At 41.0% G+C, this 144,179-nt stretch overlaps 2 protein-coding genes across 3 annotated transcripts; one reads left to right on the top strand and one right to left on the bottom strand.

The window, feature by feature from the left end:
- Positions 1-23,995: 23,995 nt before the first annotated feature.
- SHB (SH2 domain containing adaptor protein B) lies at positions 23,996-85,571 on the bottom strand. Its single transcript, XM_080637594.1, has 6 exons — positions 84,766-85,571; positions 68,951-69,068; positions 46,046-46,261; positions 39,158-39,329; positions 35,831-35,950; positions 23,996-25,106 (listed from the first exon to the last, which is right to left on the bottom strand). The coding sequence occupies exons 1-6, from the start codon at positions 85,345-85,347 to the stop codon at positions 24,923-24,925; spliced, it is 1,392 nt and encodes a 463-aa protein (XP_080493720.1). The 5' UTR covers positions 85,348-85,571; the 3' UTR covers positions 23,996-24,922.
- Positions 85,572-101,306: 15,735 nt separating this feature from the next.
- Positions 101,307-143,871, top strand: LNPEP (leucyl and cystinyl aminopeptidase). 2 transcript variants are annotated; one of them, XM_080638719.1, is made up of 19 exons: positions 101,439-101,470; positions 110,906-111,006; positions 114,233-115,073; positions 115,933-116,071; positions 119,673-119,804; positions 122,864-122,984; positions 123,570-123,724; positions 124,054-124,167; positions 126,299-126,430; positions 127,962-128,093; positions 131,549-131,709; positions 133,565-133,653; positions 134,790-134,970; positions 135,698-135,854; positions 136,470-136,654; positions 137,327-137,488; positions 138,370-138,510; positions 139,492-139,573; positions 140,550-143,871. In XM_080638719.1, exons 3-19 carry the CDS (start codon positions 114,256-114,258, stop codon positions 140,679-140,681), a joined length of 3,033 nt encoding a protein of 1,010 aa, XP_080494845.1. In that variant the 5' UTR covers positions 101,439-101,470; positions 110,906-111,006; positions 114,233-114,255; the 3' UTR covers positions 140,682-143,871. The 2 variants fall into 2 exon arrangements, with proteins under 2 accessions (XP_080494844.1, XP_080494845.1); XM_080638718.1 differs by lacking the exon at positions 110,906-111,006 and having other exon boundaries at positions 101,307-101,470.
- The last annotated feature ends 308 nt before the right edge of the window (positions 143,872-144,179 follow it).

The raw sequence follows: 144,179 nt of genomic DNA, 5'->3' as shown, positions 1-144,179 counted from the left end.
CTGATTTACTAATGAGAAATTGGAAGTCTTTGAACAACAGTCCTCACATGACATATCTATAAATCTCCCAGGTGTCAGAAGCAGGACTGCATTTTAGCTGTTGGAACATTAGAGGAGTAAAGAAGTCAAAATAACAGGAAAAGCTTTATGAAGAAAGTTTTAATTTATGTTTGGTTCATTCATGATGATTATAGATGAAAGATAATGAAAATACATTGCCTTGTGTTTAAATTAGGTTAAATTTATACTTATCACTTCAGGCCTAGCAAAAAGTCTAAAATAAATCTTGAATGCATTAACACTTACTCTGTAAAACATACAGACAGCACAATTAAAACCCCAGCCTGATTAGAATTCCAGCCTCTCCTGGCATTTCTGAGAGCAGAAGAAACTCCTGTGTGTAACCATAGGAAAGTGTAAGTGCACTTGGAATTAAAAGTCACATCTAATCACTAGAAAATAATGGTTTCAGAAGAATGTATTTAGGATATGATTAGAACAAGCAAGTTACTAATGCTGTGAACCACCTCCATTTCACCTCTAAAATATTTCTGTGAGTTTCTGTGCAGTGGATGGTGGGCTGCGTGTGCCTGTTTTTGAATTAGGCTTAAAGACATTCTCACAGCAGCAAACTGTAGAAATGACACCACAGCATCACAGTGATTTTTGACAGTGATACTGTGTAGGATCACAGGTCCTACACCTGGGTCAGAGTAATCACAGGCACAGCTACAGGTTGGGCAGAGAAGAGATTCAGAGCAGTCCTGCTGAGAAGGACTTGGGGGTGTTGGTTTATGAGAAACTGAACATGAGCTGGCAGTGTGCGCTCGCAGCCCAGAAAGCCGGCTGTATCCTGGGCTGCATCAAAAGGAGCGTGACCAGCAGGTCGAAGGAGGTGATCCTGCCCCTCTGCTCTGCTCTCATGAGACCTCCCTTGGAGTATTGTGTACAGTTCTGGTGTCCTCAACATAAAAAGGACATGGAACTGTTGGAACAAGTCCAGAGGAGGGCCACGAGGATGATCAGGGGACTGGAGCACCTCCCGTATGAAGACAGGCTGAGAAAGTTGGGGCTGTTCAGCCTGGAGAAGAGAAGGCTGCTTGGAGATCTCATAGCAGCCTTCCAGTATCTGAAGGGGGGCTATAGGGATGCTGGGGAGGGACTCTTCATTAGGGACTGTAGTGATAGGACAAGGGGTAACGGATTAAAACTTAAAGGGGGGAAGTTTAGATTGGATATAAGGAAGAAATTCTTTACTGAGAGGGTGGTGAGGCACTGGAATGGGTTGCCCAGGGAAGTTGTGAATGCTCCATCCCTGGCGGTATTCAGGGCCAGGTTGGACAGAGGTTTAGTGACATGGTTTAGTGTGGGGTGTCCCTGTCCATGGCAGGGGGGTTGGAACTAGGTGATCTTAAGGTCCTTTCCAACCCTAACTATTCTATGATTCTATGATTTACACTGATCAGTAATGTAGGGGCATAGTTCAAAATTTTTGTTGTCAATTGGATTATCATTCATGGAGGAGAAGAAATCATACAGGCAGAGTATCACTAAGATGAAAACTTGTTTCATGCATTAAGCATAAGTGCTCACCTTCTAGAAGTAAAATTAAGATCAAAGACTATAATAAACAATGTATATATATATAAATTCAGACTTTCACTTTCCTCTTAAAACAAGGGAAAGGAGGAAAATAAATAGTAGATATACTTTTAAAACAGTACAAAATGACCTCATGTGTTTTATTCTGTTTTGACTTGTGCCTTGCTAGAAAGGTCCACAGATATCAGAACCCTGCTTAGCAAACAGCTGTTCCATTTATAAAGTAATCATAGCTAAAGCTAAAGTAATACACCACAGGACAGGCAGTAATCAAAAATCTGTGTTTATTCCAGGAAAATGCAGTAAAATTTAATATGGATAAACAGATCTTGCTAGTTTGTTACCAGGTTGGTAAATATTCGCCCTGTGATGAATGATTATCTAGACACAGCTTATCTTCAAATTTGACAGCAAACAACTCTGAATACAAGAATAAAATTACAAGCATATGAAAGTAGAAATCTCAATAGAAAATGAAATGCATGAGTAAAATTATTAGGCCAAAGGGTTGTGGCATGGTAGTTCTTCCTGGCATAATCAAAATTAATGAAGAGGAAAATGCAGAGAAATGGAGGCAAATTCAGATGCTATCAGAAAGAGCTGAGCTGTATGCATGGACATTGCTATTTCCTATAAATAGTGATGAGACCAAATCTGAAGTGTTTGCTTACCGAATTTACCCTCAGTGGACCTCAGTGGGAGGGCAGAGGAGGATAGCCTCCATCATGAGCACAAGCACCAAAATGTATCTGATTACTTAGTTCCCATGTTTTGAATGTGGGCACATCAGTTAAAGTGATTTTCAGCCCTTCCTGTGCTTTGCAATTGACAGTAGGATTATGAACATCCCAACTCGCCTGCAAGCCGTCCTTGTTTGACTGGAACGTGTTATGTGGATACCTCCTATTCTTCTGGCCTTGATTCTGGAACCCTTCGAGTCTACTGGCTTTGGCTGGGATGAAGTTAAATTTCTTCATCACAGCTCATATTTTGTTTTTTTGTTGTGTTTTGTATTTGTGAGCAAAGGTGTTGATAATTGGTTTAGTTACTGCTGAGCAGTGCTTCCACACTGCCAAGGCCTATTCTGTTTCTCACATTTTCCACCACTGAGCAGGCTGGGGGTGCACAAGCAAGAAGCTGGGAGTGGACACAGCTGGGACAAATGACCCCAGCTGACCAAAAGGATATTGCATATCATATGGCTTCATGCTCAGGACTGAAAGCTGGGGGAATAAGGAAGAGGGAACATTTGGAATCACAGTGTTTGTCTTCCCAAGTAACTGTTGTGTGTGATGGAGCCCTGCTTTCCTGGAGATGGCTGAACACCTGCCTGACCACAGGAAGTGGTAAATGAATTCCTGGTTTTGTTTTGATTGTGAGCGAGGCTTTTGCTTTACCTTTACCTGTTAAACTGTCTTTATCTCAACCCATGAGTTTTCTCACTTTAACCCTTCTGATTTTCTCCCACATCCCTCTGGGTGGGAGTGAATAAGGGGCTGTGTAGGGTTTAGCTGCCTGATGGGGTTAACCCATAGCAATCTGCCAACAGTCTGCTCTGGCCATCGTATCTGAAGGGGGGGTGTCTTTCAAATGAAACAGAAATTAAAAGCTGTTGGACATGGACATATGCTTTTTTCCTCATGTTGCTGATTTTAGCTTTTAAGGCAGCCCTATGATTTCGAAGCAGATACTGTGGCTGTTGTCTGCTGCCAGTTGTGGAACCACAGTCACAATCTGGCAAACCATTGGTTTCTGGTTCTTCAAACAACTTCAAGGTGTTTTCCTGGGTAAAAAACCAGATTCAAACTCCAAAGCAGCATCCTCTCTTGCTTCTCCTGGTGGAGAGTGGCACATGTTTGACATTTGCTTCACCCAGTCTTATTAGTTCAATTCCTTTGCCTGTGCAGGGAACCCTGAAGTGTAGCATGTGTGTCACAATGGTCTCCTGAAACTTTAGGCTTGGTATGAGAGTTAAAGAAAATTCCACAAGTAGCCTCATACACCTAATGGGATTGTCTACTCATGACTGACTGAGTGGGCTTTATAGCCTGTCGTTACATTTGTTCAAAAGTAAAAGATTTAGCTGGAAATGCTTAATGCCTGCATGACTCAGGCATCAGAGTTCTGTTCCAGAAAAGTTAGGGCCCAGATCTTCAGAGGCATATGTGTGCCAAGCTGTCATAGGTTTGAGCAGGAGTTAGGCACCACTGGCTAGGATTTCAAAAGATGAATGGACAGCATTAAAATTAGACTTTTAGGTCTAATTTTTAACCCACAAGACTTTGTGAAATTACATTTTCAAACTGAAAAAATAATGTTCTACTTCTCTTTTCCACAGCTATCTATTAGTTTTCAATATTTTAAAAAAACTGTATACCCATTTCAGCAAAAATATATTTAAATGTTTACCATCACTAAGTCTTGCGTTAATGAGCTCTAGCAAATAGAAGCAATAATGTTAATTAACATATTTAATGTTTTTAAACAGATTGAAAAGTCAAGGCATGATTAAACTGTTAATAACAAAAGTTTTCAAAATAAACAGTGCTAAACTTTGGGAACAGGTCTTTAGCTCATCTTCGTTACAAGTGCAGTCAGCCCATTACTGACCTTTCCTCTGTCCCTGCACAGAAGTGCATTGGACTGTGCAGTGGCCCTGTACATTCCTTTGGCAACGTTCAGAAGTACGGTGTAGTACATGCTGTCATTGTGAGATTATAGATGAGGTTTTTATCCGTAGACCTTATCCATCTCACATGATGGACCTGCTCTGGCTGTGAACAGTGGTTTCCCCAGCCCCCCTGCCCTTTTAAAAATGCTTATGCAAGCATGTTTGTCAGTTTTGATCACAGTTACATAAAACCTCACTTTGCTTGTTAAAAATATTGAGTATTTGGTGCAAAATATTTGCATCTTCTTAATCAGCCCAGATACTTTACAACTCCAGTGAACACAGGATATCTTTGTGGCATTCAGCTACTCAACTGGCTGAGGAAGCTGTGCAAAGCATTCTGCACTCCATCACCTACACACTTGTTACTAAGGATCAGCTTTGACTGCACTGATAGAATTTCCCTTGGCACTAGGTGCATCCCATTCCCTATTTATTTCCTTTTCTGGCTTCTACCATGTTCCTGGAAGGCATGCTAAGGCACATGAAAAATAAGGAGGTGGTTGGTGACAGCCAGCATGGCTTCACTAAGGGGAAATCCTGCCTGACCAATTTGGTGGCCTTCTATGATGGGGCTACAGAACTGATGGACAGGGGTAGAGCAGCTGATGTCATCTACCTGGACTTCTGCAAAGCCTTCATCGCTGTCCCACATGACATCCTTGTCTCTAAATTGGAGAGACATCAATTTGATGGGTGGACCACTCGGTGGATAAAGAACTGGCTGGATGGCTGCACGCAAAGAGTTGTGGTCAATGGCTCGATGTCCGGCTGGAAACCAGTAGCGAGTGGTGTCCCTCAGAGATCGGTGTTGGGATCAGTCTTGTTCAACATCTTTGTTGGTGACATGGACAGTGGGATTGAGTGCGCCCTCAGCAAGTTTGCCAATGACACCAAACTCTGTTTTTCGGCTGATACGCTGGAGGAAGGGATACCATCCAGAGGGACCCTGACACACTTGTGAGGTGGGCTGATGCCAACCTTATGAAGATTAACCATGCCAAGTGCAAGGTCCTACATCTGGGTCGGAGCAATCCCAGGCACAGCTACAGGTTGGGCAGAGAAGAGATTCAGAGCAGCCCTGCGGAGAAGGACTTGGGAGTGTTGGTCGATGAAAAAATGAACATGAGCCGGCTTCAGTGTGCGCTCGCAGCCCAGAAAGCCAACTGTATCCTGGGCTGCATCAAGAGGAGCGTGACCAGCAGGTCAAAGGAGGTGATCCTGCCCCTCTACTCTGCTCTCATGTGACCTCACTTGGAGTATTGTGTGCAGTTCTGGTGTCCTCAACTTAAAAAGGACATGGAACTGTTGGAACAAGTCCAGAAGAGGGCCATGAGGATGATCAGGGGACTGGAGCACCTCCCATATGAAGACAGGCTGAGAAAGTTGGGGCTGTTCAGCCTGGAGAAGAGAAGGCTGCGTGGAGATCTCATAGCAGCCTTCCAGTATCTGAAGGTGACCTACAAGGATGCTGGGGATGGACTCTTCATCAGGGACTGTAGTGACAGGACAAGGGGTAATGGGTTCAAACTTAAAGGGGGGAAGTTTAGATTGGATATAAGGAGGAAATTCTTTATTGTGAGAATGGTGAGGCACTGGAATGGGTTGCCCAGGGAAGCTGTGAATGCTCCATCCCTGGTGGTGTTCAAGGCCAGGTTGGGTGAGGCCTTGGGTGACATGGTTTAGTGTGAGGTGTCCCTGCCCATGGCAGGGGGGTTGGAACTAGATGATCCTAAGGGCCTTTCCAACCGTAACTGTTCTATGATTCTATTTTTTAAGTACCTGATGGTGGTTACAGTAGGACACTGCATGTTAGCCATTCCCAACACACAAAAAGCTCTTGTGGATGCCTTGGTGGAGCTGTGTGGCTCCTCACATGCAATAGTTCAGTAAATGAAATGTTACTAAGTGGGAGGCTGAATTTGAAATATTTTCAAGCATATAGATACTCCCATAGATAGTAGTATGTAAAGCCATCATACTTTCCTCTATTGTGGTCAGAATTTACCTAAACCATTTAGCCCTTTATGGCTACATTTTCTTCATCAATAGAATAGAAATACATTAGCCTGTGAATTATACCTTACACAACTCTTTTGAAGTCTCACCATTATTTGTCTGTGTGCTGTAGTAATAGAAATAAAGATGTTCAGTGCATGGCAGTTCACAACCGCTTGTGGTTCATGATAAGTGCAACCAATCAGCACATCAAAGGCTGGGCTAAACCACAGATTTGTTTAACACAGTGTGCTTGGTAAGCTGAAGGTTTGCCTTGAGCAAAAAATAGTTGTGATTTGACAGTGTTATACAGTAAAACAGTTCTTAGAATATATGTTGCCATTACTGGGCTGTATATTAGATGTAGTACACAGAATGCAACAGCAGACTCCAAAGAGGGCTTAACGGTTGGAGCAGTGTTCTACCTGAGCCTAACATCAGCCACAAGATAGCATTCTGGAATGCTTCTTCACTTCATTAGTGGTTACATTTATTCTACTGTCAGTATTCAGTGAAAAAAAAATGGGATATTTTGGCTCAGATTTTAAACACTTGATTAACTTCAGAAGTATATTAAAATATTCCTCTGCCAATAGCTATATCGCAGTATTTTCACAGAAATGTCTCAGCATAAAAGAACAACTGCAGTAAGTGCATATACAAATTAGGCATGCAGCAACACTTCTAGCTCACTTAAAATGTGAGTCCAGCACAATGTGTTCTCTGTCTCCTGAGATTCTTGGTGCAAAATGAAATGCAAACTGGTAGTTATCTTTATGAACTAATCCCCATTGTTCTTGTGTTCCCACTGCCGTTACGCTGTTTAACACTAGATGTATGCACAGCAGTCAGGTAGACATGGCTGAAGGTCTAGTCCTTTTTTAAAAAGATACCCGCATCTATATCTTTTTAAAAAAATATATCAGCATCTATACTGACATTGTAGGCCTGGTTGAGCCATCTGCCATTTGTAATAACTCAGAAGTTCTCAGTTATAATGGTCTCCCATGGCTGTTGTGTGCTTTGAAAGAATAACATTGTGACACTTTTTGCCCTCACATTAGGGACAGAGCACCTTGCTAGACCGTGTTCTTTCTGTACAGGGGAGGAGATGCAAATCACTTTCTTCCGGCAGCAATTGCACCGTGCTTCGTAAGTGGGAAGCAATAAAGGCATGGAAACCATGGGTTTAAAGCCTGGCATATGCCCAGCATGCATCAGGAACGTGTCTGAGCAGACACAGTGCCACAGTCAGCACTGGCATCTGCTCACAGTGCTGGGGCAGATGCTGTCACTCACAGGGAGTTTGTGACTTTGCAGGAAAAGCTTTCAGAGTGCTCTGAGAACTGGACTGACAGTGCCTTTGCATGGGACAGATGTTCCCGACTTCTGTGTCAGTGCATGGACCGCATGGCAGATGGATGCCCTGTTTCTCAAAGATGTGCTGGCCAGGACCTGCTTTGTCTTCAGCAGGCCGTGGAATCTCACCATTTCCTGATGCTAGGCTCTAGGGTAGGTGGTCCTTACCAGAGTTTGTGGAATCACATTAGTGTCTACATTTTCCTGCTTTCACAAGACTAAACTGTAAAAAAGCCTGTTAGTGTTTTCTCTTGTGTGCACTATACCTGCAAGTTGCCTCTGTTACTACATTGTTTTGCGATGATGGAAAGTCATCACAGTGAACAAGCCAGACTGTGAACTCAGTAAGTTTGAAAGCATACACCTCCTGTTTGAAATAGGAACTTATCTTTTTGTGAATATTGTGACCAAAACAAATTCTTTGCCTTTCTATGAGCTTGTCACTGATCCCTGTATCTGAAGTCTGACCGAGAAATTAAATTTACAGTAATTTTTCTGATTTAGGTCACCTAACTATGAGAAAGATGCTGTCATAGCTCTAGTGAATTAATAACTCATATGTAAGTCACGTCACAGAAACTTTTTGGACAAGAAAATCTTTACTTTCCAAAGGGAAAAGAAAAATATGTCTACAACTGAATCACATGCACCAAATGAATGAAAAGCTTATTCCTTGAAAAGGTGATCTGGGGTTTGTTTCAGCTAAAGGTTCACTTTAATGAAGTATCAGAACTTGGAGTCTCCTGTGATGGCATAGCAACCATTAACACCTACTGGAGAAGCTGGTTCTGTCTTTGAAGGTGCTCTACCTTCACAGGTATGTTTATCTGCCTGCATCAATCATTTATCTCCTGTATCAGTCAAAACCGTTGCAGTCTACTTATCATTTGCAGTGATAACATTTCCAGACTCTGGTTTCTTGTTTCTTCCTTGGTGGCTGCAACCCACACAGCAGAGCTCCCCTCTTGATCTGAATCATTGTGTTCAAAGTGCTTAGCAATATTTTCTAACCTCAGATATATGTGGGGAGCTTGTGTGGATCCTGTTAGCTGTTCCTGACTTTCTCCTGCTAATTGTTTTAGCACTGAAATTGGAAACCCATGCAGATGCTACCTTGTTAGCCCTTTAAGCATTTTTACCAAATATGACAATGTTCTTCATATGCACTGCCTGGAGAAATTTTGCCCTTAGCATCTCCTGATTGGAATTGAGGGTGACTGTCATTGTGACTAGGTTAACCATCTGTATGGTCCCAATTTCTGCCTCAGAGCATGATGTTTCATCTAAGGATAAAGCAGACAGCATTTGCTGTGGAGCAGTCTGCCACCAAGTAACTGCATTTACTGCTGTCATTGTAGAAGGAGCAAGTGGTTTGAGCACTTCAGGTACTCCTTCAGCTGCAGGACACATACCCTTAGAAACAGGCTTACCAAGATCTAATGTTTGGAGGCTAATTTTGCCCACTCTGACCTACACCCTCTGGTCTGTCCAGGATGTTTGAGAGAGCAGATTTTAACATGGCAATTTGTAACTCCTCTTTTCTTTACTTTTCCCACCCCTCTCGCTGCTGGAGAGCTGCCTGTCCCAGCACAGCCCCACAGAGTCACCTCACTATGTTGTAGGGTGTGTACAAGTATCCCTGTTCCTAATACTAAACTTTGAGTCGTGTTCATGATGAGGACAAGGTTTGGTCCTTTTTCCCACCTAGATGCCATCAATTCTGGGGGTGTTCACAGGGTTTACTTGGGTAGATGTCCTGACTTCAGCTCGCATAGAGTTAATTTCTTCCTAGTAGCTGACACAGTTCTGTGTTACGGATTTAATCTGAGAATAATGCTGATAATACACTGATGTTTTGGTTGTTGCTCAGTAGCACTTACCCTAATCAGAGCTGTTCAGTCTCTTATGCTCTGCCATTGAGGAGGGGCACAAGGATCAGAGACAGGACACCTGACCCAAACTAGCCAGACGGGTATTTCCATACCACAGCATGTCATGCCCAGTATAGAAACTAGGGGGGGAGTTACCCCCTAGCATCCTGGGGTGTATTAGAAGGGGGGTGGTCAGTAGGTCGAGAGAGGTCCTCCTTCCCCTCTACTCTGCCCTGGTGAGACCGCATCTGGAATATTGTGTCCAGTTCTGGGCCCCTCAGTTCAAGAAGGACAGGGACCTGCTGGAGAGAGTCCAGCGCAGGGCAACTAAGATGATTAAGGGAGTGGAGCATCTCCCTTATGAGGAAAGGCTGAGGGAGCTGGGTCTCTTTAGTTTGGAATAGAGGAGACTGAGGGGTGACCTCATTAACGTTTATAAATATATAAAGGGTAAGTGTCACGAGGATGGAGCCAGGCTCTTCTCGGTGACAACTAATGGTAACACAAGGGGTAGTGGGCTCAAACTGGAACACAAGAGGTTCCACTTAAACTTGAGAAGAAACTTCTTCTCAGTGAGGGTGACGGAACACTGGAACAGGCTGCCCAGGGGGGTTGTGGAGTCTTCTTCTCTGGAGACATTCAAAACCCGCCTGGACACATTCCTGTGTAACCTCATCTAGGTGTTCCTGCTCCGGCAGGGGGATTGGACTAGATGATCTTTTGAGGTCCCTTCCAGTCTCTAGCATACTGTGATACTGTGATACCCAGAAGGCCCATATTGGTGCTTGGATCAGGCTGGGTATCGGTCGGCGAGTGATGAGCAATTGTATTGTGCAGCACTTGTGTTTATTGGGCTGGTTTTTTCCTTTCCTCTTTTAGCTTTATATTCTCTTGTTATTTCCCTTATCATTGTTATTATTATTAGCATATTATTTCCTTTATTATTGTTATTATTATTATCATTATATTGTCCTTTAGTTGTTGGACTGTTCTTATCTCAACCTGCGGGTTTACATTCCTTGATTCTCCTCCCCATCCTGCCTGGAAGGGAAGAAGGGGGAGAGTGAGCAAGCAGCTGTGTGTGCTGAGCTACTGGCTGTGTTTAAACCCAAACAGTAGGCTATCCTAAGTGATCTATACAAATGTGGGCATTGGTTGTGGTACAGGCCTGCAATTTCAATTCTAAGCACTTATTCCGATTTTCTAGCTGTGTACATTGTCTTTTATACAACTTTTTATCTTTTATAATTGTTTTTTCCTCCCTTTCATGTTTTGTTCTTACGTGCCTCCTTCTACATTCTCCACTACTGCTTGCAAGCAACTTCCTACAGTCAACACAAGCCTGCTTTTGCCTTCCCTTTCCTTTCTTCAACTTTTAAGAACATTTCCATTTTTCAGGTTCATCTCAAGTATCAGTGGTGTCAGTGCAATGTTTTTCTATCCATGAAAATTCCACACAGAATTTTTTCCATACCACTTTTACAAATTCATCACCTAGCTTTTTCCAGCCTTTGTTACTATTCATAATGATGTATACCCTCTTTAATGGCAGTTGTACTATCTGCAGCTGATCTTTTCACTGCCTCTCCTGCAGAGCACAGGTCACCTCTAGTAGGCTCTTTTTTGTGAATAGAACCTTAGTTCAGAAGTCTCAGAATTACTGAAATGTTACCAACACAATAGATGACATTCATCCTCAGGACTAACATGTCCATGATGCCAGTTACTGCAATAATGAAGTACTCTTTGACTAGGTTACTTTAGATATTCCCTAAGCTTCACGGGCACATTGCCCTATCCCATCTCCTTCCAGTGGCAGGACTTTGTTGGTCAGTCGCAGTGGAAATATGCTGAAAGCACAGATGAGGGTGGGCACCCTTGTGAACCCTTCTGTGCTGTGGACACCCTCTCTTCCAGCAAGAGCCCTTGGTGCGATGTCTGACCCAGCATGCTCTGCAGTATGGAGCAAATGGGGGCTCTGTCCTCAATTTGTATGAAATGTCAGTAAAGCTTAATATCTTTGTTTCTTTCTTTTTCAATATAAACTAAATATAAATTCCTGCTTCCCACATCCCAAGAGATATTCTTGCACATCCCTGGAGTTCATTCTGGTGGGAAGTGTTTCCATTGGTGAACCTTATGAGAACTAATGTTCCCACTTTGGTTTACTTATATATGACTTCGAGCAAACTCGGAAAGCTCTCCAATTAAATGAAAGATCTCAGATATCTTAGAATCTAAGCTTGATTGTCATAAGAATCATAGAATCATAGAATAGTTAGGGTTGGAAAGGACCTTAAGATCATCTAGTTCCAACCCTCCTGCCATGGGCAGCGACACCCCACGCTAAACCATGTCACCCAAGGCCTCATCCAACCTGGCCTTCATGCTATTGCTTGTGAATCAATTGATCCTGTCTTGACTGGTGAAATAACAACTCAGTCTGTGATTCAGCTGCAAAACCAGGACAGGACAAGTAGAAGGGGTTTCTTATTGAGCAGTTTATTTCCAGATGTCTGACACTCTACTTGCTGGGTACCTAGTGTGTCTACTTTATCTAGTCTATCCCTGGATAAACTAATATAATATAATATGAATATTATATATATTAATAATATATAAATAATTATATTATTAATAGTAATAATAGTAGTAATAATAAAGCTCATATCTGCTATAACTGTATGTAAATCCTAGTATTATTGTCTTAAATCTGAGTTCGTATTAATAGAAGGCTGACCTTCTGCCACTCTGTTCTCCCCAACAGGTGTAGAAATAAACCATTTCTGCCTGACCTGAATCACCCAAATAAACTAAATATTAATTCATGACCACACAGAATCTCAGATTTTAATGCCAGAGTGCAGCATGGTGCAGTAAAGGCTAACTTTTTGAAGAGAATCACAGGTGTCTTGCTAGAGACATTCTGATTTTGAAGTGACAAAGAGCTGATGGTAACTTCAGTCTGTCAAGCCTTGATACGCCTGCCATGGAATTCCATGGAAGGTAGTCCTTATTCCCTAAATGTACCATTAGGGACTGTTTCAAAGTCCATTAACATCAATGAGAAATTATTTGCATGAGACTATTTGCAAGTGACTATATGACTCTGGCTTGCTTTGGTCCTATTAAATAGAAATTCATACAGTAAACTCCTGTATTGTCCTGGTCAAAGCTTCTCCATCCAAACAGGATTTTGAGAGGGATCACCAATTTCACAGAACACAGAGGTTCACACTTTGAGGGAAAACAAATTTGAGAGATTAAAGGGAACTGACAATAAAAATGTAGCGCTGGTCTTACTTCCCACACATTCCTCCACCTTTCTCCTTTCACCTTGAGCATCATAAAGCCCACCATCGTATTGTTGTTTTACGGTCTAAATCGGTATCTTCCCTCCACTTGTAAAAAGCAATAGACTGCTTGGTAATGTAGTACTGTTATTCCATGACCAGCCATAGAAAAGAGATACTTTGGAGATACTCTTGGAGCAGCTTTCAGACTACAGACAAGGAATGGGGGTTGGGGTAGGTTCATCACGTATTACCTCTGCCACTCTTTCTTCCTCAGGGGAGGACTCCTCATTCTTCCTCTGCTCCAGCATGGGCAGCAAAAGGCTGCTCCAGAATGGGTCCCCCATGGGTCACAAGTCCTGCAGCAAACTTGCTCCAGCATGGGCTTCTCTCTCCACAGGGCCACAGCTCCTTCCAGGAGCCTTCTCCAGCACAGGCTGCTCATGGGGTCACAGCGTTCTTCATGCACACCCTTCATGCTTCAGTACAGGATCTTCGCGGGCTGCCTGTGGATGATCAGAGGGCTGGAGCACCTCCCACAGGCTAAGAAAGTTGGGGCTGTTCAGCCTGGAGAAGAGAAGACTGCGTGGAGATCTCATAGCAGCCTTCCAGTATCTGAAGGGGGGCTATAGGGATGCTGGGGAGGGACTCTTCGTTAGGGACTGTAGTGATAGGACAAGGGGTAACGGATTAAAACTTAAACAGAAGTTTAGATTGGATATAAGGAAGAAATTCTTTACTGAGAGGGTGATGAGGCACTGGAATGGGCTGCCCAGGGAGGTTGTGAATGGTCCATCCCTGGCAGCGTTCAAGGCTAGATTGGACAGAGCCCTGAGTGACATGGTTTAGTGTGGGGTGTCCTTGCCCATGGCAGGGGGGTTGGAACTAGATGACCTTAAGGTCCTTTCCAACCCTAACTATTATATGATTTTATGATTCTGTGATCTGCTCCGCCATTGACTGCCATGGGTTGCAGGTAGATATCTGCTCCCCTGTGGACCTCCACAGGCTGCAGGTGTTTAACTGCTCCACCATGTACCTCCATGGACAGCCAGCAGATATCTGCTATATTGTGAACCTTCATGGGCTGCAGGGGACATCCTGCCTCACCGCAGTCTGCACTGTGGGCTTCAGGGTATTATCTACTCTGGTACCCAGACACTTCTCTCCTTCGTAGTTGCTGTTGTGCAGCAGCTGTTATCTTTTCTTACTTGTTTATCACAGAGGTGCTACCACCATCGCTGATTGGCTCAGGTTTGGCCAGCAGTAGGTCTGTCTTGGTCATGGCTGGCATTTGCTCCATTTGGCACTGAGGAAGCTTGCAGCAGCTTCTTATAGAAGCTGCCCCTGTAGCTCCTGTCATTACCAAAACCTTGCCATGCAAACCCAAGTTATGTGTAAGCAAACAGAAAGTGATATAAACAACAAGCTATTCTAGAGAAATTAGCAGCTAGATAGTAACATGATTTCCCTACTAAAATAGCCATTTGAGATCAATAAAAAGACTCATTTTTACTGTAATACGTGGCCAAGTGATGGTAAGAGATGTTATGGGGTAAGGGTGATTTAATATGCAGTGACAATATTTAAGCTGGAGCCAACACAGTCCATACTGACTGCTATGCTGTATTGGCTGGAGCCATGCAGTGACTTGGAAAACTGACAATGACATGACTAGTAGAGAAGGTAGGAAAAAGAGACATTTCAGGATGCCTGTATTAGTTAAAAATATAAAAAATAGCTTTATCTTCTTCCCTTCAAGTAGTACATGTATCCACCCACCAAAAAGCTAATACTAAGGAAGCTTACCGAACACAGTGCCAAAGCTGACTGGCTAGCTTGAATTAATATGCTGTGGACCCTGATTCCACTAAATGGAACTCGTTAGCCTACTAGCTGCATGCATCATTAGGACTTACTGCTACAGGTGATTTACTTAAGCACATACCAGGGGGTGGCCACTTACCACCTGACAAACATGTGTCTTGATATCCAGATGTGAAATATGCACAGAAAGCAGAAAGCTTTGCAAGGAAGGCCAAATCTTTGCTAACCTCAGAGCTGGTAAAATTCCCTGGTCCACGTGGCAAGCTGATTGTGTAGACCTCTCCCTCCAACACCCGAGGGGTGGCACGATCTGCATTCTGGATTTGAAATGGTTTTGGACTTTGGGAAGGCTTATCATTGTTGAAGAGCAGATAGTCTTGCCACAGTGGCCAAGCTTTGTCCCTGTTTTTCTTATACTCCTATGTCTTCTACCATGCAGTATGACAATGACATGCACTTTAAAAATTAAACTGTCCTAGTCCACTGGTGTAGAGCCATAGAATCATTGAATAGTTACAATTGGAAAAGACCTTAAGACCATCTAGACCATCCTCCACCATGGGCAGGGTCACCTGGGGTTAAACCATGCCACCCAAGCCTTTGTCCAACCTGGACTTGAACAGCATCAGGGATGGAGCATTCACAACTTCCCTGGGCAACCCATTCCAGTGCCTCACCATTCTCACAATAAAGAACTTTCTCCTTATATCCAATCTAAACTTCCCCCCTTTAAGTTTGAACCCATTACCCCTTGTCCTGTCACTACAGTCCCTGATGAAGAGTCCCTCCCCAGCATCCTTGTAGGTCACCTTCAGATACTGGAAGGCTGCTATGAGGTCTCCATGCAGCCTTCTCTTCTCCAGGCTGAACAGCCCCAACTCTCTCAGCCTGTCTCCATACGGGAGGTGCTCCAGTCCCCTGATCATCCTCGTGGCCCTCCTCTGGACTTGTTCCAACAGTTCCATGTCCTTTTTATGTTGAGGACACCAGAACTGCACACAATACTCCAAGTGAGATCTCATGAGAGCAGAGTAGAGGGGCAGGATCACCTCCTTCGACCTGCTGGTCACGCTCCTCTTGGTGCAGCCCAGGATACGGTTGGCTTTCTGGGCTGTGAGCGCACACTGAGAGCTCATGTTCATTTTTTCATTGACCAACACTCCCAAGTCCTTCTCTGCAGGGCTGCTCTGAATCTCTTCTCTTCTCAACCTGTAGCTGTGGCTGGGATTGCTCCAACCCAGATGTAGGACCTTGCACTTGGCATGGTTAAACTTCATGAGGTTGGCATCAGCCCACCTCACAAGTGTGTCAGGGTCCCTCTGGATGGCATCCCTTCCCTCCGGCGTATCAACTGAACCACACAGCTTGGTGTCATTGGCAAACTTGCTGAGGGTGCACTTGATGGATTAGAGCTTCAGTACAAACTGGGGTCAAGGAGAGATAACAAGTATTGTCAATGTGTTTTTCTCATTTTTTTTGACAGCAGAGTGTAACAGCTTGCTTTCATGTGAAGGGGTGTTTAATGCATCTAGAATTGACTGCCCCATGGGTGGAAGCACAGTCTTACCATTTGTCGTGGACTAATCCAAGCTGCGCTGAAACAGCGTGACTCCATTGAACATCTACCACACATCAATGACAGCATCATGTGGGGCAGCAAAGCAGTGCTAGGGGGGAACAGGATTTTGGGGTGGGAGTCTGGAATTTGATGTCTAAGGAACTGAGTAGCTGGGTGTCCAGCAGATGGTGAGGAAACCAAGACATCTGCATTCTTTCAGTGTTGAGAGAACAGCCAGAGGCAGCAATTAGAGCAGAGCAGGGATAATGAGCAGGAGGACATGTGGGCCACCTGGAGAATGGCAGGATCTAGTGCTCCTCTCTCCCAGCCTCTCCTTTTGTGAGATGGGGATCTCCTCTGCATCATACTTGTGCTAATGGCCAAGGGTTACGTCTGCTTCCCTGGTGCTGCAGGTGTTTTAGCATCTACCTCTACTGCTTAGATGCACCTGAAGCCTCAAATTTCCGTGCTGAACTCTGCCCCATGGGGGAGCTGTGTTCCCAGGATGAAGAGATTCTGAGCAGGGTCATCTCCCAGTATGAGAACAGAAGGACATGAGAACAGGGGAACGAAGGACAGGAGCAGCCCCACTTCTGGAGGCGTTTCCTCATGCCCTGCCCCTGTGTGGCCAGGCTTGGAACTTAAGTCATAGAATCAGAATCACAGAATCATCTGGGTTGGAAAAGACCTTCAAAATCATCAAGTCCAACCATTGCCCCAGCGCTGCAAAGGCCACCACTAAGCCATGTCACTGAGGGCCTCATCTACACAGTTTGCAAACACTTTCAGGGATGGTAATTCCACCACTGCCCTGGGCAGCCTGTTCCAGTGCCTTACCACCCTTTCAGGGAAGAAACTGTCCCTAATATCAGTATAAACCTCCCCTGGTGCAGCTTGAGGCCATTTCCTCTTGTCCTATCACTTGTTCCTTGGGAGAAGAGACCAGCCACCTCCGGGCTCCATCCTCCTTTCAGACAGCTGTAGAGAGCGATAAGGTCTCCTCTGAGCCTTCTGTTCTCCAGACTAAACCCCTCCCAGTTCCCTCAGCTGTTCCTCATCAGACTTGTGCTCCAGGACCTTTACCAGCTCCCTTGCCCTTCTCTGGACCCACTCCAGCACCTCAATGTCCCTCTTGTAGTGAGGTGCCCAGAACTGAACACAGGATTTGAGGTGCGGCCTCACCATAGCCCAGTACAGAGGGATGATCACTGCCATGGCCCTGCTGGCCACACTACTGCTGATACAGGCCAGGATGCTGTTGGCCTTCTTGGCTGCCTGAACACAAGCTGGCTGGTGTTCAGCTCTGTCTTCCCTGTTCCTTCCCCTGCAGCCCTATGCCAGCTTGGAGACTGTGAGCATTTCTGGGCAGAGCATGCAGCCAATACCCCCACTTCAGCCCCTCCACAGTCCTGGGGACTGCACTGTCTGACTGGCCCATCAAGACTGAAGGGGCTGAAAGAAGATAAAATAAATTTAAAGACAAAATTTTTGTTCTTGCATCAAAACATGTACATATATATGTATATTTTAATTTTCAAAAACTGAATCCAAATTATTTGACGTTTAGATCTAACCTATTCCAATTGGTGGAGGAGTAATAGGATGTTAAGATAAAGGAAGGGAAGGAAATATGAAACTGGAGATCCAAATTGAAATGACCACAAGCAGGCAAAACTATTTCTGTTTTTTCTTGTTTCTGTTGTTGAAATAACCAGAATGCTACAACTTAGTAACAAGAAAGAGCTCAATGATGAACATTCAGTTAACATGGAGCTTCAATTAAAAAAAAATAAAAAATCACAATAGCTCCTGCCATGGTTGCTCTGGGTTTGGTTAATGCGTTCATTTAAAAGCAGAAAACCCCGTTTTGCACATGAAGCAGCCTCTTACTTCAGCCGCTGGGTGGCACAAGGCTATAAAGTGCAGAAATTGAAGCCGTGAAGGATGGATGCACAGCCCATTAGTAGCCCCACTCTGGAAAAACACAAAAGCTAGCAGCTTTAGTGATCTCAGAATTGTGTGTGTTTTCAGGAGGGCTTTGGGCTTTGCAGGATGGTGAGGAATGACTAGAGCTGTGCCTAAGAAATCTACGACCAGCCTGCAGCTTATCTTATGGTGTGGGGAAGGGCTCTGTCCTGCAGCCGAGGTGGTGATTGACACTGTGTTGGTTGTTCTGTGTGTCCTAGCCCTTTGATAACACTGTCAGTATTACATATTCTGCAAGCAACAACAATCAAATAAAAAGAACTCAGAAGAAACAAGTCAAGAATCTTGACAATCAACCTTAATTTGCTTGATTTCAGTTCAGTCTCACATTTTTAAAATAACCAAGGTATGATTCCACTATCATTTGCTCAAAGTTGAATCAGGAGAAATTAAAGTAAAAAAGAAAGAAAGGGAGTTTATGACCTTTGGAAGAATGGTTCCAAAACAGAGGACTGCAAAGATGTTTTGGTGTTATGCAGGGAGAAAACCAGAAGGGCCTTAATTTGACTACTGCAGAACTTAATTTGTCTACTGCAGTAAAAGCCAGTAAAATACGTTTCTGTAAGTACATCCAGTGAGCTGGAAGGCAGAGATGGGGAACAGAATGATACCCTCATAATCGAATAGAAAGGGGTTAGGGACCTGCTACAAACTTAGACACAAACAGGTCTATGTGGCTGTATAGAGTCCACCCAAAGGTACTGAGGGAGCTGGCAGATGTGCTCACAGAGCCACTTTCAATCATTTATCAGCTGTCTTGATTAACCGAGGAGGTCCCAGTTGACTGGAAGTTACTATATCTGATGCTCATCTGCAAGAAGAGCTGGTAGAAGGAGCAGGGAACTACAGGGCTGTCAGTCTGACTTCGGTGCTAGGGAAGGTCATGGAGCAGATCTCGAGTGCCATCATGTGGCACACACAGAACAATCAGGCAATCAGGCACAATCAACATTGGTTTAGGAAGGGCAGATCCCGTTTGATTAACCCTATCTCTTTCTGTGACAAGCCGACCTGTTAGGTAGACAAGGGAGTCTGTGCATGTTGTTTACCTGCTCTTTAGTAAAGCCTTTGTCACTGTTTCCCACAGCATTCTCTTGAGAAATTCGTTGCTCATGTCTTGGATGGGTGCACTCTTCATTGGGTATAAAACTGGCTGGATGGCCAGGCCAAGAGAGTTGTAGTGAATGGTGTTAAACCCAGTTGGTGTCCCATCATAAGTGGCATTCCCCAGGGCTCAGTATTGGTGCCAGTTTTGTTTAATATCTTTATCAGTGAGCTGGATGAGGGGATAAAGTGCGTACTCAGTTTCCAGATGAGATGAAATTAGGCAGGAGAGTTGATCTGCTTGAGGGTAGAAAGTCTCTGGATCTGGAAAGCCTGGTGGAATAGGAAGATATTGCTTGAACTCAGGAAAGAAAAAAGAATTTATCACCTGTGGAAGAAAGGACAGTTACCCCCTGAAAAGTATATGGATGTTTTTAGGTTATGTAGAGAGAAAGTTAGAAAGGTGAAGGCACAGACAGAACTAAATCTGGCCACTGCCATGAAAGATAATAAAAAGTACTTTTACAAATACATTAGCAATAAAAGGAGGGCCAAGGAGAACCTCCATTCTCTACTTGATACTAGGGGAAGCCTAGTGACTGGGGATGAGGAAACTTAATGCTGGGTATCCTCAGGGTACTCAGTTTCCTGAGTTGGATGGCAGAGATGGGGAGCTGACTGAATCATATGTCTGATATGACTGACATAATCCAGGAAGAAATGGTTAGAGATCTCCTGCTCCACTTAGATGTACACAAATCTGTGGGCTGGATGGGTTACAGCCAAGAGTGCTGAAGGAGCTGGCAGAGGAGCTTGTTAAGCCACTTTCCATCATCTGTCAACAGTCCTGGTCTAGTGGGCAGGTCCCAGAGGATTGGAGGTTGGCCAATGTGATGCCTCTCTAAAAAAAAGGGGCAAGAAGGAAGACCCTGGAAACTACAGGCCTGTCAGCCTGACCTCAGTGCTGTGGAAGGTCATGGAGCAGATGATCCTAAGTGAGATCATAAAGCACATGCAGGAAAAGGGAGGGATCAGGGCCAGTCAGCATGGGCTCAGGAAGGGCAGGTAGTTGACCAACCTGTTCTTCTATGATAAGGTGACCTGCCTGGTGGATAAGGGAAAAACTGTGGACATTGTGTATTTGACCCTTAGTAAAGTGTTTGCCACTCTTCCAGAGTGTTCTCCTGGAGAAACTGGCTGTTCATAGCCTGGATAGGTGGATTCTTCGCTGGGTTGGAAACTGGCTGGATGGCCGAGCCCAAAGAGTGCTGATAAATCTAGTTGGTGACCAGTCACTAGAGGTGTCCCGCAGGGCTTGGTATTAAGGCCAGTGTTGTTCAGTATCTTCATTGATGATCTGGATGAGGGGATCCAGTACACCCTCAGTAAATTTGCAGATGACACCAAATTGGGCAGGAGTGTTGATCTGCTGGAGGACAGGAAAGCTCTGCAGAGGGATCTGGACAGGCTGGATCACAGAGTGGTGTGACGTTCAACAAGGCAAAGTGCTGGGTCCTGCACTTGGGCCACAACAACCCCATGCAGAACTCCAGGCTTGGAGAAGAGTGGCTGGAAAGCTGCTCAGCAGAAGACCTGGAGGTGCTGATTGATGGAGGTGATCATGAGCCAGCTTGTGCCCAGGCAGACAAGAAGGCAGACAGCATCCTGGCCTGTATCAGCAACAGTGCGGCCAGCAGGGCCAGGACAGTGACCATTCCCCTGTGAGGGTGAGGCCGCAACTTGAATCCTGTGTTCAGTTTTGGGCACCTCACTACAAGAGAGATATTGAGGTGCTGGAGCAGGCCCAGAGAAGGGCAAGAGGGCTGGTGAAGGTCCTGGAGCACAAGTCTGATGAGGAACAACTGAGGGAGCTGGGGGTGTTTAGTCTGGGGCAGAGAAGGCTAGGGTGGGACCTTATTGCTCTCTACAGCTGTCTGAAAGGAGGATGGAGCCAGGAGGTGGCTGGTCTCTTTTCCCAAGGAACAAGTGATATGACAAGAGGAAATGGCCTCAAGCTGCACCAGGGGAGGTTTATACTGATATTAGGGACAATTTCTTCCCTGAAAGGGTGGTCAGGCGTTGGAACAGGCTGCCCAGGACAGTGGTGGAATCATCATCCCCAGAAGTGTTCACAAACTGTGTAGATGAGGCCCTCAATGACATGGCTTAGTGGTGGCCTTGGCAGCGCTGGGGCAGTGGTTGGACTTGATGATTTTGAAGGTCTTTTCCAACCCAGCTGATTCTATGGTTCTATGATTCTAGCACAGGCATTTGGAGCACTTATATAAGTGGCTGTTCTGTTCATGGAATTTCAGATGCTGCTTGGACTCTTTTATAGATGGAAATAGATCTTATTCTCCAGAGTTGTGCAATTAATTTCTCTGACCCCTGGTAGGTGCAGCTGCAAAATCTCAATAATCAGCCTTGGATTAATCAGGGCTCCTTTGCCACACACTCCAGGAGACTTCAGCATCTTCTGAGGTGATATATAGGATATCTTGCATTTATCACCAGCTTGGATAGGGGCCAGGCCTATTTCCTGTGCCATTTCCAGCTTCACCTGTTGTAAGGGTTGCTGTTGCTTGGTTCCTCACATAAACCAGTCTTACACAAGCGATTATAGTGTTTTGGCTAGTTAATGTATCCAGGAATGTGCATTTGTCAGAATCCTACCATCCCAAGGGAATGCTTAAACGTCTTTCTTGTTTTGTGGTAGCTTTGTGTCTGGGAACTGTCAGCAATAACTGCAATCCAGAGACCCTGAAAGACTTGAATACAGCAGTGTTCAGATGGATCTTGTCACTGAACTAACTACAAGGTCTAGATGTCATCTAATGATGACTTTCACTACACAATCAAGACACACAAACGCAAGTTGTTCCGAAAGGCTGCTTCTACTCTTAGCTGTTCAAGACAATCAGATTAATAGTAACAATTAAAGGAAGAAAATGGAGAAGTTTGGGGGTTTTTTAATAAACTTTTAATGTGCTATATAGGCATGATCGCTACGAGATCTTCCACCTATATGCAATACTACATACTGCAACACGCCGCGTTTTCACTGTACATTAAAAAGTCTGGGAAGAATATTCCTTCACTGAAAAAATATCATACAATCACTTAAATAAACAAAGACAGCATTACAGTGCAAACAAAAATCCCCATTTTATTCTGCAATTAATGAGCACTTCTTTCTAAAAGTCTTTTTAAAAAATAATAATAATAATAAAAAAAACCAAACACACTTCCCACAGACAACCAACATTTTCTGGGATTATTTCCTCTGGCTGAGGAACCCTGATCTGATCCTTGAAGCTGTAATAAACTTTACACACATTTGTGTGATGCTTATTCACCTGATTTGTATGAAGCAAGAGATCCCAACCCAAAATCTGCAGACTGCAATAAAATGGCACCTGCTGGCTTCAGCTAACATTCAGTCATGCCCATGACGAGATCTGGTACAACAGTTATCCCCATGAGGTAAAAACAACATGCTTAAGGAAGCCTGGCAAGGCCTTGGCTGTTGTTGGTTTCTACTGGTAATTGCTCTTAGAGAGAGTAGGAGCATACTTTTCCATTACAGGAATAAATCAACCACGGAACAGCAATATTGCCAAATTCTCAAAAATGCACTTCAACATGCAAAAGAAGAAATGTGACATACCTTTGTCTCAAGGGGCATGATGGAGTTGCCAGAGCCCACACAGGCAAAGACTCAGCAGCAGATTCAATCTAATTCCTAACCTCTGCAAGCTTTGCCACCCTCATGTACTCCTACTTTGGTGGAAGAAGAATGTGCTGATTTAAAAGTGCCAGTATGCTCTTACCAATTGGGTGATGTTAGGAGGAGAATGAAGAGTTCTGAAAAGACTTTAGCGAAATAAAAGGCAAGTGTAGGTGAGTATGTGAAAAAGGGGATGCTTGGTTTTATTGGAGGGGAATGTTGTCTCTTTGTACTCTATTGTGCCACTCTTCTCTCAGAAAACCACCAAGAGCCTATTACAATGCAGATTCAAATTCTGGGTGAGATAGCTGCAGCTTGACCCACTACTGTTGCTGCACAGAATGACAATAGGCTCCTCACATACATGATCCAGTTCGGTTCAAACTGTGTTGGATGTCACATAAAGAACAAGGCAAGCTTAAAAGGAAGCAGAACATTCATCACCAGTGACATTATACAGGACATCCTTGAGGTTCTTATCAGATTAGACTATATAATGAAGCACTATTTTTTACAGGCAGTAAGTGGTTATTCCATTACAATTCTGCTATGTGCACCTCTTTCTAAGCATACATAAAATGGAAGAGTAGTAGGTAAGAAAGCTGAATTAAATAACACACAATTTCACACTCCTATTGCAGCCTGTAAAATACATATAATGCGTATCACCAGTCTGCTACTACAACAGCTGATGGGTTAATGCACATCATTCTAGACACAGGTGGGAAATGGCACAAAATAAGGACTACCAGGATTGTCCAGTTCTAATTTCTGCACAATTATATATATATATATATATGTATTTCATTTATCCCCTTGAATGAGCACACAGAGCATGTAGAAAATATCTCACATGTAGATGGGCACTGAGTTGGCAGGACTAAGGTTCAGAGCAGCTTGTGCAGTGGTTCTGGCTGACAGTGACTGAAATACAGCAGGAGGCTTCTGCTTATGGTGAAATTGAACACTGGCCAGAAGGTAGGTGTCAAGGGACCTTGTTTCAAAAATGTCTTGATACACCAGAAAAACAAATTTCTGCTACATACCAAAGTTCTCATTTGTACAGCTGCAAATATCATCCTATGGAAAGGCAGTACTACACACACTTGTTAGTCTGCTATCTCAGTAGGACTGTTTGATACAGATGAATGAGCAAGTGAAGATTTTGCCTACAAAGCTTTATAAAAGCCTTTGACCACCCACATGCATAAATACTAACCCATATATTAAAATGCCTCATTCTTAACTACATAAAACATTACTGTTTAACTGCACCAAACAGAATTAGCTGCCTGCATCTGAGTGAAACTTGCAAATGAATACAGTAACCCTTAAGAGATTATTTTACCAAAAAGGATAAAAATATATAACAAATTACTTTTTCATTACATTCCATCTTCATAAATAATTGACCATGATTTGCTTTTACAAAATTATTTTAAGATTGTGTGCCTAATAGGAGTTCAACATTTGACTACCCCAAGAAACTGCATTAAAAATCCCCCAAAACCCACCAGGCTAAGTGGGCAGCGCCACAGGGACTTGCCTGCTAAGCAGCTTTTTCTCAGGTCCACCAAGGGACTCTGGGGTCCCTCAGAGTCAGGTTACTCTTTCACATGAAGAAGTTTCTCAGGGTAGCAAGAGAATAAAAGTTGCTGGTGTTTTACTGCTGAGAAGAACTTGTTGATCCTTCTCAAAACATGGAGGAAGAACTGTTGGGAAGTACTTTCAGTCACAGAGAAGCTCTGTGAAGGTTGTCTGTTCTCTTTGTCTTAAAATAAGATTTCTTTCTGTTACATAGAAGCCTGGTTCTGGAGGCACCCTGCAGCATAAGAGTACCATACACAACTCTAGAGAGTGCCCACAATCCCAAGACTAAAGGCTGCCACTCCATCACAGACTCAAGCACTGAACTCTGGCAATGAATTCTGTGCGACCCAGCTTACCTCTCACCTCCCATCCACAGGAAGGGGTGAGACTAGATTATTAGAGGGTCCGCACAGCGACAGGGTAGAGCAGCGACAAGTGTTCTGCTCCTTTGATAGGCAGCTTTTTTGTAGTGTAGTAGTGGATGACTTCAGGAACACTGTCGAAGGGAGGGCTGTTCTGACCCAGGATGTACTTCTCTTTGGTCTTCATCAGCTTCATGTGCATAAAACCTTGACTGCTCCTGCAAGGAAAGCAAAGTGTTAGTTCATGCTTGTGCATAGGGAAGAGGGGAGCAGAACCACAACAGGCTCTCCTTCATGGAAGGGAAAGTAGGATAACAACGTACAGACAGTTGCTGAGTGACAAGCCAAGACAGTGGCCAGACCCTGACGGACAATGACAGCCTGCAAACCCCCAAGGACACTGCAACACACATGCAGCCTAACCCAGTATGTTGTTTTCATCCCATATGCTGTCTAGATTCAGGTGCAAGGCTGGAGATGATCCAGAGGTGTGCTACAGCACATCTCCTTTCCCGTCCTACCCAAGTGCTCCCCTGTTTACTGTTCACTACAGCTAATCATTACTTCTGGACTAAAACGTATCATTAGTTTTGGCCTGCCAGAGGGCTGAGGCTCTCTTCATTAGACACACAGGCAGGCCATGAGCCTCATTTAGATGAAACAAGGCCTTCCCTACTCTGTCCTATTATCCGCGGGACAGACAACACCCATTCCAGCCTCACAGCATCTGCTCAGAGCATGGCTTTGTGCAGAATCTGGTGGTTTCAGCTGGGAAAGCTTCCACAGATGAGACCATTCCCAACATCAATGGCATAAAGACTTTCACCTGCCCTCTACTGTGCAAAGGCTGCTATCCTGAAGCTTTTCTGCAGGCAGAAACCAGTCAGTGACTTCCACGCCTGCCCTAGGTTCAGCTGTAACAGTCATTTTTCTCTTTCCTAGTAGCTGGTGCAGTGCTGTGTTTCAGCTTAGTCTGAGAACAACGCTGATAACACACCCATGTTTTAGTTGTTGCTCAGTAGCACTTACCCTGATCAAGGACTGTTCAGTCTCATGCTCTGCCAGTGAGGAGGAGCACGGGAAGTTGGGAGGAAGCACAGACAGGACACCTGACCCAAACTAGCCAAAGGGGTATTCCATACCACAGCACGTCATGCCCAGTATATAAACTGGGGGGAGTTACCCGGGAGGCCCAGATCTCTGCTTGGGTCGGGCTGGGTATTGTTTGGTGGGTGGTGAGCAACGGTATTGTGCATCACTTGTGTTTATTGGATTTTTTTTTTCTTCCCTTTTTGGTTTTATATTCTCTCCCCCTGTTATTTCTCTTATCATTATTATTATTGGTGGTAGCAGTAGTGGTTTGTGTCATACCTTAGTTACTGGACTGCTGTTTTCTCAGCCCATGGAGTTACATTCTTTTGATTCTCCTCCCCACCCCACCAGGAGCAAGAGGTAAGAAGACGGTGAGTGAGTGAGCGGCTGCGTGGTTTTGAGTTACCAGCTGGGCTTAAAGCACAACAGCATTCAGAAACATTCAGTTCCTAGATGACCTGCCTGCACAGTGCATTGCCTCTTTGAGGGAAGGCTTATGATTATACAGGGAAGACTCTCATAGTAATAACTGCCCTGTCTGCTTCTGCAAAAGCAACTCATCCAACATAATGTCACTCTGAGGGATAGCACCCACACTGCCATATAGTACAGTAGTGGTAGAGCTGACCTCATCTCTTCGCAGCAGTGACTCTTCAGTGTCTGCTGTCTTAAGCATGTCTTACAGGCTATTTTAATAGTATAGAGTTTAGCCAGAACAAAACAAAAGCAAAGGGCACCTTTTACACTTCAAGATGTTAAATAAGGCCTAGGTAGAGGGTTTTTACAGCTTGCTTCATGTCCCACTCCCTAACTTCTGGCTCCAAACCACTGATTCTTCCAAGTGTGTCCAGGGACAAATATAAGTATTAAAAACTGGAGTCGATCTCTGTCAGCAACAAAAAAACAGTATAAGATGACACAGAAAGCTACAGCAGGAAAACAAATCATGCCATGTTAAAAGAAGCTTTTCTAAAATCTGCCATTTTCTACTTAGCAGGGGTAGCATTCCCTCCAGAAGTGCTTGTAGCACTATAAAGCTCATATCTTTCAGACGTATTCCACAATTCTCTGACAAAGTGACCCTTTCTGTTGAGCAGAAACTACTACAGACACTGTAATTATACCTCTACACACTTAAAATCATGCTTTAAATATAAATTCCTTACCAGAAAAAAAGATCTCTTTGGAATCATAATGGCTTGCTTTCTTTTTTTTTTTTTTTTTTTTTTTAAAACCAGGGTGGCATCTTTAAATACTTTATTATGAGGACAGATGTATTGTTCTGTTCCTTCAGTTCACTATGCATCTGCTTTGCTACAAGGTGCCTTAAAAAGATAAATTAATGGAATCCCAGGTGCATGCTTATTTCAGGAGTACAGCAAGAACTGGAGAACAATCTACCAAATGCACCTCAATACAGAAAGGGCAAGGACACATACCCATTCTGCAACAGAAAGAAAACATACGCAAACAAACTGCTACAAGCTATGTATTCACAATAGACAGCTGTTGCTTCCCTAAGAAACAACTGTATCTAGGTCTGGGTAGTACATAGTCATAAAATATATGATGTCTATGGCTGCCAGAATTCCACAAACAAACAAAAAGCATCTCTTCGATATCATGACAGGTCAGTTTTTTAGGAGGCCACGTGGTTTGTGAAGATGAGTAAGAAAGAATGTGACATAGAAGTTATGGATAGCAGCCTGATGGAATTCCAAGGCAAATAGAAAGCTTCCATCAGAAAGGAAGAATTGGGACAGAATAAATGCAGGTAGCAGTACAAGCTCGGGCATGGCTGGCCAGAAAAGGAATTGTGGTGGACAGGACGCAAAAACATGCTTCAACATGAAGGCCTACTGAAGCCTGGGCTGTGTAGCAAAAGTGTAGCCAGCTGCTGGAAGAAAGTGAGTACTTCCTATACATAGCACTCGTAAGGCTGCAGCTGTATCTGCAACTGGTGCAAGGGCTGCTCATAAAAAAAGAGAAGCCAACAACAGAGCAAGTCCAGAGCAGGGCCACTAAACACATGGGTTCCAGGGGTGGAAGCACATGATGTACAAGGACAGGCTGAGTGAACTGTGTCTGTTCAGTCTGGAGAAGAAAAGGTGAGATGGAGTGTGTCAGGCTGCAGTCATCCATTGGCTAAATGGGAGAGTTACAGAGAAAACAGAAACTTGAGTCAACAAGCTGAGTTCCCAGTGGACATAGGGAAAAACTTCCCTCTTATGAGAGTGCTGCAGCCCTGGGACCAGGCTCTGACAGATCAGGAGGACTCCATCCTTACAAGTTTTCCAAATTTGCCTGGCCTATATAAAGCACTCAACAACCTGATGCGCATGTCCTGGTTGGAGCATAGGGTTGGACTAGACACCTCCAGAGGTCAATTCCCAACCAGATCTATGATTCTATGACTAATCTTTACCATTCGTATATCTGCAGCCACTAAGTAGAGCTTCTAGTTCAACAAAAATTTTAGTCTGAAACATTTGTAAAAATGTACTATTGAAGAAAAAATATATTAAAAAAAGAAAAAAAGGGAATCAGAGAAACCTGTGAAATTAAAAATGTCAGGACTCCCAAGTAAAACTTTCCTGAAATTGAAAATGTGGGGTTTGTGCCATTATTTCACAAGAGAGCACACAAAATCCACCTCAATTTCAAGCTAGACACAAAACGCTAATAAGGGGAGACCTTATTTACATATAGATCTCCTGTTAAAACCAACTGCTAGCCACGGTCTTTGTGGAACATCCCAGATAATTCGACAGTCAACTGGCTATGTGCAGATGAAAATCTGCAAGGTTGTCTTCATTCAGTTACCAGTAATCTTCAGTCATCCTCATTCTCTTCTGGTATGCCTGGACTCATAAAGAATTGGTCCCCAGCAGTAACTGGCTAGGGCAGAAGGCATCTACATTTGTTTAACAGCCCTGTTGCTGCTAGACGAGTGACTACGATTACAGGGACACGGTTCTGAAGGGAGCCTAGAAGTCGTACCCCTCTGTCTTCTTCTCCTCCAAACTTTTTAGATTTAAGCTCTGATTTCAGTACGTAGGAAGACTGATGAAATTTCAGGTTGCAATGAAGAAAAAACTTCATGATTGAACTGGTTGTAAATCAGTTTCTGCTTAGCTTTCTAAGCACTGTTGGAGTCTACTTGAACAAGTACAAGCAGAACATATGCCTGATAGTAACTAGTCCTGGTTTTGGAATACTGATTTCTCACCCGTTTCAACAGCAATAACTATTAGAACCTGCCAGGCCCAAGGTTTTAAAAAAGTAGAACCTAAACAGCAATCCCAAGTTCACATATGTAAACACTGATAAAAGCCAGTGCTTTGAAGAAGTAAGACATACACATTTTGCAAGAGAAGATGCTGGGACCTGACCTAAGTCATGTGATATTGTTATTATGTGAATTCTGAATGCCATTGTGGTTTCTCAAGTGTTGCAATAATTCTGCACTACAGACAGTATTTGCTCCTTCCTTTCCTTACTGCAACTATTCCCATGGATTTCAAATACAAAACAGGAGAATTCCTAGTTGCTAATCCCTGCACCAAACTGCTTTATAATTCTCAAGCACAGATGTTTACACAGACACAATACTTGATACATGACTAACAGTCACACCTTGCTTAAAATGTTTTGCAACACAACCATAAAACCAAGCGACTTTGAATTACAGCTTTCCCACACATTTTCCTTCAGTTTTCAAAAGCCAGTAAGGATGGGAAGGGAATTGTGCAGGCAGCTCATAAGACTGTGCTTTATTTTGAACTTATACCTGAAGTGAGATACAAGAACATTCAAGAAATATTAAGTAGATATTAAACCTAGTAATTTTTTTCCATAAAATGTTAATGATTTTGAAAGACCATTGATGTTCACAATCAGAAAAATTGGCCAAGCTTTCTGAACACTGATTTTGCTGAAGAAAATGCTATTTTGTTAGAACAGATTTTCTGCATTCATTTTGATGAAATGTCACCTGGACAAGGAAAAATCAACAACTTTACAGTAACATCATAAAAATAAGATTCTAGCAATGTAGGCAGCATGTTTTGTTGTTCTGTTTTTTCGTTCTGAAATGTCCTTCCATTTTTATGTTATATGCTGTCACTTTGAGCAAAACCTATAATGCTTTATGCTAACCTACAGCAACAAAGCAATAAATTAAAATTTCCTCTGAAAAACTATTCCCCCTCACCCCCCAGATAAGTGACTACTTTGAAAAATCTTTTCCTTTTTTTTTTCAAGCACAGAATACACAGCACTGTCATTCTATATCTGACAGCCACTGCCTCCATGTCTCCACCAAACCATGTCTCTTCCCCTACTAGCAAGGGCTGCAGTGTTGCAACAGCATTCAGTATGTGGGAAGACCACTCTACTGAGCCCAGTCTCTATAATCAATTGCCATCCACTGTTATGCAGTTAGTAAAGATGTTTAGCTTCTTGAAGTTCTGTGGAATTGACAAAATCCTTGCTGTTCCTATCATTACTGTTTAGGCCAACATCAGACTAGTAATAATAAATAATAAAGAAAACACAGTGTCATAGATCGAGCAATGCAACCACAGATGACAGAAGTAACTCATTGGATTTCAGTATCAACCAATCAGATATTGGAACCCTTGCTTTAGTAAACTAAAATGGAAAAAGGTCATGCTCCTACCTATTCAAACACAAGTGCCTTTGGCTCCTGTATCATTCAGGTAGACTTGGAACTGCATTTTAGAAGAGCCAGTTTCACCTGTCTATTTTTTTCCCATTATAGCCAGAATTCTGTCAGTCTCCTGACAACCTATTTCCAGCATGATTAAAACAAAAGAAAAAACAAACAAACAAACAACCAAAACCCAACTAAATTAAATCCCTTTTTATTCTTTAATGTTGTTCATTTATGCAGTTACACAACAAAGACCATATTATTATTTTTCCCAGAACAATGTTCTGTGACAACAATTTTTGCACATTTTGCAGTGACAGCACTAGTAGTACAGTGCCAGAAACTTCATACTGTAATTCACTGCCTTTTTCTAGTCAACCCTCATAAGCATACAAATCAGTCATATTCACAGCAGAGTATGCTCTCAACACAGATTAAAGGTTTTGTCACGAGATGACAATTAATAGTCAAATGCTCCTCACAGCACAAGGGGGAACTGTGAATTCATTCCTGTGTATGTGTGTGGCTCTATGTAAATTCAACTTTTCCATAATATTTTCCATGTTATCTCTCCCTCACAGATACTTCACTATGTGTAATCCTTTATTTCATGTAGTCACTCATGTGAGCATACAGATATTCTGCCTGTCCCTTACTGTCTCTATCACAGGCTGATATATCCCTATCCCACAGCCTAATGGGAGGATGCAGGCTACAGATGGCTATGTGCTTTTCAGAGTACATTAATTAGCAATTGAAAAGTGACTGTGGTTATTTGAAAGTATTTCATTAAGGCTTCTGCAGCCAGTCATAATTTTTAATCAATGTGTTTAAACAGTGAAGCAATTTCTCCTCAAACTTATTAAACAAAGAAAGTAACAGCAAGACATCAAACTCAATTAGGTAACCAAGGACAAATTTGATAATCACTTTAGGACTCTAGTCCAATACACTGCGAGAGCAAGCCTGGATAGCTTAATCTTCAGCAGTGCTTTCCCATGTTCAAAGCAGGATCATAGCAGAGACCATATCCATTGTTTCAGGGCTCTTGTTGCCTGAATTTCCATTTCAACATAGCTGAACTGGGAAATAGGCACAATTAAAATTTTTACAATTAAAAATTAAGGGGCACCCAGAAGCAGCTCTAGTGTTCTAGTGCAGAAAATATTCATTAAAGCTGGACTCTAGGAGAGGCAAATCCAGTATACGTCCTAGTTCTCCTCTTGTGAACCCCTTCAGTTTGGCTGTTGAACCTTACACCAACAGGTTTTACTTAGTTTACTGTGCCCAGCTGTGGGGTAGTACTCCCTTCCCTCCTATAAATCAGACAGCCTTCCAGCCTCTCACGTGGAGGGTCCAAGCTCAAGACAACTCCACCTGCTCCTTCAAGTCTGGCAACATTCTTTTTTGGGAGCTGGTTTTCACACAACCAACAGACATTGAGGCCTTAAGGTCTCATTCAGTTTTCCTTGAGACCACACAGCTGAGAGAGGACTTGGTGCTCTACCCTGGCAATTCTCCTACCTTATGAGAAGGGGGTATGTTCTTAGAAACAACACAGAAAAGAAAGCAGAAAGCCATGAGACTTGACAGAGGTGGAGAAGCTGAGAGATACTATGCTTAAGATCTAGGAAACCTTTCTATTTCAGATATTTCTATGAGGCCTTTGTTCTCTTCCTCTCTTTTGCTTCTGGCAAGAAATGTAACCAAGGATGTGCTTTTTTTGTGAATCACAAGTAACCTACTATCTGAATAGACACATCAGCTCAAGGACATACAACAGTAGCAGTGGCCTCAAAACTCAGCCCCCTCCCTTTGGTTACAAGCCAAGAGAAGGCGCTATGTGCTTTAACGGCAATCAAACCACATGACCAGGTTTCTCCCAAGCAAAGGATTTCAGGACAATCTTGTTCGGTAAGGCTTTCAAAGTGCTGTGCAACAGCCCATGGTGAATACATTGTGTCTAGTTTCCACTGCACTAGCACATCTAGCACTGACAAAAAGCACAAAGCATGCAGGTGCTAGGGGCAGATAGACTTCAAGTAGAAGGGGCATTGGAAATAACTAAGGATAGCAGGCATTCAGTTCTGTCACAGAATAAAAGCCCTTGCTGCTCTTACGTCTCTGCAGACTACTTAAGACCTGCTGTGTAGCACACCTGCTGTGTAGCACACTAGTAGTAGTGGTCTCCGGCTAAATGATAAGGAGAACCTGAAGACAGGCATGCTTGGGCCTGCTACCGTCTGGAGTGGATCAGTCTGCACAGCACTTGATCTAGAGACCTTTAGGGTCCCATACGCAGCCTTGAGGCATTGCTGATATAGTTCTGCCATTTCAGCTCACAAAGTCACAATTCAGTCACAGTCCGTCTATGTTAAGTTATGGCATATGGCTTTTGAATCAAAACATTAAAGAGGTAGGATTAAGGGGGTTTTGCAATAGGACCTGGATGCACATGGTGGGTAATGAAGAAGGATGAGAAATTCCAGTGTGTGCCTCAGGAGGATTTGATTTCAGGTAAGAATAGCCAATAAATTAAACTATATGACGTTAACAGCTACATAATACTGTATATATTGTCACTTTGGTTGTATGCCTATGGTGGCTATATGTCCATCACTGGACACTGGGCACCTTATGGCATCTGTCTCCAGATTTAAGGATTGGAACCCATGTCCCTTTGATTAATGAAGAATTAACCGGAAAAGTGCAGCAGTGATGGAATCAGAACTGGCTTCAGTATTCAGGAATCCAGCACTACAAACCATCATTCCTGCCCCAAAAGACTGTTATAATCCAATCATGTTGTTATAGCCCAATGTCATGGACTCAGTGAACTCAACAAACCTTTATAAGGGCAGTCCAGGGACTATGGGAACGACATTTCTGTGTGTGCACATGTACACATAGACAGGGTGCTGACTGACGGAGCTGAACATGAGCCAGCTTGTGCCCAGGCAGACAAGAAGGCAGACAGCATCCTGGCCTGTATCAGCAACAGTGCAGCCAGCAGGGCCAGGACAGCGATCATCCCTTGGTACTGGGCAGTGGTGAGGCCGCAACTTGAATCCTCTGTTCAGTTCTGGGCCCCTCACTACAAGAGAGACATTGAGGTGCTGGAGCAGGTCCAGAGAAGGGCAGTGGAGCTGGTGAAGGGCCTGGAACACAAGTCTGATGGGGAATGGCTGAGGGAACTGGGGGTGTTTAGTCTGGAGAAGAGAAGGCTCAGGGGGACCTTACCGCTCTCTACAACTGTCTGAAAGGAAGATGGAGCCAGGAGGTGGCTGGTCTCTGCTCCCAAGGAACAAACAATAGGAAAACAGGAAACAGCCTTAAGCTGAGCCAGGGGATGTTTATACTGGATATTAGGGACAATTTCTTCCCCAAAAGGATGGTCAGGCACTGGAATAGGCTGCCCAGGGCAGTGGTGGAATCACCTTTCCTGGAAGTATTCACAAACCATGTAGACAAGACCCTTAGTGACCTTTAGTCACCACCTTTAGTGGTGGCCTTGGCAGTGCTGGGGCAACAGCTGGACTTGATGATCTTGAAGGTCTTTTCTAACCTGGTTGATTCTATGATTAAAAAGAGTTTTATATTCAGTTGGCATTATCAAAGTGTGATAAGGCACCTGCACACAACTCCAACAGTGCTCATGCCAGCAACCCAATGCCTGCAGCTCTTTTATGATTTTTTAAAAAGAGAAGTCCAGTTGCATATCCTACTCTATCCTCGTGATCATCATGGACATTAACTGCCTGCCAGTGACATCAGGCAGCAACTAAGTCTACAATTGAATATTTCAGCAGCACTTTTCTGTAAACAGAAATAATTTTACTTCCAGCAGTGGAGTCACCACTGTGAAGTGGGCTATACACATCCTCAATACAATCTGAAGAGGGGATGGATGGTTGCTATGGTTAACTCTGCCAACTACCCCATGCACACCTTATTTAAGCACTTTGATACAACCCATATATCTGTGCTGGTGAAATGGGTCTTATATATGTCACTCAAAAATGAAGCATGGGAAAGAGTGAGAAGCCACCTGAACACTGGCTTAGCCAATTCAGTGAAGTCAACAAAACTGAAAGAACACAGAAGCTTGAAATCTCTTTGATCATCACACAGCACATGCACTTCTACTCAATCCAAAGTGGAGATACAAACCCAATCTGGAATTCACTTGTTTAGATCGGCAGACTAAACCAAGGTAGAGTAGATATGGCCCCTTATTTCTAAGGAACTTATGAATGTAAAAAAGATTAGGTTTGCTGCTGTCTATAGAGTTGTACCTTTCACCATCATTCCCAGGCAGTAAAATGTGTCTCCAGAACAGATCTATTAAGAAACTATGTAAAAGCCAAACTGGCAGGAGTAATGCTAGCAAAAAAATCAAACAGGCTTGTGTCCCAGACCTACCTGGAAGGGTAGGTTCCACATCAGACCCTATCCTGTAACAAGGAAAGAAAAGGAAACAATTCTCTTTGCAGACATAAAGCCTATACAAAGGTCAAGGGGCTTTTTGCTCTCCGGCATGGAGTGCCTGGAAACTTCCTCTGCTGGAAATGCAAGTGAACTTATGTCCCTGCCCTTGGCAGAACGGTTGGACTAGATGATCTTTGAAGGCTCCTTCCAACCCAAACCATTCTATGACATGCTGAAGCCAACATCTGTAATGTATCCTAATCAGCCTAAGGTAGGTGTAGCAAGTTCAAAGCAGCACTGAGACTAGAACAATGCCATTTCCTAATTCTGTATATCTTTCATTATTGATCCTGGGCTTTTTACTTTCAAGAATTGTAGCAATACTGTACAGCTGTAGCACAGTAAACCATACAAAGCTTTCCTTCCATGTATGAAGCAAAAGTAATAAAATCCCCAAACAATACAGTTGCTTATTCACCCTGAAGCAGAAACAGCAGGTTCATTTCGTTAAATAGGCACCAAATGAAGACTAAAAATCTCTTAACATCCCCAAATTGCAAGGTCCTAAAATCAGTGATTGTCACTATATATCATGCGCATTGACAGTCTCAAACTCACAGAGGGCCCTTCTCAGCTGAACCACTGTAGCAAAAGACTGGATCATTTTCTATTCTTGTACCAGAAAAGTTATAGCTTATAATTTACATTTATTATATTACTTTTTTTGTTTTACTGATAAGTACTTACTTCAGTGAAAGAGAATAGTCATGCTTGCTTGTTTGACTATTTCTTACAAGGTAGCTACACTCTTTACATAAGCGTAACAGGTTTTCTGCATCCGTCCGACTGATTGCTCCATGATACCATCTAGGAAAAAGCAGAGAGATTAATACACACATTCCGACTCATACTCCTTTCACTACTTCTTTTCTTTAAGGTATGAATAATGGTTACTATCACATGGATATCTTTTAAATCCATATTATGAATAAAAAGCACATTGGCTGCATTATCTGTGATATATCAATATTTCAAATAATATACAAAAGAACAAAAAGAAATTAAACAAAAGCAAACTAAAAGAAAATAGCGTCTGAAGAATATGAAAGTTAACAGTGGAAAACATTTGCGAAAATAAATCTTTGAGAAAGAAGAAGAATGATAAAGTGTGAAAATCTATAATGAAGACACTTGTTCTAAACATAGCTGTGACAAATCAGAGCACTTAAAGTAAATCTTTGGTGGATCTGTGGAGTGGGTGTGATCAATTCAGGGAAGAAAGGAACTTGGTAGAGAAGAGGTAGGTCCTTCACTAAACTGACCACTGCAAACAAAGAACCTCCTCAGCACATGCTGCTCTGCATCAGCAACTAAAATCTCATGGTCACAGTAGTGAACACTGACTCTTCTCTTAAGTTTCCAGAGCAATGTAATGTGCCTGGTCCTGCACTGGGTCAGTCACATCTCTGAGGAACATCTCTCCCTTCCTGCAGTTGCCAGATGCACTTTGACGCACAATGTGACACTACCATGTCTGCCTAAGCAGGATAATGCTTACATCAGGAATGGTTGCTATGTGTTATTACCAGGAACTGTCACTGGCCTTGGGAAAAAAGTTTTTTTCCATTTGTTGTAATTTTATTTATCTGCTGAACTTACTCTAAGGGAGACATTCCAGCTAAAAGGTGAATATAGACCAGACAGATCCCTTTGACGGAAGTCTTGCTCTTAATGACCTTGTGCTGACGCCAGCTCCGTGCCAAATCTGATGAATGTGCTACACAAATTAGAAATTCATTGTGTGCCTGGCTCCAACCACAGTTTTCATTAGAGAAAGCTAAAAAAGAGGTTTATAAATACGTATATTCATGGCAGACTAGAAAGAGAATTCCCTGACAGTTCCATCACTTCACAAATAAAGTAGAGACACATATGCAAATGTTTTCAGGTGGTGTTCTTCCCATCTCCCATGGGATATTTACTGCTGAAGGATATTTCTGAGTAAGTAATTTAAATACTATGTGTCTTCTGAGTGTAAGGGAAGAATATTAACTCTAAGTGTGAATCAGAAAATGGTTTTAGGACAGTCTAAAAATTATTCTCATTATCTATTTCCTATTTCTATATTTTTTTCTGACCCAGTCAAAACCAGGGAGATACGCTGGACTCTGACATTCAGAAGGAATTATTTCATCTATTGTTCAGATCTGGTGCTCCCTAGTTGTCAGAGAGATTCACGGAAAAAGAATGCAGGGCTGGTTTCAGGAAGCAAAACCTGCTTTTAAAACAAGTTGGAAGAAAAGCAGTGAAGTATGAAGAGAACTGCTGATTCACAAGTGACCCATGGAAGTTGTTTTGGCTACAGCCGAGAGTAAAAAGCAGTAGCCAGAAGTGTAATCGCTTGTGAATCCTATGCCCATGTAAACAGGACACTGAGACTGCTCCAGCTAGGTAGCAAGATAAGCATGGTGTGATAATCAGCTTAAAGTTCCTGACAAATCTGTTGTTTCAACTGTAGTGGGTCAGTTTGCCCTGGTTGTGTTTATTTTTTTAAATGCTAACATACAGGTATTTGTACAGATGGTCAAAGACAAAACACTGAAATGACAGCTTCTGAAAGATACCAATGCAAAAGCATGAGGCATAAAAACCTGAAGACATGCGCGCCTTCTAATATATCCTGGAAAACAGGCACACAGTTCTAACCTAATAGCAAAATTCAAACATAATCACACACTTCAACCTTGATCAGGATCTCTGCCCTGGATCGAAAGCATCCTGACTGTAGTTTATAGAATGTTCTTCCTGATGTCCCTTACTTTCTCAATGGCCAGGTTTCAGCTGCAGCTGAAGTGGCTGCAGCTCCACTGCAGCTCCGCTGAAGACAGGACAGCTGCATCAATTATACAGTAAGTATAATAAGTTATTACAGCTCATATAATGCACAACACTACTCTGTTTTTGAATTGGTCAGAGCAAAACAGGAAGTCACCAGATCTTGTACATATGGCTGGGAGGGATTCACTTTCAAGAATACAATAGAAACAGCAGAACATACTTTCCTCTTTTCAATGTTATTGAGGAAGTGGACCAAATTCATTCAACTCGTCTGAATCCAAGAGTTACTAAGTTCATAGTTACATTTTTCTTAATCACAACTAAACAACTAAAAGTATTTTCTCGATATATTATTACACCTTGGTATTTCTCCCTGTTTGGGAAACTTGATAATCTACTTGTCCACTTGCATGTTCAGGAACAAAGTATTCTCACAAAAAGCACATTCACATCAAGACATGACTTCTTCACTTTTCTGTGTGAATCCATTAGCTTCACAGTGCTCAGAAATTATCAGTGTAACCTGTGCAAATTGGTCCACAAAAAAGATATTTTTTTTTTATTATTATTATTTGTGTAACAGAGGATTCTGGCCCCTTCTGTGAGGCTGCACCTTTGGTATAACACAGTACAGCGGGTCATTCGATCACACAAGCCAATCTGTACAAGTGGAAGGGTAATCATAAGGCAGGATAGAGGACACCTTTGTGGATATCAGACATTCACTGCAGGGAACTCCCCCAGAACTTGAGTTTGGAGCTGACAGAACTGCCTCTAAATACCACCCTCAAGCTTGACACAACCAGGGTTGAAATGCCTCTTTTCTGAAGTCTTTGCAAGTGGTCTCATCAGTCTCTCTGTGGAACAGTATTACAGACAGAAGCAAGGTACATCTGAGGCACTAGAAACATGCTATGCAGCCACAAAGATATGGCATCTGTGCAGCTTTAAAGCACAATTTGTATATAGGTGATATGCATCTGTTTTCCCTAATGCAATGTAATCAACACAGTTGAAAGTGGAATTGCACATTCTTGGCAGACAAATTTCACTGTCCCTGAGATGAATTTCCTGCTTAAAAGTATTTTGTCTCCCACAAAAGTTAATCACAGGATTAACAGGAATAGTTTTTTGCACTAACACAGGAAACTGAGGAGGGGGAACTAGACAGGAGGATCTGGGACACTTGCTGCTTCTGTAATTGGAGAGGCAAAGAGCTAGAGAGCAATTACTTACATCTGCTTTTCCAGTTGAATAGTTGGATCTATTCTCTCTCCCAGGATCCCACAAAACTCTGGACTGCCATGTTTGATGGGTTTAAAGCCTCCTCCAGGCGCTCTTAACTGCCTGTGCTGGTCATTTGAGGGAGAAGGAGATGCTTGTCGTTTCTCACTTCCATTAAATTGGGCTGCAAGACACACAATAATTACCTCTCCAAGCAAGGTTAACAAGGATCAGAATAGCTGTAGCACTTAGAGAGGTTTCACACTTCCCAGGGAGAATAAACGTGCACCCACAAGCATTAGGATGTAGCGGTTTATCCACAAACTTAAGCAAACATGTTTCTAACTATGCAAAATTTAGTCCTAAAACTCTTCTGCCTTTCCAACAGCAAAATCCACACTCTTCCAAATCTTTTTACAATAACTAGGTCTTATCTTAGCATTTGATACTTTCTCTCTCCAAGTCAAGCAAGTAATAGAAACAAAGATAGGCTCCTGCCCTAACTAGAGTAACAAACAAGAGAGAACATCCGGAATCCAGCTTGCCTCAATGGAATCATCCTAATCATCCTAATCCATCTAACATCCACATCAGAAATACTGGCAAGCAGCAATGAATTAAAAGTGTATCCACTTATACAGAATGGGCACAAAACTTTTGTTTTGAAACATTAGGGTACAAAGTGACAAAAAGGAAAATAGTATTTTTTAGTCTCTTTCACAAGCTATATTATTCCAGGAAAACCAAAATAACTTATTTTCCGAATCTGTAATTTTTAGAGCACTACAACATCTATAGCAAAGCACATACAAATGATGAGGTGCTGGCACAGGTTGCTGAAAAAAGCCATAGCTGCCTCATCCCTGGCAGTATTCAAGGCCAGGTTGGATGGGGCTTGGAGCAACCTGGTCTAGTGGAAGGTGTTCCTGCCTGCGAACTGGGTGATCTTAAGATCCTTTCTGACCCAAATCATTCTGTGATTCTATGTCAACATCCTCATTCTACACTTACTACACTTACAGATTCTACATATCTATGTAATTTCAAAATATTAAAGACAGAATATTGACAGAAACTATGAAAGGAGCTACCCACACCATCTTCTTTACTTTCACTGCCTTCTATGGTTTGCTGCTTCATCAAAAACTAACACTCTAAGCTGCAGATGAATCAGGAGGCAATCAACAAAATGTGTACAAACACACACAATGCAATCAGCTCCCCTATAAGTTTCAAGACCTGTGAGCTTCACGATCAGAGAAAATGGTACAAGGACAACAACGTGTTGTAGATCTCATGCATTTACAGCTCAGCTTGTAACACGCAGCCACTTAGGCATGTGGCTGTAGCACTTACTGTTTTAACGCAACACTATATCACAGGAAGATAACTGTAATGTTCAAAAACATAATGCATACAAAACAGAGGTATGTTGGATGCCTTCCTTATGGGGCTTAGGACACTTTCAAATTTTCTATTCAGAGAAAGCAAGCACAAATTATTGCAAAAATTGGAAGAATGTATTTCATCATATTCTGAAGTATGCATGGCAGAAATATACTCGTTATTTCTTAAAATGGTAACTCAGATTTAACCTCATTACCTGGGTAATGAAAGCTGATCAGCATAACAAGGAGAAATATTGCATGTGTGTACTTGCCAGTGACATATATGAACAGCACTATTATTTCAACTGTAAGAAAACCACCTTGATATAGTTTGGGAACTCTGTGAAAACTGGTGAACTTAATCAGCTTCTGATCAACCCACACCTTTCACATCAAAAAATTCAGTTCATAGGACAAACATGAAACTCAGTTTCATAAACAGCAATATCTTTACAACGTGATGGTTAGAAGTAGGATCTGTTCTCCAAAAATAGCACAAAGTTAAATTTCAGATGCTTTTGAATGTTTTCTGTCTGAAAAGCTCAGGCATATCTCTGAACTCTTGCCCTTTCATGTTTTGTGTTTTTTTTTGTTTTTTTTTTGGGGGGGGAGTGTGTGGTGAGAAAGAATTAAATTGGCAGGAAGAAGGAGTCTGAAAGGGATATCCAGGAAGATTAAACTGACAAGTGTGATACCCAGTCAGGCACCAACCCATGCAATGCTGTTATCAGGGCTGAGTATAGTCCCCTTTTAACCAAAGCTACAGTATATACAGTGAAGGTTCAGAAGCTTGGCTACATGCAGTGGGAAATACAGTTTTTCACTGCTGTAGTACCTGTTTACATAGTCATTGCAGTTACGGAACTGAGTGCATACCTGACCCTTCCTCACAGTTCACGTGGCCTCTCTTCCCCCACCCTGTAGCTGGTGCCATGCTCCTCTGATGGTGGACTCATGCCAGAAATTCTCTGCTTCAAGTGACAAGGTCCTAGGCTTTCTGTACAACAGCAATTGTCAAGGAGCTCATGATCAGTGCTGAAAACTAGTACCATATGGCCCTCTTTGTAACAGAGGCTCACTTGTTTTGTAAAGCAATACCCAAGGCAGGATTTACAGATTTTACATGCATTTGCTTTACCCAAAGGTTTGCTGTCGCATATGACAACCCGGAAAAGCCTCATTGGCTCATTTGGGAGCCAGAGTCAACCTGACGTTTCTGAACTGGGCTCTCCCTTCCCAGGCAGCCTGATGTACCACAAAACTACTTCATTCCTGGTACTTTGCCAGCCTCAGCTCTTCCAGGCAAACTAGTTTGCCCAGCTCAGCAAGAGGTCTAACAACACCTGCCCAATTCCCATAAAAGCCATCAAAACCACATTTCAGCTTCAGCTGTACAGCCTCCAAGGAAATAAAACCAAATTTGTTTGTTAAAGAACTCAAGCTTCAGTCAGTCAAAATGCTGCACTCCAGCTTTGCTACACAGAGATAAATCTTTCAGCACTGCAGTCAACAGCAGAAGTCCCCAGGGAAGGCTGTGCATAGCTTGCTCCACAATGTCAGCATAATGCCAGCCCCAGCCACAGTGCTCAGGAGTCACAGAGAAGACACGCTGCCCTCTATGATCTTTTATTGAGTCCAAAGGCTTTACTTACACTCTCATCTTCAAACAAAATATTCTTTGTTCTCAAGAAGCTCTAACCCCACATTGTCCAAGAACACACACAAGAATGGCTTAACATGCCTCCAGCCAAGCAAACACTGGACAGATTGGCAAAAAATGAATGGAAGCATTTCAGCTGACACAGTCAGCAAGAATTAACTGTTCTGCTTCTTTGCAGTTGTTCAACTGCAATCTGTAGTCACTGTAGCCCAGACATTCCCATGGCATCTGGCCTAGCTCAAAGGTCTAGAAGAATGGGTATGAACAAGGAAGCACAACATCCTTCTTCTTTGTGGGCAGAAATGCACAAACAGCTAATAGGAAAGGGTCTTGAGTGATAGGGAGTAGGTGTCTGAAGGTGGGAGAAATCTCAGGGAGATGTAGAGAAGGTAACAGAGTGGCACCAAGTGTCAGCTAGAAAGATGAATGAAGCTAAACACAGATGCAATTCTGTGGGACATAAGAGAGGGTAAAAGATGACCACAAACAAAAGAAAGATGGACAAGAAGCAGATGTGGCAGAGGAAAAATGGTGAAAACTCTCCAGAATCTGGAATGGAGAATAGAGAAATTCCGTGGAAAAAAATGTGGAGAGCAGCCTAAGACCCACTGCAAATACACTGACTGTGGCTCTGCACAGCCACTATACGTGCTCTGAGTAACTTTTTGATCCTTCCAGGTAGCAGACACCCTACCTCTACAATAGAGTTACTGTTGACTATGTTGATGTTAAGGCTTATCTTTCAGGAGAGGGAGGCTGCACATATGCCTTCACCTATGCAAAGGCAGCATTGCTGCCATCATAGGGACACATGAAAAGGCTTGGAAATGTGTACTGAACTGAGGCAGACACCAGTGCTATAGCATAAACCCAAAGCAGAAGGCTTTACACGCATACACCAGATCGATAATCACCATCTGCAAAAAAAGCCATTGTGGCATTGGAAATCTAGTGATATGTGTCCCTGCTTACCCTCTCTTGACACACAACAGATTATCCCAAGTCATAGCCAGGATCTGACAGCCAGGCAGTCTTCCAGCACAAGTCCAGCAAAGGGGTTGAGTGAGCTCAGGCAAGCCTGAGCCAGAGCCTGCTTCCACCAGGCAGAGCTCAGCAGCAGAACTGTGTAACATACTAGAAGCCAAACAAGCAGGTTAGACTTCTTTATTAGAGTTCATGCTCTTTAGGGAAAGGCTACTTTACCTACACAGCATCCAATAGAACTGGATGCTGGTTTAATTCCAGCCTTGAAAGAACTATCAGCATATGCTTAATGGGAAAGTGTGTGAGCCTGAAACTCTGCAAGATTATTAACAGTTCACATGCCAGCGGAAACCATGCTGCTAGAAAGTAGAAATCATTTTTCTCTAACCTTCTCTTCTGTTCCATAGGAGCCCAACAAGGGGAAAGGGAATGCTGAACAAGAAGTTTATTTTTAAACAGCTGCTTTAGTTTCATCCTTTTGTCTCTCCCACCCACATTTCACAGGACAAATACTGCAGATATCAGCTTGGCTTGGCAACAAACCCAAATCAACCACAACCTAAGTAACAAAGGAAGCAGAGAGGCAGAATCAGTCTCACAAGAGATTGCCACACCACTACTCCACTGTGCTAAAAGAGAACCACATTTCTGTCATCCACATCCACCTACCCATTAGGGGAACAGGTCAGAAACACTCAAAAAGGGTACAGTCATAAGAAACTCTGTTTACAGAACAGTGGCCCTTTATAGCTGTGGAGAGAAGTCAGTTTTCATTTGTGCAGTGTGGCAATATCGTGGCACATGGAACTACAAAATCATGGAATAACTTAAGTGGAAAGGGACTACAGCAGGTGTCCAATGCAACCTGCTCCAGGCAGGGTCTGCTATGTGATCGTATCAGGTTGTTCCAAACTTTATCCAGTCCTCCCTCCACACAGGATGAAAAAATCTGAAGATGGAGATTGTAAGGACTTCCTGGGCAATTTGTTCCAATGCTTGACTGTCCCTGCAGAGGAAAAAAATTTTCCAGTATTGAGTCAGAACCTTCCTGATTCAACTTATGTCTCATTTTCACATCACACCTGCTCATTTGTGAAGAATCTGGCTCCACTTTCTCGAAGTTCTCCTCATAGGCATTGGAAAGTTGATACTACATCCCCTCAAAACTTTGTCTTTTACAGGCTAAGCAAGTCCAGTTCTCGAGACACCTTTAGTCCCCGTTCCCCCAGGACTCCTTAATCCCTATCAGCAAAGCTGGAACCCAGCAAGTCAGCCAGTCTTCAGTCCATATCATTGCAGGGAGTTAGTCTGCTCCAGATGCAGGTATTGAGCTTGTCCTGGTTGGATTTTGTAGGCTTGCTGTCAGCCCATTTCTCCAGCCCATCCAGGTACCTCTGAATGACAGCTCTGCACACACACCCCTTCCCCATTTGATATTATTCCAGACTTGATGAGGTGCATTCCCTCTCCTTCTCCAGGTTACTGATAAAGATGCTAAACAGGAAGAGTTCCAGAGCAGATCTCCTGAAGAATCATACTTCTAACCAAACTCTGGGAAGAATATGAATCACTAAGCACTATCCTTTGAGGTCAGTGACCCTGACAGGTTTTCATGCATCTAGTAGTCCACCCTTCTAGGCTACAGCATTTCAAATCAGCTAGCACAGCTGATGCTACAGCACAGCATGCTGCAGGCTGAAGTTCGACATAGATGACACTTACTGCTGTCTTTCTGGTAACAGATCTAGCAGTTTCAATGCAGAAAGCAAACAGGTTTGTCAAGTAGGATTTACCCAGGGTAAATGCGTGCTTACTACTAATCATTGCTCTCAGGATTCTTCCCATGCTCCCTCCCAGAATCACATCTCTTTTTCTTCCCTCCTCATCCCCACAACCATCACCACATACAACTCTCCTTTCCAAGCTTTCTGCCAAGCTAACTCCTAAAAAGGATGGGGAACAACCTTGATCCTAGACACAGCTTTTCACAAGAACATACTACTGAGGAGAAAATCGTAGAGCATGTATGACTCTAGCACCCTACAAGGGCACCCTGAAACATAGTCAGAACAACTGATACAGCTGGGCTTTGCAGGGCACACAGAGACTGTTTGAAAGAAAAAGCCCTACAATCACATATTCACTGAACAAAGCCCCCCATAACCATTCCTGCAAAGCAACAAAAGGAAAAACAAAAAAAGAAAGAAGAGCAGTTTAACCAACACCAAGCGCAGACATTCACAGAGACAGAAAACATTTTTTGTCATACCTCCCTGACTGACAAGTTCTGATATGGGAGAACTTCAGCAGTTCAAAGGGATTAATCCAAAACCAAGTTCTACATTAAATCATAGAGTCATTTAAGCTGGAAAAGACCTTTAAGACCATCCAGTCCAACCATTCATCTAGTATATCCAAAGAAATGCTTGCAATTATAACGAAAATACTCTAAATACCAAGAAACTCATCACTGAGTAAAAGTATGTTACCATATGCATGTTACTCCACAATTTTTTTGTCCTGCCCCTTTAAGAATTGCCCCACAATTTAAGGATTTTGCAAAGCAACTCCCTTGTCTTAGAGCCACTGAAGAATGAACAGTATATACATTGCATCCATTAAAATGGGGGTAGGGGCAAGGAGCGCTGACATGATTGACAATAGGTCAGTTGAAGAACCATACAAAAGGTCCACATTTCTGCAACAGGTAAAGAATTGAGACTACCCACATTTGCTTTCCAGAGATTCCTACACATACACACACACATACGCACACTAGAAGAGCAGAAACACTTTAATTCTCCCAAGGCAAGTATGTATACTATGAGTGTGAGAGAGAACTTCCTGGTTGGGATCTAGGAATCCTACCTGCCAGAGCCGGGATGGTGACTTTGTTCCACTCCCATGGCTGATCATATTCATCTGCAGGCCTGTCATCATCCTGTGGCAATTTGCTTTCTCGTAAATGGTGACTCACCACACTTTCAGAATCAGATTCCACACCACTGCCTTCTGGTTCATAGGGTGTGTCATAGAGCTGCATGTTTTTTTGATGGGACTTCGTGCCTTCCTGCTTCTGAAACTCTGTTGGCAAGAAAGAAAATTGCATCAGCATCACTACTAACCATGACTTATCATTACAGTCAGTAATTCTAGAGCATTCAACTTCCATCCAGTCCTTAATAGTCACATAATTATACAGATGGCAAGCTTGCACAAGACTTTAAACTCTACATTTGGTAACTAGCTGGAAGCAAGTTTTCTCTGGGTACCAACTGTAGCACACACAGTCTCATGTCTCCATCAACTTTCCCTAGCTTGCATAGAGCCAGGAAGCACACCATCCCTGGCTGTGTGTGTAAAGCACACTTACAAGGAACTGTAATCTGAATCTGCAGAACAGAAACTTGTGTATGCAGTTAAATCTTTAAGAGAAGATCCTTCATGGGTGCAATTCGAAGATATAAAGACCACAAAAAAATAAATAACCACAGTACAATAGCTAATAAAAAATTCTTTGCAGTTACCTCTACAGAACATCAGCAAAAAATTACTAGGACTACAGTAAGAACAGAATACCAGCAGAAAATAAGCTAGAACAAGAATAAGAACACTAAACAAAAGCACTGGCAACTACAGCTTAGCTCACATTGTATTTAAAAACACATATTTCTGTAAACTAACACTGATCTTATAAAAAATAAACATATAGAAACTTCATAAAAAGAAACAATATACTGCTCTCATGAATACAGCAAACCAGAAACAGGGTTTTGTAAGGGGAAGCACAGCTAGCAAATCAAAGGGCAAGCTGTCAGGCCTTCATGCTGGCCTCAAGGAGACTACAGCCTACCAAGACGTTGGACCATGACTGGTCTGCGCACTCCCTAAAAGTAGTGTGCAAGGAGCAAGCTAGTTCATAGAACTGTAAAGAAGCCAGTGCAGAGCTACCAAGAGAGCAAGGTCCAAGGGTCTATGACAAGAAGAGACGGTTTTGTTACTCTGGTAAGGAGAAGGCCAAGAGGGGCATGTGACAGCAGCTCTCACCTGCCTGTGGAGCAGTCAAAGCCCGTCTCGTGCAGTGTCATAATATGCCATAAGGAGAAACAGATCTAACATATAGCTTGAGAGATCTAAGTGGAACATTTGGGGAACCTTCTTCCACTGTAGCACAACCCTAGGATATGTCATCATGTAGGTCATGGGAGGAATCTCCATTCTTTGGAGTTTGCAGAGCCTTGGCTAGACAAACCAAGGGTCACTCCATCTACTGATACAAAACTGGAAAGAGTGGAAGATAGACCAGATGGCTGTGCCCTCATCTGGAAGGACCCGGAGATACTGGAAAATTGCTAACTGACTGGAAAGCAGCTCAGCAGAGAACTTTGGGGTCCTCTATGACAGCAAGTTGAACATGAGTCAGCAATGCACCCTTAAGGTAAAGAGGGCCTGTACTAACTTGGGCTGCATTAGGATAAATGTTGAAAGCAGGTCAAGGGAGGTGATTCTTCCCTTCTACTCAGCATTGGTGAGGACACATCTGGACTGTTCTCACCTTCCCAGCACAAGATAGGCATAGAACACTGGAGCAAGTCCAGCAAAGGTTTATGAAGCTAATATATGACTGGAGCATTTGTCTTATGAGGAGAGCCTGAGAACTGGGACTGGTCAGCCTGGAGAAGGTAAGTTTCAGTGAGGACCTTGTCAATATAAATACCCAATGGCAGAGAGAGAAGATGAATGGCAAAGCCAAGTGACAGGACAAAAGGCAAATCAAAGTACATGTAATCCCATCTGAACACAAGAAAACACCTTTTAGCTGTGATAATGGTCAAACATTGAAACAGGTTGCCTGAGAGTCTCCATATGTGGAGATATGCAAGACTTGACTGAATGTGGTCATGGGCAACCTGTTTCAGCTGACCCTGACTGAATAGGGTTTTTTATTACATGATATCACGGGGAGAAGGAAGACAGCTTTTAACCCACAAACGTAAGTAAAGATTTAGAGCTGTTCTTTTCATTCCTGTAAAGAAAATTAATTCATCAATTCATCTATCAGCATGAATATCAAAACCAAGTAATTTCTAATTCCTCCAAACCGTTTCAAAAGTACTGTGAAATGTCAACAATATGAAAACAATATGAAAGAGTACCCTTATTATTTGGAAAAAAATAAAAAGCTTATACAGTACAAATATAGTAAACTTTACACAACGTACACCAAAACCAATGGTGTAAATTCAAGCAAGATAGGTCATGATAATTCCTAGTTATGAATGACAACCACATTGCCACCTTTCAATACAAGCAAAACCTAGAAAACGGTATCTTAAAGGGCAACTTATTTGAAAGAAGCGCTTTAAAGCTTTTTAATTAAAACACAGTCTTTGTCTTTCACCTATCTTTTGAAAAGAATTTTGCTCAAGGAAAAATGATTCATTAAGAAAAACCTGTATTAGAAAGGATATGCAGCCAAGACTCTCTTGGATAAACTCTCTGGGAAAAAAAGATTTTTTTTTTTTTCTTTTAAAGTCAGAAACATGGTATGTATCTGATTTTCAGTACTGTGAAGCCAGCCACTGATACATTAGGAAATCTGCATTTCTGAGGAAGAAAAGCCACAGTCCTACTAAATCAGAGACTTTACAGAAAGGACCAAAGCACCAGACCGCACAGGAAAAATTGCCTGTAAATAGAAGGTGGTATGCTACTGATTCATAATTCATGCTCTATTAGAAAAACTAAAAATATTTGATCCTAAACCAGAAAAGTTTCTCTAGGCAAAACTAAAATTTAGGGAAAGCGAAGAAGTGGAAGAAGGAGAATATATCTACATACATATATAAAAATATATGTGTGCATACATATACACACTTACACGTACTTACACACAGCCTTTTTTATAAAGCTTCCTCTAAACTCCACTTTTTTTACTTAATACATTGGAAGAGTATTTGTAAAATTTAATTTTAATAGAAGTAAAAACAGAAATAGTTGCTTTCAGTAACAGACAGCAATGCTCAATCTGCACCACAAGCATTATACACAGTTCAATGCAGACTTGATATCTGAGAATTAGATAGCTGAAAACAACAGAACTTTTGTGATGAAGCACTTCTCATGGTTTTCATGCAATCTGTAATCAATGACAACTGTAAGTGCTGAAATAGTCTGGAATGGCCAGGGAGCCCAAAACTGTGATAATTTCACATTTTTTTTATTTTTCACTTTTATTAATTGTATCTTTTGAATTATTACTGCTGACACAGAAGAGTACATGTTTATGCACTTTATACATATAGAATTATGCTGAACAAATTATTTAGCTACTAGAAGAAATAACTAAGGTTTTGAAGTAACTTTTTTGCTAGGAGGCTGAAAGACCCTCACAAATAATTCTTATTCTCACAGATTAGCAGAATCAGGCTCCAGTGTAAAACCAAGAACCTGACAAGCAAAGTACAGAAACTGAGACATTTGGGAACACAAGATTATAAAGTACAAGACTGAATTTGACATTCTTCTTCCTGTTTGATGAACAATTGTGACAAACACATACAGAACTGAAAAAGCTCCACAGGGGAGCAGTTAACCTCATGATAACCTTCCAGCAACCACACTAAACCTCTTAATAGTCTTAAATAATTCAGCAGCATTACTCATAGAGGCACTGTATTCCTCAGTCGAGGAATGGGTTAGAGACCAGTTGAGCAATCTGGACATCCATAAATCCATGGGTCCAGATGGGATGCACCCGCGGGTGCTGAGGGAACTGGCGGAAGTCATTGCTAGACCACTTTCCATCATCTTTAGCAAGTCTTGGGAAACGGGAGAGGTGCTTGAGGACTGGAGGAAAGCAAATGTCACTCCAGTCTTCAAAAAGGGCAAGAAGGAGGACCCAGGTAACTATAGACCGGTCAGCCTCACCTCCATCCCTGGGAAAGTGATGGAACACCTTATCCTTGGTACCATCTTAAGGCATGTCAAGGATAAGAGGGTTATGAGGGGCAGTCAACATGGCTTTACCAAGGGGAAGTCATGCTTGACCAACCTCATAGCCTTTTATGAGGAAATAACACGGTGGATGGATAATGGCAGAGCGGTGGATGTGGTCTACCTTGACTTCAGCAAAGCATTTGACACAGTCTCCCACAGCATCCTCATAGCTAAACTGAGGAAGTGTGGTCTGGATGATCAGGTGGTGAGGTGGACTGCGAACTGGCTGAAGGAGAGAAGCCAGAGAGTTGTAGTCTATGGGACAGAGTCTAGTTGGAGGCCTGTATCTAGTGGAGTGCCTCAAGGGTCAGTACTGGGACCAGTATTATTTAATATATTCCTCAACGATTTAGATGAGGGAATTGAGTGTACTGTCAGCAAGTTTGCTGATGACACTAAGCTGGGAGGAGTGGCTGACACGCCAGAAGGCTGTGCTGCCATCCAGCAAGACCTGGACAGGCTGGAGAGTTGGGCAGGGAATAACTTGATGAAATATAACAAGGGAAAGTGTAGAGTCCTGCATCTGGGCAGGAACAACCCCAGGTTCCAGTATAGGTTGGGGAACGACCTGTTAGAGAGTAGTGCAGGGGAGAGAGACCTGGAGGTCCTAGTGGACGGCAGGATGACCATGAGCCAGCACTGTGCCCTTGTGGCCAAGAAGGCCAATGGCATCCTGGGGTGTATTAGAAGGGGGGTGGTCAGTAGGTTGAGAGAGGTCCTCCTTCCCCTCTACTCTGCCTTGGTGAGACCGCATCTGGAATATTGTGTCCAGTTCTGGGCCCCTCAGTTCAAGAAGGACAGGGACCTGCCCCAGCAGGGCAACTAAGATGATTAAGGGAGTGGAGCATCTCCCTTATGAGGAAAGGCTGAGGGAGCTGGGTCTCTATAGTTTGGAGAAGAGGAGACTGAGGGGTGACCTTATTAGTGTATATAAATATATAAAGGGGGAGTGTCACGAGGATGGAGCCAGGCTCTTCTCAGTGGCAAACGATGATAGGACAAGGGGTAATGGGTACAAACTGGAACACAAGAGGTTCCACTTAAACTTGAGAAGAAACTTCTTCTCAGTGAGGGTGACGGAACACTGGAACAGGCTGCCCAGGGGGGTTGTGGAGTCTCCTTCTCTGGACACATTCAAAACCCGCCTTGACACATTCCTGTGTAACCTTATCTAAGTATTCCTGCTCCGGCAGGGGGATTGGACTAGATGATCTTTTGAGGTCCCTTCCAATCTCTAACATACTGTGTGATACTGTGAGTTTGGAGTAAATTAGGGAATGTATCAAGAAAACAACAGCTAAAAAGCCAACAAAGGAAACTCTGAAGACAGTAATATTTGCTTATAGAACCCAGTAGGTAAGCTTCTACAGCTTTCTTTCCAAGAGGAAGCAAGACAACAAAACAACCAGATTCTTCTACAACATACAGATGCCAAGAGATATTTCCTTCATCTCAAACTCAAGCATGCAGTAACGAGAAGTCAAACAAGGTAATTGCACTCTTTAAAAAAAATCCTGTTCTCCCAAATCAAGAATGCCCGTAAGTTTAACCAGGCAGTAATAAATTTAATGCTATTTTACAGCACTTTTGCAACATTTCCTTGGATGAAATATGATACAAGCAACATGTAGGAGTCCTGCAACAATTGTGTAGGGAATTTCAGATACAGAAAGATTCTCTCAAGTTAAGTACTTGTAATAGATTTTGTTTTCCTGTCTGGTGAAAGACACCGAGCTATAAACTTTGTTGGGCAAGTTGGGAAGTAAAGGCAAGTTCCCACATCACAGTAGAAACACATCTTGCTTGCCTACATTCAACATGCAGAAAGAGTCTTAGCCTGCAAGAGACAAAGCACTAAGTCATATAAATCCCTTGATTTTTATAACCTCGTCTGTTCTACTGGAAAAGCTTTTAAACATTTTACCTGCAATGAGTTCACAGCATCTGTGGTAACACAGGCATATTAGTTTCTTTATCATTCAAACAGCAACCACTAATTTATGCATGCTCCACTGAGAAATAGATTTATAATGTAATTAGATACAGACACATTAACTAATCAAGTGCAGCACAATAAAGCTGTTTTGTCAGATTCCAAAGTGTACTGGCCAACACATACCAGCTGTGGTATGTAACTGTGATAAAACAGACCCATCTCCACTTCAGCTACAGATTCCAGGGCTGATGCAGGATTTAAAATAACAGTCCTACTATCTTCTCTGCTGCTTTCCCTACCAACAAACCCTATCCTAGTGAGACAAATCTGACTACAAAGGTAACGTGTTGGAAATAGTACTGACATGTAAGACCAACTTTCGAAAACCTAGCATTTATAGAAGCCCTTAAATGAAAGTACAATGATTCTTCCAGGTCATTCGTGCATGCACTTAACTTTGCTCTTTTCTGAAGGAAGCCCAACACATTGTTCAGTCATTTAACACCCGTTAACATGTAAACATGGTGCTGGAATATGATTGTACAAAGCACAGCTGTCAGCTTTAAGAATTTATGCAGGTCTCATACAGATGGTTGTTGCTTCACTAATGTCCTCTTCCCAGAGGTCAGCTCATTTAAACAGCTTCAGTCCTAGTGACCTGGATTTAGTTTCCTGCTAACCACATGAAAAATACAGCCTCCTATCAACTACACAATATGCAAAACTATAGCCAACCTGGAGCAAATACCACTGTGATGCTATTTTCTCTTAGTGCATTTACATCATTCTAATCTATAATTCCAGCTGCAAGGATCTTAGCTTTGAACCAACTTTATCTGGAAATCACAGATCTTTCTGGTATCAAATTTTTAAAGCACACAAATAAACTAAATATTTATCATCAGAAAGATCTGGATGTTTAATTAAAGCAAGCAAACAAACAACAATCTCTTGCTTGAGCTCACTATTTGGATGTTGTTCTCCTGTATAAACAAAATGCCTCAGAAAGAGGGAGTGTTTCAGCTGTTAGGGAATAGGCTAACCTGTCTTCAACTAGGATAGTCAGAGCAAAGTTATGAGCAGCACAACTTCTGAAATGTGGTTTCAAATATTTCATATTCAAGAGCCCCTGAGTCTGCAAAGTGTTTGGAGGACTTGCTGCAGCACGCTGGTTTTTTATAGATAAGCCTCGGATAACTAGAAGAGCACCACACTAAAAATATAAATGAAACAAAAAAAATTAAACTAAACTAAACTAAATCATAAGGCCTGTTACGGGACTACAGTCACTTGTATTCCTAGTACTCTTCTGCATCTTCGAAAATCTGGAAATAGAAACTTGGGAAGGATCAGAGTTACACTGAGGTACTGATGAATACCTGATGCATCTCCCCAGATATTACCCTGACAGACTGGTCATCTCTAGCAGAAGGCCACATCAGAGCAAGGTCTGAACATAGAAAGCCAAGTCTCATATGGAATTACTCTCACTCTCTATCAGGGAACAGGTCTGCTGAACTGGCCCAAACCTCTGCTCTCCACATGCTTTGCTCTTGAGGCTTCCAATGGAGAGCCACGGAACCAGCACGTAGCTGCAGTAAAGGGCAGTGAGCTGTTTGTACGGAGTGTATGGGTAGGCTACAAACGAACCAAAAACTTGTCACTTTATCTAACGCAAAGATCACCCTGACACAAGAACATTTGTTCCCACTGAATCTATTTCCTCTCCCTCTCCATAAACAGGCCAAAAATACTTAGCCAACTACTTACTTATTCCAAGCCTCACCATCAATGTTTCTTTTCACCATCTTGGCCAAGAAAACCTGGAAACATTTTAGAAGTCATGCTGCAGAATTCTCATTGTACTAGTGCAAAGACTACTCGCCACAGAAGCTAAGTTTTACCTCTGCTCAAATTTCACCTCAGGCCATCAGAAGTCAAGCTGCTTTCTGCTCTGCTGCAAGGTCCAGCTGGATGCCTCCAACTGCTGGGACACAAGAGAACACCAATAATATTCCAATATCAGCGAAGGTTGTTTTCCTTTGAGACTGCAGCAACTGCCTCCCAATGCTCATGATTCCAGATTTTGCTGCAGGAAAGCTGGATATGAGACGATCTTCCACCATTTTTGCTTCTGAACAGAAGCCAACTGACTCAGAAATGAGCCACTTTCCAGGAATGAATGACAGACACATGTTTCTCTGCCTTGATGTAAGAGCTCGGCATAATCTCTTGATGTGAAAAGCAATGTCTTGGAAACAGTCTGCATCACGGAAATCTTACTGAAGTCCAAGTATGATTCATAACCCCAGGAAGAAGCTTTCAAAGCAACTTTACATTCCAACAATCCCGATAAAGAAAGGCTATTAGGCCAGTCAGAGCAAGGGCAGGAGGGAAGAAGTCCCTTTATGAGAAGTATCAATAAATCAGCAAGAAAAAACATCATTATCTTCTACAGAACACATGTGCTGAGATAAAATAAACAAGCAAGCATACTCTGATGAAGAGAACATGAAGTACAAGGTTTTTTTCAGAGGAGGGGAGGGGCAGGGAAAACGAGTGGGGGATGTTGGTGGCATTGAGAGGCAGATTAAAAACCGACAAAACACATGGGAAGAAAACAAAGTCTTGGTAGATTCGAGGCAGTGCTGCTTCTAAAGGACATGAAAACTGTCCTTGGAGACATATTTCTATAATGGCAGAGGCAAAGAAATAAAAAAGTTCCCTGAAAGCACAAGTTTATTCTACAAAGCCTTTCCTCCTCAACACCTAATTTCCTGTTAAATAAAGCAGTGATTAAACATTATAACTGCCATCTTAGAATTCATAATTTTTGCAGATTTTACCTCTTCAGAGGTGCTTTGATGCTGCTCAGCTACTCACTCCTTACAGACTTCTCCAAAAGACATGAAAGAGATTAGAACTAGCAGAATCAGTTCTCTGAAAGAGACATTCTAACACCAAAATGGCAGCTATTTTAAACAAGCTAACACTCTCCAGTATCAGGACAGAGAAGCTTGCAGCATATATAACTATTATTTCCTGCAGTTACTGCTACTCATGGCTGCTACTGATGCTCACACTGTCCTTGACAGCTCACTTCAGGCACACAATCTTATCTCTTCAAAGGAATCACCTTAAGAGTCAAAAGGAGTGGAAGAAGAACCAATGCAAATGCCATTCAACGCTTACACAGAAGAAAGATTTACTTGAATCTTGTCTGCTTGTGAGAGTCTCTGCTTACTGAAAGCTTACTCAAAATCACTGAATGAGATAAGCACTGATTAAAAACATTTTTAGTGAGTTTAAATATTTATCTGTATTTATACATACAAGATAATATTGCAAGGGACATCTAGATGTGAGAAAATTGAGTTTATTAAAACCAAGATAAAATATTCAACTATTTCCCTTATAGCCAGAGGTTTAAGTTCAATAAGAATTACCCAGAGAAGGCTTATCTTCTCTGCACATAACTAACTTTAAACATGGCCTTACTTGGGATGGGGAAGGGGTAGAGAAGAAGGGGAAGTGGACAGAGGTTTCCCTCCAGACTTTATTGCCTTCTGATAGGGGAGAAGAAACTGCATACAGGAAAAACGTATGGCATACTGAGATAGTAGACTCATGCAGCCAGAAGAGGTGCCATGTCTGACTTAACAAAGGCAGATGAGATGTGCTCTTACCTTCTTCTAGCCACCTGCTAGCATTCCCCCTAGAGTACAAGGCAGGGAGACTGCTGCTTAAAACCTCCTAAAATAGACTTCTTTCACAGAGTACATGGTGACAAGCAACACAGACATTTGAAATGTACATTGTTTCTAAAGAAACATCTAGGCTGTGAATGAATGTGAAACTCTGATTGAAAAGCCAAACAAAGAGCTCAAAACATAGCCTGAAGCTTCCCTGATGACTAATGCACATCATTTTATCTTTGTTAGTAATTTTTCAGAAAAATGTCATGAAAACAAAGAGAAGTCAAAGCTTTGGAAGTGACATCTGATGCACGTAAAAGATATATTTCCCCTTTGACCAGTATTCCAGCAAGAGCAGGCACTAGCAGTACTCTGTTTCATCCTCTGGCAGGACTTAAAAGCCACAGAGCATCTGCATGCTAAACCATCTGTTCTTTTCCTGTTCACTGCAAGTTGCTACAGTGACTGTTTGCAATTTTGCAAATGGTAAGTTGCAAGAAACAGTTTGCAATTTTACCTGCTTTGGCCTGCTTTCCCAAGGAAAGTGCTGTCCTAGTTGCAATCTTTCTGTTCTGACACTCCAGTTGACCTACTGGCACAATCTCGGAATTCTGATCAGTACCTAAGTACCTTAATGAAGATTAACTACCATCTGTTGGATGTGTAGATGTGAAAGATGGTCTACATTCGCTGTTCAGCTCTGAAGACAAAATAGTTTAATTTAGAATTCTGCCTCCACATAAGAAGTACAAGGAAGCTGCTCAGCTGTCAACACATCCAGTCACAGATTTTGCTTTTCACAATCCAAGGCTTTGCATGAAGTTATACACAGCTGACTTGCTATCACAGAAGAAGTGACAGGGATATGAACACTGGAATGGCTAGTAAAATATTTCATCTTATCCCCCTTGGCCTATGATCCCTTACTCATTGAGTTAGCTCAGCAACTGACTGATGAAAGGAGCAACTAGTACCTAGAATTTGTAAGACTTCAAATACTCTATGCTGACCTGTTCAGCTGCTAATATTCAGTACCTTGCACTTGTTTGCAGATTTGTCTGTAATTACTATACTATTCAGTCAAACCCCACATAGATATGGATTCTTAATTGAAAGTCCTCTTACAGAGCAATCTGTTAGTAATGCAGTATTGTTTCTTTCCCCTTTAATAATGCTTCTAACAGTACAGAACATGAAGTGTTTTAACATACACAGCTATTGATAATATGCTTTAAAATATACAGTCTATCAGATCATCACTCAAAAGTATTTGTGCTTAAACAGATATCTAACAACAGCAAACAAATCTGCCTAGCATTTAGCAGAACATCATTAAGAACAGACCTTACTGTTCTGGACAGCAAACCACAGTCATGCAAACACCATAAATCAGTTCTCCCCTTCTTGCAACAGAAGTATCACGAATCATGAAGAGTTATAGAAGTTCATTTCAGTCATAATCTTGATGCATTCAAATGAGTTAGCACTTTCTCGTAAGTTTTCCAGTTACGCTCTTATTTTCCAATATGCATCTTTAAACCACTAACCAACGTGTCTGCAAACATTACCAATGCACAAAACCACACCCAAAGGGACAATGGCATAAAGCTGGGGTCTTTTGCTGGGTGTTCTGTTCTTTTTTCAAAAAAGAAAGATTTTAAGAAAAAAAAAGTTATAGGGAGAGGCTGCCTGTTGATATGCTCTATATTCTACCATGATGCCAAGTTTTCTCAGTGATGGTGCATTTCACAACCAAAGGAAAGGGCAATAATACGTGCTAGTTGGCCTAACATATAAAAGCAATGGTGTATCTGAAATACACCACATTTTTTCCCTTTGTCTCCCTCTTGCCTTTCTATTTCAATTGAGACAGCAGCACAAACACCTTCTAGCCCACCTCAAGCTGCATTACAGCCATGACAGCTGCTGCAGGACTCGCTGAGGAAAACTCAAGAGGGCTCAGCTATGCCATCACACTTTTCTGCCTTGCAGCCCGTCCCAGCCATGTGCAACTGTTTGACAGACCATATAAGAGCTACAACAGCACAAGAGCCACAAAACCTACTGCTTCTTCACATAGGTTTTCAAACTACCCATCCTGCAGAAACTGAACACAGAAGTCAAATCAAGCCCAGAGTTCCTCCAGGCAAGTTCCCCTATTTCCCCCTAGTTGGCCTGGTTTGTTCTCAATTGCTAGTCTGACCTACAACAGTATCAGTTTTGCATGTCTACATCCTGCTTCATAAAACAAAGCTGTATGCTTCCTCTTCCACTCCCAAGCCACCAACAGTGTAAGGCAGAACTGAGTAACAACAACCTGAGTAAGGCAGAACCAAGAGCAAGCTCAGATGAAGATTATTTCCATCCTAGTATTGTGCACGTTGATACTGCTCAAGAAATTCTGTCACAGTAGCAAAACACAGTCCATCAGCAAGCATAAACACACTGTAGGCTTCCTAGGTCTTTGCTTGGGTAGGGATAACAGAAAGAAATGAACATATCAGCACACCAACACACACCAAAACAGACAAGACTTACCTGACCCCATCCAGAAAGGCAGGTTGCTCCTGCAGAAAATAGCCTCTAATAGTTTAAACAACCCAAAAAGTAATGAACCACTAAGTTTGCATAGGCACTCGAGCTCCTCCAAAACAGTACTTTAAAGCAAACTTCTTCACAGACAGAAACAAGAGGAGAGAAGCTGTACGTTGTTGCTAACCTACATAAAATGCGTAGAGTACAAAAGAAGTTGTGTTTCTGGCCACTTCCCACTGAAGTTTTGAGCTCATTTTATGACACTGTTGTGAAATCATATTAAAACACTTGTAAACTGATGTGGCAGGATGTTCAGTCTCTGTGGCAAGCACAGAACAGGTTGAATTTTCAAATCTGTGGCAGGTACACTTGCCCTAACAAAAGCCCTGACAAAGACCTGACCAAAGCCTGCAGAAGCTTCTCCCCATGGACAAAAACCCAGGAGAGTTTCCCACATGCATAGTTCTTGTTTTACCTGTGTGATGGAGGTCAGCAGGTACAAAGGCAAGGAAGTTGGGTCCTGAGCCCTTGCAGTCTACAAGACCATGTCTGACCACAGCTCAGATTTGACCAGGGTATAAATGGAGCCCTGCTGGGGAGTCATTTGGAACCAGTCCTCCTTGGAACAGCAGGCCTGCAGTAGGAGATTCCCCTGTTGAGTCAGCATGCTGTCCCAGGAAACTCCTTGAGGTTGGGAGCCCTCTCTTTCTTAGATGAGGCGTTCTGGATCACTGGCCATAAAATTTAAGAATCAGCAGTGAAGTGACAAGACTGTGTGACATCCAGAATCAGTAGTTCATGTTGGTGAAGCTTTAATTGAGTTTGAACAATAAATTTTGGTTAGCCTCAATTTATTGGTTCTGTGTCAGACTCTCAATTATTTTTAAGGATAAGAAAAATCTCCTCTGGTTTGGGTTATGAAACAAAACAAAGATGCAGCAGAAGCTATAGCTACCATATTACAGCTGATGTCAGAAACCTTTACTTAAGGTTTCAGTCATATTTCACCCCTAGAGACTTCCAGATTTTGGATGCAAAGTAAGCAGGCAAAAATTCTATCCATTTACTAGCAGGCTAAGCACAATGAAGACGACAAAATATCACAGTTGAAAGGGTGCCTTGTTCCTTCCAAGAACTATTATGTTTGCTTCATCACATGCTTAATTAATACTTACTGTACCATCTTATAGAATCATAAAATAGTTAGGATTGGAAAGGACCTTCAGATCACCCAGTTCGAGCCACCCTGCCATGAGCAGGGATGCTTCACACTAAACCATGCCACCCAAGGGTCTGTCCAACCTGGCCTTGAACACTGCCAGGGATGGCACTGTTCTGTGAAAAAAAAGTGATTATGAAATGATTTCATTATTAATGAAAGTGATTACCACTTCTTTGGGCAACCTGTTCCAGTATCTCGCCACCCTTACAGTAAAGAACTTCTTCTTTATATCTACCCTGAACTTCCCCTGTTTAAGTTTGAATTCGTTACCCCTTGTCCTATTGCTACAGTCCCTGATGAAGAGCCCCTCCTTAGCATCCTTGTAGGCCCCCTTCAGATACTGGAAGGCTGCTATGAGGTCTCCACGCACTCTTCTCTTCTCCAGGCTGAACAGCCGCAACTTTCTCAGCCTGTCTTCATACGGGAAGTGCTCCAGTCCCCTGATCATCCTCGTGGCTTCCTTTGGACTTGTTCCAACAGTTCCATGCCCTTTTTATGGTGAGGACACCAGAACTGCATGCAGTACTCCAAGTAGGGTCTCACGAGAGCAAAGGGGCAGGATCACCTCCTTCGACCTGCTGGTCATGCTCCTTTTGATGCAGCCCAGGATACAGTTGGCTTTCTGAGCTGCAAGTGCACACTGAAGCCAGCTCACATTAAGTTTCTCATTGACCAATGGCCCTAAGTCCTTATTGGAGCTTACTTAATTTTTTGTACTGTATAGAGAAAAAACCAAACTGATCGGAGTAAGAGAAAATATAATATCGAAAGGATGACTGAGAAAGTACTCCTGAGAAAAAAAAAACAACATACATATCTTCCCAAGCTGCTGTTTCTTCATATAACAAATCCCTTCTAATCTGCTTTTGAAACAGTATTGCAGAAGAACAACAGGACTGGGAACAATTTGGGAAGATTGATGGCTGAACTGGTAAGTCTGCAAGATGTACCACTGATGTCCTCCTCTCTGTAAAGTGGCTCTGACTGGAAGGAGTCAGAGCCAAAAGCAAGTTTACAGCAGTTCCTTCCTTTTACATGCAGACCACAGTGGTATCAGTCATCTACACTTCCATCACAACTCCTTCTGAAAAGCACCCAGAATTCCTGCCAACAGAGTCCATACATATGGGGCATATACAGCCCCAGTCCAGCCTGCAAGCTCATCTGCCCAGCCTCTGCTCCTTCATCCCAAGAAGGGATAGTGAACAGCTGTCAGGAATTATTCTTCCTGCTGCAACAGCATGCTTTCAGAATGCATATGCCCTATCCAGTCCAAAAACTGGGAAGCTTATGGATGAGGTCCTGCACAAGCTGTATTTCAGAAGGTTGCTTCTTTATGCCTCTCAAAGCACCTGTCCGGTCTTTCTAGTAGTTACGTTTAAGAAGACCGGTACTGGGAGCACACTGACATGGTGGCAAAGCTGGAAATGGACTGAGACCAAACATGGATTTCCATAAGCTAGCCTGGGCTATCCTGATTGTCACAGCCGTTTCTCACTTTCACAGAAACGCTACAGACTAGTTGTGGGAACATAAGATGAATTATGTTAAAAAAGATGTTGCTTGCATTAGGAAAGTAGATAGGTTTTGCTTAAGTAACCCTCCTGATCAAAGTAGTTTGAAACTTTCTGCTTCTTTGTCATCATGATGCAGAGTCTTCCAAAGAGGAGGCATTTTGAGCTCAGTGGTTTCTCTTTCTCAACCATCCAAGCATCCATTTCTTCACTTTGATTTTTGTGGAAAAACATACGCCAGATTTATTGGACACTGAGCAAGTAAACTGCATGAATGAAGTTAACATTCCTTCCAAATGCAACTTCACCTAGTCTCTTACCATACTAACCTGCCTTTCAAAGTTTTGGACATCCTTTTCCCATTATTTTGAGCGTAACTTGTGTCTTAATGAGACGAAGCAACAAGAAACTGAAAAAAGCCTCCATTTATATTCAGGCTTGTGATTCAAGTTTTGCCATTTAGCCCATTTCCAGACTACATCAAGTCTGCAGCAAGATGAAGGTGCTGAAATAGAGTGGTGGGCTGGCAAAGACATTTAAATCTTCACTTAAACCCATTCTGAACGATATGTTTTTAGCCTGAAGCTAAGAAACAAAATTCTGTGCATGCAACTGATGCACTGAGTGGCAGGACATAGATATTATTTCTTTCTATTCCAAACTCAGATGAGGTGATGGTTACTTTTTCAGGAAAAGGCTGATTTTACAGTTACCTAGTTGTACAGAGTGGAGAAGAAATGCTCATGTTTTATTTTCACTCATTTGTAAGCGGGTATGCAATATCCAGAGCAGTTAGCACTGCCCTAATGTTAAACATTAGAGAGAATGTCTAAATTATTGTAGGGGAGGTGAAAGATTTAAACATAGAGGAATGATATCCATTTTATGCACAACTGGTTTCCACCCCTAGTTGTGCACATAGTTATACCAACCACAACACACCACAGTCTCTCCCAGCATAAGAAATAAGACTCAATGCATTCTGGCCTTATCTCCTCACACTCACTGATGAGGTAAAGTGCCCCACAAAGACAGGAAGAGAAGTACTGATAATCCTGGCAACTCAGCATGGATCTGAAGTGATACAGCTTCACAGCACATGTGAGATCGATTGCTTCACTCAGAGAGAAGGTAAGGACTTACATGAATGCAGATTCAGCATTATTTCAAACATGCCTCGATTCATGTACATCAGGCCTAATGCAAAGGAAGAAGTCCTCTTCTGTAATTGTCTGTAGACAGCTTTTTTCTTTTAAATCATTAATAAATGAAATTTCTGTCCAAATTTCTAACGAAGGAAGAAACAACTTGAAATAGATGCTGAAGTCCAGGAGGTTTTTAACTAACATTATATCTAGCATTTTTTAAAGAAGGTGCACAGCTGTTCAGAACATATGCTCTCGCTTCTATTGGGCTGCAGGGAATTCTGCACTACAATCAGGCTAGGAACAGGTGAGGGCCAAGCTCTATAAACTCACACAGTAACACTAGCAGTATGCTCCAAATGGTGGGTACGCTCAGGATGCAGACATCCTTTTCTTTGTCATGTCTAGGAAGAGCTCCCAAGATTTCCAGTGCAGTCCTTTAAAAAACTCCCAACATGTAAAAAGCTATCCTGTAACCAGTCACAAGCTTACTTCTGTATGTTACTACTGAACTTTAGCTCTTACCCAGTGGCTCTCCACATTGCAAACAACAAGTTGAGAGCACACTGAGATGGCGAAAGAACAAGAAAGACAGAATGAAGGATAGGTCATTGTATATAGAACGAACCTTTTGCTTGTAACCAAGCGACCTGGACCCCAGGTGTACTCTATAACAATGATATGCAAGAGAACTCTTCAGTTAATGTTTAGCGGATGAAGCCTTAGGTGGCATGGTTTAGTGTGAGGTGTCTCTGCCCATGGCAGAGGGGTTGGAACTAGATGATCTTAAGGTCCTTTCCAACCCTAACTATTCTATGATTCTACGATTCTATGAAAGCAGAACAAACTAAGGAGCTGGCAAACGGACAACAAGGCTGGCCAACTCCAAAGTTCAGCCAAAGGACGAAGTGATGAAGAGGAAGATGATGAAGAACCGACCACTAGGGGTCCCAAAGACAACTACCACATTATTGTGCACATGTTGGAAGAATTTTCTAGATATATGATGTAACGCATAAGTAACTTCATGAATATGCATGTAATGTACTGAATATACATGTTTAATGATTATAAAATCACAGCTTGTTTGGTGCTCGAGCAGGACATGCTTGGAGGAGCTATCCTCCGTGTCTCCCTGCGCCACAATGAAGAATACCTGCTTGTCAACTTAAACTTTGTTGGCGAGTTCTTAGAATCAACATACATATCTAGTTTTCAAAGAGTAAAGAGTTACCTTGCACTTTCCCCCACATTTTTTAAAGAAAAAAAATCTTGTTCTGCTAGAATGACCAACATATAGTCTTACTCACACCATCTGGTAACAGGACAATGAACATAAGAGTTTTAGCCAGGAATCCCCAATACCATATGAGATGGATTGATGATGGATAAATTCCCATTTTGTGTTGATTTCTAGTCATGGCAAGCCTAGTGTTAGATACTTAAATAGAATCTAGGATTGAAACACACAAAAATGTAGGAACAAGAGAAGAAGATTAAAGTATCTTGAAAACTATGCCAGCTGTTGAGCTTAGTGACCATAAACACTGCCTCTTCTGTGCTGATTACAGCTGTTTGCCATGTTCAGACAGCAAACCTTGATCAGTCACTACAGTGAATAAAGATCACAGGTGGCATGCTAGGCCCAGTGACCTTCAATAGGCCAAAAATGTTTTTTCTAAACATCCCATGCTGTACGTGCTAATCTATGCAGCCTAATATTTAGAAAAGTAATTAGCATTGCTCTTTTCACATCGCAGTGGTAAACTAGGCACCAACAAGCAATATGCCAGAAGCCACATGGAAAAGGATTTTAAAAGAACTGACTCACCACCATGGTGCTGTAGTGACTATTCAGATAAAGTTACATGTCTGAACAAAAAACAGCTTCTCCAGTTACAAGGGAAACTGACACCCAAGACCTTTTGAAGTAGGTGCAGGTTCATGGGAATGCTGTTTTCCCCACACTCCCAGCATTTCTGTGATAGCTCAAAGCAAGACAAAGCTACTGCTCCCAGCATGTCCATGGGGAGCTCCCAGTTAAGGCAGATGTACTGCTTTTGCTAGGCTGCCAGTCATGCGTTGGAGGTTCCATCATGATTCAGGCGCAGACTCTTACTGCAGTTCCTAGAAAGAAACAATAAAGTGCAGGAAGGTGTTTGCTTTTCTAGCACTGCTTGCTCCTAGACAGAAATCTCAGTTTTCTGCATCCAGCAGGCAAAGCACAAAATCCCTAAATGTGAGGTAATTAATCTTGCTCACCAGTGTTCTACTGCATAGTCAGGATGAAGTTCATAGAGACAGAATGATAAATACACGGAAAAAGAAGAAAGGAGGATGCTAATTCTGTGAGACTTTGAACAAAGCTGTGAAATTCCCTTTGGAATTCTCTCCAGTATCCCCCTTGTTTAACCTCAAAAAAGCTACTGTTGATAGAATCTTCATATTTATTAAGGACCATCTGGATGGAGGCTCTGCCCTTCCTCATTGAGCACTTCATTTAGTTTATATTTACTTTTGCTGATAGTGCAGATATATCATCACCCAAGTTGATGAACGCATTGAACAGAAAGGACTATGATCCAAATGCTCTAGAGCATCCTTAGAAATAATTTCCAGCTCTTCAGGTCCAGCACAGAGATCCTTCTAGTGTACCAGTCTTGCTTCTCAGACTAAACCCAAAACATGGCTTTGTACCAGCTACTAGGAACAAAAATAACTCTGTCCAGTCAAAACCAGGACAACCAGTCACTTGCCCCTAGAGCATGTACATAAACTCATTTGTTCAGTCTGTCTTACATAGACTAGGCTTGTAGGAAGAATCATAGAATCATAGAATAGTTAGGGTTGGAAAGGACCTTAAGATCATCTAGTTCCAACCCCCCTGCCATGGGCAGGGACACCCCACACTAAACCATGTCACCCAAGGCCTCATCCAACCTGGCCTTGAACACCGCCAAGGATGGAGCAATCACAACCTTCCTGGGCAACCCATTCCAGTGCCTCACCACCCTCACAGTAAAGAATTTCTTCCTTATATCCAATCTAAACTTCCCCCCTTTAAGTTTGAACCCATTACCCCTTGTCCTGTCACTACAGTTCCTGATGAAGAGTCCATCCCCAGCATCCTTGTAGGCCCCTTTCAGATACTGGAAGGCTGCTATGAGGTCTCCACACAGCCTTCTCTTCTCCAGGCTGAACAGCCCCAACTTTCTTAGCCTGTCTCCATATGGGAGGTGCTCCAGTCCCCTGATCATCCTCGTGGCCCTCCTCTGGACTTGTTCCAACAGTTCCATGTCCTTTTTATGGTGAGGACACCAGAATTGCACACAATACTCCAAGTGAGGTCTCACGAGAGCAGAGCAGAGGGGCAGGATCACCTCCTTTGACCTGCTGGTCACGCTCCTCTTGATGCAGCCCAGGATACAGTTGGCTTTCTGGGCTGCGAGCTCACACTGAAGCCGGCTCATGTTCATTTTTTTATCGACCAACACTCCCAAGTCCTTCTCTGCAGGGCTGCTCTGAATCTCTTCTCTTCCCAACCTATAGCTGTGCCTGGGATTGCTCCGACCCAGATGTAGGACCTTGCACTTGGCATGGTTAAACTCCATAAGGCTGGCATCAGCCCACCTCACAAGCGTGTTGAGGTCCCTCTGGATGGCATCCCTTCCCTCCAGCATATCAACCGAACCACACAGCTTGGTGTCATCAGCAAACTTTCTGAGGGCGCACTCAATCCCACTGTCCATGTCACTAACAAAGATGTTGAACAAGACTGGTCCCCACACCGATCTCTGAGGGACACCACTCGTTACCGGTCTCCAGCCGGACATCGAGCCATTGACCACAACTTTTTGCGTGCAGCCATCCAGCCAGTTCTTTATCCACCAAGTGGTCCACCCATCAAATTGATGTCTCTCCAATTTAGAGACAAGGATGTCATGTGGGACAGTGTCAAAGGCTTTGCACAAGTCCAGACAGATGAGGTCAACTGCTCTGCCCCTGTCCATAAGTTCTGTAGCCCCATCATTGAAGGCCACCAAATTGGTCAGGCAGGATTTCCCCTTAGTGAAGCCATGCTGGCTGTCACCAACCACCTCCTTGTTTTTCATGTGCCTTAGCATGTCTTCCAGGAGAATCTGCTCCAAGAGTTTGCCAGGCACAGAGGTGAGACTGACTGGTCTGTAATTCCCCGGGTCATCGATTTTCCCCTTCTTGAAAATGGGGGTTATATTTCCCTTCTTCCAGTCGTCGGGAACTTCACCTGACTGCCATGATTTTTCAAATATGATGGACAGTGGCTTAGCAACTTCATTCGCCAGCTCCTTCAGGACCCGCGGATGGATTTTGTCAGGTCCCATGGACTTGTGTACGTTTAGGTTTTTAAGATGGTCTCTAACCAGATCCTCTCCTACAGTGGGCCTAGGGTCCTCATTCTCAAGAAGGCTGTCTTGATTTGGTATTTGATTGCAAATGTTTCATGCAGTCTATGAACTACACTTTATTCCTTCTGAGAGGCAGACAGACCTGGAAGAGCCGTGCTAACACAGCGTTATGGATGCTATCACTCTGGCCTGACATTATCTCAGCTGTTCACTTCAGTTCAAACGCAGCATCTCTAGCCACTACTCCTTTGGGAATCTCTCTCAAGCATGATGTATCTCCTATACCTGATCCAAGCAATGATGCTTGGTTACACACTAGGTAACAGGCCTGTTTCTGTGACAGGCCACATGTTATTGCATCAGCTATTGCAGCAGCTACAAACTGATGCTAGGGGGAAAAAAAGAATTGAAAGCTTGCATAAGAAAGCAGTTGGAAACACATTACTCAGAACACACTTGGACAGAGAGTCCAGCTCTTGCAAAGGAACAACAGGGATATATTATACTGCTGGTCTGAGAGAACAGTCCTTTCAGCAAATAGGTTGGGGATAAGGCAACGATGTAACACAATTCCTGTGGATCTGGGTGCACACCCAGCCAAGATGAGACTCACAATGCACCAGGAACTGAATTCCCAGGGATTTTCTCTGCATTTCCAGAGCAGATTTCCTGAAGACAGGGCAGACACTTATGAATATCATCACTGTCCAGTAGATGTGCTTGGCTGCCAGGAGATGACAGCTTCTTATAAATATACCTTACCCTCAGGTCAAGTGTTTCCTCAAAAAGCCTTTCCAAACCTTGATATAAAGGTTGCTTTCTTTCATTCAACATAACCTACAAATCAAGGAAAAGAGTGTATTTTATGGGCACTATCAGCAGAAGAAACTTCAAGCCTGATTAAACCTAACCTAATTCTAACCACAAACAGCATGGAATCATATGGATCAATAGTTTATTTAAATATGCTTTTGCCTAATCCTTGACAAGAACTTTAGGCTCCTATTTCAAACTAGCCCTTACATTGATTTCCAGAGTTGATCAAGAATTACAGTACATTGGTAAACAAGGAATAACTGACAAAAAGCTGGTTTGTTTTCTCTCTCTCCTAAAATGCATTCTGCTGAAGTATGCAGATTCCCCCTGTCCAGAATTAAGCCATGTGAAATAGTCAGAAGGGCTTCATGAGATTAGTTAGGCTAAATGGATAGCCACATAACATTCTTATGTTCATCAGACAGCACAGCTAACAAACAAACACAACAAACAGCAGTAAACATTTTGAGGCCAACCAAATTGCAGTCCAAAGGTCTTCCTTAGAAGTAATAAATACATAACATAACTCACCTGGGAAATACAAACTGAACCTTTGAAAACTCTCCAAAAAGATGCCTTTGGATTTTCATTTGTCAAGTAAAATACAAAGGCAACATCTATGCAATTAAAAAACAAACAGAAAACCACATGTTTGAATATAATGGAATATAACCTAACCTCACCAAGGTTTATGGAAAGACTTTTTCTATTTTTATCAGCATTAGGACAAGATGACTGGAATCCAAATACCTAGATCTCAAAACACTAAATCATAAATTAGAAACATATGGCCACATAGCCCAAAAAATTTACAGACTGAACAGCCAACAAATAGGAAACGGATGCAGATTGTATGAGAAAAATACAGCCACATAATTAATGTCTGCACAAGCAGTTCAAACAGTCCAAACTGCTCCAACAATGCCACCTTTAACCACTACTTTATGTGACAGAAAAAGAAAGGATGCTACCAAGAATAGCATTTCAAGGCTCACAGGTACCCAAAAGTGTCTCATTTTGGTCAAAAAAAACCCAAACAAATCCATGTGAGAAGTGAGAAAGGAAAGAAGGAATCTACACAAAGATGTAGCTTTGCACCTTCCTTGTCCAACAGAGGGAAAACCAGGAAGTCTGAATCTGATCAAGGGGAAAAAAAGGCCATAAGCAAACTGACCAACCTTTTTTTAGTGAACTAATACAATGTCATTCTTTTGGTCATCCCTACCATGTACACAGATGAAAGCCTTGCCATTGCCAAGCTGAGCAATACATACTTCAACTCCAATTGCTCACAGTTTCATCTTTCCACATGACAGTACAAACCATCTATATTCAAGAGTGAGGTCCAGAGCAGCATTTCTAGATAACAAGGCACGTGCAGGTACATTAAAAACCATCACAGCATTTAGTGTTGACTGAGCATCTTCTGAAACGTGGGTTTGCATGCTAAAGAACATTTCTGTTTCATAGCAGCTGTAATATCCATGTGAACTGCCATGATCACATGTTCAATCGTCTTCTCTTACCAGTCATGATTCTCTGGGCTTCATATGGTTCCATATATCCAGTATTTTCCCCTTTTCCCATCCTGTTCAACTCACTTTTGGCATCATATGGATCTGAATAGTCATCAGCTATCAATACCTGAAAGACAGGAAAGTAACTGTTATTAGAATCCCCAATCAGATGGCAGTAACACCTTACCAGGAAAAAAAAACACAACCCCACAGTTTCACACAGCTACATGCTAAGCCATCTTCTAAGCACAGTCTGAGTTCAGAGGACAAATACACAACTGCCACAAGTCAGTTATTAAATGGTGCTGAAGTAGAAATGTACTCCATACCAGAAACCTCACAGGGCAGACTCTATGTCAAAGGGTTTCTGACTAGCACAAGATATGGAATAACTGGGATGCACAAATTAGAAAGATCCAATCAGCCAGCATATTCAATCCAATGCAACTCTTATCAGAGAAGGCTGCTAATATTCAAGAAAACAAAAATCGGACAAATCACACTTTCACTTACTTCACTCCTTGTTTTTAAGTATATCAGCTACAACTGAAAATACTGCTAAAAACTTTCCAAATAAATACTCAAAGGCTACTCTTTCACTAAATTAATAAAAAGCTTTTTAATTCTAGTTGTCAGTTGAAAAGGAACAAGACACGAAGTACACTTCTTGTTTAAACTTAGTTCCTTGAACCCATCTGTGCCATTCTTTCAAGGGAACATTATATTTACCTGTATTTTGTGAACTAGAACAAAAGGTAGCAAAAAGAAATTATCTGTCAGAAGAACAACTTGCCCTGTAGTTTAGAAAATCTTAATCCCTACCCTTCATTATCATAGCCCTCTGACCCCTGCATGATCATTGTACGCTGTGTAAGCCCCACTGGTTATGGCGGCTTTTAAATCAGTTGATTAAAGCAACAGGAATCATTCCTCCCTGTTTTTGAAGGGGTAGAGTTAATCTGGGTTTCTAGAAGCTGGTAAGGAGCACAGCAAAGGAAAAAATCCTCATATGAGAATTACTGCAGAGCACAGAGATGTAATGCAGGACAGGCAAAAGAGATTGAAACAGAGAAAGCAGAGGCAGGCCTCAGCATCAAAATACCCACAGAATTGTAAAATAATTCATGTGGGAAAAGACCCCAGGATCCCTCACTCAAAGCAGAGCAAGCCTAAGAAGTTCTGCCCAGGAAGTCTATTCTCTTTAACAGGGATTCTTCACCCAAGACTTTTCCTTTCCCACCATTTACTCTACATCTTTAGGAGCAGCACCAGTAAGACCAACAGCTTCAATCTTGCCAACAAAGAGCAGGTTGCACATTGCCAGCTAAAAGACTGAGGCTGCACCTGGTTTTGTCTCCTGCTGCCAGCATATCACACCATACAGAGCAAAGAACAGGAGATACACGTACTTCCAGACCAAAAACCAGCACAAAGGCCATGGAGTAAATGAACACTATTGGGAAATGCAGAGGTCTCCTTTAATATTAGGAACAAAACATCTAACACAGTCAGGTCCTGCAACACTGTGACTTTCTATTATTTATTTTTATTACCAAAAAACAAACAAGCAAGCAAAAAACCAGAAAACAAAACCCTAAACAAAAAGAAAAGGAAAAAAAGTCCCCCCCAACCCAACCAAACAAAAAAAAACAAACCCCAAAACCACAAACAACTCAGTTGACCAAAAAACCTCCACATCCCTCACCGTAAGTTCCCAATCCCTGAACTACAGATCACTCACAAGCACATGCCAAAGAAGGGACATTTTAGAAGATGCATTTGTTATGACTGAACTCACAGCCGTGAGTGTCAGAGCAAGACTCAGCTGCCCTACAGTCACAGGTTAACAGCTGGGATATCAAAGTACCTGGAATTGCTGTTTTAATAGTATATTAATTTTGTTTTCCTCCACTCCATGTTTAAATTGACTGGAAGTTTCTGTTTAACCTGAAACCACCAGACTGACCTGTATAATAGTGGGAGGAAAAAAATAATCCTTTCTCTCATTCACTGTCCAAAATTGCTGCCTCATTATTGCAAAAACCAGTTAAACCAAAGGAAAAAAGCCCCCTCCCCCATGTCTGGTGACATATCCCCAAGCAGCAAATAAGTGACAGCAGCTGCAGACACTTAAGTCAATGTCAACAATGCGTGTCAGGCAGCAGTAATTTCTCCTAGTCACGAGGACAGATTTATGTCCCAAAGTGCTGCAGCTGAAATGCCATCCATTTAGTCTTCTGATGCAATCCCGTCAAGAACTGCTGGGCGGTAGTATGGGCTCTGTGCTGCTCTCCCACTACAAATGCTGGCAAGTAATACTTGGCAATCCTTAGCATAATTGTACTATAACATGAAACAGAAAGGATTTCAACACTTTTGTTATTTCTTCTTCTCCATTTGCCAAAAAAATATACTAGGAGGAAAATCATACATATATAAATATACATAATATATGCATATATAAAATGCTGTCAAACAAGATAAAAGTCAAAACTGATCTGTTTTAAGCATAATGGTAACCTCTTCAAGAGCTTTACTGTACCAAACATGAACAGAAGGACTAAAGCAACTAATTTATTATTCAGAAGAGGTCGAACAAAGCAAAAGATGCTTTCTAACAAGAAAATTGAAAAAATGTAAGAAAGTTCAAATCCATATTAACTTATTCTTGTTGTTACCATTATCATTGTTATATTTTATTACCTGTAAATCTGTACCAGATCAGACTGTGACTGGAAATATATCCACTACAGTAATTCCTGGAGTGCAAATCTCTCGTAGCTTAGACAGTGGGTGTAAACTCTTCCCTTTCAGATAAGTAATAGTGTCACAAGCACTGCGAGATTCTATACAGCTCACCATAACTATGTTCTCAATCAGGTCACCCATCAACTTTGTCAGATTGGGCAAACTTGCTCCCCTGAATGATAACTAAAAAAAAAACCTTCTCTGAAAACAATAGCAAAATAGCAAACAAACAAATCCCAAGCCCACCTCTCAGCACTCAGTCAGGCAGAAAGAGCCATCTGATGCACCTTCCAGAAGATGCGTATCAGTATTTCCTTATTAAGAGTAGCTTTACAGCTCTGAGATGTCTGAGGGCTTCCCAGGTGACTGTTTCCATATATCTTAAAATTTACTAATTCTCAGCTTCACTGCCAACATTTAATTTCTTCTGTACTTCCTAACAGCTATAATTCTCCCCATCTAGGAACTTTCAAGTTTTAGTACCTCTTTCAAAAAGAAGCTTTCATTCAAAAAGGCTTGAAAACCTCAGATAACAATGCTTGTTAGTTCTATTATAACATACCTACTGTAAATGTCTAAACTCTAAACTCCTTTTCACAATCCCATTATGGAAGATTTCTCCTGTTCTCTTAGGAAAAAGAGCTCCTACTCTGCAGGACTTTGTGCCATCTTCTCACAAGTTACTTTTACCTTAGCAATCCCATCTTCCAAGCCTACATGCAGTAGGTCAGACAAAATCACACAATGCACCAGCAGTCTTTTGAGGAACTACAGGGTTCTGATTACAAGAGTTTTCTACTCATGGTACAGATAATAAATAAAACATTTGCTTCATCCCAGAGGTATGAATATGTTTTCCTCATACCCCTCTATGCCATCCTCCCAAAGCACAAGCTTGCCAATGTTACATGCAGGTTCTGTTCACAAGTCTGTGAGTATTCCAGCTACATTCTTTGCATGTCTAGTGGAGCTCTCAGCTCTCCAGATCACAATCTTAAGCATTCCCATGCCATGTGGTGAAGATCTAACGTGAGTGCTTCATGCTGTCAGCTGTCTCCTATGGGCACATAGAAACAGGCATTTGCATGTGACAATCAAAGTGTCTCCAAGTATCTGAAGTAGCTAGGCTACCCAGGATCTAATGCTGTACCTGCCACATAGATGCAATCAGAGGAGTGGCGGCATGCTGAGGTTTTGTAACTGCAGGCTAGAGACGGCATTCACACACAGGGTTTGACGTTTGGGGCAGGACAAGAGTAAATTTCTCTCTGTCAAATCCTGTCACCTTTCAAGTGGGTCCTACCTTTCAAAATGAATCACAGCTATCAGGGAATCCCCAGACAGCCTCAGGAAGCTGTTTAAATTCAAAATTCTTGTCTCAATTTGCTGCATTAGTCAGGGATATTTTTAAAAACTGTGGCTTATCTCTTAATAGAATGCAAGTTTATCAGTGAACTGTGAACTGCTACAACTATTAATTCCTGCTCTACACAAGCCGTTCCTTTTTGCACCCCTTATGCATGATATTATTTTCTAACATGTAGATCTGGTAACAGTAACTTGAAGCATGAGTAACTTCAAGCTAAAGAAACTCCAAAACATAAACAGAAATGCACTGATCAAAGGTAAGTGAAACTTGCATTTGAGCTTCCACAATCAGAGAGATCAACAAGGGTTTAGGGAACACTCGCAGGAGCTCTGCCTAGCAGGTTGTTAAAACTCAAAGGCAAAAGAAAAGGAGTAAGGCTCAGTTACCAAACAAACTGACAACTGCAAAACCACAGTTTTAGCTAAAATGTTAGAGGTACAAGATCAAAAAATCACAATCTCCCCCCTCTCCCGCTCCCCAAAATCAAATACAAGGTGAGATTCTGGTTTTCTCCTTTAATATGAATGAACTAAAGTGCAAGCTTCACTTTGCTCTTTTACAGTCAAAAAATACCACTTAAGACCTACCTATATTATTATGTTAAATACAAGTTTAAGCAAGGATTTGCATACACAAAAGCATGATTTGCACATGTTGCCAGAGGAAGAAAACAAACAAACAAAACCCAAAGTAAACAAAAACAAAACCAAACAGAAAAACCACAAACAAAACAAAAAAACCCACATAATCTTTCAGATACCTCTATGTGAGTTACATTCTAAAGGTAACAAACGAAAAAGAAGAAAATGAGATCTTACCACACTGAAATAAACTGAGTCTTTAGGAATAACCCTCCTCTGAACTGAAAGAAAATACAAAAGATCTACCCTTGAAACAGCAACTTCAGCACAGAACTGTTTGTTATTTGATTTAGTGGCTATAATGATTAAGGACACACTATTCTGGAAGCATCCAAGAAGAATTATGCTAACTAGCATGAAGCAGAAAAACAAAAGACCTCTCCTGTCAGGCAAACCTTTGGGACATTTATTATAGGACACTTTTCTGGGGGAAGATTTACTATTAAATATTATATGTTATAAATATATTACTAACATATATTTACATTTTTTAGAAAAGGACAAAGCATCTATTCTTCTCTTGGCTTTTGTGACTGGCAATAAATTATAGTCAATGTGACTGTCAGCAGAAGTACAGAAGTCAAGAACACTTAGAAATTGTGAATTTGTGTCAGAAAACACCATGGTTAACACATTTACTACAACATAATGAAAATTTCTCATCTTTTCTGAGAATTTACAGTGACAAAGACCAGTCACTAGCTACAGTAGAAGTCACTCTATCACAGAATCATTAGGGCTGGAAGGGACCATTGGAGATCATCTAGTACAACTCCTGCTAAGGCAGGACCACCTGGAACACGTTCCCCTATCTTCCTTTTGTTGCTGACATACTTGTAGAAGCCCTTCTTATTGTCCTTGATGTCCTTTGCCAGGCTTAATTCTAAGTCAGCCCTGGCCTTCCTATCATATCCCTGCAGGCCCTGATGATGTTCCTATACTTCTCCCACTTGACCTGCCCCCTTTTCCTCCTCTCATAAGCTTCCTTCTTGAGTTTAAGAAATCTCAGGACTCATTCATACCTTTGATTTCCAGAGAGGGAAATTCCTTGTCTAAAATGGAATTGAAGCACAATTGGGAAAGATAGATCCTAAATTTCTGAAACAGATGTGGACTGGGAAGCAAGGTGGGAGGGGAAGCCAGTATTTAATAACAGGCTTTCAAGACCTTTTCCCCTATACACAAGGCTTAGTTTTCAGAGATGATGAATTGCTCTTTGTGGTTTCTACAAGTCCACACACTCACAGTGACAGAACCCAACTGCTAACAAGCTGATACATAAACAACAGTTACTGACTTCTTGCCTTCTCATTTTTCTTCCCTATAACCCGGATTCCTCAGGCAGTAAGTGCCATTCCTCACTATGCGATGTGTGTTTCTACTTCACCTACAGCAACGCAGGCCACCCAGATGCTGTTGCTGCAAGTTTAAAAACAGAGTTCTACCTGCTTTCCCAGCAAGGAAAGGGTCCTTCCTTCATGCATTCACGCTACAATTTTGAGCTTGAATACACCTTAGAGCATCTGCTAACAGATACAAGAGTTATGGAAGGAAGGACAGACAGAGCAGTTAATGGGTATTAGCAGGTAAAACAAAAAAAAAACAAAACCAAACAAAACACCAAAAGAAAAAGTCCAACAACAACAACAAAAAAAAATGTATCCCATGTACTGACATTCGCAGAATATGTTTTGTAAAGTCATTTTCTGTATTTCCTGCACAGTGTGCAACTACTCCAAAACCACACCTTATGTCTGTTTCCTTGTCCATGAACTGTTCTACAGTAACATTTACAGAAATAGTGCCATATTCAGGAAGATCAGCACCACAGCCCCTTTCCTCTGTATCCCCAGAATCCATCATACGCTGTTTCAACTGCCAGGTCTCGTATTATTTCCTCCACTTCAGCACAGTGCCTAGCATACTGTTAGTCAACGATGTAATCACAGTGACGCATAGCAGCTAAGGAATGAGAAGTTAAACCATACTCTTTGCCATGGGGCAGTGCTCTGCATGAATGTCCAAGCGTCAGACACTATAACCAACTGCTGGTAGGCAAGGACATATACCAAGATGTTTAGAGACACAAACATCTCTCCTATATGTGTCAGTGAGCTTGGGGAGCAAAGGAACTTGCAAAAAAAATACAGAATAAGCATTCCTTGAGAGATCCAAGCAAATACAATGGCAAACTGTTGACCACAAAATAAGACTGCAAAATATAAATTTACTAGCAAACTTGATGGTTGAAAAACCCCACTGATTCACTTTTTCCTTTCTAGAACCTTTATCTTCATTAATAAGACTAAAAGGCATTTACGTAAGTTCTGATACATATTCTTTCTATGCCTTATTTCTCATTAAGAGTTTAAATCACAATAAACTGCCTAACAATATTCTGGCTATAGAAAGTTTCATTTCTACATTACAACAGTCCTAATGCTCCCTACCAATTTGTTGCAAGTTTACCTTAAGATGATGTGTAAAAAGTGTAATACAGATCTCTTTCTTTATCTGAACAGTTCTGAAGTAAAGGCTGCAGATAATGTCTGTGCCATCATGCAGTATTAAGCTGTATTTATGGTGGCCCAGCTGTTGAAACAGAATTGTGTAACGCTGTTTTAGCTGTGCTTAGTGTCTCAGTACTTCTGTGTTCACATGTAAACTTAATTAAACCCAGTCCTGCACATACCCATGTGAAAATTCAGAGGACAATCCATAGAAGCAAGCATAACTCATTCCTTCTTGCTGACCAGCACCAATATGCAGCACTGCTTTAGTGTCCTCACATCATTCTCTTTCATTGACTCACACAGCCATGCCCAGCTATATACACATGCACTTGATCTGAACAGAGCTCTATTCATTCTTTCATGCTTTTGCAGAAGGTATGCTTGTATGCTTTAGACACCATTGTCAGACAAACTCCACATTCACTTACTGCACAGATTCATCTATAGAATGGGGAAAACATCCCAGCTTGACAGAGCTGTACCTTAGATCTTGCAATAGCTTCCTTACAGAAATGCACTATATTAACATAAGTCTGTTGGCAACACTCAAGGCTCCATGGCAGTTTTTGAACATCAAAGTTACATTAAGACTTAGGTTCCATGAAATCTCTAAGGACAATTAAACCACTGTTCTGGTCAAAACAAGGGTAAGAAGAAAGATAAACCGGGTTGTCCAGGGCCTTTCCCACATATGTTTTGAAAGTCTCCAAAGACAGAAGGTCCACAACCTCTTTCTCAGCAATATGCATGTTTAAGTTTGTAAAATAACATGTAATTATCATAGGATCATAGAATGGTTTGGGTTGGAAGGGACCTTCAAAGGTCATCTAGTCCAACCCCCACCTATATATTTTATATATTGATTTTATATTTATGTGTATGTACATGCATAAATCATCTCAACAGCTGCCACTGTTTGTGCCCTCTTCAACCTTACCTTCAGCAACAGAAGCATGTTGACTCCTCCAGTACACTAAATGCTCTGACTTCAGAGTGGTAGCAGACCCTCTGTGCAGGCCTTCCAGATGCCAAAGAGCCACTCCACGATACTATGCTGCAGCCTTAGGGATATCAATTCTTCTCAACACCAGCATGTAACAAGCTCTAAGTTTTGTGGAGAAGTGATTCAGAGCAGCCCTTTGGAAAAGGACTTTGGGGTGCTAGTGGATGAGAAACTGAGCATGAGCCTGCTTCACTGCGCACTTGCAGCCCAGACACTAATCGTGTGCTGGGCTGCATCACAAGGAGCATGACCACTTGGAGTACTGCGTGCAGTTCTGGTGTCCTCAACTTAAAAAGGACATGGAACTGTTGGAACAAGTCCAAAGGAAGCCACGAGGATGATCAGGGGACTGGAGCACCTCCCGTATGAAGACAGGCTGAGAAAGTTGCGGCTGTTCAGCCTGGAGAAGAGTGCGTGGAGACCTCAGAGCAGGCTTCCAGGATCTGAAGGGGGCCTACAAGGATGCTAAGGAGGGGTTCTTCATTAGGGACTGTAGCAATAGGACAAGGGGTAATGGGTTAAAACTTAAACAGGGGAAGTTCAGGGTAGATATAAGGAAGTTCTTCACTGTGAGGGTGGTGAGGCACTGGAACAGGTTGCCCAAAGAAGGGGTAAATAGCCCTGTTTAAGGCCAGGTTGGACAGACCCTTGGGTGGCATGGTTTAGTGTGAAGCATCCCTGCTCATGGCAGGGTGGCTCAAACTGGGTGATCTGAAGGTCCTTTCCAATCCTAACTATTTTATGATTCTATAAGACGGTACAGTAAGTATTAATTAAGCATGTGATGAAGCAAACATAATAGTTCTTGGAAGGAACAAGGCACCCTTTCAACTGTGATATTTTGTCGTCTTCATTGTGCTTAGCCTGCTAGTAAATGGATAGAATTTTTGCCTGCTTACTTTGCATCCAAAATCTGGAAGTCTCTAGGGGTGAAATATGACTGAAACCTTAAGTAAAGGTTTCTGACATCAGCTGTAATATGGTAGCTATAGCTTCTGCTGCATCTTTGTTTTGTTTCATAACCCAAACCAGAGGAGATTTTTCTTATCCTTAAAAATAATTGAGAGTCTGACACAGAACCAATAAATTGAGGCTAACCAAAATTTATTGTTCAAACTCAATTAAAGCTTCACCAACATGAACTACTGATTCTGGATGTCACACAGTCTTGTCACTTCACTGCTGATTCTTAAATTTTATGGCCAGTGATCCAGAACGCCTCATCTAAGAAAGAGAGGGCTCCCAACCTCAAGGAGTTTCCTGGGACAGCATGCTGACTCAACAGGGGAATCTCCTACTGCAGGCCTGCTGTTCCAAGGAGGAGCAGCTCCAAATAGCTCTCCCCAGGCCAGAGAGGAACTCTTTATCAGGGACTGTAGTGATAGGTCAAGTAGTAATGGGCTCAAACTTAAACAGGGGAAATTCAGGTTAGATATAAGGAAGAAGTTCTTTACTGTGAGGGTGGTGAGGCACTGGAACAGATTTCCCAAAGAAATGGTAAATAGTCCATCCCTGACAGTGTCCAAGGACAGACTGGATAGGGCTTGAAGCAAACTGATCTAGTGTGAGGCATTCCTGCCCATGGCAGGGGAGGTGGAACTGGATGATCTTATGGTCCTTTCCAAGCATAACAATTCTACGATTTTATGCAGTGAGCCCAGAAACTAAGCACATGCTTAGGCACCAGCTCAGAGCCTAGCAGCTATGTGGATTTCTTGGATTCAGGAAGATAGCCCAGCACAGAAACATGTTCACCTTGCATGCTCTCCTCTGAAGCAAGAGAGTGTACACATGAAAAAGTGATGCAAGCATATGATCTTGCTGACTAGGGAACACGTGAACATGGTTCACAGATGCCAGATACACAGGTTGCATGAAAAGTGGTGAAAATAGGACAAATGTCTACCACTATGCCTAGTTCCCTTCTGAGCATTTGTAATGCAGTAGTAGCCCCTTATTTTCAGAATAAATACTGTTGAACATGTTCAGTTACAGTCTCCCACTAAATAGTTCAATAAACACATCATAATTCAGAAGGGGCAAGTCAGTCTTCTCGCTTGAATTCAGTAACTGAGGTACTTTCTTACAATGGTTTGGACCCATTTACTGCAACAGTATACACAATACATTCTCCCTTAAGACTACTACTCCCTCCCTCAATCTCCATGTGTCTAACTGCTTCATACTCCTTCCTGATAGTCTTTCTCTGCTTGCATCTCTCTGTGTCCAGAAGTCCAGAAATCTGAATGGTTCCCAGAGCTGAGGCTGTTTCCAAGCTGAGCAGTAACTGCAGATGCCTGACATGCTTGTAACTGAAGAGCCTACCACATTACTTCAAACAGCCCTAAAGTTACTAAGACTCCACAGACTCAGGTAATAACTGAGTATCTTCCCTTCTTTCCCTTAATAATGAGAGTGATATATGTGGAAAAATGCATTTCTAGCTGTATTATACCTGCACTATAGAACATGAGATGAAAACAATGCAGCTTGCCTTTATGTGTGGCCTTCTCCAAGCCATTTATGCAGGCTCAGAAGACTAGTGGCATCTTTTTCTGGAAACCTTTGACTCAAAGCAGAGCCATCTACCAATGGGAGTCACATGCAGTGGGGAAGTGTGTTTCAGAGTAGAACCAATTGTAATGAGTGGCAGCTTTACACCCTGTTGTAATGGATTAAACATGGGGAAAAGACACAGAGATACATTTGTAGTTTAGGATTTCTAGAAATTATATACTTTCAAAAATAACCTCAACACTGCTTAGATATCTTTAAAGCATTTTCTCAGTGCACCTTAAAATACCAGCTGCTAGATTTTGTTAAATACACCTGACTGTTCTCACTTGCAAGGTCAAATGAAACTTAGACCTTCTGTGTACAGAAGTAAGACAAACATCTTCTCAATTTTTACTAAAATGTTTTAATTATATACAGATATAAATAATGTTCCATGGAGCCTAAGTATTTTTACGGAAAACCTTAAAAGTGCAAACAGCATTTCCACAGGCCATTGCAATGTCAGAAAGATGCTTGTTTCTTACATAAAGGGGGAAAGCTTTCCAGGCAAACAGCTTTAGCCCTCATGCTTGGCCAGATTTCTGCATCACACACTTCCATGGCGGATCCTATGGAAACAAAGGGTTGGGTGTTTGTTTTTTTTTTTTTTTTTCTTATACAAGTATAGAATTCAAACACAGACTTTGTTTTCAGACCTTTGTATACCAAGTCAGCAACTGTGCTGCCCTGAGCAGTTTCCTGCCTGATTGCTGGTGCCACTCATCAAAGACATGCTTTTGCACTGGATTAGTTCTGCCTGTGAAGAACTGAGCTATTCTCTACAGCATCAGATACGTCCTGTGTATACTGGTGTTGCAACAGTGCCTTCTGCATTCAATATCCAGAACTGCTGCACAGATCTGCCTCCACTACACAGTAGGAATGCAAAACGCTGCTCATTATGAAACAATTATCTTTTAAAGGACAAGTATACTACGATTTTAAATCCTAAGAACTTCTTCCAATGGAGTTCAGTTGCCCTTTGAATAGTGTTCCAGGTTCTTTAGCAGCAAACACAGGCAGAGAAATGTTTTGGTTCAAAAAAGTGTAACAGATGAGAAAATACACAAAGTATCCTTTCACAGTAACACTTTCCATTCAACTACTACTACTATCCTGAATTTACACACACCATACAACACCAGATAAAGGAGAGTTGCTGAGAAAGACTTCAAGTAATTCTTTCAGATCCCCGGTTCACCAAGTGTTTTGTCTATTGAGTTGATGTTAAGCCAAGTCTTGAATTTATTCTTACACAAACACAGCAGCTGCCAGGTTGCTCCAGCACATAGCCACCACATATTGTTCTGGCTTGCCTAAGCTCATTTGCTTGCCACAAGAGAGCTAAGAAGTTAACATCTCCCAGGCCAGCACTATAGATGGAAGCCAGTAATTTCCTAAAGTTGTTCTAGCTTGCCTACACTCATTCATTTTTCACAAGAGAGCTAAGCAGTTAACATCTCCCAGGCCAGCACTAAAGGCAGACATCAGTAGCTTCTTATTCCCCATACTGGAGGAAGTGAGCTGCTTCTGCCATGAATTCGAACATAGCCTGCTCTCCCTTGTTTGAAGATAAGCATCGCTGTCAAAGCCCTAAAGCCTGCCTGACAGTACTACCTAAATAAAAAAATTCACCCACTAATCTGAGTTCAAAGACACCTGACGATGGTGACTCTCCCTTGGACATCTGTTGTACAGGTTAGTCACCTCACTGTTAATGATGCATGGCGATTTGGATTTGTCTGCTTGAACTTTAGTCAGTGCTTCTACCTCTATACATCAAACCTTCCTGAAGCCCAGATACATTACATGTCTGTGGTTACTTTTACAAGCTGTACTTGGAATCTTGCAAAATACAATCATGCCTGCCATTGCTTTTAATGTCCATCTCCTTTACTCCCTGAATCAGCTAGTCTATCATTTTTTTTCTTGGGAACTTTGACTTACCTGTCTGTCATTATGCATACTTTGTCATTTGTCCTTTAGAAGTAACCATGCCAAACAAGCACCTTCTTAAATCTCTTCCCATTCTAGTAACTCTTTCCAGTTTAACACACAACTGAGCTCTGCAGACAACACTTTACTGCTGACTAGGCACAAAAATTATAAAGTTGCTCACTGAATTTGCTGAAAACCATACTTCTCACTTCTCATTGAACATTCAGAAAACAGCACTTTATCCTTGTATGCAAAGAAGAAAAAAACAGAGGTGCTAAATGGACACAAGCATTTAACAGACATTAGTGGATCATCAAACACTAACATACTTCTATGGTGACAGGCCTTTAGATCTTTTTTCATTCCTAAGGTACATAGCTTAAGCTATGCTACTCAGGGATTTTCCCCCCTCCATGTTTTTAACATTTCTTAACTCTTCCGAATGTTAAACTTTTAGCTTTTTTGATAACATATTTACTGTCCCCTTTGCTATCGCTTTCTTACAGAAGTTTATTTCCACATGCTTTGCCCCTGAACTAGTTAACTAATTAGTTAACTAAATCTGTTAACTAATGTCCTCCTTTTTTTCCTCATTGAATGACAGGTGTAGGAGACAAGCAATTCTCTGCCTGCCCACTATGACCATAGCTTACCAGATTCACCCGTCAGGCTTTACATTCCAGGGCTGTGAAATATAAGGTACTTCATTTCCACCACTGGGAGGAAAAAACACAACTGAAAAAAAGGTAAGCTATGTAGAGCATCACAACCAAATTCTGTTGTGGATGGCAGCAGGCACATTTTGCTTTTTGCATGTAGTTCACATATAGTTCTTTCTCCCAAAGACAGGAAGAATGTGACTGTGAAATGAGTTTTCTGTTCCTTCTTGTAGGAAAAAACCCGCAACAAGGGCTTGGGAGCAGCAACACAGATTTATGACCACACAGTAGGTTGCACGTTACCTAGCAACAGATGTAGTTCCTGCTTCAAAAATTGCTTCAGCAGCATCACAGTTTAAGCCCAGCCAGCAACTAAGCACCACACAGCTGCCTGCTCACTCCTCCTCCTCAGGTAAGATGAGCAGGAGAATCAGAAGAGTATAAACACGCAGGTTGAGGAGAACAGTTTAATAACTAAAATTAAGTAAAATATAGTGATAATAGAAAGAATACCAACAATAATGATAATAGTAATAGTAGGAAACAACAAGAGAAGAAATAAAAGCACACAAAACCCACATCACACACAATACTATTGCTCACCAGCCGCTGACCAATACCCAGCCTAACCCAAGCAGCAATCTCCCCTTCTGGGTAATTCCCCCCAGTTTATATACTGGCCATGACGTGCTGTGGTATGGAATACCCCTTTGGCTAGCTCAGGTCAGGTGTCCTGACTCTGCTCCCTCCTGACTTCTTGGGTCCCTCCTCCCTGGCAGAGCATGAGAGACTGAACAGCCCTTGACCAGGCTAAATGATATCAAGCATCAACTAAACGATAGGTGTGTTATCAGCATTGTTCTCAGACTCAAACCAAACCACAGCACTGCACCAGGTTACTAAGAAAAAAAATTATCCCCGTCAAAAAAAGGACAAGTGGTGTCTAAAATGGAAAGATAATAAATTAAAAAAAAAAAAAAAAAAAAAAAAGACTAGCAGTTGCACTTGGAAGCATTTTGCTCCAAGCAGTTATTTTCCCTGAACTTGCTGAAAGTATTTGCCAAAAGCAGATACATGGTATCAACACAGGCAGCTGAAAGAAGACTGAATACACTGCAATACAGTGAGACTCTAATCTATTACTCCAACAAAAGAAGTTGCTGCTTTTGCAACTGTTGTCAGGAAGTACACCTAAAATGACATACTATGTAATAAATTTTAGACTTTAGGTCTTGTATCATCACCATTGCAAGCTGATTTATTTGGAATTTCACCTGGACAGGATGTAATTTATCAAGATTTCACAGAAATGTGTCACTAGTCAATGCGATCACGTTACATATTCAAACCTGTATGTACAGATCACTTACACTGATAACATTGAGCACGTTCTCGGAATTCCTGTGATGCAACTTATTACTCTGAAGTTGTAAATGACAATTCACAAAATGAAGAAATATTAATTTCCAATATATGGAAAAACTAGAACTAAACTACCAGAACGAACAAGGCTGGGTGGAATATGTGCTGTGCTTACAAAATAATTAACACTGATTCCCTCTGCTAAGCTTCCCAGTTGTATACCAAGCTCCTGAGCTCAGCACTTTCCAGTGCTGTGTCTACAGTATTTTGCTAGTATTTGAAGGGAACAAAGATTAAAAGATAGGAGAACATTTGCAACTGAGCTAGTAGCTATAATGTTTGCTTAAGGTATCTGCCGGTTGGAAACACAGTTATCAGGGAAGTTGTGATGCTGTTGTACGCAGGACTTCAAACTACTTCACCTTCGACACTGAACTAGAAGTCAAAGAAGCTATACTGGACACATGACAAGTTGTCTCTTTTAAAACAGGCAGTCTGACTCAGGATGGCATCAGATTATTTTTATATATAAAGACTATATACATATATTTGCATGTGGTATGTCGTCATATATATATATATGACCATTCCATACCACATGCAATGGTCTGAGGCCACAACTTTGGGTCACAAGCACAGGGATTCTCAAGTGACTTCAGGGCTCCCCAAGCACTTCATCAAAGACTCACATCCTGTTCTGCAGAAGCATGCCAACCTCAGAGCCTTGCTATCACTCCTGAAGTTGGCACTGCACTACGGCCAGAGCAGAGCTAGGCACACCTGCTCTATCTTACTGGAGGTGAGTTTGAAAGGACTGGGCACTACCGCTTCATGTGCCAACCTTACACATATCCTGCCTGCCCCGAGATATTGAAAAAAGCCAGGCCACCCACTGCAGCACAGTGGAGAGCAGCGGCAGCTTTAGATGCATTCAGATAGGAACTAGTCCTGTTACCAAAATCCCTCCCAGGGGCTGACACAGCCCCAGCCCTACTGCCAAATCTACGGATGCGGTAACAGGACCACAACGCTTACTTTGTCTTTCGTGGCAGAGGTGACTGAGGTCGCCAGCTGCTTGGAGCCCTTGTTGAGCTTCTTGCCTGTTACATCGCGGCCACCGCCACCTTCGACCTTGATAAGCCGGTGCTTCGGGGAGATGTACTTCACGTCAGGTGGCGTGGCCGGGCGGCGCTCGCTGTGGCTGCGGAAGAGTTGAGGGGAGCCGGCTGCCCCGGCGGCGGGGGGCGCGGCACAGCATGACGAGGAGGAGAAAGCCTTGGAGGCCGCCTCGCCCAGATCCTCCGGCACCGAGTAATCCGGGCGGCACATGGCACGCAGCTTCAGCAGCGACGAGCCGGGTCCGCTGTACGGGTCCTCGAAGTCGCGGTCTTTCTGTGCTCGGTAGGCGCGGAGAAGGTCGCTGGTGTCGTCGCGCAGGCGGCGGCGCGGGAAGCCGGGCGAGGTGTGGTGGTGAAGGTAGAGGTGAGGCGGCCCGTCGGGGAGGGGCATGCTGCTGGCACCGTTCCTCTTCTCTCGGTAGTCGGGCCGCGGAGGCTGAGGGGGACTCTTGGTCTTGTTATTGCCCAAGCTGAAGTACTTATTCAGCCATTTGGCCATCGTCTTCCAGGGCCGCGGCCCCTCAGCACCGTGCGTTGCCTCTGGCGCTCGGCGAGCCAGCCCCGCTCACTGCCGGCGCCCGCATGGAGAAGCAAGGCAGCGGGGCGCTTTGCACACACGCCGCTCTTCCGCCCCGCTTAGGCCCTCGCCTCGGCTTCCCGGCGGGACAGAACCCCTCCCAGCCCAGGCCCTCCGCTTCCTCGCTGCTCTCGCGAGCGCAGCCCGATTCCCTCACAGCGCCAAGCGGCCCGGCTTGACCTCAGCACGCACCGGAGAGGCGGGCGCCGCTGCTGCAAGAAGGCCTCGGCCCGCCCACAGCCGGGGCCGGGCCGGGTGGCTGCGGGGTGGGCCGGGGACGGGAAGGGGAAGGGAAAGGAACGGGAACGGAGGTGGGGATCTGTGCAGGATCGGTGTCTCCTTTTCTAAGCTCTGGGAGGGACCGGACCCGCAGCAGCAGCAACACGAGTGTCGGGGGCGCGAGTGTCTGTACGGCCTCTGCCCACCCGCCGTGCCAGAAGGGACGCGGCAGCAGCGGGTGGGACCTGCCGCGTGAAGGCCAGGGGAGCGACTGCCGCTGTCAGGAGACCGCAGGCGCGGGTTTCTTTTTCCCGGCTGGCTTCAGCTCCAGAAGCCTCTCTTTCTCCTGCAGCCAGTTGTCCGGAGGCGCGGTATACTGCAGCTAGGACGATGTGGGGTCAGGCACTGCCTACACTTGTCGGGCTCGGGCTTTTCTAGTACAGCTACGGGTGTGTCCCCTTTCTCATCAGTGGGGTGGGGGCGGGGTCTTTAGGCGGGCCCAGATGACCCCTACCAAAGAGCACCAAGCCCTAGTTTTGTCTAGGTTGGAGGAGATGATCTCTGCTCCTTTGCTCTTGTGAGAGCCTACTTGCAGTACAGTGTGCAGTTCTGGTGTCCTCAACATAAAAAGGACATGGAACTGTTGGAACAAGTCCAGAAGAGGGCCACGAGGATGATCAGGGGACTGGAGCACCTCCCGTATGAAGACAGGCTGAGAAAGTTGGGGCTGTTCAGCCTGGAGAAGAGAAGTCTGCGTGGAGACCTCATAGCAGCCTTCCAGTATCTGAAGGGGGCCTACAAGGATGCTGGGGAGGGGCTCTTCATCAGGGACTGTAGCAATAGGACAAAGGATAATGGGTTCAAACTTAAACAGGGGAAGTTCAGGTTAGATATAAAGAAGAAGTTCTTCACTGTGAGGGTGATGAGGCACTGGAACAGGTTGCTCGAAGAAGTGATGAATGCTCTATCCCTGGCAGTGTTCAAGGTCAGGTTGGAAAGAGCCTTCGGTAACAAGGTCTAGTGCGAGGCATCCCTGCCCATGACAGGAGAGTTGGAACTAGATGATCTCAAGTTTCTTTCCAACCCTAATCATTCTATGACGCAAAGCACACAGGGTACTGTGTATTTTGTTAGTATGTGCCTTTCCTGTGTGTATTCCTAGGTAAGGAGGAGTACAGTAAGTCAAATGCAGAGATGATACCTGTGTGAATCATGCTGCTCAGCTTCCGTATTGCCGGGAGGGTTTGGAATGTTCTGGCCCACCATTGTGACCAGTTAGTATTGGTCTATCTTTCTCCATCTACCCAAAGGTAAATATCTAACATAGCAGGTTTTCCCAGGTTCAGGTGATAGACTTACCTGAATCTTTAGTCCCCATCCCAGTGATGATTCTGTTTGGCCTCAGAGGAGGCTGCAGGCACTGAATATGCAAGTGGGGATAGTAATATCCTTAGGCTGATGTCTCCAGGTCCACCTATGGCCTCTGCCACAATAAAGAAGTTCAACAGACAAAAGAACTACTCAGGCCATAGCTTGGCCTGTGGTGCTTCTGTTGTGCTTGCTGGTCTGGAACAACCAGCTGAGTTCTAGCTATACTGCACAGGTGGAATTCCGCTTCAAATAAAGGATGGAGAAGGCCTCACAATTACATCTTTTGAAAGCTTTCTTCATTCGAAATTCAAATGCATCCATACAGGCAATAAAAAATTATTTTCCATTTTGAATCATCTTTTTCATCCCTTTAATTCCCAATGTTCCAGCTTATGACAGGTTTATCCAGATCCCTTTTTGCTTTATCAAGCCCATGAATGCAGAGACATGAGTAAGCTGGGGACTTGCAACACAGAAGTTCTTTTCATACAGGTCAAAGCTCTGCACAAGGACATTTCAGTTTCATTAGGAGCCATGGACTTGTTCTTAACAGCAAAAGTCCTAACATGGTTTCTGGACAGAAGGATGGCCTGACACTAGAACTGAGATGTAAACCCATTTTGAAGAAGGGATAGGAAATCTTTGCAGTGTTTGGAGAGTGATGTGAAGATGTCAGTAGCTAGTCACATTTGCACTGCTGCTTTTCATCATTTGGGAGATGGACGTCTTGTTATCTTCCCTTTTTATATTCAGAACAGGGGAGGGAAGAGAAGAGGAACCCTTTATCTACTTCTCATTACTAGTCACCAGTTATCCGTTGCATTTTGGCAAGAACCTATTTAGTTTGCTGTTGGCACTGCTGAAGCTAATCATCAGTATTGCCTGTAGCATATTTTACACACCCACCCCCTGTCATGGGTTCTGAGGCCAGAATGGAGTCAGTTTTCTTCATGAAGTAAAGATGGGCTGGATTTTCACATGACGTTTTTATCTGGTTTTATGGTCCATTTTAACCTTGCGCTTGGCTGCACATTCTCTCTAAGAAGCTTCATTCTCTCTTTTGAATCATAGAATCATAGAATGGTTTGGGTTGGAAAGGACCTTAAAATCATACAGTTCCAATCCCCTGCCATAGGCAGGGACACCTCACACTAAACCATGTCATCCAAGGCCCTGCCCAACCTGACCTTGAATATTGCCAGGGATGGAGCCTTCACCACTTCTTTGAGCAATACGTTCCAGTATCTCACCACCCTTACAGTAAAGAACTTCTTCTTTTATCTGACCTGAATGCAAGGGAATTCCTTGAGTTTGGCCGTTAATATGCAACTTGTTCATGGTGAGGGTGTCTGTATGTTTTAGTGACCTCCTGAGAACAGAGCTCTTCCACTATGAACATGGGGTTCAATTATAATTCTTTCCTGGCAGGACTTCCTACGGCATTGCCATAAGTTTGTGTGGGAAGAACAGCATGCTCCCTTTACTGGCTTGAGCAACTGTTTCTGTTGCCCAAAAGAAAAACCATTTCTGTTTTTACACCCTCAGTTTTGTTCTCAGACCTCTGACTGGCCCATTCATCCTGTCAAACTTCAGGGTTTTATTTCAGATCAGTTTCTCAGCCTGAGCCTGAGAAGTATCCTCTTTCTTGTCTGGCTAGTACTCGGGTCTTTCAGGGGGTTGCAAGACTCCCAACAGTTGTTGTTTCTAGGAATGGCTTGTTCTAGGATCTTTATACAGGGGTGAGTTTTTGCCTTGAGGCAAGATGAGTTTCAATTTCTTTGAAAATCAAAGGATCTCATTACCCAGAAGTCTAGCAACTCCCTAATTCCTGTTCTGCCAGTCTTCCCACCAAGAACTTGGCTTCAGCGTGGGAGGGGGAAGAAGGGTCCAGGAGTATTTCAAACTCAGACCAATACTGTGCCTTGTGGCTTAACGTGGAACTACATTTTCTCATCTGCATTGACAGCTTGGAGTGACAGAATTATGACAGTTCAAGGAAGTTTCTCTAATATTTCAGACGTTCCCTTAATTTACCTACCATCAAATCTCAGCAATGCATGAGGATAGGAAAGATGGGATATTGGATAACCCCAGGAAAAGCCAAACCTGGATAATATATATGAATGAAAATAGAAGAATCTCTAAGACATGCATAGCAGAGAAATTAGCTTAATATTTCTATTATGTGTGAAGTATGCCAATCTCAGAGGTTGTTTCAGCTTGAGTCTTCAAGGACCACAGCACTCTCGGATTTGCACAGGGTGCTTTCCAACCCCAGTCTGTTAATGCAGGGTATATCTGCACCTGCAGAACTCTTAGTCTGTCTCCAAATGATTTTCACATGGCTTTTTAGAGGAAACACATTTCATCTTTTCTGAGCTTTGAATGGAGTTATGAGTTCTGGTTGGTTTGTTTTTGAAATGTTTCTTTACTAAATACAGGTTTGGAGGGGTAGTGGTGAAAGGGAACTTTCTGAAAGCTTCTCTGTGAAGTTACAAAATAAAGTGTTATAATCCAATTTGAACATCTGCTTCTGCTTGGCTCTGCATCTCTTGTAGTAGAAGTACCAGGAGAGGCTTTGCAATTTGTTCCAACTTAGAGAGTGAGTAATAAAGTGATGCTTACCTCCGCTGAGACCAAATGAAGAACTGGCGTTTGATACATGTCTATTATTGCACACAAGTAATTAATTTGTGTTGACAAAATATGCACAGTCCTAAACATGTTAATTTAAATAAATAATGAAGTTAAGTAGCAACTACACTGGAATTCAAGACATTTATTTCCACTCATTCTTCTGGTTTTCATGTGTAATAAATGTTGCAGTACATGCAGTGCATTTCACATTAAAATAAAAAGGAAAAAGTAGCAAGTAACATAGACAGGAAAGAACTTTCTGGATTAATAAACACCCAAATGATGCTACCATATCTAACTTTAGAGTTATCCTACAAGAAAACAAGTCCAACATTTTCAGTATTGATCAATTCTTCATATTGAAATATCTACAACAAAGCTGGAAAGAAGGAAAATCCTTCTGTTAGTATGGCTTGGGATAAGCAAAAGATCACAAGCATTCAGCATGTTAAGAACTGTCATCACAAAATATAGGAATGTTCTCTTTTTCAATACACTTCCTTTTGGCTGACAAAGATGATTAAGGGAGTGGAACATCTCCGTTATGAGGAGAAGCTGAGGGAGCTGGGTCTCTTTAGCTTGGAGAAGAGCAGACTGAAGGGTGACCTCATCAATGTTTACAAATATGTAAAGGGTGAGTGTCAGGATGATGGAGCTAGGTTTTTCTCAGTGATGTCCAGTGATAGGACAAGGGGTAATGGGTGTAAACTGGAGCATAAGAGGTTCCATGTGAACATCAGGAAAAACTTCTTTACTGTGAGAGTGACAGAGCACTGGAACAGGTTTCCCAGGGGGTTGTGGAGTCTCCTACATTGGAGATATTCAAGGCCCGGCTGGACAAGTTACTGTGTGATGTACTCTAGGTTACCCTGCTCTTGGAGGGGGGTTGGACTAGATGATCTTTTGAGGTCCCTTCCAACCCTTGGGATTCTGTGATTCTGTGAAGAGTCTGTAGCATTCATAGTGCACTTCTATGCCTCCTATTTGTGCATATTGCATCATACTGAGGTAATGACTACAGATAGGTTTGCCACCCACAGGCTATCATAAAATGGCATTAGTTATGTTAACCACATCACCAGGTGTCAAAAGCAGGGGTATCAGTCACACTACTTCATAGTATTCAGTATGTATTGCTTTGCAGTCGACTGCATCAGTGCTTCTCAATCTACGTAGTTTTCCTAGGCCCTTTTGAAGACCTTGAACTTTTGCTACATGTAGGCAATCTACACAAATGTAAATCACCATCATACTTAGCCAGCTCAGTGTTCAAACTGTTTTCCAAGTAATAAGTTAATGAACCTTAGTAATCCTAGCATGGATCCCACAGGCTTGCTGCTGTTAGCTTCTCACAGAGGTGAGAATTGGCTGTTCATAACAGCCAGTTATGTTTGGTCTTGCAGTGTCTGTGCCCAGCTCAAGAGAAAGCCACAGGACACTTAACAGCTCCTGAGTGGCTATGTGAAATTACTGCAATATGTATTATTGTGAATGTGCCTACATCTTAGGGGTATACAATGACGTTCATGAGGGTGGACTCGTTTGTCAAAGTGGCTATTTTTATTCCACTGAAGAAGCTGACTACAGCTTCTCAGACCTCATGTTTGTTGCTGCAGCATATAGTCTCACTGCCATTGCCTGCAGGACAGCATTGTGACGAATTGTGGGACCCAGTTTTCTGCCAACCTCTGGAGATGCAACTCTTTGTTTCCACTCCATATCACCCACACCCACCAGGTCATGGAAAGCAGGTGAACCAAATTCTGAAGCAGTATTTCCATTGTATTAGTTAACATCAGGATGACCGAGCCTTAGTTCCTGTTGGCAGAATTTCCCTGCAGCTGTAGTGACCACTCTCCCATGCAGCAGACATCTTTGTATGTGCAGTGCCCATCCAGATACTCCAGCATACTCAGGGACTTTCTTCTGTGGACTCCTTTGAGTACTTGCTGCGTGTGCATTTGTTTCTTCAAAAGCAGACAAGAAAAGCAACGATTGCTTACCAAGGGAATGCTGACAAATGTTGGTGAGTGGCACCAAACTTTGCAGTTACGTGAACATGTTTGTTCAGTGAACATGCTCATTCCCCACCAGCCCCTCTCTGTTGCTGAGAACAAGGTCCAGCATAGCCCGTCTCCTCATTGGTTCCTATATTGCTTGGAGAAAGAAGTTATCATCAATGCATTCCAGGAACCTCCTGGATTTCTTGTGCCCTGCTGTGTTGTACCTCCAACAGGTATTGGTGTGGCTGCAGCCACACATGAGGACTAGGGTTTGTGAATGTGAGGCCTCACCTACCTCGCTATAGAGGGTCTTATCGGCTTGGTCTTTCTGGTCAGATGGCATGTAGCAGATCCCACTGTAATGTCTCCTGTCCCTGCCCTCCCTTTAATCCTGACCCATAAGCTCTCAGTTGGCTCCTCATCCATCCCTAGGCAGAGCTCTGTGCACTCCAGTGACACAAAGGATGACATCCCCTCTTTATCTCCCCAGCCTGTCTTTCCTGAAGAGCCTGTATCTTTCCATTCTAACACTCTAGTCATAGGCTGCGTCCCACCATGTCTCCATGATGCCAATGAGATCAAAGCCCTTCAGGTGTGGCACGTCTCTACTCCTCTTGCTTGTTCCCCAAGCTATATGCATTGGCATAGAAGCATTTCAGTTGCACCCAGATGAAACCCAACTTACTAGCTGGAGTGGCTGGAAGTCCTTTGTGCTACTTTTCCTTTTGATCCCCAGCAGCTGTTGAATTTGCAGTCAGCTACCTCTGGAATTGTTACATGGTGATTCCTAATGTTGTTTCACCTCAAGCACACTGTTTCTAAAAACGTATTCTGCATTTCAGCCAGATAATCCTGCAAACATTACTTAGTGTGCATCTGGCGGTATGCACTAAGTGTTGTGTAAGATTCACCCCTAGACATGAAAAGTATTTTGAAGGTTTCAGCTAAAGCAGTTTTATCAGCCTTTTTTTAGAATATACTCTGTTCTTTTCCTTCAAGACAGTGCCATTCTTCAATGCCCAGCCAAGGTAGCACTGGTGAGAGCTAAATATCTTGTAACTGTGAGTACAAGCAGGCTCACAACCGAAGTCATGTGAATTCCTCAGAAATAGAAGCATAAGACTCTTAGACATTATTCATAAACTTATATTTTATTTTCAATAGATATACACTTCCTAAGACTGTTGAAGCGACTATAACACCCTTGATGTCATGCTATTTGGTCACTGCTGTTACTGATGTGTCACCGAAGAAGACTCAGAGGTTAATGTGGAAATTTCAAAGCCATATACTTCTGTTTGCATTCCCCATTCTCAAGACCTTGGTTGACAGTTTCTGAACTATCCCTTATGTTCTCTGCCTATTCTGTTTACACTAATGAGGTTAGTGTGGCTATAGAGAGTAGGATAGAAAGAATGGCAGTTTCATTATGATGGGGTCTGGTAAGTGCCAGACATGTTTGGGGTACTGTGGGAAGCTAGCGAGGATGTTGCAAACAGCAGGCTAGTAACTGCATATGCATACTTGCAGTTGGCTATTCCAGAAAATGATTTTGTTTTCCTTTTTTCTTTTCCTTTTCTTTCTGGAAACTGAGTTGAAAATGTAGTGTTGCAGTGAGGTATCCCAGTTCACCAGATCGTGACAATTAAAATCACTTTGGAATGAAGAGCTCTGTTTCTCCTTTAACTAGCTGACAACTGTCATACGTGTTGGAGAGATTTTATTGGATCATAATGGTGATGATTGTACACTTGGATAGAAATCACCAGTGTGAGAACTGAACATATTATTGAAAATAATGTGCAGGTATGTGTGTTCCCATAGTTTAATTTCTAGGAAAGATAACAATATTTGATTTCTCTATATCAGTCTATGGGGAAACCAGTCTTCAGTCTAGAAACTATGGAATTAAATCCTTTGTTTTTGTAACTCATTGTAAAAGTGCTCAAGTCCAATAGAGCTGTGTCAGTGTATCCATTCATATCAGCTGTATGTCTGATTAATATGATATATAGTCCCACATGACATCCTTGTCTCTGAATTGGAGAGACATCAATTTGATAGATGGACCACTTGGTGGATAAAGAAGTGGCTGGTTGGCCGCACACAAAGAGTTGTGGTCAACGGCTCAGTGTCCAGCTGGAGACCAGTAACGAGTGGTGTCCCTCAAGGACTGGTGTTGGGGCTGATCCTGTTCAACATCTTTGTTGGTGACATGGACAGTGGGATTGAGTGCACCCTCAGCAAGTTTGCCGATGACACCAAGCTGTGTGGTTCGGCTGGTACACTGGAGGGAAGGGATGCCATCCAGAGGGACCTAGCCATGCTTGTGAGGTAGGCTGATGCCAGCCTTATGAAGTTTAACCATGCCAAGTGCAAGGTGCTACACCTGGGTCGGAGCAATCCCAGGCACAGCTACAGGTTGGGCAGAGAAGAGATTCAGAGCAGCCCTGTGGAGAAGGACTTGGGGGTGTTAATCGAGGAGAAACTTGACATAAGCCAGCTTTAGTGTGCACTTGCAGCCCAGAAAGCCAACTGTATCCTGGGCTGCATCAAAAGGAGCGTGACCAGCAGGTCGAAGGTGGTGATCCTGCCCCTCTACTCTGCTCTCGTGAGACCTCACTTGGAGTATTGTGTGCAGTTCTGGTGTCCTCAACATAAAAAGGACATGGAACTGTTGGAACAAGTCCAGAGGAGGGCCATGAGGATGATCAGGGGGCTGGAGCACCTCCCATATGGAGACAGGCTGAGAAAGTTGGGGCTGTTCAGCCTGGAGAAGAGAAGGCTGCATTGAGACCTCATAGCAGCCTCCCAGTATCTGAAGAGGGCCTACAAGGATGTTGGGGAGGGACTCTTCATTAGGGACTGTAATGATAGGACAAGGGGTAATGGGTTAAAACTTAAAGGGGGGAAGTTTAGATTGGATATAAGGAGAAAGTTCTTTACTGTGAGGGTGGTGAGGCACTGGAATGGGTTGCCCAGGGAAGCTGTGAATGCTCCATCCCTGGCGGTGTTCAAGGCCAGGTTGGACAGAGCCTTGGGTAGCATGGTTTAGTGTGGGGTGTCCCTGTTCATGGCAGGGGGGTTGGAACTAGATGATCTTAAGGTCCCTCTCAACCCTAACTATTTTATGATTCTATGATTCTATGAAAAGTGGGTGTTATCTAAAAAGTTTTTGAATACTGGTACATTTAAAATATTGCATAAAGGAGTAAAAATAGGCAGAACTGGTTAACTCTGAGCCCTTGGGACTGATCTTTAATGTTTTTTAATTCTCAAATAGGTTATACCTTATTTCTTTATCTTCGAGTCTTGTGACAATATCTTGTTTCACTATATTACTCAATCTTGAAGAAACTACTAAAGTGAAAGGTGCCAGGACAAAAAAAGGAGCATCAGCCATTTAATAGGAGCATAAAATCTTCAGATTAAATTTCATTATTCTGTACTATGTCTCATGTTCACAAACATTTTTTGTGCATTAATGCTGTTTTCATAACTGGTAATTATCCTGTGCCTTTGCAGCCAGAGGTGCAGGAATGTATTTCTAATCCATACCAACTTTTGCTATCTGACAGTGGTATCTGTCTGGTAAGCCATACCACTTTTTAGCTGTTCGGATTGTCTGACTCTTCACATCTATACCATCCAAGAAGTTATCCTAACCAAGTGGCATGCTAATTTTTAAATCAATATTTTTGTTCACCACCCAGACCTATCTTTTCCAATTGCCACCAGCTGCAAAGTTCACAAACCTGTGTGTATGAACATTTTATCAATGATTATTTACTGTACTATTCTCTGATTGCATTGACTTTCTCTGTGGAAATCTTGTAATATATTGCTAGTCTAATAATAATCACATGAAATATGTGTTTCTTAAATGTGGTTGTGGAACAAATGCCTGTACAGAGACTTTCCAATGGACAGGATGTGAACTATAATTTTAATACCAGTAACAATTATATAACTGGTTTCTCATAATACAAACATAACTAGCATCAAGCAGTAGCACACAAGTCCTATGAAGTCCAATCTATTGCTTAGAATGGATATCTAAAAGCATTAGTTATTGCTTAAAATAGATAATATGAGATTTTGTTAATATCTGAAATTATTTTAATGTTATTTTAATTAAAAACATAGCAGAATAATTATAGTGTTTGATAAAGAACAATTATATGTCTCTTCAACATAGTGTTATCAGGCTATTTGTTACCTGCCTTTCTCAAAGATTTATTTTTAAAGGAACACTGACAACATGGAAAGACTTTCAGTGAAATCAATGAAACATCAGAAAATTTACCACAGGCAAGTGGAAAGAATCTAGATGCTGAATATATACTTAAATCAGAGCTCAAAGACATTGGCAAGACTTCATACTTCCTTGTTTCCTTGAGATGTTGCAAGTTAGACCATGGTTTAAAAGATGTCACTGCTGTACATCTTGATTACCATATGCTATGATCTCTACCCTCCTGCATATGCTATCTGACTGGATGTAATGGATGGGAGCCTAGCTGAGAGTTGCTTCCCTCTCATGACTAAGAGACAACAAAGTATGCTTTTTGTCAAAGTGTATTTGGTAAAGTATTTATATTTCTGTTCATCATGACTATTTATTGTGCAGCTGTTCTACGACCTTCATACCTGGCCGCATCAGGGCTCCTGGCCAACACTCTTGGCATGGCCAACAGTGAGATGGTGAGAAGCTGCACGGCCCCACAAGTAAACAGTTAGAGATCTGGCATAAAGCCGGCTGTTTTTCTAAGGATATAAAAGCAGGACCCTCTTGTGCCTGAATATGAAGACTCATAGAGGGTGGATGCACCAAGCAGGAGTTTTCCCAATTACCTGGGACTGCTGGCATTGGCTGCAATGGGGCTTCCCAGCTGAAGTGTGGGACTGGTTGGTGATTTGGTGGTAATTAGTGATGTTTTTAATCTCTATTCTCTCTATGCAGTAATGATTTGATGCATTGCTAATTTTCCTCTGTACTTTACATATATTTTATATATATAGAGAGAGATATACAGCCGATTCACATTAGTGTGCTTGTTTGCTTTAGTGTGCTTATTCATGTTAGTGTGCTTGTTTAATAAACTGTGAAAATTTTTTTTATATTCTACAGCTAGCATGTGGTCATTTTGTGGCATACTTTGCCTGTTAGCATAACACTGGAGGCTACATTTTCATTGCAAGTAAAAGCTCTACAGCCTTCTACATAATTTAAGACTGAGAGAGAACATCACTAAAATATATTATTTTGCTAAACAGTTTATTCCCACTGTTTGCTTACAATTTTCTTTTATAATCCTATTCAGATGATTGCAAGGGTTTTGCACTCATGAAAGCCTTGTGCAAGTGAAATCAAATTTGGTATTGTCAACACCGAATATTTCAGAGAAGTATGTGCAATAACATGCATGTGTTCTGTGGCAGTACCCAGACTATTCTACGTTCTATGCAGTTTCAATTAGTGTTAGATAAGAGAACTGACTGCTTCCTGAGCTTAGCTAAGAATAGAAACACTGGAAAGAGAGAGCTAAATGCATATACGTAGAAAGCTGAAGAACTGAACCGTAATGGGGAGATTGCCATAGACATCTCGCCACTGAGAAGAGAAGATTCTTCCTTCTCTTGACTCACTCTGAGCTGATGTTGCTTAGCTGCATGCCGATGAGCCCTCCTTTTACTGATGCTATCCTTTGCAGATTCTGATAAAACCCATAATTAAAATTATCCTCTGTTTTGCTAAATTAGTTTTCTGCCAGATTAGGCAGTAGAAGAGTTGAATCAGCCTGCAGAGGAATATAACTAGTATCAGAGTTGGTACAAAGTTAGTAGTGAAAGTATGAAGCAAGTATAGGCCAAAAGGAAGAGCTGAGCAGAAAAAGGACATTGCCGTTTTGTTAAGTGGCAAGCTGTTAGATCTGCACAAATTATCATACTTAATGGTATTCTAATTTTACCTGAGGAAAAAGCAACTTTTTAATCATTCTCTATAGAATACTGACCACAAAAGCTGACAAGTTTCTTCTCTGCTACCTGGATGATATACTAATAGGACATGATAATTTCTAATTAGTACATGCCGTAAAACAAAACAAAACACAAAACAAGAAACAAACCACAAACCACAAAAAAATAGATGTGAGTCTAGAAGTGAGATACAAACATATTAGAAATGTTGCAAGGAAAAGAGAAAATACATCGATTTAATTTCAGGACGTGGAAGTTTTACAGTAGTTTATTTATTTTTATGAATTAAACAAAAATAGCAAGGCAGGAAGAGCATTTACAGGCAAAGGGTCTATGCTACAGTAAAACATTCTAATGTTCTAACCCTGTCAAGCCTCTCCTTCTTAAAATACATCTTGAACTTGTGGGTTTTTGTTTGTTTGGTTTTTTTTTTTATCTATAATGTAGCACTGTCATCCATCTAAGACCTCATGTGCCACTGCTGTTTATTTCTACATGGCTACTGAGAATGGGACTGCAATTGTCATCCTGCCAAATCCTTGTTCTAGGCCACAAAGAATAAAGAATCTGCTGGATTCTAAGAAAATACATAGTAGAACAATTAAAACACATAGTTTTGTCAGTAGTGGAGCTAAATGAGATGTGGTTGTCTTTGCATATCTTAACTCATTGCAAATTCTTGATAGAAACTTTTCTTGCATTGGTATCCTTAAATGCTCCCTCCTGTACGTGTCTCTACATGCACAATTCTAAGTGTTCCTATGCAAGGATTCTTTGTTGTATAGTTCACGGTGGAATTTTTTCTCTTATTGAGGCACTTATGATACTATTATCTCAGATCTATTTTCATCTAATTGGTAGAAAATTTACTGCCTTTAAGATGTTTTCCCTAAGATAAATGCAGTGGTCTTGAAACTTCTGGAAGAGACACAGGAAGAGGCAAGGTAACTCTAATTTAACTATGCTCTGATCAAAAAGCAATGTAGATCTAGGAAGTATTGCTGAAAGGTAGGTTTTGTGACAACATAATATACATAGCAGTGACTCTTCCGTGGTAGCAGCTGTTTCTCCTAGGTGAGGATATCTGAAGAGGTAAGATACACAGATAGGCTGATAAGGCTATTTATTTTGTAAACACTGTACTGTGGATTCCTTGGGATAATACTCTGAATGGACAGTGGTTACTAACAGCTGTAATTCTTGCTTGCAGGGGATAAGGGTGTCAGGTTTATGTAGAGTAGTGTGTACAGCAATGAAAGATTTTTAGCTTTAAATAAAACCCCCTTACATTAAGGAGGAAATTAACACAGTGATCAGTAGCATTTGCTACCTCAGTCAAGGAATAAAGTCAACTTCCCCATTCTTTATCTCTGCTCAAGCTTTAGGTGTAAGTATTTGTTGGGGGAATTTTTTTCGTCTCCTTTTAAGGCCATCAGCCAAATGTTTCACCAGTCCCACGCCTGATTCTGAGCTAACTGACATGTTTTAGCAAGTCTGATGAAGTAACTCACTTGTCTTCAAACCCTGGAGTCCTGGAAACTTCTCAGCTACAAAGCCCTACATCCTATTTTAATACAGCTTCTTCTTATGTGCAGATCTGACAGAAAAAAATTAAAGACTTCCCACTGTGTCAAAGGCACCCAAGCGCCTACCTGACATTTGTAATATTAATGTGTCCAAAACTCTGTTCCTCTCACCAGAAAAATAAACCAGAACAAAGAAGTTCTGAGTCATGTTTCCTGCTGTTTAAAAGCTGAAATATCTCAGGCATTTATTAGGGAAAGCAGGTCTTCAAAGATGAGAAAGAGGCAGGGCTTCTAGCAAACATATTTTCCCCTATGGAAAAGCCTCAATTAAGGTATTCCTGAATGGAGGCTGCCAAAAAAAGATGGAATATAAGTCATAGCAGATGTTTTAAGGATATATTTAGGACTTTGTGCAATTAAAGAAATGTTATATTCTGCATTAAAAAAAAAAAAAAAGAAAAAAAAAAAAAGAAAAAACCATTGTGGTAATAATTTACTTAAGGCCTGGGAAAAAAACCCCAAACATTCTTTGTTCTTATCAATCACTCCTACTACTGAACTGTAACTAAAACTGGTATTTAATAGTGAAAAGGATCTGTAACTTTTTGACAGAGATTTTTTTTCATTATACTGTAGAAATTCTAGGTTTTTAACAACTCCTGCAAAGCTGGAGCTTCAATTCTGTTCAAATGTGTTCTAAATGATGTTATACAAAATTACATGGAAACCCTTATTCTTGTAATACTGAGCAGATGCAAATAGGTGCTCCTGTGAAATGACCTCTATATCTATGTACTAGCTATGAATAGTTCCCATAGTATTCTCTTAAAACTTGATTTTAATAGGGAAATACAGTTATGGAAATTTCCACAGGTGTTTTAGAGCATGATCTTATTTTAGCCCTTCTTCTTCACAGAGAAGAATTATGGATTGATAAAAATGAAAAATGGTGAAAGCAAATGATAAGCAGTTAAAAAAGAGATTAATAGGGCCTCTCTGCGCTCTCTGCGTGACACTGTGTAGGATCCTAACGCTGCTGAGTCACCTGTATGGTTGTTAATGTTTCCTTAATATATTTAAATATAGGCCAGGCAGGATCCGTACTTAGAAGAGAAAGCTCTCAGGACATCCCATGATATTAAAAGAAGTGCTTTGCTGATGTAATAATTTAATAATAAAAGTTTTTATTTTGAGGATGGGTTGTTATATGCCAAGGAGTGTCTAAAAACATGTTGGTGTGTAAACAGTAATTAAAAGTGATACAGCTCTAATTAGGGCTAGAGCTAAGCTCCAAGGTCTTAGTGTGAAACGTAACTACTACCTAGTTTAAGCCACAGAGTTGTCAATGTAACTAAGTATTTGAAACACTTAAGACTAAGGTGGGTAAAGATAGCCTTCCCAGTTCATGTAACAGTGAGAAGACCTACAGGACTGGGAATAGAGTTCGAGCTCTTGTGGATGCCTGGCCCCCATCCCCTCCCCACACCCCCTTAAGAACAGTTAAACGTAAGATTTCTTACTTGGTAAAATAAACATGGGACCTTTAGATTCTGAATCACCATCCACTTTCTTCTTTTCCAACAATCGGGTTAAAATTTTCCCATATTAAGGGGAAAAAATGTATTTAATAAGCCACGTGATGTCAGAAGTATAGTGGTAAGTGAGGAGGGAGCAGCTAAGGCAGTAATAAGGCTAAACATCGAAAATTAAGGCTAAATCGTGCCGCTGACATGCAGTCGAAGCTGGCCGGGCCCCGCGCATTGCCACGGCTGTCAGCCTCACGGCGCAGCCTCTGCTCGGCGTTCCGGAGCCCAGCCCTGCGGCCAGGTTATCTCTCCTCTGCAGCGACCCGACACCCCCGACATACCCCCAGGCGAGCAGACGGCAGGGCCCGGCACCAGGACACCCGTTCCCGCGAGGGCCGACCGGAGAGCCGTGCAAGGCGATGCACACCGGCACCCAGAGCGTGGGGCTGGCGAGGGGCGGGCCTGTGTGGGACTGGGCGGGGCGGCTGGGGGCGAAGTGGGCACCGAGACCCGGGCAGAGGATTGTTGATGCGGGCTGGGAAGCTGCAGAGCTGGGGCACATCCGCGGCCGCTGAAGGGGCGGGATTAGGTCAGAAGACATCAGCTGCGGTGTGAGGTGCCAGAGCAGCCCGGGGCAGCGCCGGGCCTGGGAGCATGCTTCGGGAGGAGGAGTGAAGAATCGTGGGCACGCCGCCGCTTCGTTTCTCCCCTCTCACCAGGAGTTTCGCTCTTGAGGGCGGAGGCCGGACTCTGCGAGGGAACATGCAGCCGTTTCCCGGCGGTGAGTACTGGCGGCGGTGCACCCCGAGCTCGGGATGGAGGCCCACGGCCTTCCCAGGCTGGCCCGTCTTGCCTTGCCTCCCGCCGCAGGGCCCAGGCGCGGCGAGGTCTCCCAACGGAAGCTGCTTACCATGGGGAATAGGAAAGGCTCCTCAGTTGTCCTCCCCGTGAAAGTCACCTCAGGTGTTGTTTTATTTGGGTGAATTAGGCACACGTATGTTGTAACTTGGAAGGTGAGAGGAGGCTCCTGCTCTTTCTCGGTACTTGTTGCCTGGCCATAGTCTTACGATGGCAGATAACGGACAACATGAAGCCTGGGCAACTTCTGCACCAAGGTGCGTTCTCACTATGTATTGCTCTGTGGAAAGAAAGAGCCTAATAAGCACCCGCATGACTCCAAAGCCATCATGTCTCTCTGATGAGAAGGAGGACCCAAACTCTCTGTTTATGCCATTTTCCTGACCGAAGCACTTTCTACAGTGTTTCCTCACAGCAAAGGAAAGGAGAAATGAAATACAGGAGGATTTAGGGTGTTTAAAAAAATGTTTCAGGGTGTTCCTGGAAACAGGAACCTTTCAGAACTGTCGGTGCATTGACAGAATAATAATGCTTAAAGTAACATTGTGGTTGCAGTTTTGAGATAAGCATACAAGAGTGTTTGTTGACAGAGTGTGTGAGCTTGTGCTTGTGAAGCCATGTGAAGTCCATGTTACCACTGCTTCTGTATTAGTAACACGTTCTATCGATCCAGGACAGAAGAGGAAATTAAGCTGTCAGATCAAACTAAAACTCAAGTATGTTTGGTTAGTCTTAAGACCATAGCCAAATATGGACTTAAGAAAAGACACTGGGTAAAGCAACAGCTTTCCTGTTGAAAATACAGCTCTTTTATTATAGATGGGATTTGGGCTGTTAAATTACAAGCATGCTGGGTAGCCATAGCTAAAACACGGGGTAGAGTTTGCTGCATTATATTTTAACTCCTCAGTGACCTGCGAAATCAGAGTACAAAACTTCTGCCAAAATCAGAAAAAAACCCATGCAGTAAAAAAATAAACTTTCTGTTTCACTTGGGAAATATATTGTCATTGCCTTGTGTTTCCCTTTACTCAAATACTCTAAAAATTTGCTATCTGAAGGTCATGATCTCTGGGTATATTCTGTTGGTTTAACTAGCAAGATGGACCTTTTTTGTTTGTTTGTTTGTTTTGAGAGTGTTTTGTTTGTTTTGTGTTTTTTTTGTTGTGTGTTTTTTGGTTTTTATTTTTTTTCCATATTTATGGTACGGTTTGTACAAGCAGGTGATCTTTTGGTTTACAGTTTATTACAGTCACAGCACTGTAATATGCATTCCTTTATGAGTGATGAAAAGACCTTGACTTTTAATAGTACTGCAGTTTCGGGAAGAATTTTGTTTAAAGTCATCTTGCTAAGTCTATCCTCTTTGAGAGAGACAATCATCATGTTGCTATCACTCTAAAAGTCTGTTTGACATAATACTGTTACTGCGTTGTGCAATAAAACATTACAAAGATTCTGCCCTTTATCCATGCAGCTGAAAGAAGTGGCAGTGTGAGCCTGAGCATATAGCTCAAAGGTACTTTGTGCTACCACTGAGAAGCCATGTTCATGCTCAGAACTTCCTATTTCTTTTTTCCCTTACATGAAAAGCCTGGAGATGATGGTAAGATGGTTTGGATAAAAATTTGGAGCTGAAAGTGGTTAATAAATTTCCTCCGGAAAGCTGACTGTGCTGGGAGGGATGCTAAAGAGAATGTGCAAATATTAGAGCATAGATGTTGCTCCTTATTTTTACGATCTTGAGGTGTGTTTGGTGCTCAGTAGCAGCTGCTAAAATCTGAATTGAAAGGGATGTTTACGCTATTGGCTGCTGGTCTGAAGCTGTTATGGGCATCAAATCTTTAAAATAAACTATGCTTTATGGTAACTGAAAGGTTTTGGTTTGTGTTATGCAGTAGTAATGAGTTGTGTTTGTGGGTCTGTATGTTAATTTCCTGAACAAAGTGCTGTGTAAATTCAGAGGAAAAGGAGGTTGTCACAGGAAGCTTACGGTATTATATTTGTAGCTCTCTGAGTTCTTTGGGGCTTTTACTCTTATAAAACAGAGAGTCTGATGATTTTCCAAAGCATTTCAGTTGGATTTGGTACTCTTTGATACCCATTTGTCAAACTGTCAAGAAGACAATTTCTTGTTTTACTTTATGGATGTAGAGCTGTTTCAGAATGGATATAAAGACTTTATAAAACAGTCTTTAAGGCAGCAAATGCACTAAAGTGGATAAGAAAGATCACTGTTTTTCTAATTCAGAAGTCAAAGAAATCCCTTCCCAGAAATGCTAGTAGGTGTGCTGAACTCTTATTGTTTGAATAGTTTCTCCAGTGGAAATACTTAGATAACCTAAATAAAAATATTAAGGTTCATTTTTTACTTCAGCCCCCCCAGCCGCGTACTGGAAACTTAGCTCAAATCCTCCTTGGAGAGTGCTTTGCTATGCCTTCTTTCCTGCCCAGGACTTCAGTTGAAGATAATGTATGAGTTCTGTGGCTCTGGAAGAACAGTTAATTGCAGATCTATTCTTAGGTCCTGGAATCACTGAGTTAATCATAGGTTATCTCAAGTTGGAAGTGACCTATAAGGATCATTGAGTCCAATTCCCTCCTCCTCTTAGGACTACCTAAAACTAAATCGTATGGCTGAGAATGCTGTTCAGATGCTCCTTGAATTCTGACAGGCTTGGTGCTGGGACCACTTCCCTGGGGAGCCTGTTCCAGTGATGAACCACCCTCTCAGTGACGAACCTTTTCCTCATTCCCAGTCTGAACTTTCTCTGAAATGGTATAAATGTTATAAATTAGTAAATGTTTCAGAAATGGTTATTGGTAAGATTTTATTTTTTGATATTAATTTGTCAAATTTACATGACTATTCTTAATCTGAGACCTTTTCAGAAATGTGAATAATCAAAATGTAATTAGAAGTGCACGGAGAACTGTGTTTGCATGTAATTATTTTTCCAAGTTGTATGATCTCCAGTCCTCTGAATTGATAACTAAAAACTAATGAGCAGAATTTATTGGTTCTGTCTAGTCATTTGCTACCTACACAGTTTTACTCCCCCCACAAAAAAAAAAAAAAAAAAAAAAAAAAAAAAAGAGTGAAATACTGACTAAAGGAGATACGTCATGTAATTTGGGACATCTCTCTTTTGACAATATTATGAAATGTTTTGCAAGCTTTTTGCTTTTATTTTTAGATTGTATGTGTTTCTGCAAGATTACTTCATTTCCTGTTTATTATGTTAAACACGGAACTGTTCCATTTGAGATGAAAGGAAAGGTAGAAGTGAACTATTACAGCATTTCTCATGACAGGTGATGTGCATAAACAAGTAACTGCAGAAGAGAAAACTTGTGATGATCTGCTGAAATGTAAATAATATTCACTTTGACTGACATTCTTAAATTATTTTATCTTTTTTACACAGGGAATAGAAAAGAAACTTTGAAGTTAATTGCATAACTAAACTGATGAACAAAATAAAAAGGCTTTCCTGGGAATAAGTGGGTTTTTTTTGTAGAAGGTAGAAATGATTCAAGTTAGGTAATGTAATTTACAAAGAGAAAAATGTCATTTGCAAAATCTAGTAATTTCAGCTAGTTCCTGACAATTCAGCAATGTTTTCTGTCTTTGTGTTAGTTTTGTTCAGTATATAATTCAGTATATATCTATTTTTTCCCCTGGACAACATGGTCTAGTGTGAGGTGTCCTTGCCCATGGCAGGAGGTTTGGAACTAGATGATTTTAAGGTCCATTCCATTCTGGTACTGGAGATTGCAGAAGCATGTTCTGTGTGCATAATCTGTTGGGAGCAACAGGCATACAGCTAACTGTCAATATTGCATACTGTTGTGTCATGGAGCAGAAGGGTTCCTGTTGGTTTTAAACTGTATATTCAGTCTTGATCAACAGACCGAGTAATCTGTTTTGGTGAGACAGTAGATAAAAGTCTCAGAATCTCAGTGTTTTCTGTCCCTCCTCCATGTTTTGCATATCCCAAGCATTTTACTTTAGTCAAATATTACTGACAGAAAAAAATGCTGATTGTATCTGTTTCTATATGTGATTTTTATGTTGTTGAAGTGCATGTTGCTGGATAGTATTTTTCCACAAAGCCGTGTTGTAGCATCTGTATCTTGTGTTCCTGTGTCAGCTAAGCTGAACAGAACCCTGTTTTATCAATGCGTTTTATATGTATTTGCTTTTACTGCATTTCTGTGAACTCCCTGTATAGCAATGGCTGCTCAGAAATTAATTTAGTAATTTGGATGCTCTCTGTGTAGCTGAGAAACAATCTGGGCTCCATTCACATGGGCTAAGATTTGCATCCTTGTTTTGCTGGCATTTTACAATGCTGGGATCTGAATGTACTAGGAACAAATCTGGAACAGAATATTCCAGCGCCTGCCATGAAGTTAAAAGCAATTTGATGGTTAGAATAATGAGGGAAGTAGAGAAATGTGAGAACAGAGAAAGACTTTTTAACACATCAATAGAATTACTTGTAACTGCTTATGGTGGGAATGCCATGTTTGTCCTGCATTAGGTACACTGATTAGGTTAGCAGGCTCCATCACAGCAACTGACTTGTTGGCATCATTCTTGATTGGCAAAAGTTCAGGCTAGTGCTGTGCTGAGGGATGGTGCCTGGAATAGAAGAGGCTACACTAAATGTTAAAATGCAGGATGGTCAATATCCTTTACACTTAAAAGTTCTTTGTGATTATTTTCCACCTCGTCCCATTTATACACAAAGCCATGAAAGCCATTCCAGTGGCATATCTAAAATAACAATATGTAGATTCTAAACCTTGTCTTTGCCAAACCTGGGTCCTTTTCACAAAAAGAGTAGGTCGTATTGTGGTAACTTTTCATCTATAAAAATTATGATTGTGGGATTAAGATCTGTCAAGGCAAAAACCCCTCATATGGGTTTAGAATTGTTACTATGTGGGGTTGTATCCATTGGCAAGGCTATGATCTAAAGTAATTATTCTCTTCTAAATATAATTGGTGATTAAAAATATGCTTTGTCTAGAGAGGAACAAAAGGTTGTGGGTTTTATTTCTGTTGTATCTTTTTCCCTAATTTTGCTATTTTCTTTCTTTTCCTAGTAGCAGTATATATGTTCTGAAATGTGTGTACCTTCTAATAACAGTGGTGTGAACAAGGATATGTACATTGCTGGGCAAAGCAACCCAGGTTAGTTGCCTGTATGCACAGCTGCTTGTTTGGAGCTCCCTCAGGGCTGGCTCTAGAGTGACCCTGGTGGTATTTTTGCAGAAGCATGTCACAGACCCCAAGGGGTACGTTCATCTGCTGTGTAGATCAGTCTGTCACTCAGTGTAGTCTGCAGCTCTCTCATCTGCTTTTGCAATCATGAGAATGAATGGAAGAAGTGATCCCAGAATGCCTTCTGAAAAGCATCTGGTGTCTGAACTGCTTCTAACCCTGTGGCTGTAATGAAGCTGATTTCAAAGCTGATATATGATACCTGGTGTCGTGGTTTAAGCCCCGGCTGTAAATTAGAACCACGCAGTCTACTTCCCCCCCCACTCCCCAGAGGGATGGGGAGGAGAATCGAAAGAATGTAACTCCCACGGGTTGAGATAAGAACAGTCCAGTAACTCAGGTATAACACAAATCACTACTGCTGCCACCAATAATAATAATGATAAGAGAAATAACAAGGGAAGAAAATATGATACCGCTCGCCGGAAAAGAGCCCGACCGAAAAGAGGACGTGCCCTTCCGGGTAGCTCCCAGTTACATCCCCGGGCATGACGTGCTGTGGTATGGAATACCTCTTTGGCTAGTTTGGGTCAGGCGTCCTGTCCCTGCTTCCTCCCGGCCCCTCCTCCTCCCTGGCAGAGCATGAGACTCACAAAGTCTTTGGTCAGTCTAAACATCAGTTGTTATCAGCTTTGTTCCGAGGCTGAAAGTCAAAAACACAGTGCTGCAACAGCTACTAAAAAGGAGAAAAACTGACTGCTACTGCTGAACCCAGGACACCTGGGTAGGGTTTTGGAGCAGTTTAGATCTCAGTATTTCTTGAGCTACCATGCAGGCACACCGCCATGTCTTTTTCTATCAGAGTCTTTTGTCTTATTACGTAATGAGGCTGGCAAAAGGGAGATATGTTGTTGCTCTGTTAAAACCATATAAAAGTGGCTGCATTGCAAGTCACAGGCAATAACCTTTAGACATTATTACTTCTGTGAGCTAAACTACCAGTTATGGAGCAATGAGCATGCAATACTTGCTTGTGACCTACAAATGGTTTGTATAGTATTATCACTCGAATTGTCAAGTTTGTATTAATTAACAATAGCAATCCGGAAGGCACATTGGGTTGTTTTTTTTAGAAACTGTTCTAGGTGAGAGGGTATGATAATTTGAATTTATTGCTTTAAGAACAACAGCAAACCCCCAAACAAACAAGCCAAAAAACCCCTCTCAGATTGTATGACTCATAGTCTGTTAGATATTTTGCAAAGTTCTCTACAAATTTTTCCGCAGAGCAACTGTTACTGGCAGAGGAGTGTTTTGCAACTTCAGCTGTGATGAGCCTGGTATTTATCAGCCGTGAAATTGGTGGACAGATATCGTGAAGAAGATAGTCAGCAGTCATGAATATGGATGTTCAGTAGCTCAAGAAATTTGAGACACTTATTTCCTGTCTTGTCTTGTTCCTGCAAGACTAGGGGCCTTTTCATTAGGCCTCTGGGGTTAAACAGCTTCTATATGTTTAATTGCAAAACATACTCTTGATCAGATTGGAAACAGGAAACACAAACCCCATGCTCTAACATTAAAGTTCAGAGCCTCTTTCCCATCCTGTGTTTTGTTCAACCCCTGGCTGAGAATGGAATGCTGGCATAATGTTTTTGGGAGCTGTAGAAGGTTTTCTCTCTCAGTAGTACCCAAAGAGCAAAGTGTAATTCAAAACACCCCCCTCCTCTTCCCATCCCTCCACTTCCCCTGCTTTTCACTGTGGAAAAAATACCAGATTGAAATTTAAAAATATTTGCTAAGGTGTGAACGGACATTATATAGCCTGGAGAAGAGAAGGCTCCAGGGAGACCTTATAGCACCATTCCTGTACTGAAGGGGTCCTACAAGGAACTTGGAGAGGGACTTTTTACAAGGACATGTAGCAATAGCACAAGGAGGAATGCCTTTAGGCTGTCAGAAGATAGATAAAGATTAGATATTAGGAAGAAATTCTTTACTATGAGGGTGGTGAGGTGCTGGCACAGGTTGCCCAGAGAAGCTGTGGCTGCCCCATCTCTGGTAGTGCTCAAGGCCAGATTAGATGGAGCTTTGAGCAGCCTGGTCTACTGGAACGTGTCCCTGCCCATGGCAGGGGGTTGGAACTGAATGAGCTTCAAGGTCCCTTCCAACCCAAACCATTCTGTGATGCTATGACAATATACCTGTGTTGGTTATCAAAATCTGGACTAAGCTTGTATTGGTTAGCTTTAAATTCTTCAGTTATCTCTGTTGACCTTCAGATAAATATTTAAAAAAACCTGTATTTTTTTGCCAGTTGAGTAAGTAAAATGTTCAGTAGATTAACCACACTCTTTTTGTTGATGACATGAAAGTAAAGGTTGAAAGACGTATCAGTGATAGTCTGGTTATCTTTGTATAAAGGTAACCGGTAAATGTTGGAAAGTAATTGATGCATGTGGTTCTTCAGCCTGAGGTCCTGCTGAAGAAAATGCAATTGTGCTTTCCTTAAAAATGAGGAAGACACTTTCAGAAAGCCTTTTACAAGCACCCAAGACTAATAAACAGTGACTTACATGAGATTACACTCAGCTCCTGTTTCTTACGGCAATTTAAGGTAAGAGAGGGTCTTAAAATACATAATCATGTATTGTTTTAATTTCCATGATACAGATCAACTGGCAGAATTCTGCTCCAGTGTGTGTACAGAAGCTCATTACTGCAGTACTTGATCGCACATTCATAAAGCAACCAACCAACCAACCCCCCCCCACCATTAAACAAAACAAACCCTCTATAGGAACCGTTTTTGAACTCCAGCAAACACTGACACTTTCACTGGGGCATGCTCAAGCTTCTAGCTGCTGTAACTTCAAGCTTAAGCTTTTTGCTTTTAGCATCATTTAATTAGTGCCAAAAGCTTTTTGCTTTTAGCATCATTTAATTAGTGCCAATTGGGGAGAACAATACTCAGCCCCATGCCTTTTTTTTTTTTTTTTTTTTTACTCCTTGTTTTCCCTTGTGTTTAGTAAAGACTTAGATTTAAATTTTCCTGCCTCATGACAGATAATTTTTTGTAGTGCATTTTAGCAGCTCAGATCAGTACTTCCCTAATTGTAGACTTGCATGACCACAAATGCCTCTAGTACACCTGCAGCCTCTGGCATGACAGTGGTAGTTCACTGGAATGTGCAGCTTCTTTACAGATTAAAGTTCCCTAGTATTGCAGTTATATCAAGTTTTTCTGTGTCATATTTGGAATCTGAATTCATGTGCAATGCATATGTCTTGAATTTGAATGTTTGTGTCTTGGCCATGCTTGGTGTGAAAGATCACTCTGAAGCGTGATGGTTACAGTCATGTTCCTCAGGCTGCTGCTTATTCCTAATGACTTGTTTTTGTTTAAGAATACCTTTTTTTGTCTTTCCCATAGGCTTTTAGCTATATTGTAGCAGCTCATGCATTAAAACTAAGAGGTTGTAAGAGTTCAAATCACATGACTGATGATTTGTACTATAATATAAATCCCAGTGAACCAGCATGAAACAAACAATCCAGAGTTCATCTGAGTGTAAAAAATTTATACATGTTTGCCATGGCTCCTCTCCAAAAAGTACCCTGACTTCTGTGCTTCTGTGAATGCACATACGTAACTCCAGTAAGTTTTTGATACCTTGTCTATATGCTCTTCAGTGCGGAATGGTAGTCTGGTGTTGCCCATGATCTTCAGTAAAGTTCTGATCTTACAGATTTCCGTCACTACAGAAGAACCACGTCTTTGATTGCTTCCAATTTTTGCAAATGCTTCAGCAGAAATTGGTTTTAACTGTTGTTTTCATGGAAATGAATGTCTCTTAGGTATTAAAACTGTGAGTTGCCTTGAAACTAACTTTTGTTGTAGCCTTTCTATCCTAGTTTCAGTTGGAGATTATTTTGTATAATTCTTTTTGACTGAAAGAGTGCTTGCATGCAACTTTTTAAAATACTTTGACAGTTGGCTTTAGAAAAAAACTTACTAGAGAATAAGCTCTTCAAAAAGCAAACTGTTCTATTAGCAACAGAGCTGATAAAGCCTACTTTCTGCCAGATTTATACACTTTATCTTTCTCCTCCTTCCCTCTGCAGTGCCTCCCCTGTCATCTACCTCTTTTGCTGGCCATGCAGCAGCACATGCCATGGCTGGTGCTGGAGCTGTGTTGTCTTCTGCCTTTTGGAGTGGTTAAGATGTGAGTCTTAATACCTACCTTTTCTACATAGCAGATATTGATTCGGGTGTCTTTCACCAGCAACTGGTTGGTTTTGGGTGGGATTGCTTTGGGACTTGAAGAAATTTGGTCTGTTTTCAAATTTGATTGAACCTAGACAGCAGATTTGAAAAGCAGCCAGCAAAGGGAATATTCAAATCAGAATAATCAGAATCTCTGTTACAAATGGTTTAGTGAATTCCTGATAAACTATTATTGGGCAGAGGAATTGTAAAAAAGCTTCCATTGCACCACAATACTTTTTCTTTCCATTAATTTTTCTGCTCTAGTTTATCTATGTGTTCACTTGAAACTTAGCTTTCTGCCCTCTTTCTTTACTCTGTGAGGCTTCCAATCTAACATGTAAGTGCACATGCTCCTGTAGAGACCATAGTGTTGGACAAGTAAACTGCAACCACAGCCTAAAGGGTGGAACATGAACATTGTTCTGGGAAATGCCATAGGGACAGAAACTTTCAGAAGCTGCTTTTTGCCTGGAGGTTGGAGTAGGTGACTTCCTGAAATCACTTCCAACTCCAGGTGTCTTGTGACCCTATGATCCTATTCCTACTCAGAGCAGCATGTTTACAGTGAGACAAAGGGTGAGCAGGTAGATCCAAATTCCAGCAATCCACCTGCTTTCATCCATCTCTATTGCTTGATCAGATTGACCAGTGCACCTTCCTTCTACTGACTTTTGTGGAGTAGGATTTTTTTTTATTTTATTTTTCCTTATTTTAAGGCCTTAGCAGGGAAATGTTCAAGGTTGACTTTTTTTTTTTTTCCCCCCAAGTAACCCAGTAGTTTTTTGTTGGAGATGCAAGGTGCTGATTTACGAAGCTCTTAGTTGTTTTGAAGGGATCTGAACAGTCTGTCAGTCTAACTCTGGAATAACTTGCAGGCTAGTATCATTAGAGATTTAATACACAGATACTACACAAAGTGAAAAGCGTAGTAGAACATAGGCTAGAATAAAAATTCTTGCTCCATCCTTTTCAGTGTTATGGCTATAGACACCATCATTTTCGGAGTTTGTGCCCTTGAAACAGGAAGTCTTGGTACATTTTAAAGTAAATGTTGAGGAGTTTCGTATATCTGGTTTGAAAACATTCTTGCCATCTTTTCTTTAAGATGTTTTATTTTTACCTATGAGAATTTCAGCCATATAGAAACCTGACTTTAAAAAAAAAGGGGGGGGAGGTTACAACTGAACCACAAATCTTTACCCTCCCAGTATCTTACATTAGTCTGTTTCAACATCTTAGGTCCTATCAAGCAGCCATATATAGTTATATTCCTGAAATTATTAATGTTATTTGTTTCTGTATAATATCATCAGTTATTGGATGGGACTTTAGCAATATAGATAAAATCACTAATGTATTATGAGAACACTGATATTATACATTCTATATAGATTGGCAAAATGTGTATTTTTATCAGAAATCAATAAAAATCAACCTGCTTTTCAGTATTTTTAAATCAAAAGAAAAAAATACCTTTCTCATTCTGGGAACCTAAAAGGTGGTGGATAGAGCCATGATATGATTATTGTTCAATTGTAAGTAGACCTTCACGTCTGAAAGAGATTAGTTTTATTCTGAAGCCTTGCAGTCAGACAAGAGTTTTGTCTAGTCCCTTAGAAGCTGTGAGAGGGGATTAACTCAAGTGTAATGTCAAGACCCTAAACCACTGGGGTAGTGGGATTTCTTGGGCTTTTCCATTTAAGTTGTTTTGTTCTCTAGAGAACTCTGTGGTGTTCTGACAAAAGCCAGTTAACATCCTTTCTATGTTGTTTATAATACTTTGTATTAAATACATTAAGAAAAAAGTACCTTGCTCTGAAGTTGGCTACTTTTGAATGTCCATGTCCAATTTTTATTTCCACAAGTGTTTTTAATTTTTTCCACTTTTCAGTAGGTTAGTTGAAAAATAACCTTTTACATAAACAGTTATAGACATGACCAGAAGTTTGATTAAAATATAACTGCATGTGGAGTATGAAAGTATCTGATACTTTTAAAATTTTGTATGAGTTTCAATTCTTCTTTTATGTTCAGTTATGTTATCTATCAAGGACAATTTTTGTGGAGACAAAATCTGATTTGCACTGGTTTAACTTTTTACCTGCATGGATTTTTTCAAGGGTTGTATGAGAAAGGTATCTATTGGAACAATAATTTTTAGACTGCGATTTTTATTTGAGGAATACTTTTCATCTTATTTTTGGGGTATATGTGAAAATGAAGATTAAAAATGTCAAATGGGTATTTTATTTGTGTAGCTGCCAGCACATTGACAGATTTTCTCCGTTATTAAAGAACTCAGTAACTATTATATTCAGAAACTCCTCTAAAACTGTATTGGCTGCCTATGTTTTATCCTGCAACTGAAAGAATATTCCATCTTGACTAATTTAGTTGAATACAAGTACAGTTTACTGGGGTAGGAATAATGTAGCCAAGACACTGGCATCAGTGAATGAGAGTGATAAGGGGCTGGAGCACCTCCCATATGAAGACAGGCTGAGAAAGTTGGGGCTGTTCAGCCTGGAGAAGAGAAGGCTGCGTGGAGACCTCATAGCAGCTTTTCAGTGTCTGAAGGGGGCTACAAGGATGCTGGGGAGGGACTATTCGTCAGGAACTGTAGCAATAGGACAAAGTGTAATAAGTTTAAGCTTAAACAGGGGAAGTTCAGGTTAGATATAAAGAAGAAATTATTTGCTACGAGTGTGGTGAGGTGCTGGCACAGGTTGCCCAGAGGAGCCGTGGCTGCCCCATCCCCGGCAATGTTCAAGGCCAGGCTGGATGGGACTTTGAGCAACCTGGTCTAGTCGAAGGTGCCCTGTCTGGGGGACATGGACAGGTGGGTTGGAACTGGATGATCTTAAGGTCCTTTCCCACCCAAACCATTCTGTGATTCTAACTGGGAGTGCTATGTAGTGGTATAGCTGATCCCTGGTTATGGTGCAAGACATGATTGAGTATGCGCAACAGAAGCATCTTTTGAAGATACTGAATGAGAAATTATGGTAGGCAGAAAAGCCCAGGAAAGTTTTTCAGAAACAAACCTGAGAGAGAAAATTTATGACCTCTTGATTGCATGTTCTGTAAAAGTGTTTCCCATTCTGTAATTCAGTAAACTATGTCTGAGGTATGATAACCATGACTTTTGTTTATCATGTAATGTATGGTCTTTTCATTTTCAGATCAAATTCAGTTACCCAGGAATATGATTGAAAACAGCATGTTTGAAGAAGAGCCTGACGTTGTTGACTTGGCAAAAGAGCCTTGTTTACATCCCCTGGAGCCTGATGAAGTGGAATATGAGCCGAGGAGCTCACGGCTGTTGGTGCGTGGCCTTGGAGAGCATGAAATGGATGATGATGAAGAGGATTATGAGTCATCAGCAAAATTGCTGGGGATGTCCTTCATGAACAGAAGCTCCAGTCTCCGGAACAATATGTCTGTCTATAGACAAAATTCAAATGCATCATGTTCACTGCCCTCTACAAAGACCATGGTGGTTTGCACAGTTATTCTTGTGATTGCAGTTGCATTAATAATGGTAATTTATCTTCTTCCGAAATGTACCTTTACCAAAGAAGGCTGCCATAAAAAAAATCATACGATCGAACTAATATACCCCTTGGCAACCAATGGGAAACTATTTCCATGGGCAAAAATTAGACTTCCTTCTGATGTTGTACCATTGCATTATGATCTTGTCTTGCAACCAAATCTAACTACTCTGAAATTTTCAGGCTCTGTAAAGATAGTGGTTAACATCATCCATGTAACTTGGAAGATTGTACTTCACAGTTCAGGACTTAATATCACCAAGGCAACTATTACTTCAGCAGGAGGGCATCAAGAAAAGCCAGCTGAATTCCTGGAATATCCATTGCATGACCAGATTGCAGTCATGGCTCCTGAGGCTCTCCTTGTAGGACAGAATTATACTGTCAACATAGCATATTCATCTAATTTATCAGATACCTATTATGGCTTTTACAAAATTTCTTACAAGGATGAGAATTTCAAGCAAAGGTATGCCCACAAATGCATCTTCACTCTTCTATCACTCTAGATTGTGCTTTAATAATAATAGAAATAACAGGGATTGCTTTTTCTATTGGATGTTTTGTACAACTGATTCCTATTGAGCAAAATCCATCTTTAATCTCCTGATTAATCAACCTGAAAAAAGTGTCTTTAATGGATGAGTTAATTAAGTCAGGGCAGCCTCTCTGTCAGTTAAATGTAGTGCAGTATAGTGGTTGTAGGTAGTTATAATGTGGCTTTTTGTTTGTTTAGTTTCTCCCTGGAAATTCTTCCCAAATCTCCCCAGTCCCTGAGTCTCAAGGGACTGAGGGAACAAAGTCTCATCATTGTAGGAGAAGATCAGGTGTGAGACTATTTGAGGAATCTGAATATACACACAACCATGGGACCCAAAGTGATGCATCCTACAGTCCTAAGGGAACTGGTAGATGTAGTTGCCAAGCAGCTCTGAATTGTCATGTCAGTCATGAAGTCCTCAGTGACCAGGGAAAAGAGAAGCACCACACCCACTTTTAAAAAGGGTGAATCAGTGGTTTTTACCAGTAAGGTTAATGAAATTGCCACCCACCATCTCCCACTTTGAATGGGTCTTAACACTGGTCATGTACTTCAAGAGTGTTCATGCTTTTGGCACACACTTGTCCATGCACATTTGCTAGAAACAAAGTGGTGCAATAAATGAAAGATAGAGAAAGCAGTATGGGTCAGTCCAGGACCATCTGACAGAAAGCTACTCCCATAACAAACTTACGAGTTTTGAGGGGAAATGACTGTTCTATCATAAATAAACTGATACTATTCTTTTAATAATTTTTAATTTGCTTTTCTCTACTCTTCTTGTTAGGTGGTTTGCAGCAACTCAGTTTGAACCTGTGGCAGCAAGGTCTGCTTTTCCATGCTTTGATGAACCAGCATTTAAAGCTACTTTTTTAGTCAAGATCAGGAGAGATGAGAAACTTTCCACTCTGTCAAATATGCCAAAGGTACCTGCTTTTGTAGACAAATTTTAGTACAGCAGCTGCCTAGGTAATCTGTTTAAGTGCTTTGCATTGTGTTTTGTTGCATTAATGCTCAGAATATTGACTTGAGCAGATAAGCTATAAAGTCTGTGACTTTTTAATAAAACAACTATCTCTTCCTCCAAGATTTGAACTAAGTAACTTTGTCGAGAAAACTGCTCAATGTCCTGCACAATGCAGGATGTTGTTGTATGGCTGTTATTGTAGGGTGTTGAATGGCTATGACAGGGATTCCTGTTATATTTAAATGAATCATTATTTTGCAGGAATTTTGTTGTTGGCTACAATAGTCTCAATAGACCTCAAGATTCACTTTTGAGTTTTCTCTGTTTGCTGATGCTGCACATGTGCAGAATACTGAAATATCTTTACCAATACTTTGTGTAACTAGCAACAGTCTCTGTGAAAGGTATGCCTGACCTTGAAGGATGTGCATTTGAGCCTAAAATGAGGGGAAGTAAGGTGTGAATACAGAGCCAACCCCAGAATATGGATGAGGGATCTGAAATTTCTTCAGCTAGATCTTTTCATGCAAAATCTTGTAAGAGCATATCTGAATTTTATGGTGATGCTTTATGATGTTAAACCTTTTGACAAACATTTATGGAAGCCTGATTTATTTAGACAGACCAGCAAGGCTAATTTCTTACCTAGTCTGTGTCTGAACTAGGTTATCTTTCATCAAAACATTATTACCATTTACCACTGAACGGAAACTCATTGGAGGGTGTTTCGTGTGGTTGATAGTTGCTAGTGCTTTGGTAGCAGTTACCTGCCTACTGTCACTTAGTATGTCTGCTCATGTCCATTGTGGTACTAGACTTCTGCAGCAGAATAAACGATAAAGTAAGATATCTCATGGTAGCAAGCACGTGTGTCTACTTCTTTTTTTTTTTTTCCTACCATATGTGGTTGTGCAGCACTTCCAAGGTGCCTTCCTCAGTAAGTGCTTTGTTGAATCATTTAACCTAGACCCTCCATCACTTTCCTTACTTTCTGCTATGAATTCATTCAGATTTCATGTCTTTTGTGAGAGGTGTTAATTCAACTTTGCATGTACAGAAAGAAGTCACTTGGGAAAATGCTGTGCCTGTGTTTGTGGTGTTGGGCAAGACTGTGACATTTCAGATTGTGTCTTTCTGCAAACTATGCAAGTGAGTCATGATGTAGTGAACACTGAGATATGAGCGGACTTTTCAGCCTTCCTGAGAGAGTCTGCAGAGAAGCTGAAGCTCTGTGTTGCCAAGAATTGTAACTTGAGTCCAGCCAACATGCCTGAAAGGGCAACTCTGCATTTTTTGTTTAGTGAGTTTTTATTTGTTGCCAGAGAATCTTCCTCTAATTAGACTGGAAATAGCTCTCGCACTTCAAGAAATGTGAATTAAATCTGAAAAAAACAGGCTGTTACAACACCTGCATGTCTGATAAAGATCTGAGAAAGCTTCTGGATGTGGAACAAAGATAGTATTAGAAAAAGACATTAAAAACAATGAACTTGTGTGTTTAGTGCTGGGGATCAAATGTGAGTTCTTGTGTCAAAAGAGCAGGTCAGGTTTAGTTAGAATTTATCAAGAAGATATAGAAACATGTAGAGAAAATGAATTGATGATTTTGCTAATGGGCAGCATCTCCAAGATAATTACTTATTTGTGCTTATACTGCAAACAATATTATTTTCATTTTGTCCTCCAAATTTATGCCCTGATAATTTGATACCATATAATTCCACTTTTGTTGTACAAGGTCCAAGCATGCAGTTTCTAAATGGGTTCAAAAGTAGTTCCTTTGTTTTTGTAAGTTGTCCAGATAACTTGCACATGTGAATTACAATAGAAACTTTTTTTTTTAACTGTATAAATGAAGAAATTAGACAAGAGTTTCTGTGAAATAGTAAGCTACATCAACACAACACTTTTTCTTGTGACTATGACAGTTCGTTTAAATGGTACCCATTTTTATATATAAATCTTCTTTTAAGTGGCATGGTTTTATGATTTATTTCTTTGGAGTTTTTTGATCTCACAAGAGCTTTAGCACATGCTGGATTCTTACATTTTAGATTTAGCGTGGATTAGGTATTCTCTTACATACTATGGGCTCCCTATGCAATTATGTACAGGTTAATGAGTTGATTCTTGTGTGAATAAAGAAAGAAATTGTGTTTTATAAGAGTATGTTGTGTTGATGAGATCATTACTGGGGTAGGTTTTTTTCTGAAAATAAACACTTAAATAAACTCCTGTTAGGAAAAAAAAAAAGTAGTACAGATACTTCTGTAATAACTGCAGTTCTTGGTAATAAGTTGTGCTGAATGGAGAGACTTTTTAATTTAGCCATGAGATGGTTAAATGTGAACTTCATTTTCTATAAATATCTACATGAGCAAGAGATCTTCAAGGCAGGCCTTCTCAACTAGCATGCACATTACTAGGATATCAATATATAGTGGCTGACACACATTAAGGCTAGAAATAAACTGTGTATGTTTGGGGCTTGTGGTGTTTTCTGTTGTGGTTTTGTTAGTGATTTTTTGTTTCTTTGTTGTATTTTTTTTTTTTCAATGAGGAAAACTGATTTTTGAACCAGTTTATCTGCAGCCACAGAATATTTTCTTAAATGGGGTATCACCTGTTTATGAAGATTAAGCTGTAGTAAATGCAGAAATGTTGAGTTGCTGAAGGAATACAGTGATGGTATTCTGTTATATGCACTGGTCAGGCTAGATAATTGTACTGTCATGTCTTCAGGCTTAAAAATCTATTCTCCTTTAAGGTTGATAGCTAAATTTTCTGTGGCAGTTAAATGTTAAATCATTGTTTGGTTTGAAATGACCATGTCTAAAACTAAGTTTATTTTTGTTTTTTAAATATTTGTGGTTTCTGGAAGCAAGTTTATTTATGAAGTTTAGGAAGCCATATGAACTCCCATCTCTCTCTCCAGACCTTTACTATTCTGCGCTACATTGGTTTTAAACATTTCGCTTTATTCTTTATGTAATTTTTGCTTGTGAAGGACTATACAGAAAAGTAAGGCATATAGTGTGACATTTCCAGGGCTAATATTAAAGAAAAACTTCTGCACTAAATGTAAGTTAAGATACACCATGGTATCTTACTTCAGAAGACTGAGCACATAGTTACATTTGGCAGTGTGTTTTTAAGCTGGGCAAGTTTTTGCTTTAAATTAACAGAAACCTTAGGTTTTCTTCACTTTTTAAAATGCAGTCTCTTTTCTTTTATAAAGGTGTGTGTGAGTGTCTTTTTGTTCTGCTGTTTTAAAATAGTGAGTATGTCTGGTTACCTAGTTTTGAAGAGGCTTCTGGGAAAAGACAAATGTTTAACTCATGCAATACCACTATTTTTAATAGGCCATGCTAAACTGTCTCCGATATAGCCTAAAGCACTCTTGGATTAATGCTAATCTTTACGTAGATTTTGGATTATACAGGGAGTTGAAGTGTGAACTAAATTATATATATCTTTTTAATTTATTTATTTAACATTGTTTCCTTGCATGTCTTAGTGTTCTTTTGTCTGTATTAATAAGTTTTCCTTTTCACTTGCAGAAAGCCACTACTCTTGTGACAAATGGAATTGTTCAAGATGAGTTTTTTGTGAGTTTGAAGATGAGCACCTACCTAGTAGCCTTTGTTGTTGCAGACTTGAAAAACATCAGTAGAGAAACTAATGAGAGTCTGGTATGTTTGTTGCATTTTAAGTTCTCCCTCACCCCTCTCAAGTCAACCAGCCAATCAAAACAAAACATAAAAAATCTGTAACCCACAAGCAAGCTTTGTCTGTTTTGGATTTATTTTCTTGCTTTTATTATATTCATAATAGTATGGGGGGAAAAAGCCATATGCTATAGATTAGGCTGACTTCAGTGCTTATACCAAATTGAGAAGATTGTTCCAGGAAGGGACTCAGCATCAGGTCTTGTTAACAGTGGAAATTTACAAAATCTAAAGTTCTTAAAAGCTGTCAGAGCTGAAAGTTTTAAACTTTTAGTTTTAATGCTTCATCTGGGAGGGAGTAATATAATGAAAACCAGGAGTTGTTCAGGTGATATACAGAAATATTACAGTTACCAGGGAAGCATACATACTATTTTCAAGCTGCAAATATGTTCCATGCCTGCAAAGATAATCTACTAAAAAAGCCTAAAACAAGCCCATGCTCTGCAGTAAAGCAAACAAACTTAAGTTTATATCTGCATTTAGTCACCTGAATACAATTATTTCACTGTGAGATTTTTTTTTTTTGAAGGTTGAAAAAATCAAAACAGTTGGTCCTCTTTGATCTTTGTTCTTCATGGGGATATAGCCTGCATGGTCAGTGAGCAGTTCATATGATGTGTGCAATTACAGTAACTAACGAAAAAGCATTTTAATATTAGGAAGTGCTCCTTTATCTCGTTTTAGGAGGTCCAGCAGTTTCATGTGAGCAATGACTGTCCAACAGGAACTGGCCCTTCCTCATGAAAAGTCAGAAGTGCCAGTACCTGCCTTAGAGGGGTCCAGAGGGAATAAATGCTGCTAGTAACACTGAGAAGGAGAAGCAGCCCTCTGTTTAATCCAGTATACACAATACTGGTCAATAAGCTTTGAATCTGACTTGGACAAGTATTTCTAATTATAGCTGAATAGGGCAGACTGTTTGGTCAGGTTAGACTGAACTTTACAGGTCAGTAAAGTTAGACCACTACTTTTTTTTTTCCCCCTCTAATCCCCACCTTGTGGCTACCATTCAGGTGTGTATTTGAACTGTAGTCTGGTAAAACCATGTAGCCAGTTCTTTACCAGGCATAAAACTGATGAGTATACTGAATGTTTCATGTTTGCAGAGCTGGAAACAACTACCTATGGAGGTGTGCTTTGCTTTGTTCATAAAACTGAGAGTAATTTGCATGGATTGTCAGTGCGTCTGAGGTGTTTTATGGCAGAGGCATGTAGGACAAGAGAAGAGGACTGTATGATGTGTTCTAACTAAGGAAAAAGGTTCTTAACTGTGCTTCTCCATTTTGACCACCAAGCAAGATTTGGCCAAGCTAGGGAAGTCCAGCAGACATTTAGAAGGCACCAAACACAAGGGTTTTAGCAGTATCTAAGAGTACTTGACAGCTTAAAGGAAGAAAGCCTAAGAATGGTTATACCAAGTAAGGCCAAAGTCTAGCTAGTGGGTTGTTGTGTTGCCAACAGCATCTAGTAGGTCAAGGAAAATTGTAAGAAAGAAGCATATAATGACATTTTCTCAGAATGCTTCCAACTCTTTGTGGCTGGGAGATTCAAAGATTTCAGCTAACCAATTCACACAGAGTAAGCTTATTGTCTTAAATGTTATAAAATAGCTTAGAGTTGAAGTCTAAGAACTCAGAAGATCCTTTGGTTTTGATCTTAAAATTTGCAGCTAAGAATACATTTCCAGGAGCACTAGATTTTGTCCTTACTGGTTCAAACTTAAAAACTAAAAGATCACCCTATCTATCTATTTGAAATGTCATTTGTTTACTGATTTGTAGTATGGTAAGAGGAAGGTATTTTTTAAGAGAATAGGAAAATTAGTCTCAACATATTTTTTGCTTGTGTATGAAAGGGCATACTAAACCTGGATCAGCCTGTAACCTAATCGAAGTTATGTTATTGATATAGCCACTTCAGTGTGACTAGAGGGAGGCTGTAACCTCTCAATTTTTATGAATGCTTCTTACATCAGGTCTAATGTGGCTCTACTTTAGGTAGGAAAATGGATTAACTTCTGCCAGTTATTGTTTCTTGGGAGAATTTCTTGCAGATGATACTAGTGTTACCATACTGATAGACTAAACTTACAGACTAATTGAGGCATGCAGGCGATGTCACTTAACTCATGAGGGAGTGAAAAAGGAACTGGATCAACTTTTGTTTATGTAGATCCTTATGTAGATCCTTAATGAATATTTTCCTTAAGGGTGTCAGCATTGAATTTTCTCGCATACCCATTGGTCACCTGGATAGTCTGTCTGTATTTTAACTGGCTTTAGCAAAAAAAAATTAACTCTTCACTGACAGCTTCATAACTAGTATTTGTAACTGACTTATGTACTCCCCAAACTGTCTGTCCTGGGTTCAGTAGTAGCAGTCATTTTTCTCCTTCTTAGTAGCTGGTGCAGTGCTGTGTTTTTGACTTTCAGCCTGGGAACAACACTGATAACAACGATGTTTTTAGTTGTTGCTCAGTCATGTTTACTCTGACCAAGGATTTTCTGAGTCTCATGCTCTGCCAGGGAGGAGGGGAAGCTGGGAGGAAGCAGAGACAGGACACCTGACCCAAACTAACCAAAGGGGTATTCCATACCACAGCATGTCATGCCCAGTATAGAAACTGGGGGCAGTAACCCAGAAGAGCTAGATCACTGCTCAGGTCAGACTGGGTATTGGTCGGCAGGTGGTGAGCGCTTGTATTCTCTTCCCTTGTTATTTCTCTTATCATTATTATTATTGGTGGCAGCAGTAGTGGTTTGTGTTATACCTTAGTTACTGGACTGTTCTTATCTCAACCCGTGGGAGTTACATTCTTTTGATTCTCCTCCCCATCCCTCCGGGAGCGGTGGGAGGAAGAAGACAAGAGAGTGAGCGAGTGGCTGCGTGGTTCTGAGTTTCTGGCTGGGCTTAAACCATGACACTGTCCTGTCTGTTTCAGGAACTTCTGCAAGCTTCTCTTTTACTTCTAAAGCTTTTGTAGCTATATGTTTCAAAATCTTTTTTTCTGTTTGGACTAGGTATCTGTCTATGCCATACCACAGCATCTAAACCAAGTTGAGTATGCCCTAAACACATCAGTGAAACTTCTGGAATTTTATCAAAACTACTTTTTAATAAACTACCCTCTTGAAAAATTAGGTAAGTCCTTGTCATGTGAAAATTGCAAAATAAGGTTTCCCCTAAGTAAAAAAAAAAAAAAAAAAGGTGTGTAAGTACGACCGTTAAGTCATTCCCAAGCTGGATTTTTTTTATAAGCTTTTGACACTGGATTGCTTATAATTATACATAACATCAAGGCAGTCCATGTAAATTTAATGTGATATGCCTTGGAAGGGAGGTACAGAATTCTCAGTCTGTGAATCATGTTCACCAGTGCAAAATCTGCACCCTGACTTCTCTGCACATATTAGTTTGACTGGGAAGATAATAAAATGTAGTCCTCTAAACCACTGCTTTCAGTAGGGCAGCCTCATTTCCTCATTAGTTGTTAATGCAAGGTTTAAAGGCAGTGTAGTGCTTTAAGTTGTTTGTTTAAGAGTAGTGCTAGTGAAACATAGCTGTAAGTCTTTGGGGTTTCTGTGCTGCTTGAGATGTGAGCACATGTCCACACCACAGAATTTTAATAATGAGGTTTTCAGGGATTATTGAATAGAACAGGTAGATTTGAAATACATAATCGCTCTAACTAGCAATTTTCAAATGCTTTTCTCAAATCTTTTCCAGATTTGGTAGCAATTCCTGATTTTCAGTCTGGTGCAATGGAAAACTGGGGCTTGATCACCTTCCGAGAATCAGCACTCTTGTTTGACAGTCATACTTCTTCAGCAAGGGATAAAAAGTCAATAACTGCAGTGATAGCACATGAGGTTGCCCATCAGGTACTAGACTGGGGAGGTCATTGTTTAAATGTGGTGGGTTCATTTTTTTTTTTTTTAGTGTAATTTTGTCTTTAAACTCACCCCTGTCCTCACTGTGACGGTGTTGTACATTGTGTCTGCTGGAAATACCTGTGGGTGTATTTTTTCCAGTACTGCAGGTGGGATGCAACTCTGCCTGAAGTACTTAGGGAGTTGTTCATGCAAAATTATGACTGTGTTTTTGGCTGAACTTGATTTTGCTGCAATACAAAGCTAAGGATGGATGAGGTGTTACTGTACTAATCTGATTTTATTTATGAAAAAAGAATAATATTTTTGGTCTTTTGTAGTGGTTTGGCAATCTGGTAACTATGGAATGGTGGAATGATCTCTGGCTGAATGAGGGATTTGCCACTTTCATGGAGTACTTTGCCATGGAAGAGATTTTTCCAGAATTATGTTCAGTAAGTACTCTCTGTAACTACATTTACCGTACCTTCAGTGTGATCTGTGTTTTAATGCTGCCTGTAAAGGACTGATACTTACGAACCTATACTGAAATTCCCTTTGGGCACTGTTGAGGTTATACTTTATTTCCTCTGCTTTGGCAATTTCATTATATTGGAAGTGGTTTGGGAGGTGGGCTTTGGGTATGATGTTTTTGTGTTTGTGTTTTTTGTTTTGTTTTGGTAGTAGTCTATATGTAGCTTTTGTGTTTTGTGTAGGTTAAAGTGTTGCGTGCAGGACAGCAGGTATTAAAACATGTAGGTGTCTATATATCAAATTATAACTTTTCTTTACACAGAAAGTCCAGGCATATAATCGATCACATATTTTTTCTAGTAAACTACTAGGAAAGTAGTACCCTTCTTTTCCTAGTAGACGTAAGAAACGACAGAGCTTCAGGTTACTAAGTATTACTATGATAATTTCTGTCTTTCCATCATTGCGGTACTTGCTTCTGTCTGAATCAGTTTGGGATTCACAAATCAGGGGATCTCGTATAAAAGTATCATATGGTCCCACCTAATGAATTCTGAAAGCATTGAGTTACACAAATAATACAAAGTACTGCTCCCACTGGCACGTGTGTTTGCACATGTGGCTGAAGGAAAGTACTCAGGTACTAAGTGACCTAGCTTTTCAAACCCTGGAAAACCTGAAGGATTCAAGTTTGATCTTTTGGTCTCTAAGGAAGGGATACCAGCTACTGCTGTAAAGCATCTCTGTCACTGAATGAAGACAGAGAAACCAAGATTAGTGAAAGTAAAGAGAGGGAGCAGTGGGGAGACTAATTTTGCATCCTAGGTAAGGGTATCTCCTAGGAGAGGAAGGCTCTGGAACCAGCTCCGAGGAGTGTTTGTGATTTGCAGTTTTAATGATGGGATTAAAAACCTGACATGTACCATGTCCTGCTTGCTGGATTGTTTTCTTCACAGCATTCTGACCGAGTGTGACTTTTAGTTCTTAATTCATGTTTGTTGCTGCATAAAGAAAGTTGGGCTGCTAATTTGGTTTGGTAGAATTCTTTTTTGGAACTGAGTGTTTAAAAAATTTTTCAGTTTGGCCTAGCTTGGTTGTTGAGTTTGATGCTCACTGAAAGTATGCTTGTGGGGTGCTTCTTGGGTGCATATGTGGTGACGGGAGGAGAGAAAACTAGACTAATGTTTTAACAAGAACACATCTAACACTTGCATACTTTGTTTTGAAAGATGCCTGACAAAGTGCCTTCACTAACATCTGATTTTGTTAGTTGGTAATGCCAAAGATGTGTTTTGGTGAAAATAACAAAAACCCCAAATCACTCAGAATTTCTGCATTCAAGAAGAATGGCTTTAATATTTTAAACTTTAAAGTGTATCTTTATTGTATCATACAGAACTCTCTACTGGGTAGAGGTAACTATAGAGAATTGTTTGCTCAAGTCTCAGTGAAATTAAATGGACAAATACCAGTGCAGTCAGCTTCTTTTGAGTGTTTGGAGTTGCTATGTTCTGTTAACAATGTATTCAATTGAAATATCTTAATTCTAGTAGAAAAGAAGGAAGAGACTTTGTTACTAGGATCACTAGAACAGATGTTGTTTACATTCTCACAAATAACACCATAGTGAGAAACTTCACCAGACTTCATGCTTCAATATTAAAGCGTACCAAAGAAGTTATGATTTTGTATTCCCTGTTTCCTGTAAATGAATTGAAAACATCGGTGAGCCAAATCTGAAATTGGACACATGCTTACTTAGTAGGTAAATTTATTTTCACTAATGCCAATGATGCATTTACCTGAAACAGGGGTTTAAGGGTTTGGATAATGATGCAAACTCAAGAGTGAGATTCCACTGCTGAAATGATTTTATAAATTATTTTATAAATAGATTTATAACGTTTTTTATTTTAAATAGATTTTAAATGATTTGATAATTATTTTATAAATAGATTTTATAAATGCTACCCTGACAAATTTTTTGCTACCTCCATTGTTAGGAAGGTGAGCAATGGCTTGCTAAGCCAGCGGGAGAGCAATGCAGAGACAACTTTTACTTTTCTGCTCTATGTTCAAGCTTCTCAGACACTTACAATTTTTCCTTTTTAGGATGAAGATTTCCTTAATTTGATCTTCAAGGCTATGATGAAGGATTCCTTGAATTCTTCACATCCAGTCTCCTCTGCTGTTCAGTCTTCAGAGCAAATTGAAGAAATGTTTGATGGACTTTCTTACATCAAGGTAACTTTAAAAATAGTTTGAAATATTTGGGAAATGATATATTCGGTATTGAAAACATGATTAAGTAGGCATATACTGACAACTGTTTGGGGGTAATTTACACTTAGCACAAACAATGCAGGATCTCTCAGTAGTGTTTCTGAGCATCTACATAGATTTTTAATTAGGAAAAGATTATGTGTGTGTGGTTTTGTTCTTACTTAATATCCTTTTGCTTGATGCATGCTTCAGCAGAAAGTAGAATACTCATGAAGATGTGAGAGGGTTACCCAGCAATTGAAACAAAATATCCAGTTAGATATATTTTCTATTTTGATGGCAAACTGTAAGAAGTGCTTATGAAAAAAGTAAAACCAAGGCTCTTACTAAAGCAATTGCTCCTTTTTATACTCTCCCTGCTTTTAAAAATCAGTATTTTTGAGACTTTCTGAGCTGTAGGCTTGCATCTGAAGTGCAAAATTATTTCACTGCACATCCTGGTTGTCTGCAACTTGATTATTTCTAATGTCTAGTGAGGGTTGTGAGCTCCACAGTGCCTCACCTGAAAATGCATGACAGAGCAAATATCTGTATTTGCCCAATTTTTACTCACATTGTCTCAGGTTTTACATACTGTGTCACATAATTTTGGTAGTATTAGAGAAAAGCCTTTTATATTGTTTCGATTAGCTTTTTTCCCCCCAGCTGTTTATGCTTGCAATTTCATCTAATAAGAAACTATGGGGGCAGCTAGTACTTACTAGAAAATCAAATATTACATCTACCTCAGTGCAGTGCTGTTTCCACAGCTGTCTTGGTTTGTCTTCTCCAATTTCTTTTTGCAAGTCTTAACTGGTCAACATGATTTGACTGGCATTCTTGAGTAGTCTGAGCCTCAGTTGAGAAACCTGGTCTACTCAGGGCTGACGGGTCCACCTGTCTGTCTTTGGTCACTAGCAAAATGCACTTGTCCTTCTACAGTCATCTGTAGATCTACTAAGTAATTTCCTCTTTTCCCTGTATTTTTAGCTTTTTGATATAACTGCAAATCATATGACTGTTAAATACTATCTCACAAGTGCAGTTCTGTACCATACTGAAGAGTATTTCTAATGAAATATGGCAGCCAGCAAAGACCAGTAAGAAGGCAGTATTTTTGAGATGATATTACAGAATCACAGAATCCCGAGGGTTGGAAGGGACCTCAAAAGATCATCTAGTCCAACCCCCCTGCAAGAGCAGGGTAACCTAGAGTACATCACACAGGAACTTGTCCAGCCGGGCCCTAACTAGAAAAATTTTCAAGCGGTATCAGCATTTTTTGTAAGTGTGTTTGGACTTTATGAAATACTAAAAAAATATTTTTACAAGGCATCTGAGTGTTAATGTAATTATTCAAATGATATCATATGGGATAAAATCTGCCAGCTACTGAGTTATTCTTGTACTGTGAAAAAGCATATGCTTCAACAAATTCTATACCTTTAATTTACCAATTCTTTTCCTTTTCTTTCTTTTTTTTTTCTTTTTTTTTTTTTTCCTCTCCTTGAAGGGCGCTTCACTTCTTTTGATGCTGAAGCACTATCTCACTAAGGATGTTTTCCAAGCTGGAATTGAGGTATACTTGCATAATCACAAGTATGGATGTGCCCAGAGTGATGACTTGTGGGACAGCATGAATGAGGTATCCATCTTTGATATGCTGTTCTTGTTTGTTGTAAATTTGATTTATTTCTTTGTTTGTGAAAGAAATAAGATAATAGATTGTAGGTAAATATTCTGAAGTTCTTGCTCATCATAGTCAAAAGTTCTCTCATACAGATATGGATATTCCTGTAGCTTCTAGGACCCCATTGAGTGTCAGCCCCAAAAAAAGCACTGGAAGTGGGAATGCACTACCATGCGTATCCACATGTGTGTATACATCACTGTGTACGTATCCTTTCTCAAGTTGCATTGTCAGTGTATTAAGACCAGAATAAAAATATCTCAAAAGCAGGACAAAACTTTACTTTCCAATAATCCAGCCTCTGTAGGGCTCTTGGGATACACTCTACTAGTCTAACTTCATTTCAGTGATAGGTTCTGTTTCAAGAAGCAGAGCTGGGATTGTAGGAAAACAGACTGTGGGGGCAATTTAGTTCAGCAGCTCTCAAATGGTAAGGCAGACATTAAAGTGGGTGTGAGGGCACAAGAAAGCAATGGCACAGGCAGGAGAGAGCAAGGGCGAGAGTTTGCAAGCCTCTGGGAGCCAGAGAGAGTAGGGGCAAGAGGATGCATGTGGAGGAGGAGGGAGAGACAGCAGAAGGAAGAAGGGGAGTAAGAGAGGTGGAGTGGGAGAAGTGCAATGGAGAGAGCACTGGAGTGAGGGATGAAAGGGAAAAGGCGTCTCAGTGAGAGTGTGAGAGAGAGACTGATCCCAACAAGAAAGAACTGATGAGTATCACCAAGGGAATGTCAAGGTAGTTGTGTAAGAGAAGGAAACAGATTTCCCTGAGAAGGAAACAGATTTCCCTGTGAATGTGTGTACTGCATGGTGTGTATTAAAGTCTCAGAAATACATGTGAGGTTTCTCTGCAGAAGCTGAGTCCTAAGCAGAATACTAACTTAATGTTTAGTTTTGGTTTTTCACATCTACCTTGTGATATTTGAAATTCTGCAGAATGGGAACCTCTATTACTTATTGTCATATGTCACAAGTGGCTGTGTGTGTTCAGTCATACACAGTCACTAGTTTGTCAGCTAGTGAGGGATTATCAGTGATATCAGACTATGACACTCTTATGACAGAGAAGTCTTCTAGTTTGTATAGTGATATTTTTTTAAACAGACTTTTCTCAACTTCTGCAAAATGGAGCCTTCTGACCATACAACTTCAGTCATGTATACATAGAAAACATACCTCAGGGAGAGGGCAGTATCCATACAGAGTGGCTGAAGAGATCACACACATGCCTTACATTAATTAAATGTGAGGGCTTAACTGCTACTGGCTGCAGTGTTTAGCTGTTACTAGAGCATGAGAAAAGTGTCATTCTCAAAACTTTAGGTTACTTGCTTAGTCTGTCTCCCTGGCTCAGAAATAAGGGGTTTTTTTATCATAACTCTACTCTTTGCCCATGAGCCAAGGTCAGCTTTTCTGCAAATTCAGCAAACCTCTTTCTCCAGTCCTTTGGAACCTCAGTTGTCTTTTAAGAGTCAAAAGTAATAACTACTAACTGGGATTGCTTCACCCACCTGTAATAGTATTGTTAAGTGAATTGCATCCAACCAATTTAGTAATATCTAACATCAGAACTCAGTGGATATTTCTTGTTTTAATGACAAACAACCATTTGTATTTAGTGCAAACTTAATAGTTGCCAAATTCCTGCTGATACCAAGTATTCAACAGCATTACCTGCCAGAAGTTGCCCTTCTGTGTGGAGGAGCCCACTAACTGGTCCTTTAGATGTTTTCTGATGCTCCTTACAATGTTCACCTTTTCTCCTATGTCCATTTCTGGCTGCACCTCATTTTGTGCCTGAGCCTTTGGTTTGCTTTGTGGAGGTTTTTTGCACGTAAGTGGTAATGCTGTTGATTTTGTATTTTCACATAGCCTGCACTTTTGTACACTTTCATATTCCCTTTTTGGATTAGAATTATTTCAGTAGAGCAAGCTTCAATTTTACTCATGTCTCTATACAGATTAAACATAAATTTTTCTGCCAGTCTTTAGGTGGCTCACAGTGTTACAGATAAACAGGCAAGTTGACAAAATGCAAATGTTAAACTTCATTAGTTTCTTGACCTCTTAACATTCCTTCTGGGTTTGATTTTTTTTTTGTGGGTTTTTGTTTGTTTGTTTGTTTGTTTTTGGAGGGCTGGCATTGATCTTATAGATTTCCTGGTGTTTTTGAAGTGTAACAGGAAGGAAAGAAAATATAGTGGCAAAAGGAAGTGATAGTATGCATCAGGGCTTCTTGGCGAATTTATTGAAGGATTGCATACCATTGTAAGTATCACAATGATAGCTTGTGGTAGCAAGATGGAGGAAAAGGCCAGGCTGGATGTGTTTCTGGGTAACCTGATCTAGTTGAAGATGTCCCTGCTTATTGCAGGGTGGGTTGACCTCTGAAGGTCCCTTCCAACCCAAACTATTCTATGAAAAGGATTTAGCAAACAGTGGTTTTCTGGGAATAGGTAAAAAGTAAAAAAACTATGTAGGCTGTAAATTCTATAAACTTTAAACTTCTGATAAAGAATTGTTTCCCTTGAATTGAAACAGCTATGTAAAGTTTATGGTCATTCTCTACATAAATAATGTAGTATTTTCCCAAGAGGTTAAACTGTACATGTTGCTGTTGGCTTGAACAGAGAACAGTTGACAATAAGATGCTGCTGAGGTAAACTAGAGAAAGACACAGTATAGGTTGGTAAAAGTTAAATGTGAATTGAATAATGACATTAATTTTCTTATGTTCCTGATAGATCAACCTAAAACATATTTTTGTAAGTTAGAGGACATACTGCTTTTCAGGTTGCATGATCATCTCGGCTAATAAAGAACCAATGATATGTAGACGTTATAAAGTACTTGTCCTTCAGTAGGGATGTTTTAGTACAAACAGTTCCTGACAGATTAGAAGAGGTTGAAGGTTAAGCCATGAAAAGGCTGGTCAGTGGGAGGAAAGAAAAAAATGGAGATAAAGGGTATGTTGTTTTTGTTATATGAACTACTTTGCTTTAATTCAATTTGTAATGTTCATTTCAGAATTAAAAGAAGATTTTTAATCCAAAACACCCATATAATATCAGAATACCAATATGGAAACAGAAAAGGGTAGGAGGGAACTTGGGAGCTTACCATAACTTCCTTTCCTGTAACATTTTCTTCTTCACTCTCATGACACACTGGTTCAGCATACCTAATGTTTCCAATTTGTCTTTCCACTGCTTAGCTAGGATTCCCTCAACTTAAGAAAATAAAACCCAGCTTCTCCCCTAAATCATTGCTTACAAAAGTTGCAAGCTCAGTGTCAAAAGTGTTTGCTTACAGATACAGAATCATGCTACTATGTACTTGGCAAGTTAAGAAAGAAGGTTTAGGTATGTTCTCCATTTGCTATTTTCTTGTTATTTTATGATTGTTTTGTACAGATTACCAATGGAACACTAGATGTAAAAAAGTTGATGAAAACTTGGATCGTGCAGAAAGGATTTCCTTTAGTCACTGTTGTCCGAAAGGGAAAGATTATTTCTGTAAAACAAGAGAAATATCTGTACCTCGTGGAACCAGAAAACTGGATGTCAGATGCAAGGTTATTGCCTTCTTAATACTTTTTATCTATTAAAGTCTACTTACAGATATCTTTCCTGTGTCTTGTACATATTTCTCACTTATATTCATGGGTTCTAGTATTTTTTCTGAAGGCAGGTAGTAATAGAAAATGTGGCACACATTCACACATCTAGTATTTTACTACCATAAGGCAGATTTCACAGGTAAAACTTCCTTTTAATTTCAGGAAGTTTTTGTGTGGATAATAGGAAGCTGAAGAAGGCAGGTTGCCGAAGTTACAGATGCATGTCTTACTTAACAGCCTTTACTCCTTCCTGCCAAAATTCAGTGTATATCTTGGGCTATGTTAGTGGAAAGTTGAGAAGTTAGAGTTAAAGCTTTCTTCACTTAAAATTGTTAAGATGGCAGTAATGCATGACAGCACATGGCTAAATACATGAGAGACAATACCCATGGTACCAAAGCCTAAAAGGAAGTACATATGCAAATGGTAAGAAAGCAAAATTGTGGCAGTTGCTAATTATAAGAATGAATTCATGCAAATATGTCTTATTTTATGAACCTTACTGTATTTTGTAACTAACCAAAATATGAACATTTGAATCCTTTTGAGATTCTGGTGTTTTTATTCAGTTATTTGAAGTCTTAACAGGAACTGAGTCTTTTCCATTGTCTTAAAGAGTCAGGCCATGAAAGGATTTGTCTTTTGAAATATTGGATGTTACAGGGCTTTTTTTTATTTTTATTGTATGGAGGAAGGAAAATAATGTGTGATTGAAAGGTAAAAGAAGAAGGAAAGGATCATTAGGCTTAATTGTTCTTTTGTTCTAGTTGATGTCAATTTGGGGAATGCATAAAAAGCTTTTGAAGAAGAGTGCTCTGTGTGAGCCATTACACAGAAGGGGTACTTGTCAAAATTGGATTATGTGCATATTGCGTATGTGCAACTTATTTCATCTCCCTCAAAGTCGTGTTTTGTCTAAACAATTAGAGTCCTTATCATCATTATGAGCAACCATAGCACTTATTCTTCCAGCTTGTCATTCACTTGAGACAGTCTTTATGGTATGCAGTCACTTTTGGTTTCTATTGCCATGATTTGGGATTTGAGTCTTCTACATGACTCAACATAAATTGTTTTAAAAAATAATTAATGTGAAATTTCAGGAAGACAGAACATTTGACTGATGTGAAAATAATACTTCTAATATAGCCAGAGATTTCCAGTCCATATGACAATAGCATAAGGGTAATTGCTTGAAGCTAAAGGAGGGTAGGTTCAGACTGGATATAGAGGAGAAATCTTTCACAAGGAGGGTGATGAAACAAGTGCCCCTGAGAGGTTGTGGATGTTGCATCCCTGAAAACATTCGCAGTCAGGTTGGACAGGGCTCTGGGCAACCTGATCTAGTTGTGTATTGCAGTAGGGGTGGACTAAGTGACCTTTAAAGGTCTCTTCCAACTCCAACCGTTCTGTGATTCTATGGAACTTTAACACTTCTCAACATTGTAGGAATAAATAATTACTGTACATTTATTATTTTATCATATTCTGATTAGATGGATGAGATTTAGGCTATTATTTTACACAGCATGCTGTGGTTCTAATACCATTAATCATAGAATCATAGAATAGTTAGGGTTGGAAAGGACCTTAAGATCATTTAGTTCGCTCTTGCAGGGGGGTTGGACTAAATGATCTTTTGAGGTTCCTTCCAACCCTTGGGATTCTGTGATTCCAACCCCCCTGCCATGAAATAATAATTTTAATATATTAAAATGCTTAATTAAAAAAACCAACCAAACAAAAACACCCTTCAAGACAAGAATAATACATGTGTAATATGTAAGTAAACATTTGCTTTTCTTTGCAGTTACCTGTGGCATATTCCTCTCACCTACATAACTAGTAGCTGCAACTTTACCCATTGTACTAATGCATATTTATTGGACCAGAAGTCAGGTATGTCTCCAAGCTTTCATAGCAAGTTACATAAGTATTAGTGATTACTGATGTTTCTGAGCACACACTTCAGTAAGATGTGAAGATGAAGCCATATGTAGTACAAAATAATTGTAGAGATCTGGAGTCAGCCACTACTGGTGGTGTCATCATTAGAGAGTTGGTTCCCTGTAGTATTATATGTACAAGTAAATGGCAGCAAGTGGAGCAGAAGCACAAGTTTGGAATTTGTAAAAACCTGTACTTTTTTCATCCAAACACACATATAAAATCTCTGAAACTGCATGTCCTTCAGAGAGCAGGTAATGCAAGAGCTGCTCTGCCAGTGTGCTGAAATGTGAGGAAGTGACTTTCCACTGAAATATTACTTATTTGCCTTAATAGTACAAGAAAATACTGCATCTGGATCAGATTAAGTTTTTGAGGATGATGCAGAACTTTTCACACGAACTGTTTCACACAAAGCTGTTTAGTTGGATGTGGTTTTGATCTTACCAGCACTAGTACCAATGTAGCCTGATTTCATAATTTTTGTTTCACCTTAAATGGCTCTGTTGGTGGTCTCATGCTCATCATTTTAGTACCTCACTCACTGTAGAAAGTTGGATGCGGGGGATATAAGAGTAGGAGATTTTACAGAAATGTTTTAGGTAGAATATTTACTAAATTTCAAACACATTGTAGGTGCTATGCAAATTGACTTTTCTGGCATTAGTTCAACTGAAACGAAGAACTTTTTCCCAAAGCCTGTCTTCTTTTATCTAGTTGACTTTGAAACTAGAGTTGGCCTTGCATCTAATTAATGCTCTCTCTTCGTATATATCTGAAAGTGCGCAGAGAAAAGATGGGGTTTGAAAGGAGGACTGGATAGAAGGAGAAAAATTAACTGCATAGGTAAATCTTGGTGCAGATTGTAATACTATTCATTCAGTCAGATGCAGGAAGGAGGAGGAAGTACAGCCTGGAATTTTGGAGCCTTCTCATGGAACCTTTGTACTGACTATTCCTTCTTCATATTAGGGGGAACTAGTGGGTGGAAAAGGATTTGTTTATTCTTTGGAACCAGTCTACTTCATAGATTTGGATTTGAACAAACAGTTGCTAAGTGTTTCTGCTGCTAACCGATTGTCTATTAGCTACCATTGAACTTCCAGAAGAGGTGGAATGGATAAAATTCAATGTGGACATGAATGGCTATTACATAGTACACTATGGTGAAGACTGGAAAACACTGATTGATCTTTTGAAAAAAAACCATACTGCTTTGAGTCCTAAAGACAGAGCCAATTTAATCAACAATATCTTCAACCTTGCAGGGTAAGACTTTTATATTGGAAAACATAGTTGATCTGTGTTTAAAGTTTTTTCCAAGTCAAACAAGTATCAGACTGTAGAAAGACTGCTTCACGGGAGGAGTTTCAATTCAGTCTTTATTAGCCAATTGAAACTGTTCACTCTTCACTAATATATTTCTTTTTAATTATTTCACAGATGTTTCCATATTGGTGTTTCATGTTATCTCCCTGTTCTTTATAGCAGCATCCATTTATTTGCATCACAAAAAGCCACATGATAGCTGACATTTCTGAAAGAAGTTTTTCTTTAGTGTCTGATAATCTGCCTAGCAGACTGTTTTCCTGTACTCTGTCAATGAGTGCTTCACTTTAGACAAGTAAGCTATTTGCCTGTCAAATTTTTACTGGCTCCCTCTCTCCTCTTACACCACTGCCATCAGAGCAGGTGAGACATAGCATTCTGGATGGCCTCTTTGACAGCTGCTTCCTGTATCAGAATACCCTTGTTTATGATAAATGTTTTTAGACATCGCTTTGTTAATTAAAGGCAAATTTGGCCATTGTTGCTTTGTTCAGATCTTACTAATGCTGTCATATAAAAATCACTAAATCTAAAGTGTTTCTTTTGTTAATCTTTCTGTTCGACTATCCCTCTGTTAGTGTAATGGGAGAGCATCACTTCTGATCTTGTTTCAGGGAGGGCTTTTGTTTTGGAAGCCATTTTAATGTTTGTATTCATTGACCTATAGTCTAGGAAAAGAGCCTCTGGAAAAGGCCTTTGAGCTGATTGATTACCTTAACAAAGAGAGCAGCACTGCACCACTCACTCAAGCTTTGTTTCAGCTGAGTCTTATATACAACCTTTTAGAGAAAAAGGGTGAACAACAACTGGCAGCACGCCTCATGGTATGTCTTAGTTTTTTGTAAATTAGATTTGAAATAATTACCTATAATGTTCTTTATAGTTACATTATCTTTTTAAGTGTTGACAGTTGAGCATATTTAGTAATCTCACTAAATTGGATGGGGATTTTAGGTAGTTGCCAGTCTTGCCTGCTTTCCTTAGGGCTTTTGTTAAGGGTAATTAGTGAGTTCTTAGGGAAAATTATAAAAAACAAAAACCTCTTACTATGTTGTTTTTTCCTTATTTAGTATTTATTCAAAGATTTTAGAGATATGCTGTGATAAACAGACCAAGGTTTGCAGTGCAGTGTCTATGAGGTAATATTTAAGATAAAGTGTTTACCTGAGATGTAGTAGCTGGTGGGTACCTAGCTGTGTTTTTGGCAAGGTAGAAAACTACAAACATGAAGGGTGTTCAGCCTATAGGTAAAGGCTGTTTGGTTGGTTTGTGCTGAACTAAGGTTTATTAACTGTCACCTGGCGGACTTAAAAGCATTTATTATTTTTTTTTTTTTAAACTAGTTTTGTGTGTATATATATAGATAATTTTGTAATATGTATATCTAGGAAATCCTCTTGGGAAGAATTAGCTATTGCTAATAATTTTTCATCCTTTAGCACAGAATAGAGCGCCTGCTTGGAGATAAAATTGATCAACAGAGTTGGACAGATGATGGGGCCCTGTCTCAGCGAGAGCTCCGGTCAACTCTGCTAGCTTTTGCCTGCACCCATGATATAAGAAACTGTAGAACAACTGCCACTGAAATGTTTGAGAAGTGGATGAACTCTAATGGAACAATGAGGTACCACAAAAACTGTGTTTCTAATTCTTTTATCTACCTGTTCCCTGTTACCTTGCCACCATTTTTTCTGGGTCAGTGGGTAAACAAGCAAAACTATAATAAATACAAATAAAAGTAAAGGAAACTCCAACCACACCACCAACTAAGCATGGATGATAAGCATTTAATTCTTTTACTGTTCTTTATGTAGAAGAAGTTGCTATTTCAAGATGAGAGGGAGTACTGTGCTAGAATTTGACTTCATCTGCAGTCTTACTAAGTGTGACTGCAAAATCAGCCAGAAATTGCTTCCATCTGCATTTCCTGCATGCTCAAGAATTACTTAATAGCAACATCAGAGCATACCTTTTAATCCTGCAGAATTCATTCTGCTCCAGATTCATGTGCATTTTGAGCCACAGAAAATTGCTCAGATTTTTGTACAATTTACTGTGCTTTCACATGACTAAAATGATTTGCCTTTTTCCCACTGACTTAAGGTATTAGACTGTCATGAGTTTAGTCCAGCAAACTTACAATTGCTCGAGAGAGGCATCTCTTCCAAGCTAATCTTTTAATTTTGTGACTTTTTTCCTTCTTTTCTCAGATGAGCATTTTTATGCCCCCCCTTTTGTTTCTTTGCTTGTTTTTTTGTTTGTTTGTTTTGTTGTTGTATTTCTTTTTTCCCTGTAGTTTGCCTAGTGATGTTATGAAAGCCATATTTACAGCTGGAGCCAAATCTAGTGATGGCTGGGACTTCCTCCTAAAGATGTACTCCTCTTCAGTTTCTGAAGCAGAGAAAAGTAAAATGATTGAAGCCTTGGCCAGCACAGAAGATGTCAGAAAGCTAATCTGGTATGAGGGAGCAAAAAAAGTTGCTGTGTAAACTAAAAGTGTTAAAAATCTTCTATGAAAAAATGTATTGCCTTTTTTGTATTGTTGAAAACATTTCTGATTGCTAATGAAAATCTACCCACATATTTTGTACAGGCTTAAATTATTTGTAAGTGAGAAGTATCAGGTTCTTCAAGGTTATGTAACTGAGTAGCTTAAAAGGACAGATTCTGAATATTTATAAAGAGGAAACAGTTGAACTTCAAGGCTTTGTGCTACTGGTAACAGAAAATTGCAGGTTTTGTGGTGAAGGTAACAAAATTGCAGGTTGCTTTAGGGAATCATAAAAGATTGGTGTATCTTTATAACAAAGATAATAACTAGTTTGGGTTTGTTGTTTTTTTTGTCTTTTTTTTTTTTTTTTTAGTTGGTTGGGGTTTGTTGGTGGTTGCTTTTGGTTTTCAGTTTGGTTGGTTTTTTTTTTCTTTTCTTTCTTTCTTTCCTTGGGTGAAATTTTGACCTTATATTATGCTCCAACACCACTCTGTAGACCAAATCTCAGTTCTGCATGGAGGACACCATGGCTGTCCTGCTAGGTGATTTGTGCTACAGCTTTCCTCTCTGTTCTCTTTTACGCATTGTCAGAATTTACTTCATCTTTTCCAAGAACAATGAAAATTCAGTTAATTGGCTTAGAGCTAATATCTCTGGTAATTGGAAACTAATGTTAAATAAGCGCAGTGGTTATTAAATGGAGCATCGGTGTGTTCTAGGTGCCAGAAGTTCTTGTTATTTGGTCTATCATTTTATCTTTTCCATGTAATTCAGGAGTCTCAGGAGAATCATGTGAAGATTTGAACAGATGTTTTTACCTGTCCCTTTTCATATGCTTTGTCTTTTAGGTTAATGCAGAACAGCCTTGAAGGAGAAGTCATCAGGACACAGGAGCTTTCACACATCATAGCAACTGTTAGCCAGAGTTTACCTGGATATTTGTTGGCTTGGGACTTTGTCAAAGAGAACTGGGAAAAGCTTACACGAAAGTAAGGCTTTTGATGTAGCTGAAACTTCACACTCACAATGGCAAAAGCACCTGTTTGTTTCTTTCAAGCACAATAATAAATAGTTGGATTCATACAAGATGATTTGTATTAAAATTTTAACCCCTGTTTTAAAATCTTATTTTACAAAAGTTACGTGGAACATAAGCTTTGAAGTATCACCAGTAGCTGATGGGACTTCATAGACTCGTAAAGCTTCACAGTAATTCTGAAAAATCTTGATCTGGATTTCTGTTAAAAGGGTACTGTGTTTAAGATGATTGCCACAGATGCAGGATATTTATGTGGATCAAATGCATTCAAAATCTGACCCAGGGAATTAATTCAGATTTATATTTTTTTTCCTTTTTACAGCAAGCACAAATCCAAATAACCAATAAATATCACTTGCTTTAGAAATACATGTTCTCCTTAACTGGCCTTGAAAGGTATCCAGCAGGACAGCTAGATTGCATGTCTTCAAAAAGCCAACAGTTCATGGAAAACTGTATTTCTAAATCCTTGTATTGATTTGGAACAGTTTCACATTACTAAAAAAGCTTCTTCCACATGAAGATTTCTGCTCTAGCAAGCTGTTGTTAACCAATATTAGAAAACTACTTTGCTTGAAATGAAACCTGGTTGCAAATTCAATTACTGTATAGTTTTGAATACATGCCACAAATAAAGGTCTTTGTATTCAGTGTGTGGTGTCCTCAGTTCTCTACTGTTTAAGCTGTGATGTAAGTTTGAAAATTTTCCATGTCTTTTGCTCTAAGTTCAATTTTTAGAGGGATTATGGTACTAGAAGTCTTGGAGTTCTAAGACTTGTGTGTCTTAATAAATTAGATCTGTAAACTTGAATTCAAGTGCTTTTAATGATTTCCAGCTATTGGAAAGGTAGAAATAAGAATGTGTACCTGTATACTGAACTTGTATCTTGAAGTGGCTCTCAGTTAAAAATAACTTCTGTTTTTATTTCAGGTTTCACCTAGGCTCATACACTATCCAGAATATCATTAGCTGGTCGACTTCTCAGTTTGCAACAGAGGCACACCTGATTGAGGTTGGTGGCTTAATCTACCTGAAAGGGATCTTTCCTTAGTTCTAATGCTGTTTTCATTTACTTGAGGGAAGAAGAAAGCACATGTGATTTCTGTCCTTGAGGTCCTTTTGCTAGGATATACATCTCTTGCTTTCCCTACTTGACACATGGCAAACACGTACACATACTTCACAACATTGCAACTACATACATAAACATATTGAAGATTACATACTCAGTATGTGGCACAGTTGCGTATAGAACTGAATCCAGTTATCTGTTTAAATTGTTTTGTTTTCCTGTTAACTGGAATAACACTGTCTCCCAAAATAATTTAGTCTAAATAGAATTCTGGTCTAGATTTTGTGAAGAAGCTATGGAATCTCTGGAATGTGATGCAGTGCCACAAAACCTGAATTTGCTTTAACACTCCCACAGAGCTATTGTAGGGGTTTAGTATCAGTTAAAAGCCAGTTGATAGCCATTAAGAAATTAAAAATCTAACAAGGTCCTAACAAGTTAATGTATCAAGGTTATGGCTTAGTCTAATATTATCATTCAGGTAATTTTGTAGAGATAATTGTTCAAAGTTTGATCTATAGTATAATTGTTACCCTTGATAATTATAATGATGAGTGGGTGTGAGGTTCATTCCAAGGCACTGAAGAGGGTTGCTTGCAACAATGAGTTTTTTGTCACAGAACAAGACTCCTTTTCCAGAATTTTTGAGTGCTCTGTGATTATTATTATAAATGAATGTCTGTTTATTGGTGAAATACCTTATTGCAACCAAACGAATTACTGTTGTAGTTCCCATGAAAAATGCTTTCCTTGCATTTTGGAAACTCCTTTGAGAGGTTTGCTTACTGCATAGATACAAGTGATTCTCAGGGATCTCCTGCAACATAAGTGTAGCCTTTGTTTCTGAATCTGTTTGTGTGGGCAGTGCTGATTTTAAGAAAAATGTTATTTTTCTTTCTTTTCTCTTGCTATGCAGGTGAAGTCATTTTTTGAGTCAAAATCAGAGCAGAGTTCTCAACTGCATTCTGTAAAAGAGGCAATCGACACAATTCAGCTCAACATTCAGTGGATGGAGAGGAACTTAGCAATGCTACAAGAACTACTGTAGTATATAATGCTCTGGTGTGTCAGCCCTTTTGAAGCTCTGTGGGCAGTTGCTGTATTTCTTTTGCAAAAGCCGGGGTTAAATCAGGCATCACTGCAACATTGCACTATTAAAGAGTCTAGATAGCTCAGGGCATGCCTCAGATCTTTATTTTCCTTGGAACATTAATGAGCAAGATGTATTTATTCTGAAACTGTTTTCCATCTGTAGACCAAACATCTGCACAAATGATCTAATATAATTTTATATTTGAAACATATGCTCTTTCATTTGGAGCTGTGCTGTGCTTCCTTAGCAGTGGGTTAATATTGACAGTTAGAAAGAAAGAATGAGTTACCATGAACTGTTATTTCTTTGCAGACTGCTTCTTGAGCAGTAGATTTTTATAATGTAAAACTGTAGGTGGTTTCCACATTTGTACATAGAAGCTGTTATGGAACAAAATCATACTTCAGATGCATAAGTAATAGTGGATCTTACAAAGTACACCAGTTTGAGGTGAAATTAAATAAGGTTCTGATTTAAGTTTGGATTTTTTATTTTCACAGTAGTCTTTAGGAAATAATAGTATCTCATGCTGCTAGTATACACTTTGATGTATGAAGTGGCTGGGTAGTAGTGTGGAAAAGAAAAACCAGATAGCAAAACCAACTGTTATAGAGATGGGATTTCCAGAAATGCTGATGTGACCTTGGAACTTCTACTCTGAATTTATTAGACATTTTTGAGAATCTCATCATTAATCATTGAACTTTAACTGATTTTGCTGTACTGATCTCTGAGCAACTGCACAAAACTGCATTTCTCCAGGTTGGTTCACCTGTTAGAATGACTACTGTTTTGTGCATTTTGACTACTGATTTTTAGTTTCACCATTTGTTGCGGAGGGTCCGCAATTAATAGCTATGTCAGCCAGTTTGTTTTGTGTAAACTTTTGTTTTTTCCTTGCCTAATAACTCACATATCACAGTATACTTTGTGAACTTTGCTCACTCCTTCTGACATCACCTTTAGGAAATCTCATTTAGATTTTAGTGATTTGTTCTGCTGTTGTGAAAAACCTTGTGAGACAAATCTCCAAAGTCTTTTAAAGAAAATTATCCAAAACATGAATATGCTACATTTAAAAGGTGAAATACCTACTGTGCAATCTGCATCTGTGTCAAAATGAGTGAAAAAGGCATTTTTGAGGTATAGCATATATATATATATATATACACAACACATGCAAGTGTAAACATACCTTTTTATCTGGAGATTTGTTCTTACTTATTTCATTACTAATACACCTTTTGTGGATTCATGCAAGCAGATTCAGGACTGTTGTTGTCTTATCGTTTCCAGTTATGTGGTCAGTTATAAACTAGAACGAAAGCACTAACAATTAGAAGTTGTACTATTTTAATTAAGCTAATTTCAGCTACACTAAATTCTGAATAATAGAATAGTTTGAATTGAAGTTACATTAATGGACTTAAAAATTTGTCACAGGGGAACTTAAATTGAATGCTTTAATTAATGAAACCGCAGGATTGTTTGTTAATTTGGTTAGCAAAAATTGTAAGCAATGATACCTTGGGCATTAACATAATTCTCCCATTTTTTCCTGAATATCTGTGAAAACACCTGGAAAAGAAATTCCTATTTTTTCAGCTCATATTAGAATTACGGATGTCATTTTTTAACCTTGAAATTATCTGAAAGAGTGTTAGATCTTAATAGCATGTAGACACTTGTTTGCTCAAAAGGCCCAGAAATGAGTAATTTTCACATGCACTGAAGAAGGAACTGGCAGTATGAACACTGAAAATAAATGGTACTTCCTTGTAAGTTATGGAATTAGAATTGTAATTAAGTATGTTCTGGGAATTTTTTTACTGCCATGTGTTACAGCTTCATTTCCTTGTTTATTTAAAATCTTTGGAATCTCTACAGAATCACGAGTTCCATCTTTGCATATTTGTGTATAAATATGTCATCTCTCTTTCTAAGCACGTCTTCATTTTAAATGAGAAGTCAGTAGTAAACTTCAATTTTTCTCTCTCTTCTACCCCCTCACAAGTATTTTACCTCATCCCTAACTGCAGTACTGAGGCATACAAAATTTAAAATGGAAACTGTGGAAGATCCCATCTTCTATCCTGATTTTGTTGTGGGGATTTAAAAAAATTTACAATTTTGCTCAAATGCTTTACTGACAATTATGAAAGCTGAGTTTTGGACAACAATCTTTACCAAGAAACTCTGGAAAGTTGGGGAAGTTGTGGAGGCATTGTTGAATAATGTTTCAGTTTATTGTTTGTTGCACATGCATACTTTTGGTATGTCAGCTGTAGAGATTTTAACAAATCTTTTTTGGCATGGAGTCTCTGATCCTATTAAAAACTGTGCTGGAGTCCTTCTTCCATGAGAAATGTTTAATTATACTCCTCCCTTTCCCAGTATATTAGGAACCAATGAATACTGGAATGTCTTAAGATCTGGTGCGGGGCAGCCAGCCATTGCTGATGAGGCTCTGTTTTATAGAATCATAGAATAGTTAGAGTTGGAAAGGACCTTAAGATCATCTGGTTCCAACCCCCCTGCCATGGGCAGGGACACCTCACACTAAACCATGCCACCAAGGCTTTGTCCAGCCTGGCCTTGAACACCACCGTGTCCCTGGCTGAAGTGTAAAGCATTATTCTTCTTCTAGGTCACTTGATAGCAAGGGTTTAAAATGAGACTATAACCTGGAATTTGTATTACCCAAAACCCCATGACACCTAAGAAAGCTTGTGCTTATTTTTGTTAGTTGGTGGAGACCTAACTGATCTTTTCGGTCTCATCCACTGGAATATGGATGACACCCATCTTACTATTTTATTAATAAAAACTGGAACTCCTATGAAGGTCATCTGACTTTTGTTTTATGGCAAAAACCACTTTCAAAAGAATCTGGATTATTCTTCTGCCTTTCTTGAACACTTCCTCTGCTGTGTGGCCCACACACTGATGTCATCAATATACTGCAGGTAATCAGGTGTTTTGGCTTGTTCCAATGCAGTCAAAATCCAACCCAAATCCAGCAAATTTGTTTGGGTTTTTTTTCGGGGGGTTTTTTGTTTGTTTTTTTTTTTTTTTTAATTCCCATCTTGCCGTGAGCAGGGAGAGTTTTTTCAATCCTTACACTTACGAAATACAATTTCCCTCCTTCCAACCAAATACATGTTAAGGAAACGGTAAACCTGGGAAGCATGCCTCATGCCTGCAGGGCTGAATGCTGCAGGAAGCCTAGGTGCATGAAATGGGACACAGGCACTAGGGACACTGTCACCCTGGGAGCCTCTGAAGGGGAAGGTGGAACATCCCAGAGCTTTGTGGAGGCAACTAGGGAGCCACTGCTGGCAACTAGGAACCCCGCAGGGCAACCCAGAACCTTTGTGGGCAACTGGGAGCAACAGCAAACCCTTCAAGAGCCTCTGGGTGTAACTGGGAGTGTCTGAGGGCTACTGGGAACCC

Source organism: Psittacula echo (assembly GCF_963264785.1).
Source record: "Psittacula echo genome assembly, chromosome: Z".
In the NCBI taxonomy this organism is placed as follows: Eukaryota; Metazoa; Chordata; class Aves; order Psittaciformes; family Psittacidae; genus Psittacula; species Psittacula echo.
The sequence above is the reverse complement of the archived record's forward strand: the minus strand, read 5'-3'. Positions and strand labels throughout refer to the sequence as shown.

What these genes read in the sequence shown, in the direction of transcription:
- LNPEP (XM_080638718.1), top strand. An exon ending in GATGAGAATTTCAAGCAAAG is followed by an intron (nt 115,074 to 115,932) that starts GTATGCCCACAA and finishes TCTTCTTGTTAG; the next exon opens with GTGGTTTGCAGCAACTCAGT. An exon ending in CAGAGGCACACCTGATTGAG is followed by an intron (nt 139,574 to 140,549) that starts GTTGGTGGCTTA and finishes CTTGCTATGCAG; the next exon opens with GTGAAGTCATTTTTTGAGTC.
- SHB (XM_080637594.1), bottom strand. Translation starts at nt 85,347, where the DNA reads ATGGCCAAATGGCTGAATAAGTACTTCAGCTTGGGCAATAACAAGACC. An exon ending in CCTCTGCCACGAAAGACAAA is followed by an intron (nt 69,069 to 84,765) that starts GTAAGCGTTGTG and finishes CCTGTCTTTCAG; the next exon opens with GTATTGATAGCTGATGACTA. An exon ending in CACCATCCCGGCTCTGGCAG is followed by an intron (nt 39,330 to 46,045) that starts GTAGGATTCCTA and finishes TGTGTCTTGCAG; the next exon opens with CCCAATTTAATGGAAGTGAG.